At 43.1% G+C, this 124440-nt stretch overlaps 3 protein-coding genes and 5 long non-coding RNA genes across 9 annotated transcripts; 3 read left to right on the forward strand and 5 right to left on the reverse strand.

Annotated features, from left to right (window-relative positions):
• Positions 1-11700: 11700 nt before the first annotated feature.
• MLNR (motilin receptor) lies at positions 11701-14962 on the forward strand (the record flags this gene model as incomplete). The annotated part of the gene is made up of 2 exons (XM_079971416.1): positions 11701-12615; positions 14679-14962. Exons 1-2 carry the CDS (start codon positions 11850-11852, stop codon positions 14960-14962), a joined length of 1050 nt encoding a protein of 349 aa, XP_079827542.1. The 5' UTR covers positions 11701-11849.
• A 4339-nt stretch (positions 14963-19301) lies between these two features.
• Positions 19302-29364, reverse strand: LOC307212700. The gene is made up of 2 exons (XR_013837118.1): positions 28830-29364; positions 19302-19791 (listed from the first exon to the last, which is right to left on the reverse strand). It is a non-coding gene; the product is annotated as an uncharacterized lncRNA (long non-coding RNA).
• Positions 29365-50424: 21060 nt separating this feature from the next.
• Positions 50425-52204, forward strand: LOC307213236. 2 transcript variants are annotated; one of them, XR_013837448.1, is made up of 2 exons: positions 50425-50985; positions 51763-52204. It is a non-coding gene; the product is annotated as an uncharacterized lncRNA (long non-coding RNA). The 2 variants fall into 2 exon arrangements; XR_013837449.1 differs by having other exon boundaries at positions 50425-50960.
• Positions 52205-52731: 527 nt separating this feature from the next.
• LOC307213235 (methylmalonyl-CoA mutase, mitochondrial-like) lies at positions 52732-61404 on the reverse strand. Its single transcript, XM_079971001.1, has 5 exons — positions 61051-61404; positions 59860-59991; positions 58358-58505; positions 54945-55112; positions 52732-53183 (listed from the first exon to the last, which is right to left on the reverse strand). The coding sequence occupies exons 1-5, from the start codon at positions 61221-61223 to the stop codon at positions 53055-53057; spliced, it is 750 nt and encodes a 249-aa protein (XP_079827127.1). The 5' UTR covers positions 61224-61404; the 3' UTR covers positions 52732-53054.
• A 19145-nt stretch (positions 61405-80549) lies between these two features.
• LOC307212722 lies at positions 80550-82284 on the reverse strand. Its single transcript, XR_013837141.1, has 2 exons — positions 81916-82284; positions 80550-80807 (listed from the first exon to the last, which is right to left on the reverse strand). It is a non-coding gene; the product is annotated as an uncharacterized lncRNA (long non-coding RNA).
• Positions 82285-91132: 8848 nt separating this feature from the next.
• On the reverse strand, positions 91133-93092 carry LOC307212704. Its single transcript, XR_013837123.1, has 2 exons — positions 92086-93092; positions 91133-91226 (listed from the first exon to the last, which is right to left on the reverse strand). It is a non-coding gene; the product is annotated as an uncharacterized lncRNA (long non-coding RNA).
• A 7688-nt stretch (positions 93093-100780) lies between these two features.
• On the forward strand, positions 100781-102210 carry LOC307212755. Its single transcript, XR_013837178.1, has 2 exons — positions 100781-100983; positions 101768-102210. It is a non-coding gene; the product is annotated as an uncharacterized lncRNA (long non-coding RNA).
• Positions 102211-103158: 948 nt separating this feature from the next.
• LOC307212599 (methylmalonyl-CoA mutase, mitochondrial-like) lies at positions 103159-109613 on the reverse strand. Its single transcript, XM_079970118.1, has 5 exons — positions 109093-109613; positions 107913-108044; positions 106418-106565; positions 105152-105319; positions 103159-103388 (listed from the first exon to the last, which is right to left on the reverse strand). The coding sequence occupies exons 1-5, from the start codon at positions 109263-109265 to the stop codon at positions 103260-103262; spliced, it is 750 nt and encodes a 249-aa protein (XP_079826244.1). The 5' UTR covers positions 109266-109613; the 3' UTR covers positions 103159-103259.
• Between the last annotated feature and the right edge of the window lie 14827 nt (positions 109614-124440).

Consider the following 124440-nt stretch of genomic DNA (forward strand, 5'->3'; position numbering starts at 1 on the left):
GTGAGTAAGCCCTGCTGAACACAGGGAGGTTCTCTTCAGTGTATACATGCATAAAGGTAAAGGTACCCCTGACAGTTAAGTCCAGTCAAGAACGACTCCGGGGTTGCAGGCTTTACAGGCCGAGAGAGCTGGCGTTTGTCCGCAGACAGTTTCCGGGTCATGTGGCCAGCATGACTAAGCCGCTTCTGGCGCAGTGGAACACCGAAACCAGAGCAGTGCACGGAAACGCCGTTTACCTTTCCGCGGGAGCGGTACCTGTTTATCTACTTGCACTGCGTGCTTTCGAACTGCTAGGTTGGCAGGAACTGGGACCAAACAATGGGAGCTAACCCGGTCGCGGGGCCTCGAACCGCCGACCTTCTGATTGGCAAGTTCAAGCGGCACAGTGGTTTAAACCACAGCGCCATCTGCATCCCTTATACATGCATAGCATTGCACTATTACTCATTTAGTTTTATCTGGTTTTATACTGTATTTTAACATTGTTCCTACTAAACCATGGAATCTCATGGTGAAGAGTGGGCAGGAAATCTCCTTATTATTATAATTTGTATAGTATTACAGTTATTCTGACTGTATTATCTGACCCCTGAGCCAAGGAGATAAGTAACTATACACCATTTTGAAGACATTTGAAGGCAGCCCTATATAGGGAACGGGTTAGGATAGGTGGGATATCCTCCTCCTCCTCCTCCTCCTCCTCCTCCTCCTCCTCCTTCTTCTTCTTCAACAGGACACCCCTATTTTCATTGGAGAAATGTTGGAAGATATGTATTTAAAGTTTTTTGATGGAGCAGGTCTGGTAAACCTGTAATATTCTGGGATGAGCAAAGCTTCAAAGGATTTTGAAATTGGATTTTACCACATCAAATCCTCATGCATGGGCATAGACAGGGGGCAGATGCCCCCCCAATCAAGTACTGTAAATAAATAAAAATACTTAACTGACTGACCAATTGCGTCACAATATGCATCTGTCCCAAAATCTGCAGGGGCCCCCCCAAATAAATCCTGGCTACACCCATGTCCCCGCCCTATGCACAGCGCACCTCACTGACTTCTTAAGATTTCAGAAGAGATTCACCTTGTTTTCTTAGCCTTGAAGAAGAGACGCACACAAAACCGAACACACACATTGCAGTTGTTGGCTTCTGTACAACTTAAACTAATAAGGGGGGAAATGACAGTATCAACATGTGAAACTTTCCCCCTTAATTGTATTCCTATGTTCAAAAAGGCTCCCTTTGCTTAATTTCTTGAAAGCTGCACAGCTGTTAAAGGGCACAAATAACTCAATTTAGAATGGAAACAGCATTTCAGCAGCTTGATAATGTTATAGATTTAGTGAGGGGGCTCCCTAAACCATAGAAATTAATAAATGCTTGGATTTTGGTTATTTGTGATATGAAGGGAGAATGCAAATTGTAAAGGAATTCCTGGGCTAGCTTATGCAAAACAACCTGGCTGAGCTATGGCTGTCTAAAGAACAACTGAGGGACATTAACAGTACAAGAGAAGCCCACCCTGTCTTCCATTCTTCAAAGAGACACAGACCCTGTGTGGGTGCCTGGGACCCTGTGGGCTCTTGCCACCGCTTGGCAGGGAAACGCTGCTCCGGCTGCAAGCCGCAGCCTCCTGAAGGCCCCACAGTGGTTGCAGGTAGACTCTATGAGATCCGCCCTGCCTGCGGGTAGGCCTGCCAGGGCCCATCACAGCCTCCTAAAGGCCCGCTGCAGCCCGCTGACTCAAACAGAACCCAAACACGTACGTCTCAGCTTTCTGCCCATAAAAAACCAACATTTTGGTAGATGCATTCACAAGGGCAGAAATACCGGTAAGCCTGATTTCCTAGTGGTTGTTACTGCACACAGCCACTAGATGGAAGCCAAAGGCTAAGATTCTCTCTAATAGGTGTGCTTTGGAAAGGCCCTTGGGCTGATTCTTTGTCCAGACTTTTTCATAGCGCACAGCTCCCTAGAATACAGGGGGCATGGTGGGCTTCCCTGTGCTGATGAGCACACTTAATATCAATAGGCCTCTACACCTCACCATTCCATGGAAAAGGTTTCCCCATAATTGTATTTCGATGTCAGAAGAGGCTTAACCTGTTGAATTTCTGCCTATAAAATATGATAGAGGCGGGACAAGTGCATTACTGTATAGGAAAGGAGAAAGCAGTGCTTCATATTGCCTGGGGTATTTCTAATGCTGTTCAGGACCTACCTTCACTTTTTTTAATGATATTTTATTAAGTTTTATCAAAGAAAAAAAGTTACATAAAAAAAGACAGAGCATATAAACATTCAAACATAATACAAAAAACAAACAAACAAGAAAAAAAGAAAAAAAGATTAGAACACTAAAAAAAATTCAAAAAGTTAAAAACAAAAATCCCTCTCTTTAATTTCTTACCGTTCATAAACTTATTTTCTTGACTTCCTCACACCCCCTTTCTTGTATTCCAATTTAAAATTAATTAGCAAATTCCTTCTTATTAATTTTATCCTTAATTATCTTTCTTCACATATTGTTTGTTCCTGATTTTTATCTAATATCTATCCCTTCTTTCATGTTCTTATTTTACCTTTTTTACTAGAACCCATTCATTTCATTTCAATGTCATCAACATTCAGAAATTTTACAATGTTTTTGTAGATAGATTTTAAATTTCTTCCAGTCTTCTTCCAGCAACTCTTCTCCCTGATCTCGGATTCTGCCCGTCATTTCTGCCATTTCCATGTAGTCCATTACTTGCATCTGCCATTCTTCCAAGGTGGGTAAGTCCTGTGTCTTCCAGTGCTTTGCGATGAGTATTCTCGCTGCTGCCGTAGCATACTTAAAAAAAGTTCTATCCTTCTTTGGCACCAATTGGCCGACCATGCCCAGGAGAAAGGCCTCTGGTTTCTTCAGGAAGGTATATTTAAATACCTTTTTCATTTCATTATAGATCATCTCCCAGAAAGCCTTAATCCTTGGGCACGTCCACCAAAGGTGAAAGAATGTACCTTCAGTTTCTTTACATTTCCAACATTCTTCACATGCATTTGGCCACCCAAGAGGAAAATGAGAAACGCTGAGTAATCCTATGTAGTTTTTGTTGTTGTTTAGTCATGTCTGACTCTTCGTGACCCCATGGACCAGAGCACGCCAGGCACTCCTGTCTTCCACTGCCTCCCGCAGTTCATAGTGCTCTCAATCTTTCCCAACATCAGGGTCTTTTCCAGGGAGTCTTCTCTTCTCATGAGGTGGCCAAAGTCTTGGAGCCTCAGCTTCACAATCTGTCCTTCCAGTGAGCACTCAGGGCTGATTTCCTTCAGAATGGAGAGGTTTGATCTTCTTGCAGTCCATGGGACTCTCAAGAGTCTCCTCCAGCACCAGAATTCAAAAGCATCAATTCTTCGGCGATCAGCCTTCTTTATAGTCCAGCTCTCACTTCCATACATCACTACTGGGAAAACCATAGCTTGAACTATACGGACCTTTGTCGGCAAGGTGATTTCTCTGCCTTTTAAGATGTAGTTTTACTCAGACCCAAATCCCACCAAGTTAAATGAATCCATCACTCCAGCCCACACTGCCAGGTGCACATACACAGAGCATGGAGGGTTCACGGAGCCCGCATGCCAGCTTGGCCCTGGTTACTGGAGCCAAGCAGGGCTGCACTGTACCCCAGCCTGCCCATGCCCTTGCCCATGCTAAGGTTCTGGAATTTTTCCCAAGGTTTGATAGTGACCACTTTCCAATCTCACTGCAGTTAAATAACTTTTCCCAAGAACTCCATGCTGAGGCTCATCATCAAATTGATATAGCACCAGAAGGCAGAACCTATTGTAGAACTAAATGAAATGCACAGAAAAACCAGTCAGTAACTGATTTATTGCCATCCTATTGCTGTCAATATCTTAAATTTGCGGTGTAAGCTGAAATGCCGGATGTACTCCTAGAGAACTACAACAAACTTACCCAGGAGCTACTCCAGATTCTATCTAATAATGGCAGTACTGAATCAAGACTAAACAAGATCTACGCCAAACCATGGTTTGATAAAGACTGTGTAACAGCAAACCAAAAAACAGAAACAAAAAATCACTAACCTTTACTGCTACCTACCCGTCTTATCTAACTAGCACATCAGTAGCAGCTGCTTCTGAGCTTCCACCCAAAAAGAGGCAGTATAAAAAAGCCACTGGAATATAAAAAGAAAGAAACCAGGAAGAAAAAAATGATGTCTTATCCCAGCTTTTGGCACTTAGTCTCGGGGATACAAGACAGCAGTCCAAAGCAGGTGGAATTTCTCATTACTTCAGCCAACTGGGAAATGTATTTCCATGAATTATATTCAGCTACTAACTCTGAGAAAGAAGATCCTGGCCACCTTATAGACCATCTTCCAACATGGCCGCCCATATCTGTGTCCAAAATCAAAATAGGCTTGTAGCCACAACTAAGGCCCCAGGGGAGGACTTAATCCCACCAGTGAGGCATCTGATCATAGCCTGCATTGTTATCAAGGCTTATATTTTGATCAGATTCCTGTATTCTAGAAATGAGCTCAAATTCACAAATGTTTCTTTCGGCAGGAAACCAGCAGGCAGCTGGCAAGCTCTTCGGCAGAGGGGCCCTCTGGTTTATTGCGGTCATAAAAGGCTGAGAGCGAGGTCGCTGACCTTGCATGTTGCAGAGTACCATCAAGCTGCAATTAAGTTGGTAAATAGTAAGAATTATTGTGCCTCCCGTTAGAGACTTGAGCCACATTTTCCTAAGGGCAAGAGCTAATGGAAATAGGGAAAGGGGGGCTTCTCTCTGAAGAAAGTGTTTTTAAGTTTTTTCTTACTTTGAAAACGTCTTTACTTATAAAAAAACCTATATATGTTATGTATTAAATATATTGGCTTAAATGTAATTATGCAAAGGATTTAGAAAGTAAGAAATGTTGGATTCTTATTTCATATAGTTGTAAGAGACCACAGGGGCCATCAGCCCAGCCCCCCTGTCAGGCAGGAAAACACCATCAGAGCACTCTAGACATATGGTTGTCAGGCCTTTGTTTAAAGACCTCCAAAAGAAGGAGATCTTTCATTGATGATGCTGAGAATGTGAACACAAAGATCTCTGACATCTGTTTAAAATAAAATTAGCCACCATCTGTTTTAGCCATCTGCTCTATTTTAGAATTAAGGGGGCAAAGGTGATCTGGTAATTAAGGTGCCTTGTAGAGGTTAATGGCTACTTGTTTGCCAATTATAAATATAGCTTTTTATTTCCCATAAAAGGCAATAGGAAATGGGTCTATCTTTTGTGATTGGTTCTAGCAAACAGCCAATAGGAATTTCAACCAGGCTGATTGGACAGAGGCAGCCAAAGGAGGAGCAAGGGGGCTGGGTTAAGGAAATATAAGTGCTGGCCATAATGGCAGGAGGCCAGGCCAGAGCTTGGTAACCATATACCACTGTGCCTCTCATTTATTTGTCTGACAAATAAATTATTATTTTAATTTCTCTATTGCTGTGTTGAATATTTCATTCCAGCTAAGCGTTAACCACAAGCAGGGTGCTACACCAGAAGCTATTAAAAACAATCTGGACTTCTGGGCTCCTATGCTGGCCTCTCTTTTTACTTGCATTAATTGACTTAGATGAGCCCCCTCGGATTGAGGGCTGGCAGTCATAGTTCCCATTTTTAAAAAAGGGTCAAAGAACGGCTTAATACTCAGTCCAATACTCAGTCTACTTAATACCATCAGCAAGCTCTATGCAAGACATTTACACAGGAAATTCTTGGATTGGTTGGAGCAAGAGAACATTCTAGCAGATGAACAAGCTGGTTTTAGGGAAAGGCGATCCACTATTGAGCAGCGCTTCATCTTACATCATTTGATTGGGAAATATTCCTGTTGTAAAACAACTTCCCTATATGCCTCCTTCACAGACTTAAGAGCCACTTTTGACTCCACTACCTCTCTTTTCATTATCTTCTTTTCTCCCTCATCACCATTTCTCCTCATCCTGTCCCCGAGGAGGATTCTCGGCCACATGTCCCCTGTAGCTTCGGCATTTAGCAAGAGCCACCAAAAAGGCCTCAAAAGCCTCATACAACATGTGGGCCACGTGTTGGGTCACCCTGGCTTAAGGATGTTAGCCAGCTCTCTGCCCATCTTGTTTTGATCTGTGTACACGTATGAGTTGAATGCATCGTCTTCCTCAAACATTGCTTTAGGCAGGAAGGGGACCAGCAGCACTGTAGTGTTCCAAATGAATCGTTGCTATTATTTTTATATAGTAGTCTTAGATGTGTGTTGCCTAATACTGTTCTGTACAGAGATTGAAGAGCTTGCATTGAAAGAAGTTTGAAAATTTGATCCCAGTTTTTGTAAAGTCCAAGCCTATGTGACTGAAGGCAGGATTTGGGGGCAAGAGTGGAGCGGGGAGGCCTGCCACTCAGTTTAACTAGCAATATAAGGGCTGGTTAAGGATCACAGAGGGCAGTACTCGCCAGGGAAACCATGCATGTCCATAGGATGATATGTTTCCCTATTGGCAGGGCACCAGTAGTGCACATAGAGACCTATAAGCTCAGCTAACTAGCCAGGCTAGAGGCCTTCTGCCTATTGTTTCTTTGTAGTACCTTATCTTGTGAAACCACATTCCAAAGGTGTCTGCATAAGAAAGGGGTGATCTCCTGTCTCCACACTCTAAGAGCGGCCTTTGTTCTTATTGTACCGTCCATGGTCGGCCTTGCTCTATCTCTCAGATACACATTCTTGGTGTTAAGTTGTGGGTGAACATATCAGACAACACAGCGATTCTTCAGACAGCTCTTGTTTATTCACAGGCCAGAACAGAACTGAACTGAAGGGTTCAGCCAACCTGCTTATATAGAGCTCAACTACAAAGCAACAGTAACAACTTTCTGTAACTATCCAATCACTGAACATCACTTTCAATTCCTTATTTGCATATGCAGACCTGAGTGAAAACTATCTACAGTATCCCCCTGCTGGCCCAGCGTGAGAACTTCAATACATAATACTTGGAGGCCCTGATCCTTCAGACATACCCATATATAGAATGAAATGCAAAGAGATCACGTGCAACAAGGCGCTTCTTAGAAAGAGTTCTTTGTTCATTTGCTCAATGTATATTCATTAAGTAAGGACCATAAATGGCATGCTAATAGGGCGATGTAGCCTAGGATAGGAGAAGTTGCCTCAGTTTATGCATATGCATTGCCTTAGGAGATAACAGAAATGTATATTAAGGCGTGTGCCCCTTTTTATGGGTCGGGCGCAGACTTTGGAGTTTATTCCTCTGTGCCTATTTTGTTGGCTTGCAAAATAAAGCCCTTTTCCCCCCTCATTTGCTGCGTGAGTTTTTCTTTCGGCCCCAAATGTTTATTTTTGCAACACCAGCCCACCAATGAGGCAGGGTGAGGCAGCTGCCTCGGGTGGCACCTGAGAGAAGCAGCACTGAAGGGGAAGAGGAAGCTGTCGCCCTACTGCTGCTTTACATGACGGGGTCACTATCGCTGCTATGCAAAGGGGAGCTGGCAGCAGGTTCTCTTCCTCTTCCAGTTGCTGCCCCTCTCTGAGTGGCTTTGGTGAATAGGCTTACTGGTCTACTCACCAAGCGCCCGGAAGACAGCAAGATACTGCCCTGCTGCTTCCGCCACTTTACACGGCAGTTATGACAAGCCTGCTGTGTAGAGCTGCAACGGGACAGCAGCTTCCTCTTCCGCCTTGCCTCCTCCTCCTTCCTTGCCTGCCCATTCCCTCACTCACTTGCCTTCCCTACCCTTCCCAATTCCTTTCCCCTTGGAATTTTGCCCCAGTAGCCTCCTCTGCTTGACTTCCCAGCAAAAAGTTCCTTCATCCCTGCTATTAGAACTGAAGACTGAATTGGACGCAGGACTGAAAATAAAGCGAGACTCAGAAAGCACAGGAGCAACAAAAGACTCCTAAGCCCTCTAACCTGGGAGCAGTTAGGGAGGTCTGTGAGAGAACTTTGTCAGCTCCTTTCTGGTGAAGCTGAAACAAGTATGCTTTATCAAAATTATAACAATTTAATATGGACTTGCTGTATACAATAAAGCACATGTCTTAATTTGTTAGGTGGTTGGCATCCATCTGCCTCAGGAGACAATGGAATAGTTAATATGTATGATTTGATTACAGTTTCCTTTCAACAGGCTGCTGTGAATATTATTTTCCCATTATTTTATTGTAATGATATTATTAAGACACAAAGCATATTAAAACAACATCAATAGCTACACCAAGTATTTGAGATACTTCACCTCAGCTAATCAACACAAATCTGTCTAGGAGGCCAGCTTCATGAGATAATCATATCATTTCCAGTAGCTTATAAAAGAAATTGATTTTTTTCAAATTACATTTTCAGAAACAAGAGAAATTCTTTAGTGGCCATAGGATACCTACTATGTCTGACACATGTTGAAAGGAAAGGCTTTAAAAGCTGAGATTAAAGGTGGAGTTGCAGAAAATAGTGATGGGAAGGATCAGCAAATTCTGCAAAGCCTAAAGCTCTTCTCCCTACTTACTTGGAAGCCCTCCTTCACTGCTGTTTTCTGAAGGCCTCTTCTGAAATTAACATCAAAAATTACAAAACTCTCACTAATGTTGCTCTGCGAGATTACACAAGTACAGTTAGCCTGCAATTTATGTGCGTAGCAAAAAAAAAAAAAAAAAAAAACTAAAAGGGGGCAGGAGTCCGTGGGAAGTGACGTTAGCAAATCCCAGCTGCCATTGAACCCAATGCGTTTTGACTCTAAACAAATGTGTGGTGTGTACCCTTGTTTGCTTGGTGTGACCTTCTGACTGACTTGCAAGCTGTCTGGCAAGCAGGTCTAAAAATGTGGGCCTGGCAAAATGGCCACCAAAACGAAAAGCTGCTAAATAGCAACAAACAGCCTGCGAAATCTTGCAGAAATTGGAGGCAACCCTCTGCTCCTGAGAGAGGTCAATTTGCAGAGAAGTTTCAAGAGTGGTACAGTACATCCTTATCTTTTGTCTCACTGCAGTGGGACATTGATACTGAAATGCACAAACAAAAGTAATTTAATCAATAATAGCATTTGTCCATTCCACCCCACCCCTCACCACTAGCTTTTTAATCAACAAACATAGGGCTGATACCCATTTCTCCTCTGTTTCTCACATGACTCAGGTTTTATGTGTGGATAAATTGAGTAGCCAAGGCTGGCACTGCCTGGTCTGGATCTTTTCAGACTTAACAGGCCTTACCCAACCTGGTACCCTCTAGCTGCTTTGGACTGTAATAGCTGGCTGGGGACGATGAGAGTTGAAGTCCAAAACAGCTGGAGAGCATCAGGTTGGGAAACTGACTCATCAAGAGAATGTACCACTGAGTTTAAATGGAGCAGAGGGGAGGAGAGGAACTTGTGCAAAGACTTCTTAAATCAACTTTTCGAAGGTTTGGATTGAGAAGTCCAGGGATGGATCTGACAGTTGCAGTTGTCTCAATCTCTCGTGTTTTCTGTTCTTGAATGCAGTTCTCCACATTGCTTACAGTGATTTACAATTTTTAAAAAATCCTCATGAAACTTCAGCAATTTAATGCAAACCTCTCCTAATAAACGTCTCCTAATAAACACATTTTTAGGTGCAGTTTTGACTAATGTACACATTTTTGCAAGCAATTTTTCTCACAAATTTTTGTATGTCATTTCACCAATGTATTCATTTTTATGCACTCTTTCTCCTGATATATGCTTTTTTTTTGGTAAACATTGGTTGGATAAGTGCTAACGTCAAAGGATGGCTGTGTTTCAGTTATCACATTGTTTCAGAAAGTGTGTATTTGATAGATTTGTCTTTAATAGCAAGTTATCTTCAATCAGGAGGTTAAGGGGTGATATGATAGCCATGTTCAAATATATAAAAGGATGTCACATAGAGGAGGGAGAAAGGTTGTTTTCTGCTGCTCCAGAGAAGCGGACACAGAGCAATGGTTCCAAACTACAAGAAAAAAGATTCCACCTAAACATTAGGAAGAACTTCCTGACAGTAAGAGCTGTTTGACAGTGGAATTTGCTGCCAAGGAGTGTGGTGGAGTCTCCTTCTTTGGAGGTCTTTAAGCAGAGGCTTGACAACCATATGTCAGGAGTGCTCTGATGGTGTTTCCTGCTTGGCAGGGGGTTGGACTCGATGGCCCTTGTGGTCACTTCCAACTCTATGATTCTATGATTCTATGAACCATGTCTCCATCTGATACCTGAATGCTGACAGGTGTCGTTTATGAAGAAGATGCTCTGACAATCTATTCCAGTTGTCTTGTACTTTTTCTAGAACTTGGTTCTGCAGCAAGTTTTCAAGGCTACTTTGGCACAGGTCTTCTTCCAGGTCATTTACTTCCTATCCACCCCGAGATTGAACTCCATCAAGTTACATAGCTTTGAATTCTCTCAGGAAGCAAATCTGGCCCTTCTGTCTTTCCATCCCCTTTCCCAAGAATGGCTGCCTTGTGTTTCCTTTTATAGGCACACGACTTTATGCCATCACTTCCAGCCAGGCATGGACATGTGTGATGACACGCTGCCTACAGTTCACCTTCCAATTGTACATACAGCAGCTACTTAATAGACTTGGCTAGGAACACTTATTTAACAAAGAAACCTCCTTAAAAACCTTCCTTGGAGGTTTTTAAGCAGAGGTTGGATGGCCGTTGGTCATTTATGCTTTAGCTGAGATTCCTGTATTGCAGGGAATTGGAGTAGATGACCCTTGTGGTCCCAATTCTATGATTCTGTGGTTTGACTATTTTGGCAGTCTCCTTTTATTGGAGGATCAAATCCTACAGCTATAAAACCACAGATTTGGAGGAGATCCCAAAAAAACCCATTTAGCCTAACCCCAACTTCTCACAATACCAAGGAGTACTGCCACAAAAAGCAATATACATCTGATGCAGTGGACTCTAGCTAACCAAGATGTGCTGTAATAATTCTGTTAGCCCTGAATGTACAACAAAATTTCTTTTTTGTTTTGGGTACTGTCAGGGAACTGCCATCAGTGCCGGAGGGAGAGAGCAAAATCCAGAGGGATTCCAGAGAGCGTCCCGGGATTGGGAGAGGCAGCCCATCTTCTGGGGAAGAGAATCAGCGTAGCACCAGTGGAGAAGGGGGGCAGATGGGGGAAGCGGCGAGGCGGTCCCATGACTCCTTGACGGGGACCAGCGGGGAGAGTAGGGGTCCTCCGCTGCCTACGCCCTCCTTGCGCAGAAGGCTTTCGCGCAGAGAGAGTAGGAGGAGACTAGGCGTCAAAGAGCTTCTTTGCTGGAAGAAGTTTAAGAAACGCCCACTGACGGATTCTGCCAGCAATTGAGACAGCCACGGGTGAGTGGCTGTCCAGACAGAAAAGGTTCACTCAGGCAACCCAGCCAGGTGTTTGCACCGGCTTACGCACGAGCAACCCCTAAAACCATTACAGGTACTTATATTGTACATGGTTTCTATTTCCTCTGCAACTCATTGGCTTTGAGAGGGATTTCTAACTGCTTCTCAATAGCCCCACCTGTTGCTAAGATATGAAATAATAAAGAACAGGTGAAAAAGCAATGATTTTCCATTTGCTACTTATTTGGGAGGAGTTTGTTTGAGTATCTATCAATCTACGCTTGGAGCACAGACGCTTTATTTCCCTACGCAAGGAAAAGCTAAGCTGCTCCTGAGATTTTGCAGAGCGTGGAGAAAGCATCAGTCAGAAACCAGACCAAGAAAAGGATGGAGCGCTGACACCATCTGAGTGTTCTGCCATGCTTGCATTTCCTCCGGATGCTCTGTAGAGAGGCAAATCGAGAGCTGCCTGCAACATGGTCTCAGCCAACATCAGCAGTCCTGATGGACACCAAGAACAGAATACAGAGGTATGCAGCAAGTCCCTGTGCCCACTGCTGCCCATGCACACTCTCATCCCAGTGACAGCCATATGTTTGGCGCTGCTGGTTCTTGGCGTAACAGGCAATGTCCTGACCATGGTTGTGACAGGTTGCTCCCGGGATCTGCGCAATACCACAAGCCTCTACTTAGCCAGCTTGGCTGTCTCTGACCTGCTGCTGCTGCTACTTGGACTGCCCCTGGACCTATACCGCCTGTGGCACGCACAGTCCTGGGCGCTAGGTACACTGCTGTGCCATGTGTGGCACTGGTCCGGCGAGGCGTGCGCCTACTGCTCCATCCTGCATCTGACGGCCCTGACGGCCGAGCGCTACATCGCCATTTGTTTCCCATTGCGGGCCAAAGTCCTGGTGACCCAACGGCGTGTCAAAGCTCTGCTGGTGGGACTCTGGGCCTTGGCGCTGCTCACCGCTGCGCCTTTTTTATTCCTCGTGGGAGTTCGACGGGTTGGCAATTTCTCCAGTGACATCGATGCCAGGTATGAGTGTGCCCCCACAGACCATGCCCAACAGACAGGGCTGTTGGGTACCATGCTCTGGGTCACCACCAGCTACTTTGTGCTGCCCTTCCTTTGCCTCTACATCCTCTACAGTTTGATTGTCAGGGAGCTTCTGCGGGTCAACAAGACACATCTTGGCGGGGCGTCATACCGAAACCACCAGCAAACAGTGCGCATGTTGGGTGAGTATTGGGAGGGAGGCATTATGCAGTCTGGAGGGTGTGAGGAGAACAATGCCTTAGTGCCTCCATGTCCAAGTCTCCATGGAATTTCCCCTATGCTCATAGAATGCAGTAGAGCTATCCTGATTCTTTATAGACGCCAAAAGTCAATGCACAAGTTTGCCTCCACCCAAAAGAGTGCCTAGAGCATCTTGGGTACCCTGCCACGGTCACCAGCCAAGTGTGTGAATGAGTGTTTAGCAAGAAGCTGTTGCATGGCTCAGAGTGCTGCGCTGAAGTTCCTAGAAAATAAAAACTCACCCACAGCCCTGAAGAAAAGCCTTTTGTTGTAAACACCAAAGAGATTCCCACAAAGACCCCCATGCATTGAATTAATGTCCCATGGAACACACAAAGCTTTTGCCAGGCATCTTCTCTACCTCAAGTGGAAGCGAGTTCCAGGGACATTTATCTTATAAATCAGAGAAAACTGGTGTGGTTTGATTGGGGTTGTTTTTTTTTGGTAGTAACTGATTACAAGCATAAAAGTTGAAAAGTTGAATACAGAGAGCAGGCAAGCAGATGATACCTGTCTCTCAAGCTTGACCCCCCTCCCTGGCAGGGCTGTAGCCTGGGGGGTGGTGAGGTGGGCCCCCGCTGGGGTGCAGGCGATGGGTGTGTGTGCAAAATCGGCTTAAAAATATGTCCATAAATATAAATATTGATTGTTGCCTCATAAGAAATGGTTTTAAATAGAGGGTGAATTGAATGGGTGGAGGTGGTGGTGGAGGAGAGGCAGAAAGAAGAGCTAATTTGTCTGTGGCTGCCATGGGTGCAAGATCACCTAGCTACTGCTCTGCTCCCTGGCTCCCCATCATCATCACTTTTAATTTGTATACAGTCTTTCTATCTTACAATACTCAAGGCGGTTTACAAGCTGAAGAAACAAATAATGTACACCTTATAACAATCTAATGCAATACAAAAATGTAATAATAAAACATAGCTCCCCAGCTTCTTACCAACAGCAAACAACCTCTGAAACTAAAGTGTTGCCTGTCTGCTTCATTGCACGGAATTGCCTCTCTTTGAAGTCTCAGCTGGGGAAAGTGGAGCATGCCCAGAAGCAGACAACCACTAGCCATCTGACACTGTCCGATTTTGTTTGCAGAATCACCTTCAAGTCCTTTAACTATTGACTAATTTGCAACCTATTTAAAAAGTAATCTCTTTTCATGATACCAGCCAAATCTTTCAGGAGGAATTATGGAAATATAAATTCAATAAATAAAAAAATCCCATAAATAATAGTGGGGAATATCTTCGAAGATACCTGTCCACCTATTTACAGCTTATGGGCTGTACCCACCCCGCAAGGATTCCCACAATTAAACTTCCCCTCCCTCCACTCCCCCAGTCATCTCCCAGATCTATTCTGGGGGTTCTCCCAATCCTTCTTAGGGAGAAAAGAGGAAGGGGAACTTTCACTGTGCAGACAGAAGTGCTTATGTCAATGGGACAACTTCATTGCCTCCAACTCTCTCTCTGTAATTTGTAATTTGCTTACATACTGCTGATGCCAATTACAGTGGTACCTCGGGTTACATACGCTTCAGGTTACATACGCTTCAGGTTACAGACTCCGCTAATCCAGAAATAGTACCTCGGGTTAAGAACTTTGCTTCAGGATGAGAACAGAAATCGTGCTCCAGTGGCACGGCAGCAGCGGGAGGCCCCATTAGCTAAAGTGGTGCTTCAGGTTAAGAACAGTTTCAGGTTAAAAACGGACCTCCGGAACAAATTAAGTACTTAACCCAAGGTAGCACTGTATATTGCAGGCACCAGTAGCGAGTAACTTCCCACACAAATTAGCCCTGATCTGATTCCGAAAATTGTGCTTTCCTGCTTTGCTGAACAATTCTAGCCCTGTTCAGCAACTGCATTCTGTGTGCCAAAGAGCAATCCAAATATTTGAAAACAAGTGTACTTCTCACCTACTTTGAGCAAGCCCATTAGGGCAAGAGTCAGCTGTGTGTGGCAGGGCAGAGAGTAATTCTTTCCTCCTTTCCCCCCTCCTCTTGCAGTTGTGGTGGTCCTGGCTTTTGTCGTATGCTGGCTGCCATTCCACGTCGGGAGGATAATATACACCCACTCAAAGGATAGCAGGATGATGCATTTCTCTCAGTATTTCAATATTTTTGCATTGCCGCTCTTCTACTTGAGTGCAAGTATCAACCCAATCCTCTACAACCTCATCTCGAAGAAATACAGGGCAGCACTTTATAAGCTACTAGTGTCTCCCAAGTCTGCAGAAAGGGCTTCTACTATTACTAGAGAAACTGTGAGCTACCCAGAGACGAGTGGGTAGTTTAAAACATGGGTAGGCAAACTAAGGCCCAGGGGCTGGAGCCGGCCAATCACCTTCTAAATCCGGCCCGCGGACGGTCCAGGAATCAGCGTGTTTTACATGAGTAGAATGTGTGCTTTTATTTAAAATGCATCTCTGGGTTATTTGTGGGGCATAGGAATTTGTTCATTCCCCACCCCCCTGCAAAAAATATAGTCCGGCCCCCCAAAAGGTCTGCAGGACAATGGACCGGCCCCCTGCTGAAAAAGTTTGCTGACTTTCATTTGCATTGCTTTCATCGATATACTTTAAAGCAGATTTGTGAAAATAAGGGTAGCTCGTGGTTAGCTTTCCACAGGGCTGGCCCACCCACGAGGCAAGGTGAGGTGACTGCCTCAGGTGGCAGGATTCAGAGGGGCAGCAGATCCAGCCTCCAAGGAATGTGTTGCCTGCAGCTGCTGCCATCTCCTCAGCATCGCCCCCTCCCATGCCATCTCTTCTCAGCAAATAGGAGGTGCTGCTGATTTCCTCCCACCCTAGCAAGGTAATGGCGAGGGCTGCTCTCCGGGGTCTCCAGGGCTCTGCACCCCCCCAGCATGATTCAGAGCAGGTCCCTTTTCTCCCACAGCAGCCTTTGATTCCCACTTCAACCATCGGATAAGGTTGATTTGATCCCACCCTCCATCCTTATTCCTGATGTAGATCTTTGCTCACCCCTTCTTCCCTGGTGGGAGGACGCCATTTTGTGGAATTTATCCGTAGGATGATGCAGGCAAAACCCAGACCATGACCACGGGTACAAGAACAATGCCACAAATGCCCCCCAATTTACCAGCAAACTATACTTTGTCTTTTTCCCTGCAAACCAGGATTAGAAACCATGGACTGATCCTGGTTTGTAAAGTAAGGGCAAACCATAATTTCTCTGGTCAGTCCAAATGGCAAGCTGTGATTCATTCAAATTTAAGATGTCGGGTGGGGGGGTGGGAATTGGAGAATGCAAAAATGGTGTGTGCATACTTGAGATTCCTCAAGGCTTGTTTACCTAGTCGCATCATTGAAAAAGGCCACAGTTCAATATTACGGCACGTGCTGTGCATGCAGAAGGCCTCAGGTTTTAGGTCCGGCATCCCCAGTTAAGAAGGAAGTCAAGGAGCAAGTAAGATGAACAACCTCTGCCTTGTGACTGCCAGTTGTATGTGAGACAACATTAGAATCATAGAATCATAGAGTTGGAAGAGACCACAAGGGCCATCGAGTCCAACCCCCTGCCAAGCAGGAAACACCATCAGAGCACTCCTGACATATGGTTGTCAAGCCTCTGCTTAAAGACCTCCAAAGAAGGAGACTCCACCACACTCCTTGGCAGCAAATCCCACTGTCAAACAGCTCTTACTGTCAGGAAGTTCTTCCTAATGCTTAGGTGGAATCTTCTTTCTTGTAGTTTGGAGCCATTGCTCCGTGTCCGCTTCTCTGGAGCAGCAGAAAACAACCTTTCTCCCTCCTCTATGTGACATCCTTTTATATATTTGAACATGGCTATCATAACATTGGGTGAAATGGACAGATTGTCTATCTCATAAGGTAGCTAAGTTGCCTAATTTACTATCTGGATCACTCCATCATCTTAGTATAATATTTGTGGAGCTTTATATTGTGTTGCAGTAAGTTGCTGTAGTGATTCATATAGTAAAATAGGCCTTGTACCAGACAGATATTTTGTTGGAACAGTTGCAGAGCTACTGCTTCTAGGTTTTGTTAGCTGATATCGAAATGAATCAGGACCATTTTAATTGGTTTTCACATTGTCACAGTTTCTATTTTAAGACACATCCTGCAGAAATTAGAGAGTTTCTGATATGCTAATTGTAAATCTGTTTCCACAATTTTGCCACTAAATGTTTAGATTTGTAAATCAACATTACTTGTAGTTCCGTCTGATCATGGGAATGCTCTGAGATGTTAGTGAAGTGTTAGATTCCAGGCAAGAAAATGGTAAAATTTTATCTGTCCTAGAGTATGGCCAGTACATTGCTACTGCCAAGCAGGTCTGGATCATAGCTGTCAACGTTTTCCTTTTTTAAAGGGAAATTCCCTTATTCCGAATAGGATTCCTCGCAAGAAAAGGGAAAAGTTGACAGCTATGGTCTGGATCCTGTCAGCACTCGAATGGCTGGCCATCTGAGAATCACATGGAATCAGAGTTGTAGGGTTGGAAGGGATGCCGAGGGTATTTTGGGCCAACCCTGTGCAATGCTGGAATCTTTTTGCCCCATGTGGGGCTCGAACCCAGGACCTTGAGATTAAGAGTCTCTTGCTCTACCAACTGACACGTATGCTGCCTTGTAGGAATTGGAGAGAAATTCTATTGAGTTTGCATTCAAACTTCACAAAACCACACTTTCTATTGTTTCTACTACACGGACCAAAACACAACCATTCTTCAGAAGTCACATTCTTCCGATGTTGCAATACTTACCAGTCAGCTAAAGTGTATAAAAATGTGCATCCTAGAGTGAAGTGTACATAAGCATGCAAATATTCGTGAAAATTGCATACCAGAATGCATTATATATGGGATTATTATTTTTTTGAAGATGTGTCTATAGGAGACATTGGCACTAAGATGCTAATGAAGTTTCAATAGGACCTATTGTAAATTGGTGTAGAAATGTGGAGAACTCAACTTCAGGCTGGAAAAGTGAGAAACTGAAAGGAATCAAATTTGACAGATTGGTCCATCCCTAGTTATGTGCTGGGCGAAAGGTAAGATATAAATATTATGAAAATAAAGGTTTAGCTGCTGCTAAACCTTCAAATCAATGACTTAGCTCCCTTGTCATATCTTATATGGCTTCTTATTTGAGACACACTTAAAGCAGAGTTCTGAAGTTAAGTTCTTGACTGTGTCACCCGCAAGAACAGGGGCAGATGACTGCAGCTGAATAAATGCAAACTTAATGGTGTGAAACCACAAAAAATTATTATTGTTGTTAGTGTTATTGTTATTATTAATTCTAACACCACTCCCTTTTAAGAGCTATGGGGACTTTAAAGAAACACAGTTTACCTAGGCAAGTTGCTTTCATCAATTTGCCTTGCTGTCCATTACATAGAAAGATTGGGAATGAGCTGAAAAGCCTGGTATATTGGGAGCAGGTTCATTTCACTCAAAATGTGAGTAATGGGTAATAACCTTCCTGCATGGAGCTTGACTGTTTTTGTGCTATCTTCGATGAAGGCTTAATTGTAAAACAAACACATAGGCAGGAATCCATAGTAACATAATGCATGATGGTTTTGGGCATAAATGGCATGGGGGCAAATCTCGTCAACTTTTGAAATGGGAAATGCTATCAGTCCAAACATAAAATAACTTGGCAACCTAACTAAAAGAAGAAGGGTAGCTCGAATATTACAAAAGGAGAAAGCTGACACGGTATTTTTGCAGAAAACACCATATCCCTCTGATCATACAGGTCAATTGCCCTTTTAAACTGCCAAGCTATTTGCCACCATTTTAGCTAAAACGTATTGGCACATATTTTGGTCATGTTCTTAAGATAGTGAAATTTTGTGGAAATATAAATGATGAACCATTAACAATGTTATTTGCAAATTTTAAGGATCTGGTTTAACCAGGAAATGTCAAATTGACAATACGTATGTTAATAACTACTAATACAGGAATATGTTGTGGGGATGGACATTTATTCATCTAGGAGACTAGATGTAGTCCACTTAAGTTATACTCAGAGTAGACCCATTAAAATCAATTGGCATGGCTAATTTAAGTCCAGCGGCGTAGCGTGGGTTGTCAGCACCCGGGGCAAGGCAAGTAATTTGCGCCTCCTAACCCGGGACAAGGCAAGTAATTTGCGCCCCCTAACCCGGGGCAAGGCAAGTAATTTGCGCCCCTAACCCCTAGCCTGCCGCCGCTGCCAGCTTCTTCTTGCTGCTCCCTGGGCTGGTCGGGTGTGGTTCTCTCCCGCGCTCAGCGCTGTGCTGGGCGGCCGCTGCACTGTCCCTCCCCCAGATAGTCCCTCCCTCGCTCTCTCTCCGCTCCGCCCCGCAACGCACGCCTGGCAGCCTCCCCCTCCACAGTGGGCGGCGACCCGGCAGCTCGGATCGGATTCGCACAGCCAGCACTGCAGTGAGAGAGAGTGAGTGAGCCAGGTAGGGGCAGAGAGCTGCGAGTGCGAGCGCCCCCCCCCAATGTTGCGCCCGGTGCGGCTGGCCCCCCCCTGCACCCCCCACGCTACGCCACTGCTTAAGTCCATTGATATCAGTAAGTCTACCCTAAGCACTAGTAAGTTGGACTCAACTCTCAAAGTTGACTAATATTGTACGAGTGAAGGAAGGAAGGCAACTTGATAATTTATTCATTTAAAAATGGAGCATTTTTGTTAAGTATAACACAACACAAGAAAACATTCCCCCTTTATGTTATTAGAAACAATTTAGAGAACAATTGTTTATATCTTTTTGCTTGTGACTTATTTTACGACTACTGCTGATGCTGGTTGTTTGTTCACAATGCAATGTTTTCTTCTTTTATCTGTAAAACAAACAAATAAATAAAGATGCCAAGCTACTTTGCTGCTATTTAGCTAAAAGGGGGCTGACAGCACCCTTTCACTGACTTTATGCCTGATTGAGAAATGGCAAGTTCAATCCAGAAATTCATGGAAAACATCTATAAAGGGCTATTGGTGATGTTTCAAAGTTGTTTGCAGAGGAAACAATCACTTACCTGAAAGAAGAATGTTTAGATGTTACTGAAAATCTTAAGAGGACTGTGTTTCTGTGACTGAGGTGCAAATGGATGTGGACTATTTTCCTTGGACACACTAGAACAAAGTGAATAACTATTATCAGCTGTGAGTGGGTGCTTTTTTTTGCTTCTTGCTACTACTACATTGGGACGTGGGTGGTGCTGTGGTCTAAACTACAGATCCTAGGGCTTGCTGATCAGAAGGTCGGCGGTTCGAATCCCCTCAACGGGGTGAGCTCCCATTGCTCGGTCCCAGCTCCTGCCAACCTATCAGTTCGAAAGCACGCCAAAAAGTGCAAGTAGATAAATAGGTACCGCTCTGGCGGGAAGCTAAACTGCGTTTCCGTGCACTGCTCTGGTTTGCCAGAAGAGGCTTAGTCATGCTGGCCACATGACCCGAAAGCTGTACACCGGCTCCCTCAGCCAATAAAGCGAGATGAGCGCTGCAACCCCAGGGTCATCTGCGACTGGACCTAACGGTCAGGTGTCCCTTTACCTTTACTACTACATCATGCAATAAACATTTGGCAGTGCTCTCAAATATTCAGTGTTTAAGACAATATAAGAGGACAGAGCCACTTAGGAAAACATGAACACTTGGCAGGCTAGTTACAGTGGAAATACTGGTTTGTCAAATCCCCCCCCCCCCCCCCCGTTTCAAATCTCTAATGGTATTATTGACTATGTTCCAAGAATGGCTTTTTGATTGAAAAAAAATGTACACAAGGGATTTGAAACAAGATGGTCTAACACCATCATATAGAAACATTGAATTGGGAAGTTTTGAGCGTACAAAGATCTGACAAATTATGATATAGTTTGGCTCCAAAAGTCTACTCCACACAAAAAAAATCTTGAAAAGTATTAGATATGCATAGCCACTTTACAAAAGCTACCGAATCACGTCAGTCAGTACTTATCTCGCAGCTTTTGTTGGCTAAGGGAAATTGGTTAGATTTTGAAAAGAATGACTTTTTGTTAAGATGCATTACAGAATATATATTAATCTAAATTTCATGCTGCTTTCATTGAAATCTTCTGAGAGTTTTTACCCTAAGTGCTCTGATAACTAATTACGTTGATCCAACATTTACCCATTGTATCACTTTGTAAGATATGGATTATCATGTTATGTATTGTATGTTTGAACTGTAATGGCCCATAGCCAATTTGTAAAGTAAAGCATAATTGAACTTTGCAAAAATTGAATTGTTGTGACGGAAATCCTGGATAACTAGATTTGCCCAGCCAATGCAACCAATACTGATTTTAGAACACTGTATATTCTAAAACCCACAACAATGAATTTATCATTTGTGGGAGATATGAAAATTCTGAAGGTTGCTATCCTACTGGCTCACAAGTTTCTTCTGATCGGGGGATCCTCCTTAAAGTTTGTACCCAGCAAAGTTACACACACAAAAACAACTCTTGTCTTATTTAGAAGAGCTCAGATTTCTTTAGAAAAGATGTAGAAACCAGTGTGCTGATGGTCTTGTAAGAGTTAATTGTGAAGAGTTGTGTAGGGGATTAACAGACAGATGTTTTATGCTTGGTGGCAAATGATACCATTTATTACCAATTCAAAAGAAGCATTTGAGAATTGCTGAAATTGTATAAGATTTGTTCATCCTTAAATTTCCATTTAGGAGTAATTTAAGCAATTGATGTCTGACAATAAAATGAAATATGAATAGAAACAATAAACGTTTTCTAAATTTGCATGTAAACACTTGCTAACCAAGAGAGACAGCTATACACAAGAAGTGTAGTCAAGAAGTATAATCCTCTTTGTTCTTTATTATTGTGTTTCAATAGTTCCACAACTGCACATTTTGTCAGGGAATAAAAATCAAAGAGGACTACCAGAGCAGCTTACAGATTCAGGTAGGTAGCCATGTTGGTCTGACGCAGTCAAAAAAAATATAAAATATGTCCAGTAGCACCTTAGAGACCAGCTAAGTTTGTTCTGGGTATAAGCTTTAGTGTGCATGCACATGAAAGCTTATACCCAGAGCAAACTTAGTTGGTCTCTAAGGAGCTACTAGAATTCCCCCCCCCCCGAGAGCAGCTTACAAATATCAATAGTAAGATGGTCTCTGCTGTTGTCCTGACAATCTCAACAACAGGATACAAAAGGAAAATGGATTGGTGGGTGTAGCGATCACACAGGGTCCCCGGACGTTTGACGGTCTATTGATCCCTGTGCCACCACTGCGCTCGCTTCCCCGCTGCCACCAACCCGTTTCTCTCGGGTACACACTGAGTCCAGACAGTTTATTAACATTAAAACAAATAATCAAGTTTATTTTATAAGCATGAACAAGTTTATGGTTTCAGTTAATTTTTCTTGTCAGTTTCTTATCCTTAGTTTCTATACCGGCCTATACTTCCTAATAACTGCTAATTGATTATCCCAACTGTCTATCTGACTCCTCCTATCAGTTTCTCTCACATCAAAACTCGACCAACCCACAGATTTATCCTCCCTCTTCCTTCTCCAACTCCCAACTGACTTCCACACAACTCCAACTCTAACTCTAACTCATCCCTTTGGGTTCCCCCTGGCCAATCACTTCACACTCATTTAACCCTTTCCTTATGACCCACCTAGGAGGCAAACACCACAGCAGGGAAGAGGAAAAATGCGAACATAGCCACTAGTTCTTCAAACAAGAAGTCTGAATGGAAACAGTTTGAGAAGAGAATGAGGCAAAATCTCTGGTCTGTCAGCCTAGTTAATAGAGGGGCTCTGCAGTTCCTTCTCTCCCTCCAGCATGATGGAATGGCTACTGCTTGAAGGAGTAGCCTGATGGCATGGATCAAAATATAGAAGCTTTCGCTATGACTGAGATGTGAACTGGAGCACTGTAAAACCTATTTGATAAACAGGCAGAGAATCTGAATATTTGTATTTGTTTTGCAGTCTGGAAATATCTATGGCAGGGTTCTCCATAAACATTACTAAAATAAATTTCTCTAGCTCAGCCATAAGCTCAGCCCCCAAGGCAGGGTGGTATCTAATGGATGCCCAAATGGAAAGCGCCTTGAGAAACTAAGCCAGTGTTGTACAGTGGTTAGAGTATCAGAATACCACTTGGGAGACCAGAGTTCAAGTCCTCACTCAGCAGTGAAGCCCACGGGGTCACCCTTTACCACTCACTGACTCTTAGCCTAAACTACCTCACAGGGTTTTTGTGAGGATAACACATGAAGGGGGAGATATATGCAGCCTTAAGTTGGGACAGATATGTAATCTGTGTTGTTTTTCTAGAAAAAGAGGTGTCAGAATTCCTCTCTTAGAATGGCACTGGCGCCCACCTGAGAGGTGTCGGAACGAAGGTCCTGTGAATTCCCGGTGAGAAAAGCCCTGCTTTCTCACCAACCCCAGAGGTTGGCATGGGCTGTGTTGCATAGAGCTGCAGTCTTGGGGTATGGGGTCAAATTGATCATATGCAAGATCCCTCCACCCAATTTTAGATGATTTCCCCATTGCATTGCAATTCCGAGGACCCTCTGCAGAGAGGAGTAAGGTTGGTTATGCAAGCTGCCTTCTACTTATTTAACCATCAGATGCAGTCAAGGACAGATCTAGAACATCTGCATTTCTTTTATCACTCTTGATAATTCTTCTTTACAGGACCATTATAATTTGTGTGCCCCGTCCTACATCAGCCATTCTTTGTGAGAAGAAAAGCTGTTTGGCGTAAGAAAGGCATGCCTAATTTTTTCTGCAAACAGAAACCCCAAGCAACCCATGTTATCTAGCTGCTCTGCTAAAAATTACACTCTTTTCAGCACTGATCCTGTGTACACGTTGCTTCATACAACAAATATGCCAGTTTGTATGGCAGGTCGTGTTTTCTGTGTGTGGTTTTTTTACAGTTTCCTGCCAGCTGGACTGCTATTGTAACTGGTCAAAATAATGGGGAAAGGATTGAAATTCACAAGTTATTTTTCATTTAGCTGAACAATTCACTTGCTACTCCTTATCTGAGGTGCATTCTTATTTATCAGGAGGAGTGGGGAAATAAATTTGGCTTTCTGGTACACGCTACAGTTTAAAGCTGCAGTTGTCCAATGAAAAGATTTCCAAATGGAGCACAACAAATACTTAAAATCTGGTATGCACCCAACCCATCTTTCTAGTTCAAATACTGTAGAAGAATACTCCACTGGTACTTCACTCTTTAACTGAAAAAGCTCCCATACTGGCTTACAAAGAACAGCAGGAGGACAGTCCCTCTAAAAAGACATGACACACAAGGAAGAAGGGAAGAGGAGGGCCTTAAAAGCAAGCTCAGGCACCAATTCTTAAACTTCAGTTGTTCTCATGACCAGGTGGGATAGAAGTGAAAAACAAATAGACTTTAAAGTGATATGTAGAGCTTATGGGAATGAAGGTGGAGAGAAAGGCTTTTTCATGCATTAGCCCAGGGACAATATCTGGGTGTGGCTTTTATTATTCTTTTTCTTCAGGCTTATAATATGGAGAATCTACATTGTAAGACTATGAACAAATTAACTGAAGGATTCACCCGGTGGGCCAAATGGTTCTCAGTTTTAAGTCTTTGCAGTGACACTCATGAGCAGACCTTGTTTCTTCTAATACAGAGTTAACTTACTTCTTGTGATTTATTGCCGCCTAGCTCTTGACACACACACACACACACACACAAACACAAACACACTGAAGTGCTTATATAATGACCTTTTGAATGTTCTTCCATACCTGTCATTTTAATTGTTTCATGTCCTGTGTTTCCAAGAGGTTTTGGGTATTGATCACTTTCCTGCAGCGTAGCAATCCCTGCTAGCACCTGGGGCAGACCAAAGTTGTGGAGTTTGTGTTGTTGAGCTTTCTTTAGGAAATCGAAGTTGTTGAGCTTCTTTGAAATACACAGCTGATCTGAAAACACAGCTACCTAAAAAACAAATGAATCTCCAGTTATTTGAGCAGTCAAGCTGCTCACTCAGATTACAAAAATACATGGCACTGCTGCTGTTGTCAGCCATTAGCTATTCATGTTCCGAACGTAAAGGATGTGAAAACATATTCACAGCACACAAGGCCCCCTGGGGCCTAAATACTCAGTCTAACTTTGATGTTGGCTTTATAGGTCAAAACCAGCAGTTTGAATTGGGTCTGGAAGCTAATTGGTAGTAGCCAATATGGTCAGCATTATATGTGTTATGTACTGAAGTTCTCACCCTGGGCCAGCAGGGGGATACTGTAGATAGTTTTCACTCAGGTCCACATATGCAAATAAGGGATTGAAAGTGACGTTCAGTGATTGGATAGTTACAGAAAGTGGTTACTGTTGCGTTGTAGTGGAGCTCTATATAAGCAGGCTGGCTGAACCCTTCACTTCAGTTCTGTTCTGGCCTGTGAATAAACAAGAACTGTTTGAGGAATCGCTGTGTCGTCTGATATGTTCACCCACAACTTAACAATATGATCAAACCATCTTGCCCTGGTGAGCAACCTGGCTGCTGAACTCTGCACCAGCTGAAGTTTCCAGTCTTCAGAGGCAGCCCCGTTGCAGTAATTCAACCTATAAGTTACCATAGTCCATGGTCCTCAGCTTTCTGGAACCTGGAGACCTATATCTAAGAAATTGTCATGGGCACCACAAAGTGCTCATTTCACAGACGTAAAACTGGTGATGCCTGACCTATCCAAACAACAGGCAAAAAAATGTGCCCGCCCGAACCCTCTTACAGGTGCTTTCAGTCTTCAGACGCCCCACACGCTTTTGCAAAAAAGAAAATGAAAAAAAAAAAGAGAACTCCAAAGTTTTGCCGAGCAAAAAGAAAGGGAGGTGGTGGGGGGAGGAAGCTGCACAGCTTTGCTGGCAAAGCCGAGCAACTCGTCCTCTCCCCACCTCCTGCCTGCTCCTCCTCGGGAGCTGGGGCAATGGCATGCCAACCCCCCCCCCCAACTCCCAAGTATCCAGAGTGGGGGAGCCGGCAATGTCGCCACCCCCACCTCCTCCCCATCCCTCGCGCTTGCGCAAGAAGGAAGAGCCTGATAGGTGGGAGGGGGAGAGAAATGTGCCCTAGGCTTGTAGCTCGCACACGCGCGAGAGAGAGACCAAGAGGCGCTGCGGTGTGGAGGATCCTTTGCCCACGGCTGCAGGCAGGGGCACAATGGCATCCCCACAGGGTGCCCTCGTCACCCCTTCAGAGATGGCAGCCAGGGCGCTCCGCTACCCCCGCCCCCCTCTTCCTACGCCACTGAACATGAACACTGCCACAAGAGCCTGCAATAAATCTAGATGGCAACTTTGCTGCCACATACACCCGGACAGCATCATTATTGGCCCCAATAACATCAAACATACCATCTCAGGCCTATTTAATTGTTCATCTTCCAACATTATCAAATGCCAACAGTGCCCTTCAGCTCTCTATATTGGACAAACAGGACAAACTTTACGCCAAAGGATAAATGGGCATAAATCTGACATCAGGAATCATAAAACAGAGAAACCAATAGGAGAACACTTCAGTCCCCGAGGATATTCTATACAAGATCTTAAAGTAGCTGTCTTACTGCAAAAGAATTTTAGAAATACACTTGAAAGAGAAGTTGCTGAATTACAACTCATTACCAAACTAAAAACTATGGAGAGACCTGGTCTGAATAGAGATATTGGATTCATGTCCCATTATACATACTAAAGCTAATTTTGGTCATCTATCCCTTTAAAAATCCCTTGCCCTTCCCTGTGGAACCAACTGCCATAACAGTCATCAACAGTTATAACGTTGAACCGACCTCTGCTTCAGAGTATCTGATGAAGTGTGTATTACACACGAAAGCTCATACCTCGAAAGCTTACATTTAGTTGATCTTAAAGGTGCCACTGGAATTATTAAAAAAGATTTTTCCAGCCATGCTTTCTGTACAAGTTTCCCAGATGCAGACAAATTGTTCTATTTCCAATTTCCCGATTGCAATGAACTGGTGGTAATTATTCGGGAGCTTCCAGAATTGCTCATTGGCCAGAAACAGCTAGGCTGGTGTTTAAGCGTCGAGTTGTGCTGGAGTTACAACAGTCCACTTGCATAGTCATCATCTTCCACATTGCCACAGGAAGCTCCTCCACCTGCTTCGCCCGCTTCGCCCTGTGGAGTAACTGGGCCTTTCTTCTTCCTGCCTTCTCCTGGGACAACCAATGAGTGGCCAAGCTTGGCATAATCCTTGTCCATGTATTTAAAGAGTGGTGAACTGCACATATCTGGGACTTGGTCCTGGTCTTGCTGATCATCCCCTCTAGGAGCTGCTTCAGTGCCGCACAGTCTCTTCTTGCTCTTCCTCAATGTCTTCTATAATTAGATCTTCTGAAAGGAAAAGGCTGGCACTTGGAGAGACTTTCTTATATACACTGAATATATACATGGAGCCTTGATGGCAGAAAGTGAGGAGGAATTAAAGAACCTTTTAATGAGGGTGAAAGAGGAGAGCGCAAAATATGGTCTGAAGCTCAACATCAAAAAAACGAAGATCATGGCTACTGGGCCCATCACCTCCTGGCAAATAGAAGGGGAGAAAATGGAGGCAGTGAAGAGATTTTACTATCTTGGGCTCCATGACCACTGCAGATGGTGGCAGCAGCCGCGAAATTAAAAGACATCTGCTTCTTGGGAGAAAAGCAATGACAAACCTAGATAGCATCTTAAAAAGCAGAGACATCACCTTGCCGACAAAGGTCTGTATAGTTAAAGCTATGGTTTTCACAGTAGTGATGTATGGAAGTGAAAGCTGGACCATAAAGAAGGCTGATCGCCGAAGAATTGATGCTTTTGAATTATGGTGTTGGAGGAGACTCCTGAGAGTCCAGTGGACTGCAAGAAGATCAAACCTCTCCATTCTGAAGGAAATCAGCCCTGAGTGCTCACTGGAAGGACAGATCGTGAAGCTGAGGCTCCAATACTTTGGCCACCTCATGAGAAGAGAAGACTCCCTGGAAAAGACCCTGATGTTGAGAAGGATTGAGGGCACAAGGAGAAGGGGACGACAGAGGACGAGATGGTTGGACAGTGTTCTCGAAGCTACAAACATGAGTTTGACCAAACTGTGGGAGGCAGTGGAAGACAGGAGTGCCTGGCGTGCTCTGGTCCAGGGGGTCACGAAGAGCCGGACACGACTAAACAACCAAACAACAACATATACATGGAAATAGACATTACCTTCAAGTTGCCTGGGTCATCTTCCTCCATGTGAGGAAGGGAGGAGGTCTGCAGAGCCCACAGGGAAACAAAGAGCCACACGGGATATGTTTATTTATCTAAACCTCAAAATAGGCCTAAGACAGTATCAGAGAGACCTTAGGGACTAATATTATTTTGAAATCAACATCTATATGCTGAAGGGTCTTAATTACTTCTCCATCCATTTACTTGGGAGTAAGCCCCATGGAATTCACAAGGACTTAGTTCTGAGTAGACATGTCACTTTTTTGCATTCAATAGTCCATAGCAGGTGAGACAGTTAAATCAAGAGCCGCTCCTCTGTTGATATGAATCCACAATCCTATACCCAATTATTTGGGAGTAACCCTCATTGAAGTCAACAGGGCTTACTTCTGAGTAGACATGCATAGGATTGTCCTGTAAATAAGCCACACTTTCATAAATCAATGGGACTTAGCTAGCTGTGACTAATTTCAACAGAACCAAGGTGTGGATGGCTTTCAGCACACACCAATGCATGGTTCCATCTGCATTCACAGAATCATAGAATTGTAGAGTTAGAAGGGACCTAAGGGCCATCTACTCCAACCCCTGAGGCACATTCTTTCCTTAAAGAATTCTGGGCACTGCAGTTCCTGAAGTGTTGCTGGGACTGGCAACTCTGTGAGGAGTAAACTACCGTGCCCAGAATTCTTTGGGGGAAAGAATCTACTTGAAAGGTGTAGGATGTGCATGTAAAGCCCATTGAAGTGAAGAGCATGGCATGAAAGGGGGTTAACTCAGAAGTAAGTCCCCTTGTGTGACTTGCTTTTGTTTTTATATGCTCTGCCGACCAGGACAGTCCAAGCTGTAAGGCGAAGCTCACGACAGCCTGCGCTGCTCACCAAAAAGCTGTTTCTCAGAAGGCTGCTTTACCATGAGTGCTGTGTCCCAGAGCATGCTGCAGTTGGGCCAATGTGCTCCCTTGCGCCCCAGAGAAAGAGACACGCTCACTGGGGAAATGGCGAGGTTCGTTCCGTGGTGGAGCTCTGCCCAGCATTGGTAGAGAGCGAGGGCAAACTCCGTGTTCAGGTTCAGTGGTTCGTGGTGTCAGTATCAAAGCTGAGCTGCCCCTGCTCTGCCTCCAGGTCTTCAAGAATTATGTCATCTAAATGGAAAAGAAGAGAAGGTTGGAATCATAACTGTTTTAAGGACTTTCTTATATACCCTAAACATATCCTTGGAAATAGACATTACCTTCCGTATGAGTTTCCTTCTCTTTTGCCTGAGGCGGCAAGGAAGTCCGTGGAGCCTACAGGGAAACAAAGAGCCACATGGGATATGATTATCTAAACCTCAAAATAGGCCTCAGACAGAGACCTTTCCCAAGAAATCTTAGGGACTGGAAGCAGCATCTATACGCTGATAGGTTTTACCTTAGTAGTCTTTTCAAACAGGGGTCCGCAGGGGGAGGCAGAGGGGCAGGCGGTGGGCGAGGGGGAAGATTCTGGGACTGGGCACACTTTATTTTTTCTCGCCATCCTTTTCCTTTTTCTCACAGAATGCAGATGCTGAGAGAAATCCTATTTACATGTCTATCTTCTTCCTGGAACAAACACGAAATGATCCAACCACAGGAGTTCACCAGGCCTTTTTGCACTCTGGTGACCAGTGAGCCAGCAGAGGGAGGTGTCACAATGGCTTCTGTAAATCTGGGGTTGTCCCTTGAAAATAGGGACACTTGGCAGGTGTCCTGAGGTGCCCAGATGGGAGACCACCAGGGAACCCATGATATGGTGCTTAGAATTATACAGGCAAAAGTATTACTTAAATAAATACATCTCTAGACACACTGTCCTTTTGGTCTTTTCTCATGCAAGAATATTTCCCTAAGTCAGAAAGAGGCCTCCTGCTCATGAAAGTGCACCTTCGGGCCTGAGCCTCCTAAATAGCTCTACTTGGGAGTAAATTTTTCTGACCCCAGTGGAAATTGGTTCCTAGTGAGCATGCTTGGGATTGTGGTATGAGGAACAGGACACTGCTGTCAAGAAAGGGGAGAGCTAGCTTGACTCAAGTTTCCCACGTGTTGGGGGGCTTAAAGAACAATCCCATGCTTGTGTGGTACATCTAGAAAGATTTTTAAAATGTGTGTGGCACGGTGAGGTAGAAGAAGGGTTGTGTCATTCACACATCATTAAAAATGCCACACACACGATCCAGTAGACACCTCTGGAAGTTGCGCAGCAATGGCCGCCACATCTTGCTGGGCCACACAACTTGCAGCTGTCCCCACCATCATGGCCAACGGTCAGGGATGATGGGAGCTGTCCTCCACTAACATCTGGAGGGCATCCCATTGGTTACCCCCCAAGTATTAGGGTGTTCAAACCTTAATGTGTTAATTGTTTAAAAATCATAGCCTCCAACATTTATCTGATGACAATAGGGACGTCCCATTCCATAATGATAATTTTACTCTCTATACCCCACACATCTTACTGGGTTGCCCCAGCCACTCTGGACAGCTTCCACCATATATATAAAGGTTTTAGTATGAGAGGAACAAAGTATAATACAGTGATACGTGTGTATGAGTGTACGTATGTGTTTTCTTTAAAGAGAGAGTGGTGGGATGGAGAAAGGGAGAGGGGAGAGAAAAAGAGAGAAGGAAGAGGAGAGATGGGAAGAAGAAAAAAGGGGTGGGGGAGGGAGAGGGAACTGTAGCAGTGGTATGGGGGAAAGTTTTGTTTTGAGGGGGAGAAAGGGCGCCCCCCTCAAAAACAGACTGAGAAACAGGCTAAAAAGGGGGTCCTATTTTAAAAAACAAAAAGGATAGAAAATGAGGATGAAAATTAAAAAGTGAGGCGAAAGGAAAAAATAAGGGAAAAGTAAATTAGAAGGAGTTGCGTGTCTGGGGTGGAGTGGCCTGTGCTGGTTCAGGGCTCTCTTCTGGGCACTGCCATTTTAATTTTTGAAAGAAAGGTTTGAGGTAGAAATAAAGATAAGATTTATTGTATAATTTTTTATCATTGTTATTATTTATTTAAAAAGGGAGTTAAGGAAAATATATATTGAGAAGAAGGAAATAAAATAAAAATAAAACAAAAGATTTTGGAAAGGAAAGAGGACAACAACAACAACAACAAACGTGCCCCTCCCCCTTTTTTGGGGGGTGGAAAGTGTGTTTTAAGTAATATATGGATGTATTTTAAAAATGGTAGTAATAGTAATTTAGTAAAAGAGCTGAAGACTTAGGGAAGGGGGGGAAGGGTTGATTTTTTAAAGGGGGTTAAAATATATGAAAGGGGGGAAGTTTATGTACTAAATAATAGAAGATGAAGATGATAATAGTAATATTAAAATATTTTTAAAATAATAATATTTTTTGGGAAAAAATATAGTTTAAAAAGGAGGGGGAGGAAAAATAAATAAATAAACTCTATAGAAAAAAGCGAGGTCTTTTTCCAGCGGGGGTCCCTCTGGGCTCCGGGGGAGGTGGGCTCGGGTTGGGCCTGGGCTTGAAGGAGGTGAGGACAGGTGAGCCCACCTAGGCCCGAAGTCACCCCCCCTCAATAATCACCCCAGGCCTCAAAACTGTCCAAAATTCCTTTTGTCTTCTAAAAATCCACAGCTCAAGTTTTCCTCTGTTTTCTCACAAGATGCATAGGCAAACCGTTACTTTTATCAGTGTAGCACCCTGCTTGTGGTTAACACTTAGCTGGAATGAAATATTCAACGCAGCAATAGAGAAATTAAAATAGTAATTTATTTGTCAGACAAATAAATATGAGGCACAGTGGTATATGGTCACCAAGCTCTGGCCTGGCCTCTTGCCATTCTGGCCAGCACTTATATTTCCTTAATCCAGCCCCCTTGCTCCTCCTGTGGCTGCCTCTGTCCAATCAGCCTGGTTGAAATTCCTTTTGGCTGTTTGCTAGAACCAATCACAAAAGATACACCCATTTCCTCTTGCCCTTTTATGGAAATCAAAAAGCTATATATTCTTCTATCTATAAATGACAAATAAGTAGTAATATATCTTACATGTGTCTCAACAAGGAATCTTAATTACCAGCTCACCTCTTGCCCTCCTTGCCCTATTGCCTTCCAAAACAGATGATTAATCTTGAATTTTTATCTTAAGCATATGTCAAGGATTTTGAGTTCACATCAACATTGAGAGATCTCCTTCATTTGAAGGTTTCTAAACAAAAGGCCTGACAACCATATATCAGGAGTGCTCGATGGCGTCTCCTGTCTGGCAAGGGGGGGGGGCTGGTGGCTGATGGCCCCTGTGATCTCTTCCAACTATATGAAATAAGAATCTAGCATTTCTTAAATCCTTTGCATAATTATATTTAAACTAATATATTTAATACATAAATAACCTTTTTAAAAGGAAAAGAAATCTTAAAAGGATCTTAGTTTAAGAAAGAAACAGCTTTAGAAAAGACTTCCCAAAAATGTTCTGTTTCTGCCAGCCAGACCAGTTGTCTTTTTCACTGCTCATGACCTTCTTAACCTTAGGAAGAAGATATGGCTCATTTTACTATTTATCCACCCTTAATTTGTAGGGTCAGTGTAACCTTGGCTGTCAGCCTGTAATTCCCTTTTTACGACTTTGAGAATTGTTTTCTGCTATAAATCAGGGGGGCCCCTTGTCTAGGAGAAAAACATCTTGCCAAGGTTTTTAGGCAACTGGTCTTCTGCCTGGCATAAAACATTTTAAGCTCATTTTTAAAATACAAGCCCTGATTAAACATATAAGCTTTAATAAAAATGCAAGCTTATGATTAGATGCCTCATCAGCACAGTGGTGCCCCGCAAGACGAACGCCTCGCAAGACGGAAAACCCGCTAGACGAAAGGGTTTTCCGTTTTGGAGGCGCTTCGCAAAACGAATTTCCCTATGGGCTTGCTTCGCAAGACGAAAATGTCTTGCGAGTTCCTGCGGGTTTTTTCCCCTTTCCCCCACCTTTTCCTAAGCCGCTAAGCCGGTTATCAGCTGATCCACTGATAAGCCGCTTAACAGCTGATCGCTAAAAGCCGCTAAACCGCTAATAGCGCTAATCCGCTAAGCTGTCAATGGGCTTGCTTCACAAGACGAAAAAACCGCTATACGAAGAGCCTCACGGAACGGATTAATTTCGTCTTACGAGGCACCACTGTACAAGAGAGCTTCAAAAAGGCTAATGAATAGACTCTGTCAGAGCAGGCCTGAGAACTGACTTTTATCTCATTCAGTTGCAACATCTTGGACATGCTGAACTGTTCTCATTCCCCTTTCCTGGGAAGGGTTCCAAGAGTCCACAATAGTCCCAAGAGAGCTTTCTGTACATGCCCAGGAACCTCAACATGGGGCAGGACTCCTGAGGGAGGAGAAAGGGGAGGGAACTAGAAGGGGAATATATACTCTGTGCACATGACTGTGAACTCGTGCATGTTTTTGTGAGTTATCACACTTGCTCCTTCTACCAGTTCATGGATGGTAGAAATAAAGCTTTTTCTCCGAAACTATTCCTTGAGTGTCTGTTGACTCCCACTTCCCTTTCCCGGGTGCAATATTTTTCCCACCCGAGGGCAAAGCCTCATAAGGCTACAGGCTCAGCCGTGTGTTTCCTCGCGGCCTCCTCCTGCCTCTCCTCCTTTCCCTTGGCATTGGCAGCGCAATGGCGGTGGCAGCAGGGCTAGGGCTTCTCTCCCCCTCCGCGCTCGCTCCTGGGTCCCACCGGCCCCAGATGGCCGGGCGTCTGTCTCCTCCTTCTCCCCTTCTCCTATCCCTCTGGAAGAGCGAGGTGGGGTGTGCCAGGCCTTGGAGCTCCGCTCGGCCGTTGGCTGGATGCCCTCGGCTCCGGCCTGGTGGGGTCGCTGGGGGGGGGGGTCTGGCGGCTCCCCGGTTGATACATTGGGTGCCCCCAGCCCCCACGCGGCGGCGGCGGTCCCGGCTGCTTGGAAGCCGGTCAGGCAGCACGAGCAATACTGGCCACCCTCGGGAGCTCTGCGATGCCCTGGTGTGCGCCATGTTGCTTCACCCACCATATATATAAGGGAAACAAAAAATGAAACTTTAAAAAAAACCATCCCTGTACAGGATTGCCTTCAGATGGCTCGGGGGTCAGATAACTCCATACCCTCTTACATTTCTTCAGTGAAACTAGGGACACCATAGGGAATGGTGGGACTTTGAAGGATCAAATCAGAAACCAGGACGGCTTCTCTCAATCAGGGACATCCCTGGAAAATAGGAACACTTGGAGGGTTTGAACAATGTGTATTGTTTCAGCTCTGTGTGAACCACCCAGAGAGGCTTTCACCCCCATCGTGTTTATCAATTAATAATAGCTGCAGAAAGGATTCAACGACTTAAGAGAGGGGGGCCTCCCATTTGGTGAAATGTCCTTTGGGCCTACTCCAACATAAGCCTTGCTTTCTTCTTAAGCCGTAAGTGGTAGCAGAAACTGCACAGAACAGCTGATGACTGTTGGGCGCAAGAGATCTGGCACCCCAGGTTGCCATCACCACTCATTTCTGCAGGTGAGGGTAAATGAAAGGCAAAATACTACAAAGAATGCCCACAGCTCCAATGTTTTTGGAGCTGGTCCTTCGTTGCCCAGATTTCTCTTCACTATTCCCTACCTTGGACCCCTGACCGTTAGGTCCAGTCGCGGACGACACTGCGGTTGTGGCGCTGATCTCTCTTTATTGGCCGAGGGAGCCGGCGTACAGCTTCCGGGTCATGTGGCCAGCATGACTAAGCCGCTTCTGGCGAACCAGAGCAGCACACAGAAACGCCGTTTACATTCCTGCCAGAGCGGTACCTATTGTTCTACTTGCACTTTGACATGCTTTCAAACTGTTAGGTTGGCAGGAGCAGGGACCGAGCAACAGGAACTCACCCCGTCGCGGGGATTTGAACTGCCCACTTTCTGATCGGTAAGCCCTAGGCTCTGTGGTTTAACCCAGTGCCACCCACGTCCCCCTACCTTGGTAAGTACTGCTAAATGCCTCGTTATTTGCAAGGACTGTGGCAAAATAGGTCAGGAGGTATTTTCCGCCTTTTTAAAGCTCAGTGAGGTCTGTCTCACACAAGCAAAAGGACAGAGGCAGGAAAATGCCCAGGTGGCAGCCTTCTTTGAGTCACACTTGTTCACGATTGCAATGGATTGCAATTTGGCGACACCAAAAAGGAAACCCACCAGGGCATAATAAATGCAAGTTGCATGGCCCCCCAACCAGGCATGGTTCCAGGTAGAAGCAATAGCCAGGGGATACATGCTGATGGCCATTCCAAGATACAGCCAGATTAATCGTCAGGAGCTCAGGTGACCTGAGATGGGAGGAGCGCTTCACAGTTACTGCCAGGACAGCTGAATTCCCCAGAAATGTCAGGATGCCTGAACGGAGGAGGAGGAAAGCAGTGTGATTTACAGGCATTCATAATCAGTCAACAAACCAGCGCGGTTCATCACCCTGCAAGATGCAAACATCATGACCCACAGCCAGTGAATACTCTATAACTCAAGGTTTAGAAGCCATAGCAGTCTTCCTTTTTTAATGAGAAGTAGGTATTTTATTCACAGGCCTTTCTCCACAATAGGTAATGTGTTACCCAAAGTAACATGAAACAGCTTGTGAATTTATATCAGTGGATTTGTGACTGAAGGACAGGTAAGGGTCAGAACAAAAGTGGATTCTGTTTCAGCCACAAATCAGTCACTTTCTAGCATCTAGTCTTGATACCTGTGGTATGCTTTCTTCAACACTGTAGAGTTATTTTCTTGACATTGTAAAAGGTGAATTAAAAGGTGCAACCAAAGGAAAATGTTGGTGGGGTCGCCTGACATTCCCAAGAATAGCAATCCCTAGAGTAGTAAGACGTGGGGAGGGCGAGAAGGCTGTCCAGTCCTGACACCCTTGTTGGTGCAAACTCTGTGCTCAATAGCAGATTCTCAGAGAAGACAAAATGGGTGGAAGTGATCGTGAATATAGTTCCGGACACTCCCAAGCTTATGATTCCGTGGGTCTCAACGTTCAAGCTCTCTCCCTCCACCACCCCCAAACCTTGATAGCCATGGCTCAAGGTTTCATGGCCTCAGTAAAAACTATTAAGTAGCATCTGCACTCACCTGGTCAAATGCTTGATTTAGGCTGTAAACCAACACACCATTGCCTGAAAGTAAGTCACAATGAAGTCATCTAGCCTTACATTTCAGTAGATGTCTATAGGATTGCACTGCCAGTTTGTTGTCAGCTCTGGACACAAAGTTGTCCTGAGCACCTTGAAAGAAGGATTAAAAGAAAGGGTGGTGTCCAGAGAAGTAGTTCCACTAGCACTAGAACTTCTGTTTGTGTACAGAACAACCCTTTCTGCTTCTCTCCTTGTGCCTGCTCCACAGATCTGCTCCGGAGGGTGAACAACAGAAAATAATACAGAACCCTTTCTCTACCACTTACATGTGAAGAGAACATCTTGTTAAGGGCCACCCCGATCTCTCCCAAGTGGTGTGAGGTTCCAGGAGTCTCTGCCCTTATCCAGGGTTCATGTTTCCATTGGAAAAATGAGGCGCAGCGGAGTCTTTAAGATAATATGCTTTTACTTACACATATATTCACTTTAATCTTGATGAAGGGAGTGCAGAGGATGAATGTATTTTTTGCCAACCGTTCAGGGCAAAGTCTTCCCATTACAGCTTTCAAAAACTAGCTTATGACCACAATATCTAGTGATGGCTTCGATAGCTTAGGGGACCAACTGCAACCGCTGCAGATAAAAGTTTTCATATGACAGTTTCAGTCTCTGCACTCATTTCACAAGTCTGTGCCAACTCATCCAACAGAGATTCAGACACCATGAGGAGAATGTGAGGGGATCCATGTCGGATAGTGGCCCCTTTGCTCCTCTTCCCTCTGCTGTTGCACTAGTGGAGATAAACCATGGTTTGGCTTAATGTTACACCTGAATTGGCCTTGTAGTTTTTTCACTGCAAACAAACTGCAAGTTGTAACACAGCTCTCCAACTTCCATTCTTCCCAGCTCATTTATTGTGAGCTGCGTCTTCTTGCCAGGATTAGGAATGCTGATCCATCCCCATCCTTCCTTCCCCCCCTTTCTTTTCTTTTTTTCAAAGAACTAGCTTTAATATCAAAAGCATTGCAGGTGAGTTCAGGTGAGACTTTGCAAGTACACCATCTTCATTCCCCCCGCCCCACTTAATTTATTTATTATTAATGTTGCAATACATATATGAAATCTTTACATATTGATACATATACATTATATTCGTAAATTCACATTTTGACATTTCATTATGTACCAACATTTATCCATTTTTATTTCTTACTCTGTGTCTTCCCTCCCCCTGTACGTGACTTCCTTGTTATTATTTTGTAACTTTATTATTGAGATTGTGATTTTGTATCTTAATAATTAAACATTCAATCTTATTATCTGCTTAGCTTAGTTTAGCCTAACTTAACTTTGTGAAATCAGTCTATACATATCAATAAATTCTTGTTGGAGCATCTTTTGGTCATGTATTCTTTTACACATTTCCATTCCTGTTTGAGATTTTGATTAGATTGCATTCTAATTATTGCCGTCATTTTTGCTAATTCAGTCATTTCAAAAAAAATATTTTGCCAATCTTTCAATGTTGGTACTTCTGATTTCCAATTTTTTGCAATCAATAATCTTACTGCAGCTGTTGCATATAAAAAGATTCTTTTCATGTCTTTTGGGGTGTCATTTGTTATAATTCCTAAAAGGAATGTTTCCAGCTTCTTACCAATTGTTGTTTAAAAATTTTTTTTTCCAGTTCCTCATGTATATTTCCTCAAAATTTCTTAATTTTATCACATCCCCACCATACATGATATAAGGATCCCTCTGATACCTTACATCTTCAACACAGATTTGATGTTAGTTTATAAATATTTGCCAGTTTTACAGGGGTTAAGTACCACCTGTAAAACATCTTCATAATGTTTTCTTTGATAGTAATGCATGCAGTGAAATATCTGATTTCCAAAGTTTTTCCCAATGATCTAATGAAATCGTGTATCCAAAATCCTGTCCCCACTTGATCATTACTTCTTTTATTTGTTCATCTTTGAGTTCCCAGTCAAGTAATAGATTATACATTTTTGATAGATTTTGGGGGGGAATTGTTCAAAAGTTCTATCTGGAATTTGGATTCTTGTTTTTGGAAAGCTATTTTATTTTCAGAGTTAAATTTGTCATATAATTGATAATATTGTAGCCAGGTGGTACAAAACTGTTTAAGTTCTTCATATGGTTTCAATTGTAATTGGCCTTGCTCTTCCCTTAAAAGTTGTTTGTAAGTTACCCCTAGTTTTTCCATATTTTTTCTTTTTTATTGAAATCATTTCAAGTGGAGCTGCCCACCAGGATTTTTTTAGTTCTAGTAACCTATGATATTTCCTCCACACTTTAATAAGAGAATTCCTAATTATGTGGTTCATAAATCCTTGATGTACCTTTGTCTTATTATCCAAAAGATATGCATGCCAACCATGTCTATTGTTGTGTCCCTCCAAATCCAGCAAATCAGTATTTTCTAATGATATCCATTCTTTGATCCAGCAGAGACAACAGGCCTCATAATATAATTTTAGATCCGGGAAACTAAATCCCCCCCTTAGTCTTTTATCAGTAAGTAACTTATGTTTAATACCCTCTTACCCTGGCTAATATTTTCTCATTTTATTCTATTTCTTTTCTAATTTGATCCATTTTCTTTTCTCTATTTCTTTTCTGAATCACATTTTGTTGAATATAAAATCCTCTTATAAAAGCTTTGCTCGTCTCCCATATTATTCTACTATCTGTATCTTGCTCTTTATTAATTTGGAATAATTCTCTAAGTAATTCCTGTGCTTTACCTAGAATCTTTTCATCATTTAAAATTTTTTCATTCGTTCTCCATCTTCTTTTTACCTTTCTGCTATCTCTTAATTCCAGTGTAACTGGATTAGGATCTGTTAGTAGTATAGGTAGTATCTGGTTTTTTTCAATTTTTAACATTAAATTATTTGAGATCCAGATACTATCGATCCTTCCTGCTGATTTTTTTGCCTGTGAATAGTGTGTGATCTGTTTCTCTAATGGATGTTTATATCTCCAAACATCTTTTAAATTAAAATTTTCAACCACTTGGAAAAAAGTGATGCCCTACCATCCTTCCTGTTGCACAGATTGGAGGGCCAGTAATGTGGGTTTTATGGAAATTTTGCCTATGCAAATTAGGGCAATCTGCATAGGATAATTTACACCATAAAGCTTCCTGGTGCCCTAGAGTCGGGGTGGGAAGCCTTTGGCAATCCAGATGCTGCCGAAATACGTCCCCCATGAACCCCAGCCAGCTTGGCTAAATAGGAACATCTGGTGGGCCAGAGGTTCCCCTGCCCTAGAGTGACCTAATTTAGTGTGCCTGTTTTACCAGCTTTTAATAAGCAAAACTGAATGGTGAAATGGCTAAGCTTGCCTAGTGCAGTATTTGCAGTTTGCATCCATTCATTGTTACTTGTGAAATCGAAATCTTTCCATGGGGGGAAATTACGCACTAGACACCACTGCTGTGGGCACCTTTTTCTTCTCATCTTGAGGCTGGTAGTGCCAGAGGGACCCAGGAGCGATCGCGGAGGGGGAGTGCAGAAGCCCTGCCCCTTCTGCCACTGCCGCCATTGCACTGCCACCCCTGAGGGAAAGGAGGAGAGGCAGGAGGGCAGGCGGAGGCCGCGAGGAAACACACGGCTGAGCCCAGGCCCAACCCAAGCCCACCTCCTACGGAGCCCAGAGGGAGGCCCGCTGGAAAAAGACCTCGCTTTTTTCTATATATTTTATTTATTTATTTTCTCTCCCCTTTTTAAAAAACTATATTTCCCCCCAAAAAATTATTTTAAAAACATTTTTATATTACTATTATCATCTCCATCTTCTGTTATTTAATACATAAACTCCCCCCGCTTCATATATTTTAACCCCCTTTTAAAAAAATCAACCCTTCCCCCCTTCCCTAAGTCTTCAGCCATTTACTTAATTATTATTACTACCATTTTTAATTAATATTAATATTACTACCATTTTTAAAATACATCCATATATTACTTAAAACACACTTTCCACCCCACCAAAAAAGGAAAAATATCTGCGATTAAAATGAATGTGTTGCCAAAAATGCTATTTCTTTTTCAATCAATACCAGTCATCCTGAAAGATGAATGTTTTAAAAAATGGCAGAAAGAGATTTCAAAATTTATCTGGGGGGAAGGGGGGGCAAAAGGCCAAGGATAAAATATAAAATACTTACAGATGTAAAAGACAGAGGTGATCGAAGGGAAATTGAAATTACTGAAGGCCGCATACAGCATACTTATTAGAATGGGAGACGAAAGATGAAGAGGTAAAATCAGTTATGATTAAATGGGCACAAGATGTAGGTCACAATATTATGATGGAAGATTGGGAAAAATTATGGAAAACTGATTTAAAATTTACAGATTGTTCCCTATTGAAGGAAAATTATATGAAGATGATGTACAGATGGTACATGACACCAGTGAAGTTAGGGAAAATGTATAAAACTAGTTCAAATATATGATGGAAGTGTAAGGAAATGGAGGGGACATTTTATCATATGCGGTGGGATTGTAATGTAATTTTAAAATTTTGGGAAATGATATACAACGAATTAAATAAAATATTGCATCTAACATTTGTTAAAAAAACCTGAAGCATTTTTGTCAGGGATTGTAGGAAAAGACCTGCCAAAAAAGCTGAAAAACATCTCCATGTATGCAACAACGGCCGCGAGAATCCAATAGAAAAAGGATGGAAGACTAAAGAAACCCCAACTAAAGAATCATGGCAAGAAAAATTGACGGACTATGCAGAACTGGCAAAACTGACATATAAGCTATGGGACAAGGAGAACTGTGACTTTAAGGGTGAATGGGAACCCTTTACAAAGTATCTGAAGACACAACAAAGCGAACAGGACTCCATGGCTGGTTTTGAATAAACATTCACAAACTTTTTATTGATAATCAGCTAAATAGTTTGAGGATCTTTACAACTTTGTAACATGCAGAAAACAGCATTCTTAGAGAAACCAAAGACTGGAACTGAGGGAAGTCGGGGGGGTGGGGGGGGAGGGAGGAAAAATGGGGAGGGGAAACAAGGATGATATGTTTTTGGATAATATGTTTTGTTTTAATTTTGAATAAAAAATTCAAAAGGGGGGGGGACACTTTCTTTTGTTGTTGTTGTCCTCTTTCCTTTCCAATATATCGTATCTTCTTCTACCTCATCGTGCCACACACATTTTAAAAATCTTTCTTGATGTACCACCCAAACATGGGATTGTTTTTTGAGCCCCCCAACACGTGGCAAACTTGAGTCAAGCTAGCTCTCCCCTTTCTTGACAGCAGTGTCCTGTTCCTCATACCACAATCCCAAGCATGCTCACTAGGAACCAATTTCCACTGGGGTCAGAAAAATTTACTCCCAAGTAGAGCTATTTAGGAGGCTCAGGCCCGAAGGTGCACTTTCATGAGCAGGAGGCCTCTTTCTGACTTAGGGAAATATTCTTGCATGAGAAAAGACCAAAAGGACAGTGTGTCTAGAGATGTATTTATTTAAGTAATACTTTTGCCTGTATAATTCTAAGCACCATATCATGGGTTCCCTGGTGGTCTCCCATCTGGGCACCTCAGGACACCTGCCAAGTGTCCCTATTTTCAAGGGACAGCCCCAGATTTACAGAAGCCATTGTGACACCTCCCTCTGCTGGCTCACTGGTCACCAGAGTGCAAAAAGGCCTGGTGAACTCCTGTGGTTGGATCATTTCGTGTTTGTTCCAGGAAGAAGATAGACATGTAAATAGGATTTCTCTCAGCATCTGCATTCTGTGAGAGTAGTGAATTCCTCTTGAGCTTAGAGGCATGAGAGAGTACTAACAGTAAGGCCCATTTCTCTTTCTTTTCTAGGCTTTCCAGGCTGCGAAGAGCTATTTCAAGGATGGCGAGAAAAAATAAAGTGTGCCCTGTCCCAGAATCCTCCCGCCCTGCCCACCCCTCCAGTAGCATCCAGCACAATTCTATATACTCAGAAGCAAGTCCTGCTGAATGCAGTGGCTCTTACTCCCGGGTAAGTGCAGTTAGGATTTCACCCTCGGGAAATAAGTTTTCAGCCAGTGGTCATTCATTCTATCCCAGCCTCTTATTGGGGTCCCCCCCTTCTATTTTAGCCTTATGGTTATAAACTGGCCATCATAAATATGGATTATATGAATCTACAGATATGCATGAATATCCTATAGAAACTAAGCTTACTTGGGCTAGATACTTGGGCTAGAAACTCCTTTACGCAAACTAGAATGAGATGGCTGTAGCTGTAAGCAACAGGCATCTTTGAGCATGCACAGAGTATGCCGTCTGGCAATCCCAGCAGATAGGAGAGGCTTGTTGCCGCCCATCAGCTGTCATCCTCTTATGACAGGCTGCCATTCCTCAAGTACTTGAGGAAACTGAGTGGCCACACCTGGCTGGCACCAGGGGATCTTGAGAATATAAAAAGCATAGAATTGTACAGCTGGAAGGGACCCAGCCGATCATCTAGTCCAACCCCCTGCGATGCAGGAATATATGGCTGGCCCATCTGGGGATCAAACCTGCCACCATGGCAATTTATTTGTTCAGAGGGAAAGGGAGCAGTTCTTCATAAGGATCAGAATAAATGTGGCTGAAATTGTGTCCTTGAAAGCACCATCCCGGATTTGGAAAACTGATACCAGGAGCCATAGGTGCAAACAGCATTTATTGTGGGTCAGGCTTTATTTTGGAGGCTAAGGGCAGAGTCGAGTTATCTGTGATGCAATTGGTCAGTTAGTTAAGTATTTTTATTGATTTATTTGATTTAGAGGGGGCAGCTCCCCCCCCCCCCCGCCTTCCTGGCTACGCCCATGCCAGGAGCCTGACACATCGTCTTGGGTGTGGTGATGCTTTCAAGAAAGCAATCCCCAATATTCATTTTCTTTCTTTTTATGAACTTTTATGGACTTCCAATCTATATAATGTGTTAAAGAAAGCAATAATATTTTGCTATCATCATAATAGCTTCTACGGATAAATATAATTCATACTTACCTCTTCTGGCTTGCCTAAGGAGAAAATTAAAATTCAGCTTTGAAGACAGGAGCCTGGGATCGTTTTAGCAACACCATAGCTGTGTAGTAGAAAACAAATAGGGAATGCCTACTTTTATTATTCTCCCTTTCATTCAATTCCAGAAGTCTCACAAGAAGCCCAAATTACCATGCTAGCGTTGAAATAAATGTCTGCCCTGATCAGTCGTGGTTGGTGCCATGGGGCAAAGCTGCACCCCCAATACAGGTGCTGCTGCAGCTTTCCTGGATGGGGCAGTGGTGAGATTGACGCTGTATGTGGACACAGGTGGGAGAGCTGGATTGGCTCCACCTGTGTGTCTGTACAGCCCCAACCTCACTCACCCCCTGCCCAGTTCAGGTGAACTTCAGGAATGTGGGTGTCATGGCTGATGAACACCATGCCCCTTCCTGGTGCACATATTTGCAGCCCTTACCCTCTAACACAGAGAATATTCATACGTTTGATTCCCTGCTGGCTGGGCCCTTGCACCTATGCAGATCCATCGGCTCTTGCCGGTCTGAAAAGCTCTATTTTAGAGCATTGGGACATGATATTGAAGTGGTGTGTTTAACATTTAATGTTTATTATGTTTTTGTATATGCTGGGAACTGCTCAGCGTGGCTGGGACAACCCAGTCAGAATCATCATCATCATCATGGAATAAGACATTCCTATTTGCGTGGGAGAAATGTTGGAGGGTATGGGACAGGTATAGGAGATAGCTAGTGCTCCGAAAGTGCAGGAACAGCTTCAGCTGGAATCCAAAGGAATAGGCATATTTTGCATATTTATAAAAAGTGGAACATGGAAGAAAACCATATGCGAAAACTTAGTTGCGTCCCTTAAGAGGAGCAGGACTTGTGGCTGCTGGTTTTCTCAGGGCCCGGGGGTGTGTGTGTGCTGCATAACAAGGTTCATTGTGACATCTCCCTCTGTTGGCTCATTGGTCGCCAGAGCTCTAGAAGGCCTGGGGATCTCCTATGCTTGGATCATTCTGTGCTTGTGAGAGTAGAGGGAGCATGTAAGTAGGATTTCTTTCAGCATATCGGATCCTCTTCATTGAGGGTCCGCGTTGCGCACAGGCCATAGGTGCAGCCCCCCTTCCTTGGGAATGGTGGTGTGATCGAGGGGGGCCTTAAAAAGGCAGCGGTGCGGCATTGGGGGGGGGGTTACCTAGGTTTGCGCCGCCAAACACCCGCCCTCGATTTAGGTTTGTGCTTTGGCCTTGCTCTGGAGCTCGTTGGTCGCCTGTTTTGGAACAGGGGCCGAGTAGGAATTTTTTTCCATTTGGCAAATTGGTACTGGCCTCTTGGTTTTCGCCTACCTCTTAGCAATTTTCACAACAGTGGTGCCCCGCAAGATGAACGCCTCGCAAGACGAAAGGGTTTTCTGTTTTGGAGGCGCTTCGCAAAACGAATTTCCCTATGGGGTTGCTTCGCAAGACGAAAAAATCTTGCGATCCCCGCGGGTTTTTTCCGCTCCCCCCCTTTTCCTAAGCCGCTAAGCCGCTTAATAGCTGATCCGCTGATAAGCCGCTTAACAGCTGATCGCTAGAAGCCACTAGACCGCTGTAGCGCTAATCCGCTAAGCTGTCAATGGGCTTGCTTCGCAAGACGAAAAAACCACTAGACGAAGAGAATCGCGGAACTGATTATTTTCGTCTTGCAAGGCACCACTGAACTTTGTAAGGTTTGGCGGTTAGGCATTGGCTTAGTGAAATGTGGGGGAGGGAGGTGCGGCCATCACCTGCCCCTCCAGGTACAAGGGTATTCCGGTAAAGGAATCCGCGAGTCCGGATCTCGTCCAAAGTCTACTTGGGAGGCTAGGGCCATGCCAGGACCCAGCGGGAACCCCGGGGTGAGTTTCAGTTGGTCACCATTGATGGAGTTCCAGACATGCTGAGAAGCTCCACAGCAAGAATGCAAGGAGAAGCATAAAATAAAGGTGATTAAAACCTATTTAATGATTTATGGACTGGAGGAAGGTCGTGGAGGGAAGTTACAATTTTGTTTAGGAAAGGCTGGCCTTATGAAATACAAGATATAACAAGAGAGGAAGATGGTCGATGCTTAATAATTGTAATTAAAACAGAAGGGACAGAAATAGCAACAGTAAATGTCTGTGCCCCAAACACTGATGACCATAAGTTTATTCACAATTGCTTTAAGAGATTAAGCTTCCTATCGCATCAGCAGTTGATTATGGGTGGAGACCTTAATGAAATTTTAGATCCACAGATGGATACCACATCAGTAGCCAGGAAAAAAAGGACAAAGGTTAGAGAGACAATTAATAACTATATGATACAGTGGAATTTAGTGGATCCTTTTAATATATCATTCTTAAATGGAAAAAAAACTTCATTCAATATGTTGTGTATTGAGTCAAAGGATTTTATATCTGTATTATTATTGTCTGTATTGCATTAGGGTAAAGTAACTGCCTTTTGGTTCCAGAGGGTACAGCTACTATTGGTTCATTTAAGCTGCTGTATTTGGATCCTCTGTCTTATTGGTTTCCTCCAAAAGGCAGGACTGTGATTGCCTGATATTGTTCCCTCCAAAATGTATCCTTTCTAGCTAGTTCCCTGTCCCTATAAATGTAGCTCTCCCCTCCTCAAGTCTCAGTCTTGTTGCTTAATAAAGAAGTGTTGCTAGAGAACTGTCTCCAGCATATTATGTCAAGAGAGCTGAAATCACAAACCCCACGTCACAACACAATATATAACCCAAGAAACACAAATATATATTTAAAATAACTACAAATCTTCAACGTCAAGACTGGTGGAATAGGAAGGATATCAAGCTTACATCAGAGGGAAGATAATATCCTTCTCTGCCAACAAAGCCAAGCTGAAAAGATTAAAACAATCTAAAAACTTCTTTAAAAAGACTATGGTGCCATATGTCAAATAACCCATCTAATGCTGCATATGAAAGAATACAACTAACATTAGAACTGAATAATATACTAGCTCAAAAAATTGAGTTCAGCCTACTAAGTCTAAGACAAATCTATTGCGAACAGGGTGAAAGACCGACAAAAATTCTAGCTAATCGTCTAAAACAAAAGAAAGCGAACCAAATAATGCCCTTAATAAGAAATGAAAATAACATCGCAGTGACTTCATCAATAGATATCAATAAAGATCTTTTTTAATTCTACAAAAAATTATATGAAGGGCCAGAAAATATATCAGAGATGGAGAACTTCTTTCAAGATATCAAAATACCAACTATTGAGGAAGATAAAAAAGATAAGCTGTCAGCACCCCTAAATATATTAGATATTGAGAATGGTATAGAAACAATGGAGAATGGGAAATCACCTGGACCAGACGGTTTTCCTATGGAATGGTATAAAATATTCAAAAATCTACTAGTTCCCAGACTTCTAGAAGTCTATAAGGAAATAGCTCATAAAGGTATATCCGCTACAACATTCAATGAAGCTTTAATAATGATTATACCAAAACCTAACAAAGACCCTACTAAAGGTGCAAATTATAGACCAATATCATTAATGAATGTGGATGCAAAGATTTTGAATGTAATATTGGCAGCAAAATTACAAAAAGTTATTCAAGACTTGATAGCTAATAATCAAACAGGTTTTATAAAAACAAGACAAGCTACAGATAACATCAGATTAACAATAGATTTGATAAACTTAAACAAAGATGAAGAGGAGTTTATGATATTGCCATTAGATGCAGAAAAGGCTTTTGACAGAATATATAAAGAATTCATAGGGTTTGTGTTACGTAAATTTGGTTTCCCTATAGAATACTGTAATTGGATTAAAATGAAAACAAAAAAAATTCCTTCCAGTAGCACCTTAAAGACCAACTAAGTCAGTTCTTGGTATGAGCTTTCGTGTGCATGCACACTTCTTCAGATACCAAGTGTGCATGCACACGAAAGCTCATACCAAGAACTGACTTAGTTGGTCTTTAAGGTGCTACTGGAAGGAATTTTTTTTGTTTTGACTATGGCAGACCAACACGGCTACCTATCTGTAACTGGATTAAAATGAGTTATAAAACCCCAACGTCTCTAATTGTTACAAATGGAAGAATTTTGAATTTGATTAGTTTAAATCGTTGAGGAACGAAGCAAGGATGTCCTCTTTCTCCATTATTATTTAATCTCTGCCTGGAACCATTAACAAGAGCAATAATTCAGGATGAGCATATCAAGGGTGTAAAACACAACAAAGATAATTACAAAATTGTATTATTTACAGATGATATCCTTTTATTTATTACAAAACCAGAAGATACAATTCCAAAAATTATGGAGAAAATAAAAACCTTTGGCAGAATATCGGGATATTATATAAATTGGACAAAATCAGAGATTTTACCAATTGGGCCAAGGGCTACTTTGTATAGAAACCATCAATTTCGGATGTGCAAAGACTTTATTAAATACTTGGGTATAATGATTTCATCAGATATAGACCAAATTGTACAATTAAATTTGAATCAAATTATAAATGAGATTTCTTTTGATATTGAGAGGTGGGGACCTCTAAACCTCTCCCTTTGGGGAAAGGTTAATGTCCTCAAAATGAATGATGTTCCAAAGCTTTTATACATTCTTAGAGGATTACCAATACATATTGCCAAATTTTACTTCCAAAAAATAAATCAACTATTTAGATTGTGCCTTTTTGGTACAAAGCCACCAAAAATATCACTACATACAATGCAAATTCCAACTAAGGAAGGTGGCTTTGGTCTCCCAAATCTGGAACTACCTGCTGAGTAAGACTAACGAGTGGAGAGCTAGCAGGAATCCCAATTGGGCTACTCTTGAATATAGTTTCTTTGGACCTCTTGTAGGGTGGACTCAACTCGGCTCCAATTTTATGAAATATCCTATTATCCTGGAGACTATTAAAGCACCTATAAAAATTTGGATGAATATAAATATAAATAATAAGGATGACCCCTGTAAACATGAGAAATTAACAATATGGGCCAACCCAAAATTAAAAATTGGAAATCAAGTAATAATTTGGCAAAATTGGATGAAAAAATGTATTTTGACATTGAATCAATTAATTGATGAAAATTTGTGGAATATAAGACCTTGCAAGTAAAGTATGGATTAACCAGTGAAACACAATGGCAATACATCCAATTGAAACATATGTTGGAAAGGCAGTTTGGCCCTGACGCTAAAGCAGCCTCGGAAACACCCATGCTGCTACAAGATTTAATCTCTGCAGCAAAAACAAAAAACTCTACACTTGCACTATATAAAACCCAACTCAACAGGAAGAAATATGATTTAGAATATGATAGACAAAAATGGAGTGAAGAGTTGGGGCTCCAGATAACAAATGACATATGGGAGTCAAGTATAAAATCAACAGAAATAGCCTCTATGGATCTAAGACTAAGACTTATTCAACAGAAAATAATATTTGGAGTCCACTGGACTCCCGCAAAACTATACCAGAAGAAAATAACAAGTGCAGACAACTGCTGGAGATGTGGGAGTAAAAATGCAAACTTAGTACATATGATGATTAAATGCCCGATGATAAGATCATTTTGGTGTGAGGTGAGGATATTTATAGCAAGAGTCATAAAAAGAAATTGTTATTTAGCGGAATTAAATTTAATTCTAAGTTATATTCTGGAAACGTGGGAGATTACAAGGGGTCAAAAAAAAAATAATGGATGTACCGTGCTATATTAGAAGCAAAAAAACTTGTTTTGATGAATTGGAAGAGCCGCAAAAAGATTCCATTGAGCACATGGATTGATAATATGGACAGACTAGCTACATACGAATGAACTGCATGTCGACGCAAATTAAGAATGGATAAATATGAAGAAATCTGGAAGGAATATTTAAGCAATAAGGCGGATAACGGTGGGAAGCAGGGGGAGGAGAGAGAGGCGGGGAAATATTGTTAAAAAGGTGTAGTCCTAGGTATATCAGTGTATCCAAATCTGAATTGTCAAACGGTGTTATTATGGTTTTTGTTGTATGTGTCTTTTGCGATTGCTGTTTGTATTGAAAAAAATGATTAAATAAATTTAAAAAACAACCATTGATGGAGCGTCCTCTGTTGGTGGCTTACTCTTCCAGACTTCCTACAAGGCAGGCAGGAGTTATTGTCAATGCCTAAGCCAGGCATGCCCAAAGTCCATTTTTTCAGGGTCCTAATCCGGTTAAATCTGGCCCCTGTGTCAGTTGATTTCCTCAAGCTCAACAACTTTGGTCAGCCCTTCACTTCATCAAATCTGGACCTCTTTGAAAAAAGTTTGGACATCACTGGCCTAAGCCAATACAACCCACATTGCTGTACTCAATAAAGTTGTGGCCTAAATTTTGCCCATTAACCTTCAGAGTAAAATTCTGTCTCAAGGCGTTCTTCTTATTCTTGGGGGGGTGCGCCGGGGCCTTGATGTGCAACTGAATTCTGTGGGGATAGGGAGCTTAGAGGCGTGAATGCAAAAACCAGTTTGGGGACGTAGATCAGGAGAGGACTAACTGTGAGCCCCATTTCTCACATTCTTCTCTTTCCTTTTTAGGCTTTCAAGACTGCGAAGAGTGATTTCGCGGATGGCCAAAAAAAATAAAGTGTGCCCTCTCCCCGAGTCCTCCCCCCCGCCCCCCGCCTGCCCTCCCGCCTCCCCCTGTGGACCCCTTTTCAAAAGGACCACAAAGGTAAAACCTTTCAGCATATAGTAGTTGATTCCAGTCCCTAAGATTTCTCAGGAAAGGATGAGGCTATTTTGAGCTTTAGATCATCACACCCCATGTGGCTCTTTGTTTCCCTGTAGGCTCCACCGACTTCCTTGCCGCCTCAAGCGAAACAGAAAGAAAGCAATCCTGAAGGTAAGGTCTGTTTCTGTGGATGTGTTCAGAAAGTCTCTCTCTCTGTGTGTAAGAAGCCTCTCTAACTGGCAGCCTTCTCTTCTTTTCCTTTCAGAAGAGCTCATCCTGGAAGACCTGGAGGAAGAGGAGTAAGAGACTGGGCGGCATTGGGGCAGCTTTATCAATCGTTAACAGTTCTTGGCTGTTGTAATGTTTGGCTTTTGTGTCTTTCCTTGAAGGTGAAAGCTTGCGGAGATGAAGATGTAGCTCAGCGTTGTCTTGCTGCCCTCTCAGCAGGCGCGCCCCAGGAACAAGGCCATTTGATAGCCCAGCAGTGCCAGGTATTGGGGGAAATACTGTGCATTTAACCACAGAGTGGTTCAGAGCATCTCTCCAGGGCTTTGACTAACTCCCTGTGGCCCTGCTCTGGCAGCGCATAAGGAATGTGTGTGACTAGAGAGATGGTTTCAATGGTGGCTCAGATTTAAAAGGCATTCAGCTGTCTCTCAGCCTGATTTCCTTCACTGAGGGGCAAAGGGGTGGGGATTATGAAGCTAGATCATCACTCTGAGTTCTTTGCAGGAAAACCAGGAGAAAAAGACAACAAATTTATAAATAAAACACGAATAAATATCTAAGGGCGGAGGGAAGCCAGAAGCAGCCATAACACATATTTTGCTCCTTTATATTCTCAGATGGGGCGCTGCTGAGAGTGCTGCATGAGCCAGTGTTGTGCTTAGTTTGTACTAGAAATTGGCTTTTAGTAGTGTAGCTCCAGCCCTCTGGAATCCGTTCCCAGCTGGAATTAGACAGGTGCCTAGCATCATAATGTTTACGTGTCTTCTTGAAGATGTTTTATTTAGGAAAGCTCTCCCTAATGTATAACCCAGTAAGTCATCTGTAGGATCTGTACCATTCTGCCAGCAATTACCATCACCATCTGTTACTTGGGTATAGCTTGGAAGGTTCATAAAACCTCTCATGAGATGCATAACTTCAACAGGACTTCAAATGCAGCAAAGCTGGAAAGGAAATTGACATTGGTGGGTATGTGGTGTTGTGAGCAGAGTATTTTTGTATTTTAAAGAGCAATAGGAACACAGTGTTCCTTTGACTCAGACATTGATTCTGTCCCTACAGATTGAAAATTATTGTCAAAATATTGGGGAAATGCCAAAGCACTTATGGATGCTGTGGACTGGGCTATTTGTGTGTTTGCCTTCATGTATGGTTTGTGTTCCATTTGAGTTGCAGACATTGAGTAACTCCTCTGTTTTTCAGTTGTTAGATTCATTGGTATGAAAGCTTATTGTATTAATGCGAAATAATATTAATATTCAAAATATTTATACCCCACCCATCTGGTTGGGTTTTCGCAGCCACATACATACTGGGGACTAACTTAATGATGAACCTGTAAGACTCTCAGATCTTGCAATACATGGGCTCATAGAGGAACCATGTGGTATATATATTGCTATTGTATGAGATGTTGAGGTCCTGCCATATTTTCTTCTATAGGACTATAATTTGAAACAGGTGACATTCCATTATGATGTAAAGCATATGATAAACACAAAGGATGCTGTTCTTAATTTCTTATCCTGATCTTGTGTTATTTTTTACCACTAGAGGGCTGCTGTACTGCAGAGAATACTGCTTTTGGGTCTTAGGATAAAATGAATGGACAGCCTAAAATAAAAGCAAGAGCCAATTGTTTAAATATCTCTTAAATGTTGAAGCACTAATCCTTCATTTCTCTCTCACCGATTTGAAATAACAGATAGAGAAGGAGAAAATATAAAAAGCCAGCCAGTAACTAATTATAAGTGGTTGTTTTGACAGATGGCTGTACTGATCAGTGTGGGATTCTTCAGCGCATGGACACCATATGCCGCAGTCAGCTTCTGGTCAATATTTCACTCCAGTGAATCCAGTGAATGTTGCCATGTCTTTTTGCTAAACCCTCAACAGCCTACAACCCTTTTCATTTACTATACTTTCAGCAAAACTTAAGTGCCTCCAGTGCTGCTGTAGTCAGAAAGTTTACTTTGGCACCAAGCATACCACCAATTGCCATGTGTCAGTGATTTGGCCAGGAAGGGATAACGCGCGCATTTCTTCATTCAGAAAGACAGACAGTGGAGAAGTTCCAAATCCATCCGCTGCAGCTGCAGAAGTCTTATTCGAAAACGTTGCTCCAAAGTCCAGATCATGAAATCTCCCAGGGAAACACTGCAAGGGCAGTAATTCCTAGGAAGTTTATAATAAACTGCTTGCAGGATAATTCTGAGGTCTCTGTTTTTTTAAAAAAGACCTGCCAGCAAGAAATGAGGAATCTCAAGGAATTTTGAACACATGGATTAAATTAGAATTTGCTATATTGATAGCTGGTAGAGGAGGTATTTATGCAATTAAAAGAGATTGTAATGTTAGTGAACTTGGCATTTGATTTTGTGCTTTTGTTGGACTGTATGGGATGCTGAGCTCAGGTGTCAATGATGGAGTCTCAAGAGGCATAGGCGTCTTAAAGAATAAGAAAAGACCTTTGCTTAACGGGCTGTTAACACCTCCCTATTCAATACTTCTATTAAGGCTGTTGAGCTAGAACATTACAAAAAATGGACTTTTCATAAAAGGGTGGCTCTACTCGTTTTGTGCATGTCATCTCAGTAAAGGATTCGTGAGGTCACAGAACTACCAGGGGTAGGAAATGGATATTTGTCAATCTGACAAGCAAACAAAGCTAGGGCAACGAGACTGGACCGAAAGGGCAAGAGGCATGTGAACAAACAGTATGAAACAGCAGGACAAAATTTCACCACCTTTCTCTATCAGTAACATTTATTTTAAATTGTAATTTGCATTTCCAAAGATCTGAAGTGTATTTCAGATATAATGAAGTCTTATATGCAAAATTTTAAAATTTACTCATTTCATTTAGATTCTTTGATAGATTTTGCATACATATGTAATAATACTGCAGATAATTTCCCACTTTCTTAGAAAGCATAAAGCAACACCAGACATTGTAGATGATTTCGCATCAGTTCCTTCTTTTTATCAACAGATCACAATGCATCAACACAAAGTATAAGATTCACCATGAGTTACAAAGTTTGTTATGAGACAGAAGTTTACACAGATTGCTGCCTATTATCCAAGCATTTCTCAATATCTTCAAGAACTTGGACAGCTGCCTTTGGGATTCGGGTTCCAGGGCCAAATATATTGGAAACACCAGAGTCATACAAGAAGTCATAATCCTGTGCAGGAGAAAAACAGACATAAAACATGCATGCAAACTTTGTAAAGTAAAATTCTGCAGAACACATGCTAAAAGAGCAGGGTTTAGCGATGGCAAGTGAGGAGGTAGCGCACATGGAGAAGGGAAAATAACTTAGTACAGTCGTACATCGGAAGTCAAACAGAATCCATTCCAGAAGTCTGTTCAACTTCCAAAACGTTCAACTTCCAATGCGCAGCTTCTGATTGGCTGCAGGAAGCTCCTACAGCCAAGTGGAAGCACTGTCGGATGTTCGGCTTCCAAAAGAACGTTCAAAAACTGGAACACTCACTTCTGGTTTTTGATCATTTGGGAGCCAGAACATTCGACTCCCAAGCCATTTGGGAGCCGAGGTACGACTGTATGCTAGCTATGGGGAAAAGCAGTGATGCTGTCACCTGTGCAAACTCTGCCATGTGTGCAAAGTCCTAGTGACTACAGGTTCAAGCAATCTCTGCTCTAGGTGTTATCCTATCTAACATAAAGAATGAAATCATCAAAAGTGGTGAACATTTTCACCTCAGCTCCAAGACAACCAGAGACTTGTGGCTCTATACAAATCTTTTGCCAGGTTTAACAATTACCATATACCAAGCTCAAGAGATTCGAAGCAGAAAAGCAAATTCTACCCCACTCCACTCTCCATTTCCCCCTCCAGCCCTTTCTTCCCTTCTTCCTAACTGTTTAAACCAATTCATGAACCAAGAACTTCTACATTGACCACTAATAATGAAACATATGTTCTGGATATTTTCCCACATTTATTATGCTATTTTTGTGATATACAAATGACATAAGAAAACTTGGTACAGTATACAGTGTACCTCTAGTTACGAACTTCATTCGTTCCGGAGGTCCGTTCTTAACCTGAAACTGTCCTTAACTAGAGGCGTGCTTTCGCTAATGGGGCTTCTTGCTGCTGTGCCAGCACACAATTTCCATTCTCATCCTGGGGCAAAGTTCTCAACTTGAGGTAACTCCACATTAGCGGAGTTTGTAACCTGAAGCGTTTGTAACTCGAGGTACCACTATACTCATTTGTATAACATTATTTTTGTTTATAACGCCCCACCACCCCCTGGGAAAAAACAAAATTCTGGAAGAAGAAAAAATTATATACCGTATTTTCCGCTCTATAAGACATACCAGACCACAAGACGCACCTAGTTTTTGGAGCAGGAAAACAAGAAAAAAAAAATTCTGAATCTCAGAAGCCAGAACAGCAAGAGGGATCACTGCGCAGTGAAAGCAGCAATCCCTCTTGTTGTTCTGGCTACTGTGATAGCTGCACAGCCTGCATTCGCTCCATAAGACGCACACACATTTCCCCTTACTTTTTAGGAGGAAAAAAGTGAGTCTTATAGAGCAAAAAATACGGTATATTCTATGTCAGTAAAGGAAACTAGTCCCTTTTTTCTTCATTTCTTAAAATGTTTATGAATATTTTTAACTTTAAAAAGTGATTTTTAAATTATTTGATTATATTGGCAGTTTTAGAAAGCTTTTAGGAGGCTGCTTTTCAACTGCGTTGTTCTGTGACCCTAAACCTGTAAACTACAACGCTTTCCAAAATTTGCTGAAGGATTTCCACATTTCAATAGCTAGGTGTTATTTGAAAAGCCTTTCAATGGTGTTCATTTGCCTGGAGGAGGAGGAGGAGGAAGTAGATGGAGACCCCACCTCACTGGGAACAATTTAATCATCTCACAAGAAGCCATCTTGTGATGGTGGTGCGCAGTACCTGGGGAGGGATGACTCCTCCACACATGACGAGAATGTCTGGGCGGCCAAGGGCATGCAGCTCTTTGAGGAGTTCAGGAACAAGAGTTTTGTGGCCAGCAGCCAAGGTGCTCACCCCCACGCAATGCACATCCGCATCTACCGCCTGCTGGGCCACTTCACGGGGTGTCTAGGAAGAGAAAGCAAAGGAAGTGTCAAACAATATGGGAAAGAAGAATGCATAAAACCTAACACTGCATGCAGACCCAGGCTTCTTTTTTCATAGAGAAGAGCGACAAGAAAACACTAGGCACCAGCATGCACCGCTGAGGCTGCTACTGGCATTGAGGTTAGACAATACAGTGGTACCTCGGGTTACATACACTTCAGGTTGCAGACTCCGCTAACCCAGAAACAGTACCTCGGGTTAAGAACTTTGCTTCAGGATGAGAACAGAAATCGCTTGGCGGTGACGCGGCGGCAGTGGGAGGCCCCATTAGCTAAAGTGGTGCTTCAGGTTAAGAGCAGTTTCAGGTTAAGAACAGACCTCCGGAACGAATTAAGTACTTTTTTTTTTTTTTATAAATATTTATTGAGATTTTTTTAAAATACAAAATGCAAAAATAATAAACAATATAACATGGATCATAACACATTTTTCAGAACTTCTTTGGACTCCCTCGCATCTCCCACTCCCACTTACATCGTTGTAATTTTTTTCCAGCAATTTATCATCTTGTTTATATTCTTAAATTTTATTCAGTTAATTTAATCTATTCTCCACAAGTTTATGTTTCCCTCAATCTCACTTATCGTCAAGTTCAATCTAATTCAGTGGTAGGCGGTTATTTATGATCTAGCATCCTTCTTAGCATTCAACCAAATTACAATACTTTTGTAGATAAATCTTGAATTTCTTCCAATCTGCTTCAACCCTCTCTTCTCCCAGGTCTCGGATTCTGCCAGTCATCTCGGCCAGTTGCATATAGTCCATCAGCTGCATCTGCCATTCTTCCAGTGTGGGTAGATCTTGAGTTTTCCAGCTCTTGGCAATGAGTATCCTTGCTGCCGTTGTTGCATACATAAAAAATGTTCGGTCCTTCTTTAACACCTTCTGGCCGACAATGCCCAGAAGGAAGGCCTCTGGTTTCTTAGTAAAGGTATACTTAAATACCTTTTTCAACTCATTATAAATCATTTCCCAGAAGGCCTTCACTCTAGGGCAAGTCCACCAGAGGTGAAAGAATGTTCCTTCATGTTCTTTACATTTCCAACATTTATTATCAGACAAATGGTATATTTTGGCAAGTTTAACTGGGGTCATGTACCATCTATATATCATTTTCATTACATTTTCCTTCAAAGCATTGCATGCAGTGAAGTTCAGCCCAGTGGTCCACAACCTTTCCCAGTCCTCAAACATAATATTATGCCCAATATCCTGAGCCCACTTTATCATAACCGATTTAACCATTTCGTCTTGTGTATTCCATTTCAGCAGCAAGTTATACATTCTTGATAAAACCTTAGTTTTTGGCTCTAACAATTCTGTTTCCAACTTCGATTTCTCCACCTGGAACCCTAGCTTTTTGTCATTTTTAAAAACTTCTTTAATCTGAGCGTAATGTAACCAGTCTCGCACTTTATCCTTCATTTTCTCCAAACTCTGCAATTTCCAATTGTCTCCATCTTTTTCTAATATTTCCCAATATTTTGGCCAGTTGGCCTCCATATTGAGTCTTTTTCGGGCCTTAGCTTCCAGAGGTGAAAGCCACCTCGGAGTTTTATTTTCCAATAAGTCTTTGTATTTTGTCCAGACTTTAAAAACTGCTTTCCTGACAATATGGTTCTTAAAGACCTTATTAATCTTAACCTTATCGTACCATAGATATGCATGCCAACCAAAGGCATTATTAAACCCTTCCAAGTCCAATACGTCAGTGTCCTCAAGAAGTAGCCAGTCTTTTAGCCAGCAAAAGGCTGCGGCTTCATAATACAACTTTAGGTCTGGCAGGGCAAAGCCCCCTCTTTCTTTCGCATCAGTTAGTATCTTAAACTTAATTCTGGGCTTTTTGCCCTGCCAGACAAATCTAGATATATCTCTCTGCCACTTCCGGAAACACTCTGTCTTGTCCACAATCTGCAATGTTTGAAACAAAAACAACATCTTTGGCAATACATTCATCTTAACAGCAGCGATTCGGCCTAACAAAGAAAGCTTCAATTTTGTCCAGCTATCCAAATCTCTCTTAATTTCAGACCAACATTTTTCATAATTATCCTTAAATAGACTCAGATTTTTTGCTGTTATGTTTACCCCTAGGTACTTTACTTTTTTAACCACAGTTAGTTCCGTTTCTCTCTGAAACTGTTCCGACTCTACATCTGTCAAATTTTTCCCCAACACCTTAGTTTTCTGTTTATTTAGTTTAAATCCTGCCACCCGACCAAAATCTTGAATCAGTTGTAATACTCTTTTTGTACTAGATTCTGGCTCCTGCAGGGTCAAAACTAGGTCATCTGCAAAAGCTTTAAGTTTATATTGTTTCACTCCGACCTGAATCCCTTCCACCAACCGGTCCCCTCTAATCATATTCAAGAGCACCTCCAGAACTGATATAAATAACAAAGGGGAAATCGGGCAGCCTTGTCGTGTTCCTTTTTCAATTTTAAACTCTTCAGTGACCACATTGTTTACTATCAATTTAGCCTTTTGTTCTGAATATATTGCATCAATCCCATTCTCAAAACCCCGACCCACTCCCATTTCTTTTAAATTTCCCTTCATAAATTTCCAAGAGATATTATCAAAGGCCTTCTCCGCATCTATAAAGATTAACACTGCTTTTGTATTTATATCAATTTGCAAAAGTTCCAAAATGTCAATAATGTTCCTTGTATTAGCAAACATGTGTCTACCTGGGAGAAAGCCTGCCTGATCTTTATGAATTACTTCATTTAGAACTTTTTTAAATCTACTTGCCAAAACATCTGCAAAGATTTTGTAATCCACATTTAAAAGGGAGATGGGACGGTAGTTCTTAAGTTGTGTCTTTTCAGCTTCCGATTTTGGTATCAATGTGATGAAAGCTTCCTTCCACGATTCCGGCGCCCTCCTCCCCTCCATAATTTCATTGCTAACCTCCATCAGTGGTTGAATCAAATGGTCTTTTAATATCTTATAATACTTGGAGGTTAGCCCGTCTGGCCCTGCGGAACGAATTAAGTACTTAACCCGAGGTACCCAGAAAGTAGAGTACAGAGAGGAACATAACCACCTAACCCACTGCATCTTCCAACTTGGGAACCTGTAAAATCATCCCAGTACAACATATTCTGGTTGTTACCTTTGGTGTGAACAGGAAATTGAAACAATAGCTGCATGTATTTTTTTAAAACAAACGAATAAAAATTTGAATGGAAGAGATTAAATACCTGGAAGAGTGGGCCTATATCCACATCAAACCCTAGGTCAGCAAATCCCGTAGCAATCACTTTGGCTCCTCTGTCATGGCCATCTTGGCCCATTTTTGCAACAAGAAGACGTGGTCTCCGACCTTCACGTTCCACAAACTTGTTAACTCTGAATTTAGAATTTGCATTTTTAAGGGTATCTTGACAGCTGTGACTACCACAAAAAGTCTTCTATTTTTAAAGATTTATCTATATTCTTTTGAATTCTATTAGTAGTATGGACTTTTATGTGTATATGGAAATTTTATAATCTCTCTCATTTACCTTCCTTTTGGTAATGATGAGATTGAATCAAATCAGGAACAACAGGAAAAACAGGGAATACATTCAAATAACACAAAAAGATTCTAGTAACTCCTAATATAATAGATGCAAAATTATGCTGAGCTTGCTTTATTTATTTCATAAAAGCAATAAAATTAGCAGTAAAAAGAACTAAAAACAACCTTTTCAAAACATTGAAAAAATAAAATCAGTGATACGCTAAACACAGATTAAAACACACACCACTATTCTCTTGGGTAGGTCTCTCAAAACAAGCATGTTTTTACCAAACAGAGTAACAGAGGTGCTTGCCTGATGTCACTAGGAAAGGAGTTCTCAAATGTAGATGTGGCTACACTGAAGGATATTATTATTAACAAGTATTATGTGGTACCCGTAACCATGTCAGTTCTGCAGAATGAAGTGGCTGAGTGGGAAAATATCGGTTAAAGCAACCTTGCAGGTGAACTGGTCCCAAGGTGTTAAGGGCTTTATATACTACTGGTAACACCTTGAACGCAGCCTGGTATTTTATCAGGTTCTCATCATCAACAGCCTTAAATTAAAGGCGATGAGTTTATTTTGTTAAATGTCTAGTTTACAATACTTCCCATAACCAATTAAGAAATACAGCGAATTTGCAGAACGGATACAACAAACCTGAATAACAAACATAACTTGCATAGTAAGGTTGAAAACCCAGCATTAACAAAACAAAATCAAGCCATTTTAGCCACATGCAAAGAGGTAATAGCTTTAAGGTAATTGTTTGACTTTATAAAATTTGGAAGAACATTTATTAAGTAAAAATGGTTGGCTTATAAAGGGGATAAAATAATGTAATCCCCCAATTAAAAATGGAGAAGATAAAAGAAATGCAGAAATTACAGAGGGCAGTATCAAATGAATACTTCCCATCAGTGCTAGGATTTCTGCCTGTGAGATAGGCTTCCCTCCTCTGCCTCTTGTGCCCCCCTTAATCTGCTCTGGAGGGAAGGGGGCACAGCTGACAGGAACTAGCATTAGTGCAGTAAATTTGAGAAGTGTAAGAAATTCTGTGAAATACAAACTACTGTATAGTTTAAATACTCTAAAACTTTGGAAGTGAGATGGGACACACATTCGTAGCATGCAAAAATTTGTAAGCCTGATAGCACACCATCTGATTTAATCCATTCCATAGAAACAGCACACCTTACCTGTTGATTGCTTGAGCAATTTCGTCACTCTCCCCAAACTCCTGACGGTAAGCTCCACTCACCATGCGGTCACTGGCTTTGTGTTCACCAAACACCTTTTTCATTGCATCCGTTATTTCACCAACTGTACATCTGCAAAAATGTATGCAGCCCAAACATTAAGGTTGGGTAAACACACCTCAACAGAAAGAAATAAAAACTCAGCACCTATTTTAATGGCACTTGTCACAAGAGTTTCATATTACAGTAATTTAAGCACAGCAAACTTAATCTCAACTTTCCCCAATTCCGCAATATTGGAAGTTTAAAAAGGTTAGGGACCCCTGACAGTTAAGTCCAGTTGCAGACGACTCTGGGGTTGCGGCGCTCATCTTGCTTTACTGGCCGAGGGAGCCAGCGTTTGTCCGCAGGCAGTTTTTCTGGGTTATGTGACCAGCATGACTAAGCCTCTTCTGGCGAACCAGAGCAGCGCACAGAAACGCTGTTTATCTTCCCGCCGGAGTGGTACCTATTTATCTACTTGCACTTTGACGTTCTTTCAAACTGCTAGGTTGGCAGGAGCTGGGACCGAGCAATGGAAGCTCACCCCGTCGCGGGAATTCGAACTGCTGACCTTCCAATCAGCAAGCCCTAGGCTCTGTGGTTTACACTACAGCGCCACCTTCGTCCCCTATCGGAAGTTAGAATGGTGTATTAATGTGCAGTAGAGCTACGTTAAACGTTCCTAGGAGACACCTCACTTGGACCGAAAGTTAAGCCCATACAATGGGGCTTGTGGACCCTGACTTCCCAGTCATCCTTCCCACAGCAGTCTTGAAAATGCTCCACTGAGAATATAAACGAGCAAATTATGTGTTATGGCTGCTTCTGGCTTCCCTCCTCCCTTAGATATTTATTCGCGTTTTATTTATTTAAAAATTGGTTGCCTTTTTCTCCTGGTTTTCCTGCAAAGAACTCAGAGTGATGATCTAGCTTCATAATCCCCACCGCTTTGCCCCTCAGTGAAGGAAATCAGGCTGAGAGACAGCTGAATGCCTTTTAAATCTGAGCCTTTCCACCATTGAAAACATCCCTCTAGTCACACACATTCCTTATGCGCTGCCAGAGCAGGGCCACAGGGAGTTAGTCAGAGCCTGGGAGAGATACTCTGAACTACCCTTTGGTTAAATGCACAGTATTTTCCCCCAATACCTTGCACGTGCTGCTTCCACTGCTAGGCCCAGCAAATTGCCTTGGCCCGTGGCGGCGCATTCTGACAGGGCAGCAAGACAACGCTGAGCCACAACTTCATCTCTGCAAGCTTTCACCTTCAAGGAAAGACACAAAAGCAAAACTTTACAACAGCCAAGAACTGTTTGCAGCATAATTCTATAGGGCTCCCTGGTTCTGCTTAAGTTGTTCCTTTTATACAATTTGTGCTGTTTTTATATTGCAAGCCACACAGAGAGCTTTGGTTATAGGGTGGGATATAAATAATCAAAGTAAATGAGTAAGTAAGTAATAAAGACTGTTTTGTAAAAAAGAGTTTGAAGAGGACTCATGTAATCAATATTTATTAGATTACCAACTTCAATATTTAATAGATTACCAACTTCAATATTTAATAGATTACCAACTTCAATAAGACCTATCTCAGTACATCTCCTTGGTGCCAACAGTTTATCTATCTTGCCATAAATGTCACTCCTGAAACTTAAAGGAAATATCACTCATTGCCTTTGATATAATGCAAACAGATACGCTCCGAAGCCCCCAAATAGGAAACCCTCACAGAGATACAGATTCACTTGTTTGCGTCTAAGAGGTTCTCAATCAGGGAACTTTGCTGACATCTACTATCACTGAAAAAGAACAAACCCAAGCATTGCACACACATGCCATTATTTATTTCTAAAAATTACACCCTGACCATCAATGCTAATTAATCATCTGTCCAATATGTGTGTGTGTGTGTGTGTTGGGAGGATGAAGTTCAGCCTGCAAACTAAACAGGTTTAGTACAGTTTTCTAACACAATTCTAGCAGTCAATTTAGGAAGGTGGTAACATTTAAAATAAAATGAAGGGTCCAGAAGCGAAAAGCACCAAAGCTTTGTTTATGAAAATCAGGAATGTTCAAAATCAACAATAGTAGTTTGATAATGTATTTGCCTATTCTGGTAAAAAAGCCCAAACAGGATAAATTATTAGCTATACAACCTCCAGCTATGACTGAAATAAACCACTACCTTTGACTTTGTCAACTGTTCAGCTTCTGAAGTGTTATACTACATTTGTGAGCAATTAAAGTATGTAATTTTTTTAAATAGTTGTTCTCATTGTAGCACCCTGCTTGTGGTTAACGCTTAGCTGGAATGAAATATTCAACGCAGCAATAGAGAAATTAAAATAGTAATTTATTTGTCAGACAAATAAATATGAGGTACAGTGGTATATGGTTACCAAGCTCTGGCCTGGCCTCTTGCCATTCTGGCCAGCACTTATATTTCCTTAATCCAGCCCCCTTGCTCCTCCTGTGGCTGCCTCTGTCCAATCAGCCTGGTTGAAATTCCTATTGGCTGTTTGCTAGAACCAATCACAAAAGATACACCCATTTCCTCTTGCCTTTTATGGAAAAATAAAAAGCTATATATTCTTCTATCTATAAATGACAAATAAGTAGTAATATATCTTACATGTGTCTCAACAAGGAATCTTAATTACCAGCTCACCTCTTGCCCTCCTTGCCCTATTGCCTTCCAAAACAGATAATTAATCTTGAATTTTTATCTTATGCATGTCAAGGATTGAGTTCACATCAACATTGAGAGATCTCCTTCATTTGAAGGTTTCTAAACAAAAGGCCTGACAACCATATATCAGGAGCGCTCGATTGGCGTCTTCTGTCTGGCAAGGGGCTTGGCTGGTGCCTGACTTAATTTCAGGATAGTTACAACTCTTACAACTATATGAAATAAGAATCTAGCATTTCTTAAATCCTTTGCATAATTATATTTAAACTAATATATTTAATACATAAACAACCTTTTAAAAGGAAAAGAAATCTTAAAAGGATCTTAGTTTAAGAAAGAAACAGCTTTAGAAAAAGTCTTCCCAGAAAATGTTCTCTTTCTACCAGCTAGATGCTTTTTCACTGCTCTTGACCTTCTTAACCTTAGGAAGAAGATATGGCTCATTTTACTATTTATCCACCCTTAATTTGTAGGGTCAGTGTAACCTTGGCTGTCAGCCTGTAATTCCCTTTTTACGACTTTGAGAATTGTTTTCTGCTATAAATCAGGGGGGCCCCTTGTCTAGGAGTAAAAATATCTTGCCAAGGTTTTTAGGCAACTGGTCTTCTGCCTGGCATGAAACAGAACATTTTTAAACTCATTCTTAAAATACAAGCCCTGATTAAACATATAAGCTTTAATAAAAATGCAAGCTTATGATTAGATGCCTCATCATGACCAGGTGGGATAGAAGTGAAAAACAAATAGACTTTAAAGTGATATGTTAGAGCTTATGGGAATGAAGGTGGAGAGAAAGGCTTTTTCGTGCATTAGCCCAGGGACAATATCTGGTTGTGGCTTTTATTATTCTTTTTCTTCAGGCTTATAATATGGAGAATCTACATTGTAAGACTATGAACAAATTAACTGAAGGATTCACCCGGTGGGCCAAATGGTTCTCAGTTTTAAGTCTTTGCAGTGACACTCCTGAGCAGACCTTGTTTCTTCTAATACAGAGTTAACTTACTTCTTGTGATTTATTGCCGCCTAGCTCTTGACACACACACACACACACACACAAACACACTGAAGTGCTTATATAATGACCTTTTGAATGTTCTTCCATACCTGTCATTTTAATTGTTTCATGTCCTGTGTTTCCAAGAGGTTTTGGGTATTGATCACTTTCCTGCAGCGTAGCAATCCCTGCTAGCACCTGGGGCAGACCAAAGTTGTGGAGTTTGTGTTGTTGAGCTTTCTTTAGGAAATCGAAGTTGTTGAGCTTCTTTGAAATACACAGCTGATCTGAAAACACAGCTAGCTAAAAAACAAATGAATCTCCAGTTATTTGAGCAGTCAAGCTGCTCACTCAGATTACAAAAATACATGGCACTGCTGCTGTTGTCAGCCATTAGCTATTCATGTTCCGAATGTAAAGGATGTGAAAACATATTCACAGCACACAAGGCCCCCTGGGGCCTAAATACTCAGTCTAACTTTGATGTTGGCTTTATAGGTCAAAACCAGCAGTTTGAATTGGGTCTGGAAGCTAATTGGTAGTAGCCAATATGGTCAGCATTATATGTGTTATGTACTGAAGTTCTCACCCTGGGCCAGCAGGGGGATACTGTAGATAGTTTTCACTCAGGTCCACATATGCAAATAAGGGATTGAAAGTGACGTTCAGGGATTGGATAGTTACAGAAAGTGGTTACTGTTGCGTTGTAGTGGAGCTCTATATAAGCAGGCTGGCTGAACCCTTCAGTTCAGTTCTGTTCTGGCCTGTGAATAAACAAGAACTGTTTGAGGAATCGCTGTGTCGTCTGATATGTTCACCCACAACTTAACAATATGATCAAACCATCTTGCCCTGGTGAGCAACCTGGCTGCTGAACTCTGCACCAGCTGAAGTTTCCAGTCTTCAGAGGCAGCCCCGTTGCAGTAATTCAACCTATAAGTTACCATAGTCCATGGTCCTCAGCTTTCTGGAACCTGGAGACCTATATCTAAGAAATTGTCATGGGCACCACAAAGTGCTCATTTCACAGACGTAAAACTGGTGATGCCTGACCTATCCAAACAACAGGCAAAAAAATGTGCCCGCCCGAACCCTCTTACAGGTGCTTTCAGTCTTCAGACGCCCCACACGCTTTTGCAAGAAAGAAAATGAAAGAAAAATGAGAACTCCAAAGTTTTGCCGAGCAAAAAGAAAGGGAGGTGGTGGGGGGAGGAAGCTGCACAGCTTTGCTGGCAAAGCCGAGCAACTCGTCCTCTCCCCACCTCCTGCATGCTCCTCCAGGCTACAGCCAGGACTCGGGAGCTGGGGCAATGGCATGCCAACCCCCCCAACTCCCAAGTATCCAGAGCGGGGGAGCCGGCAATGTCGCCACCCCCACCTCCTCCCCATCCCTCGCGCTTGCGCAAGAAGGAAGAGCCTGATAGGTGGGAGGGGGAGAGAAATGTGCCCTAGGCTTGTAGCTCGCACACGCGCGAGAGAGAGACCAAGAGGCGCTGCGGTGTGGAGGATCCTTTGCCCACGGCTGCAGGCAGGGGCACAATGGCATCCCCACAGGGTGCCCTCGTCACCCCTTCAGAGATGGCAGCCAGGGCGCTCCGCTACCCCCGCCCCCCTCTTCCTACGCCACTGAACATGAACACTGCCACAAGAGCCTGCAATAAATCTAGATGACAACTTTGCTGCCACATACACCCGGACAGCATCATTATTGGCCCCAATAACATCAAACATACCATCTCAGGCCTATTTAATTGTTCATCTTCCAACATTATCAAATGCCAACAGTGCCCTTCAGCTCTCTATATTGGACAAACAGGACAAACTTTACGCCAAAGGATAAATGGGCATAAATCTGACATCAGGAATCATAAAACAGAGAAACCAATAGGAGAACACTTCAGTCTCCGAGGATATTCTATACAAGATCTTAAAGTAGCTGTCTTACTGCAAAAGAATTTTAGAAATACACTTGAAAGAGAAGTTGCTGAATTACAACTCATTACCAAACTAAAAACTATGGAGAGACCTGGTCTGAATAGAGATATTGGATTCATGTCCCATTATACATACTAAAGCTAATTTTGGTCATCTATCCCTTTAAAAATCCCTTGCCCTTCCCTGTGGAACCAACTGCCATAACAGTCATCAACAGTTATAACGTTGAACCGACCTCTGCTTCAGAGTATCTGATGAAGTGTGTATTACACACGAAAGCTCATACCTCGAAAGCTTACATTTAGTTGATCTTAAAGGTGCCACTGGAATTATTAAAAAAGATTTTTCCAGCCATGCTTTCTGTACAAGTTTCCCAGATGCAGACAAATTGTTCTATTTCCAATTTCCCGATTGCAATGAACTGGTGGTAATTATTCGGGAGCTTCCAGAATTGCTCATTGGCCAGAAACAGCTAGGCTGCTGTTTAAGCGTCGAGTTGTGCTGGAGTTACAACAGTCCACTTGCATAGTCATCATCTTCCTCCACCTGCTTCACCCGCTTCGCCCTGTGGAGTAACTGGGCCTTTCTTCTTCCTGCCTTCTCCTGGGACAACCAATGAGTTGCCAAGCTTGGCATAATCCTTGTCCATGTATTTAAAGAGTGGTGAACTGCACATATCTGGGACTTGGTCCTGGTCTTGCTGATCATCCCCTCTAGGAGCTGCTTCAGTGCCGCACAGTCTCTTCTTGCTCTTCCTCAATGTCTTCTATAATTAGATCTTCTGAAAGGAAAAGGCTGGCACTTGGAGAGACTTTCTTATATACACTGAATATATACATGGAGCCTTGATGGCAGAAAGTGAGGAGGAATTAAAGAACCTTTTAATGAGGGTGAAAGAGGAGAGCGCAAAATATGGTCTGAAGCTCAACATCAAAAAAACGAAGATCATGGCTACTGGGCCCATCACCTCCTGGCAAATAGAAGGGGAGAAAATGGAGGCAGTGAAGAGATTTTACTATCTTGGGCTCCATGACCACTGCAGATGGTGGCAGCAGCCGCGAAATTAAAAGACATCTGCTTCTTGGGAGAAAAGCAATGACAAACCTAGATAGCATCTTAAAAAGCAGAGACATCACCTTGCCGACAAAGGTCTGTATAGTTAAAGCTATGGTTTTCACAGTAGTGATGTATGGAAGTGAAAGCTGGACCATAAAGAAGGCTGATCGCTGAAGAAATGATGCTTTTGAATTATGGTGTTGGAGGAGACTCCTGAGAGTCCCATGGACTGCAAGAAGATCAAACCGATCCATTCTGAAGGAAATCAGCCCTGAGTGCTCACTGGAAGGACAGATCGTGAAGCTGAGGCTCCAATACTTTGGCCACCTCATGAGAAGAGAAGACTCCCTGGAAAAACCCTGATGTTGAGAAGGATTGAGGGCACAAGGAGAAGGGGACGACAGAGGACGAGATGGTTGGACAGTGTTCTCGAAGCTACAAACATGAGTCTGACCAAACTGTGGGAGGCAGTGGAAGACAGGAGTGCCTGGTGTGCTCTGGTCCAGGGGGTCACGAAGAGTCGGACACAACTGAATGACTAAACAACAACATATACATGGAAATAGACATTACCTTCAAGTTGCCTGGGTCATCTTCCTCCATGTGAGGAAGGGAGGAGGTCTGCAGAGCCCACAGGGAAACAAAGAGCCACACGGGATATGTTTATTTATCTAAACCTCAAAATAGGCCTCAGACAGTATCAGAGAGACCTTAGGGACTAATATTATTTTGAAATCAACATCTATATGCTGAAGGGTCTTAATTACTTCTCTGTCCATTGACTTGGGAGTAAGCCCCATGGAATTCACAAGGACTTAGTTCTGAGTAGACATGTCACTTTTTTGTATTCAATAGTCCATAGCAGGTGAGACAGTTAAATCAAGAGCCGCTCCTCTGTTGATATGAATCCACAATCCTATACCCAATTATTTGGGAGTAACCCTCATTGAAGTCAACAGGGCTTACTTCTGAGTAGACATGCATAGGATTGTGCTGTAAATCAGCCACACTTTCATAAATCAATGGGACTTAGCTAGCTGTGACTAACTAATTTCAACAGAACCAAGGTGTGGATGGCTTTCAGCACACACCAATGCATGGTTCCATCTGCATTCACAGAATCATAGAATTGTAGAGTTAGAAGGGACCTAAGGGCCATCTACTCCAACCCCTGAGGCACATTCTTTCCTTAAAGAATTCTGGGCACTGCAGTTCCTGAAGTGTTGCTGGGACTGGCAACTCTGTGAGGAGTAAACTACCGTGCCCAGAATTCTTTGGGGGAAAGAATCTACTTGAAAGGTGTAGGATGTGCATGTAAAGCCCATTGAAGTGAAGAGCATGGCATGAAAGGGGGTTAACTCAGAAGTAAGTCCCCCCCTTGTGTGACTTGCTTTTGTTTTTCTATGCTCTGCCGACCAGGACAGTCCAAGCTGTAAGGCGAAGCTCACGACAGCCTGCGCTGCTCACCAAAAAGCTGTTTCTCAGAAGGCTGCTTTACCATGAGTGCTGTGTCCCAGAGCATGCTGCAGTTGGGCCAATGTGCTCCCTTGTGCCCCAAAGAAAGAGCCAGGCTCACTGGGGAAATGGCGAGGTTCGTTCCGTGGTGGAGCTCTGCCCAGCGTTGGTAGAGAGCGAGGGCAAACTCCGTGTTCAGGTTCAGTGGTTCGTGGTGTCAGTATCAAAGCTGAGCTGCCCCTGCTCTGCCTCCAGGTCTTCAAGAATTATGTCATCTAAATGGAAAAGAAGAGAAGGTTGGAATCATAACTGTTTTAAGGACTTTCTTATATACCCTAAACATATCCTTGGAAATAGACATTACCTTCATGTTTCCTTTGTTCTTTCTTTCTCCTGCCATCTTCTTCCAGATCAGCCACGAAGGGGGCAGAAAGCACATATTGTGCACAAATCTTTTTTGAAAAAAATCTGAAATTACTGGGTAAACAACAGGGAAACAAAGAGCCACATGGGATATGATTATCTAAACCTCAAAATAGGCCTCAGACAGAGACCTTTCCCAAGAAATCTTAGGGACTGGAAGCAGCATCTATACGCTGATAGGTTTTACCTTAGTAGTCTTTTCAAACAGGGGTCCGCAGGGGGAGGCAGAGGGGCAGGCGGTGGGCGAGGGGGAAGATTCTGGGACAGGGCACACTTTATTTTTTCTCGCCATCCTTTTCCTTTTTCTCACAGAATGCAGATGCTGAGAGAAATCCTATTTACATGTCTATCTTCTTCCTGGAACAAACACGAAATGATCCAACCACAGGAGTTCACCAGGCCTTTTTGCACTCTGGTGACCAGTGAGCCAGCAGAGGGAGGTGTCACAATGGCTTCTGTAAATCTGGGGCTGTCCCTTGAAAATAGGGACACTTGGCAGGTGTCCTGAGGTGCCCAGATGGGAGACCACCAGGGAAGCCATGATATGGTGCTTAGAATTATACAGGCAAAAGTATTACTTAAATAAATACATCTCTAGACACACTGTCCTTTTGGTCTTTTCTCATGCAAGAATATTTCCCTAAGTCAGAAAGAGGCCTCCTGCTCATGAAAGTGCACCTTCGGGCCTGAGCCTCCTAAATAGCTCTACTTGGGAGTAAATTTTTCTGACCCCAGTGGAAATTGGTTCCTAGTGAGCATGCTTGGGATTGTGGTATGAGGAACAGGACACTGCTGTCAAGAAAGGGGAGAGCTAGCTTGACTCAAGTTTGCCACGTGTTGGGGGGCTCAAAAAACAATCCCATGTTTGGGTGGTACATCAAGAAAGATTTTTAAAATGTGTGTGGCACGATGAGGTAGAAGAAGATACGATATATTGGAAAGGAAAGAGGACAACAACAACAACAAAAGAAAGTGTCCCCCCCTTTTGAAATTTTTTATTCAAAATTAAAACAAAACATATTATCCAAAAACATATCATCCTTGTTTCCCCTCCCCATTTTTCCTCCCTCCCCCCCCCCACACAACCCCCCCCCCGACTTCCCTCAGTTCCAGTCTTTGGTTTCTCTAAGAATGCTGTTTTCTGCATGTTACAAAGTTGTATAGATCCTCAAACTATTTAGCTGATTATCAATAAAAAGTTTGTGAATGTTTATTCAAAACCAGCCATGGAGTCCTGTTCGCTTTGTTGTGTCTTCAGATACTTTGTAAAGGGTTCCCATTCACCCTTAAAGTCACAGTTCTCCTTGTCCCATAGCTTATATGTCAGTTTTGCCAGTTCTGCATAGTCCGCCAATTTTTCTTGCCATGATTCTTTAGTTGGGGTTTCTTTAGTCTTCCATCCTTTTTCTATTGGATTCTCGCGGCCGTTGTTGCATACATGGAGATGTTTTTCAGCTTTTTTGGCAGGTCTTTTCCTACAATCCCTGACAAAAATGCTTCAGGTTTTTTTAACAAATGTTAGATGCAATATTTAATTCGTTGTATATCATTTCCCAAAATTTTAAAATTACATTATAATCCCACCGCGTATGATAAAATGTCCCCTCCATTTCCTTACACTTCCATCATATATTTGAACTAGTTTTATACATTTTCCCTAACTTCACTGGTGTCATGTACCATCTGTACATCATCTTCATATAATTTTCCTTCAATAGGGAACAATCTGTAAATTTTAAATCAGTTTTCCATAATTTTTCCCAATCTTCCATCATAATATTGTGACCTACATCTTGTGCCCATTTAATCATAACTGATTTTACCTCTTCATCTTTCGTCTCCCATTCTAATAAGTATGCTGTATGCGGCCTTCAGTAATTTCAATTTCCCTTCGATCACCTCTGTCTTTTACATCTGTAAGTATTTTATATTTTATCCTTGGCCTTTTGCCCCCCCCCCTTCCCCCCAGATAAATTTTGAAATCTCTTTCTGCCATTTTTTAAAACATTCATCTTTCAGGATGACTGGTATTGATTGAAAAAGAAATAGCATTTTTGGCAACACATTCGTTTTAATCGCAGATATTTTTCCTTTTTTGGTGGGGTGGAAAGAGTGTTTTAAGTAATATATGGATGTATTTTAAAAACGGTAGTAATATTAATATTAATTAAACATGGTAGTAATAATAATTAAGTAAATGGCTGAAGACTTAGGGAAGGGGGGAAGGGTTGATTTTTTTAAAAGGGGGTTAAAATATATGAAGCGGGGGGAGTTTATGTATTAAATAACAGAAGATGGAGATGATAATAGTAATATAAAAATATTTTTAAAATAATTTTTTGGGGGGAAATATAGTTTTTTAAAAAGGGGAGAGAAAATAAATAAATAAACTCTATAGAAAAAAGGGAGGTCTTTTTCCAGCGGGCCTCCCTCTGGGCTCCGTAGGAGGTGGGCTTGGGTTGGGCCTGGGCTCAGCCGTGTGTTTCCTCGCGGCCTCCGCCTGCCCTCCTGCCTCTCCTCCTTTCCCTCAGGGGTGGCAGTGCAATGGCGGCAGTGGCAGAAGGGGCAGGGCTTCTGCACTCCCCCTCCGCGATCGCTCCTGGGTCCCTCTGGCACTACCAGCCTCAAGATGAGAAGAAAAAGGTGCCCACAGCAGTGATGTCTAGTGCGTAATTTCCCCCCATGGAAAGATTTCGATTTCACAAGAAACAATGAATGGATGCAAACTGCAAATACTGCACTAGGCAAGCTTAGCCATTTCACCATTCAGTTTTGCTTATTAAAAGCTGGTAAAACAGGCACACTAAATTAGGTCACTCTAGGACAGGGGAACCTCTGGCCCACCAGATGTTCCTATTTAGCCAAGCTGGCTGGGGTTCATGGGGGACGTATTTCGGCAGCATCTGGATTGCCAAAGGCTTCCCACCCCGACTCTAGGGCACCAGGAAGCTTTATGGTGTAAATTATCCTATGCAGATTGCCCTAATTTGCATAGGCAAAATTTCCATAAAACCCACATTACTGGCCCTCCAATCTGTGCAACAGGAAGGATGGTAGGGCATCACTTTTTTCCAAGTGGTTGAAAATTTAAATTTAAAAGATGTTTGGAGATATAAACATCTATTAGAGAAACAGATCACACACTATTCACAGGCAAAAAAATCAGCAGGAAGGATCGATAGTATCTGGATCTCAAATAATTTAATGTTAAAAATTGAAAAAAAACAGATACTACCTATACTACTAACAGATCATAATCCAGTTACACTGGAATTAAGAGATAACAGAAAGGTAAAAAGAAGATGGAGAACGAATGAAAAAATTTTAAATGATGAAAAGATTCTAGGTAAAGCACAGGAATTACTTAGAGAATTATTCCAAATTAATAAAGAGCAAGATACAGATAGTAGAATAATATGGGAGACGAGCAAAGCTTTTATAAGAGGATTTTATATTCAACAAAATGTGATTCAGAAAAGAAATAGAGAAAAGAAAATGGATCAAATTAGAAAAGAAATAGAAGAAAATGAGAAAATATTAGCCAGGGTAAGAGGGTATTAAACATAAGTTACTTACTGATAAAAGACTAAGGGGGGGATTTAGTTTCCCGGATCTAAAATTATATTATGAGGCCTGTTGTCTCTGCTGGATCAAAGAATGGATATCATTAGAAAATACTGATTTGCTGGATTTAGAGGGACACAACAATAGACATGGTTGGCATGCATATCTTTTAGATAATAAGACAAAGGTACATCAAGGATTTATGAACCACATAATTAGGAATTCTCTTATTAAAGTGTGGAGGAAATATCATAGGTTACTAGAACTAAAAAAATCCTGGTGGGCAGCTCCACTTGAAATGATTTCAATAAAAAAGAAAAAATATGGAAAAACTAGGGGTAACTTACAAACAACTTTTAAGGGAAGAGCAAGGCCAATTACAATTGAAACCATATGAAGAACTTAAACAGTTTTGTACCACCTGGCTACAATATTATCAATTATATGACAAATTTAACTCTGAAAATAAAATAGCTTTCCAAAAACAAGAATCCAAATTCCAGATAGAACTTTTGAACAATTCCCCCCCAAAATCTATCAAAAATGTATAATCTATTACTTGACTGGGAACTCAAAGATGAACAAATAAAAGAAGTAATGATCAAGTGGGGACAGGATTTTGGATACACGATTTCATTAGATCATTGGGAAAAACTTTGGAAATCAGATATTTCACTGCATGCATTACTATCAAAGAAAACATTATGAAGATGTTTTACAGGTGGTACTTAACCCCTGTAAAACTGGCAAATATTTATAAACTAACATCAAATCTGTGTTGAAGATGTAAGGTATCAGAGGGATCCTTATATCATGTATGGTGGGGATGTGATAAAATTAAGAAATTTTGAGGAAATATACATGAGGAACTGAAAAAAATTTTTTTAAACAACAATTGGTAAGAAGCTGGAAACATTCCTTTTAGGAATTATAACAAATGACACCCCAAAAGACATGAAAAGAATCTTTTTATATGCAACAGCTGCAGTAAGATTATTGATTGCAAAAAATTGGAAATCAGAAGTACCAACATTGAAAGATTGGCAAAATATTTTTTTTTGAAATGACTGAATTAGCAAAAATGACGGCAATAATTAGAATGCAATCTAATCAAAATCTCAAACAGGAATGGAAATGTGTAAAAGAATACATGACCAAAAGATGCTCCAACAAGAATTTATTGATATGTATAGACTGATTTCACAAAGTTAAGTTAGGCTAAACTAAGCTAAGCAGATAATAAGATTGAATGTTTAATTATTAAGATACAAAATCACAATCTCAATAATAAAGTTACAAAATAATAACAAGGAAGTCACGTACAGGGGGAGGGAAGACACAGAGTAAGAAATAAAAATGGATAAATGTTGGTACATAATGAAATGTCAAAATGTGAATTTACGAATATAATGTATATGTATCAATATGTAAAGATTTCATATATGTATTGCAACATTAATAATAAATAAATTAAGTGGGGCGGGGGGAATGAAGATGGTGTACTTGCAAAGTCTCACCTGAACTCACCTGCAATGCTTTTGATATTAAAGCTAGTTCTTTGAAAAAAAGAAAAGAAAGGGGGGGAAGGAAGGATGGTGATGGATCAGCATTCCTAATCCTGGCAAGAAGACGCAGCTCACAATAAATGAGCTGGGAAGAATGGAAGTTGGAGAGCTGTGTTACAACTTGCAGTTTGTTTGCAGTGAAAAAACTACAAGGCCAATTCAGGTGTAACATTAAGCCAAACCATGGTTTATCTCCACTAGTGCAACAGCAGAGGGAAGAGGAGCAAAGGGGCCACTATCCGACATGGATCCCCTCACATTCTCCTCATGGTGTCTGAATCTCTGTTGGATGAGTTGGCACAGACTCGTGAAATGAGTGCAGAGACTGAAACTGTCATATGAAAACTTTTATCTGCAGCGGTTGCAGTTGGTCCCCTAAGCTATCGAAGCCATCACTAGATATTGTGGTCATAAGCTAGTTTTTGAAAGCTGTAATGGGAAGACTTTGCCCTGAACGGTTGGCAAAAAATACATTCATCCTCTGCACTCCCTTCATCAAGGTTAAGGTGAATATATGTGTAAGTAAAAGCATATTATCTTAAAGACTCCGCTGCGCCTCATTTTTCCAATGGAAACATGAACCCTGGATAAGGGCAGAGACTCCTGGAACCTCACACCACTTGGGAGAGATTGGGGTGGCCCTTAACAAGATGTTCTCTTCACATGTAAGTGGTAGAGAAAGGGTTCTGTATTATTTTCTGTTGATCACCCTCCGGAGCAGATCTGTGGAGCAGGCACAAGGAGAGAAGCAGAAAGGGTTGTTCTGTACACAAACAGAAGTTCTAGTGCTAGTGGAACTACTTCTCTGGACACCACCCTTTCTTTTAATCCTTCTTTCAAGGTGCTCAGGACAACTTTGTGTCCAGAGCTGACAACAAACTGGCAGTGCAATCCTATAGACATCTACTGAAGTGTAAGGCTAGATGACTTCATTGTGACTTACTTTCAGGCAATGGTGTGTTGGTTTACAGCCTAAATCAAGCATTTGACCAGGTGAGTGCAGATGCTACTTAATAGTTTTTACTGAGGCCATGAAACCTTGAGCCATGGCTATCAAGGTTTGGGGGTGGTGGAGGGAGAGAGCTTGAACGTTGAGACCCACGGAATCATAAGCTTGGGAGTGTCCGGAACTATATTCACGATCACTTCCACCCATTTTGTCTTCTCTGAGAATCTGCTATTGAGCACAGAGTTTGCACCAACAAGGGTGTCAGGACTGGACAGCCTTCTCGCCCTCCCCACGTCTTACTACTCTAGGGATTGCTATTCTTGGGAATGTCAGGCGACCCCACCAACATTTTCCTTTGGTTGCACCTTTTAATTCACCTTTTACAATGTCAAGAAAATAACTCTACAGCGTTGAAGAAAGCATACCACAGGTATCAAGACTAGATGCTAGAAAGTGACTGATTTGTGGCTGAAACAGAATCCACTTTTGTTCTGACCCTTACCTGTCCTTCAGTCACAAATCCACTGATATAAATTCACAAGCTGTTTCATGTTACTTTGGGTAACACATTACCTATTGTGGAGAAAGGCCTGTGAATAAAATACCTACTTCTCGTTAAAAAAGGAAGACTGCTATGGCTTCTAAACCTTGAGTTATAGAGTATTCACTGGCTGTGGGTCATGATGTTTGCATCTTGCAGGGTGATGAACCGCGCTGGTTTGTTGACTGATTATGAATGCCTGTAAATCACACTGCTTTCCTCCTCCTCCGTTCAGGCATCCTGACATTTCTGGGGAATTCAGCTGTCCTGGCAGTAACTGTGAAGCGCTCCTCCCATCTCAGGTCACCTGAGCTCCTGACGATTAATCTGGCTGTATCTTGGAATGGCCATCAGCATGTATCCCCTGGCTATTGCTTCTACCTGGAGCCATGCCTGGCTGGGGGGCCATGCAACTTGCATTTATTATGCCCTGGTGGGTTTCCTTTTTGGTGTCGCCAAATTGCAATCCATTGCAATCGTGAACAAGTGTGACTCAAAGAAGGCTGCCACCTGGGCATTTTCCTGCCTCTGTCCTTTTGCTTGTGTGAGACAGACCTCACTGAGCTTTAAAAAGGCGGAAAAGACCTCCTGACCTATTTTGCCACAGTCCTTGCAAATAACGAGGCCTTTAGCAGTACTTACCAAGGTAGGGGGACGTGGGTGGCACTGGGTTAAACCACAGAGCCTAGGGCTTACCGATCAGAAAGTGGGCAGTTCAAATCCCTGCGACGGGGTGAGTTCCCGTTGCTCGGTCCCTGCTCCTGCCAACCTAACAGTTTGAAAGCATGTCAAAGTGCAAGTAGATAAACAGGTACCGCTCTGGCAGGAATGTAAACGGCGTTTCTGTGCGCTGCTCTGGTTCGCCAGAAGCGGCTTAGTCATGCTGGCCACATGACCCGGAAGCTGTACGCCGGCTCCCTCGGCCAATAAAGCGAGATCAGCGCCACAACCGCAGTGTCGTCCGCGACTGGACCTAACGGTCAGGGGTCCAAGGTAGGGAATAGTGAAGAGAAATCTGGGCAACGAAGGACCAGCTCCAAAAACATTGGAGCTGTGGGCGCTCTTTGTAGTATTTTGCCTTTCATTTACCCTCACCTGCAGAAATGAGTGGTGATGGCAACCTGGGGTGCCAGATCTCTTGCGCCCAACAGTCATCAGCTGTTCTGTGCAGTTTCTGCTACCACTTACGGCTTAAGAAGAAAGCAAGGCTTATGTTGGAGTAGGCCCAAAGGACATTTCACCAAATGGGAGGCCCCCCTCTCTTAAGTCGTTGAATCCTTTCTGCAGCTATTATTAATTGATAAACACGATAGGGGTGAAAGCCTCTCTGGGTGGTTCACACAGAGCTGAAACAATACACATTGTTCAAACCCTCCAAGTGTTCCTATTTTCCAGGGATGTCCCTGATTGAGAGAAGCCGTCCTGGTTTCTGATTTGATCCTTCAAAGTCCCACCATTCCCTATGGTGTCCCTAGTTTCACTGAAGAAATGTAAGAGGGTATGGAGTTATCTGACCCCCGAGCCATCTGAAGGCAATCCTGTACAGGGATGGTTTTTTTAAAAGTTTCATTTTTTGTTTCCTTTATATATATGGTGGGTGAAGTAACATGGCGCACACCAGGGCATCGCAGAGCTCCCGAGGGTGGCCAGTATTGCTCGTGCTGCCTGACCGGCTTCCAAGCAGCCGGGACCGCCGCCGCCGCGTGGGGGCTGGGGGCACCCAATGTATCAACCGGGGAGCCGCCAGACCCCCCCCCCCCCAGCGACCCCACCAGGCCGGAGCCGAGGGCATCCAGCCAACGGCCGAGCGGAGCTCCAAGGCCTGGGACACCCCACCTCGCTCTTCCAGAGGGATAGGAGAAGGGGAGAAGGAGGAGACAGACGCCCGACCATCTGGGGCCGGTGGGACCCAGGAGCGAGCGCGGAGGGGGAGAGAAGCCCTAGCCCTGCTGCCACCGCCATTGCGCTGCCAATGCCAAGGGAAAGGAGGAGAGGCAGGAGGAGGCCGCAAGGAAACACACGGCTGAGCCTGTAGCCTTATGAGGCTTTGCCCTCGAGTGGGAAAAATATTGCACCCGGGAAAGGGAAGTGGGAGTCAACAGACACTCAAGGAATAGTTTCGGAGAAAAAGCTTTATTTCTACCATCCATGAACTGGTAGAAGGAGCAAGTGTGATAACTCACAAAAACATGCACGAGTTCACAGTCATGTGCACAGAGTATATATTCCCCTTCTAGTTCCCTCCCCTTTCTCCTCCCTCAGGAGTCCTGCCCCATGTTGAGGTTCCTGGGCATGTACAGAAAGCTCTCTTGGGACTATTGTGGACTCTTGGAACCCTTCCCAGGAAAGGGGAATGAGAACAGTTCAGCATGTCCAAGATGTTGCAACTGAATGAGATAAAAGTCAGTTCTCAGGCCTGCTCTGACAGAGTCTATTCATTAGCCTTTTTGAAGCTCTCTTGTACAGTGGTGCCTCGTAAGACGAAATTAATCCGTTCCGTGAGGCTCTTCGTATAGCGGTTTTTTCGTCTTGCGAAGCAAGCCCATTGACAGCTTAGCGGATTAGCGCTATTAGCGGTTTAGCGGCTTTTAGCGATCAGCTGATAACCGGCTTAGCGGCTTAGGAAAAGGTGGGGGAAAGGGGAAAAAACCCGCAGGAACTCGCAAGACATTTTCGTCTTGCGAAGCAAGCCCATAGGGAAATTCGTTTTGCGAAGCGCCTCCAAAACGGAAAACCCTTTCGTCTAGCGGGTTTTCCGTCTTGCGAGGCGTTCGTCTTGCGGGGCACCACTGTGCGGAAAAAAGTAACGGTTTGCCTATGCATCTTGTGAGAAAACAGAGGAAAACTTGAGCTGTGGATTTTTAGAAGACAAAAGGAATTTTGGACAGTTTTGAGGCCTGGGGTGATTATTGAGGGGGGGTGACTTCGGGCCTAGGTGGGCTCACCTGTCCTCACCTCCTTCAAGCCCAGGCCCAACCCGAGCCCAGAGGGACCCCCGCTGGAAAAAGACCTCGCTTTTTTCTATAGAGTTTATTTATTTATTTTTCCTCCCCCTCCTTTTTAAACTATATTTTTTCCAAAAAAATATTATTATTTTAAAAATATTTTTATATTACTATTATCATCTTCATCTTCTATTATTTAGTACATAAACTTCCCCCCTTTCATATATTTTAACCCCCTTTAAAAAAATCAACCCTTCCCCCCCTTCCCTAAGTCTTCAGCTCTTTTACTAAATTACTATTACTACCATTTTTAAAATACATCCATATATTACTTAAAACACACTTTCCACCCCCCAAAAAGGGGGAGGGGCACGTTTGTTGTTGTTGTTGTTGTCCTCTTTCCTTTCCAAAATCTTTTGTTTTATTTTTATTTTATTTCCTTCTTCTCAATATATATTTTCCTTAACTCCCTTTTTAAATAAATAATAACAATAATAAAAAATTATACAATCAATCTTATCTTTATTTCTACCTCAAACCTTTCTTTCAAAAATTAAAATGGCAGTGCCCAGAAGAGAGCCCTGAACCAGCACAGGCCACTCCACCCCAGACACGCAACTCCTTCTAATTTACTTTTCCCTTATTTTTTCCTTTCGCCTCACTTTTTAATTTTCATCCTCATTTTCTATCCTTTTTGTTTTTTAAAATAGGACCCCTTTTTAGCCTGTTTCTCAGTCTGTTTTCTCCCCCTCAAAACAAAACTTTCCCCCATACCACTGCTACAGTTCCCTCTCCCTCCCCCACCCCTTTTTTCTTCTTCCCATCTCTCCTCTTCCTTCTCTCTTTTTCTCTCCCCTCTCCCTTTCTCCATCCCACCACTCTCTCTTTAAAGAAAACACATACGTACACTCATACACACGTATCACTGTATTATACTTTGTTCCTCTCATACTAAAACCTTTATATATATGGTGGAAGCTGTCCAGAGTGGCTGGGGCAACCCAGTAAGATGTGTGGGGTATAGAGAGTAAAATTATCATTATGGAATGGGACGTCCCTATTGTCATCAGATAAATGTTGGAGGCTATGATTTTTAAACAATTAACACATTAAGGTTTGAACACCCTAATACTTGGGGGGTAACCAATGGGATGCCCTCCAGATGTTAGTGGAGGACAGCTCCCATCATCCCTGACCGTTGGCCATGATGGTGGGGACAGCTGCAAGTTGTGTGGCCCAGCAAGATGTGGCGGCCATTGCTGCGCAACTTCCAGAGGTGTCTACTGGATCGTGTGTGTGGCATTTTTAATGATGTGTGAATGACACAACCCTTCTTCTACCTCACCGTGCCACACACATTTTAAAAATCTTTCTAGATGTACCACACAAGCATGGGATTGTTCTTTAAGCCCCCCAACACGTGGGAAACTTGAGTCAAGCTAGCTCTCCCCTTTCTTGACAGCAGTGTCCTGTTCCTCATACCACAATCCCAAGCATGCTCACTAGGAACCAATTTCCACTGGGGTCAGAAAAATTTACTCCCAAGTAGAGCTATTTAGGAGGCTCAGGCCCGAAGGTGCACTTTCATGAGCAGGAGGCCTCTTTCTGACTTAGGGAAATATTCTTGCATGAGAAAAGACCAAAAGGACAGTGTGTCTAGAGATGTATTTATTTAAGTAATGCTTTTGCCTGTATAATTCTAAGCACCATATCATGGGTTCCCTGGTGGTCTCCCATCTGGGCACCTCAGGACACCTGCCAAGTGTCCCTATTTTCAAGGGACAGCCCCAGATTTACAGAAGCCATTGTGACACCTCCCTCTGCTGGCTCACTGGTCACCAGAGTGCAAAAAGGCCTGGTGAACTCCTGTGGTTGGATCATTTCGTGTTTGTTCCAGGAAAAAGATAGACATGTAAATAGGATTTCTCTCAGCATCTGCATTTTGTGAGAGTAGTGAATTCCTCTTGAGCTTAGAGGCATGAGAGAGTACTAACAGTAAGGCCCATTTCTCTTTCTTTTCTAGGCTTTCCAGGCTGCGAAGAGCTATTTCAAGGATGGCGAGAAAAAATAAAGTGTGCCCAGTCCCAGAATCCTCCCCCCCCGCCCACCCCTCCCCCTCCAGACCCCTTTTCCAAAGGACCACGAAGGTAAAACCTTTCAGCGTATAGATGCTGCTTCCAGCCAGTCCCTAAAATTTCTTAGGAAAGGTCTCTGTCTGAGGCCTATTTTGAGGTTTAGATAATCATATCCCATGTGGCTCTTTGTTTCCCTGTTGTTTACCCAGTAATTTTCAAAAAAGATTTGTGCACAATATGTGCTTTCCGCCCCCTTAGTGGCTGATCTGGAAGAAGATGGCAGGAGAAAGAAAGAACAAAGGAAACATGAAGGTAATGTCTATTTCCAAGGATATGTTTAGGGTATATAAGAAAGTCCCTAAAACAGTTATGATTCCAACCTTCTCTTCTTTTCCATTTAGATGACATAATTCTTGAAGACCTGGAGGCAGAGCAGGGGCAGCTCAGCTTTGATACTGACACCACGAACCACTGAACCTGAACACGGAGTTTGCCCTCGCTCTCTACCAATGCTGGGCAGAGCTCCACCACGGAACGAACCTCGCCATTTCCCCAGTGAGCGTGTCTCTTTCTCTGGGGCGCAAGGGAGCACATTGGCCCAACTGCAGCATGCTCTGGGACACAGCACTCAGGGTAAGGCAGCCTTCTGAGAAACAGCTTTTTGGTGAGCAGCGCAGGCTGTCGTGAGCTTCGCCTTACAGCTTTGACTGTCCTGGTAGGCAGAGCATAGAAAAACAAAAGCAAGTCACAGAAGGGGACTTACTTCTGAGTTAACCCCTTTTCATGCCTTGCTCTTCAATGGGCTTTACATGCGCATGCTACACCTTTCAAGTAGATTCTTTCCCCCAAAGAATTCTGGGCACGGTAGTTTACTCCTCACAGTTGCCAGTCCCAGCAACACTTCAGGAACTGCAGTGCCCAGAATTCTTTAAGGAAAGAATGTGCCTTATGGGTTGGACTAGATGGCCCTTACGTCCCTTCTAACTCTACAATTCTATGATTCTGTGAATGCACATGGAACCATGTATTGGTGTGTGCTGAAAGCTATCCACACCTTGCTTCTGTTGAAATCAGTTAGTCACAGCTAGCTAAGTCCCATTGATTTATGAAAGTGTGGCTGATTTACAGCACAATCCTATGCATGTCTACTCAGAAGTAAGCCCTGTTGACTTCAACAGGGTTAATCCCAAATAAGTGGGTATAGGATTGTGGATTCATATCAACAGAGGAACGGCTTTTGATTTAACTGTCTCACCTGCTATGGACTATTGAATGCAAAAAAGTGACTAACAGTATACACTTAATGATGTCTACTCAGAACTAAGTCCTTGTGAATTCCATGGGGCTTACTCCCAAGTCAATGGACGGAGAAGTAATTACATGTAAGAATGCCAGGTAAAACGATGAGAATAATCTCAGAATAATTGCTACCACTAATATTGCAGGAGCATCCAGCACAATTCTATATACTCAGAAGCAAGTCCTGCTGAATGCAGTGGCTCTTACTCCCGGGTAAGTGCAGTTAGGATTTCACCCTCGGGAAATAAGTTTTCAGCCAGTGGTCATTCATTCTATCCCAGCCTCTTATTGGGGTCCCCCCCTTCTATTTTAGCCTTATGGTTATAAACTGGCCATCATAAATATGGATTATATGAATCTACAGATATGCATGAATATCCTATAGAAACTAAGCTTAAAAGGCACAGTGAAGAAATATGAAAGAAGTAGCGGGGTAGCTGCCTCCCTAAATCAAGTAAATAAATAAAAATACTTTGCTAATTGACTAATCGTGCCACAGATAGCTTGGTTCTGCCCCTTACCTACTACGCTGCCTTATCCCGAGTCAAAGCACTACACTTCCCAGAAGCAATAGCTTTCCAGGGATTTAGACAGGAGCTTGGCCCACTCTAAATCCCAGGTGCTGAACCTGAGGCTCTCTGCACAGAAAGCAGACACTCCATCCACAGAGCCCTGGCCCAGGGTCCATCATGAATCTACAAAAATGCATCTACAAAATGTCCCATAGGAACTAAGCTTATAAGGCACAGTGAAGAAAGAAGCAGAAGCATGGGTGTAGCCAGGAGTGCCGGGGGGGGGGGTAGGCGCCCCCCTAAATCGAGTAAATAACTAACTAATTGTGCCACAGATAGTTTAGCTCTGCCCCCTCCCCAAGCATGAATCCGGAGCTGCTCCCCACCTCCCAAGCTGCCTTCTCCCGAGCCAAACCACTACACTCCCCCCCCCAGCAGCGATGCCCCTCCAGGGATGGAGACGCGAGCTCGCCCCCCCCTCAACCCTAGGGGCTGGACCGGGGGCTCTCTGCCAGGAAAGCAGCCCCTCCATCCCCACAGCGCAGGACCAGGGGGAGGGGCAAACTGTTGGAATTCAGGGTCGTTCAGAGGTATGTGCCTATCTCTCCAGGCACCGGCTGAATTCTTTTGACCTCCCTCCGGCGACTCCCGGCAGCGAAACACACGAGGTCCGTTCCGGCGATTTTCCTCAGGCTGTGAGAAAAACACACCAAACTGCTTTCCTCCTCCCTGCTCTCCAGCATATCCCCAGGGAGGGGAATCAGACACAGACAGAAATGTACCTACATTGCTTTTATTCCTGTCCTTCACTTCAGTACAGAGAAAACATGTCTGCTCTGTTCAACAAACAGAGAGAAACTCCCAAACTCCACCCATGTACATCCTGTACAGGTCATATGACACACACACTGAGCTAACATCCGGTGCTCAGTACAGAATGGACTGCTCCTTTGTTTCCATGGCAACAGTCACATACATCCTGTCTGGCTTTCCAGCCACAAGCAGCTGACTTGGCTGCTAGAGCCTTTGCTTGCTGCTGCATTGCTGCTTTAGAATAACATACTCCCCCTAAAGTATCAATGCGTGCTGCGAGCAAAGCGTCATCCAGAGAAGAAAACAAACAGTTGTTATATGTATAACATTCCCCTGTTGTTTCAGTTCCACCCTTGGAACTACCCGCCATTGGTTTTACCAATGTACCTCTCTGGTTGTGTGACTTCCAAGGAATGAGTGCTTCTGCATTACCTTGGTTAGCAACTCTCTGTTGTGCCTTTGTCTCCGACTCAGACACAGCTTCAATTTGACCTTGGTCGTTTACAACAGCAACACATGCAATAGCAAGGTTTGCAAACTCCTTTGAATACCTCTTGGGTGGTACACCCTTCGTTGCTCTCTCAGACCTACGTAAGAGGTGCTGCTCTCCCTTGCTTTCTGGTTCAGCCTCTGGACTCTCTGAAGAACCAGTACTAAGCTTAATCAGTGGTTCATCCTCCTCTTCTGAGGGTCTAGTCATTGTGTGAGATTTCTTCTCAATGACTGTGACAACTGAGCTGTCTGAGCTATCGCTGTCATCATCAGTACTACTGAACTCAATAAGATCAAACTCATCATCATCATCATCAGAATCATCATCATCTCCTGTGGGAAATGTGTGAACAATCACTCTCTCCTGTTCAGGAGCACTCTCTAGAAATTTTGTGAGAATCACCTTTCCAGATTCAGACAAAATTACTCTGTAGAGACCCTTTTCATAACCCACAAAAATGCCTCTGGCATTCTTTACTCCACCCGGAGCTTCTGTTCTCACATGAGACCCAAAAACCTTGAAATGGGCAACAGAAGGTTTTCTGTGGAACAGTTTCTCAAAAGGAGAACTTCCCAACTCTTTTGAAAACTTTCTCAACCACGTGTAACAAAATGACATTAGCGACTCAGCCCAGTACTCATGTGGCAGATGTGAACTAAGCAATTGCGCATGCATTCCCTTTTGCAATTCTTTGTTCACCCTAACACAGATACATCTCTTCCAAGCTTCTTCGGAAGCTGCAATTTTGTGTCTTATCCCTTTCTTCTTCAGGAACCTCTGGAAATCCTGTAAGAGAAAAATTGGCTTCTCATCTGTGCAAAGACAATCTATGTCAGCATCATGCATATTTTTAACCTTGTCACAAAACTCTTTAAACCTTTCTAAGGCTTCTTTCGGTCTCTCCAAAAGATAAATCCAGACAAAACCTGTAAAAGAATCAACACATATTAGGTAATACTTTGCATTGCCTCTAGATGGTGCTAAAGGACCAATCACATCAGCATACACCCGCTGAAATGCCTTGTCGACCCTCGAGGTGACCTGCTTGGCGTTCTTCTTGGCTACACCTGCAAAAGAAATCATGTTAGAATCACAAGAATTACATTCCATGTAATCACTTTGATCAAAAGTCAACAAATACAGTCCATCTTTCTCTTTGGCAGAAAGATACAACTCTCCATCTTTGTAGATCTCGCAGTGTTGATCATCATAGGACAGTTTTAGTCCCTTCTTGGCAATCTGCGAAACGCTGAGCAGATTGTACTTCAACTCTGGAACCAAATAAACATTGTTTATAGTCAAGTTCAGACTTTTAAGATACACAGTCCCAATTCTGGTGGCTTCCAGCTCTTGACCGTTGGCTTGTTGTATAACGAAGCTTTGCTTCTTAAACGACGAAAACAAATCCCTGCGATGGGTCATGTGAACCGTCGCTCCTGTGTCTAAAACGAAGGAATTCCCCACTTGTGGTGTGGCTTTTAGGGACATCAAAGCCTTTGCAGGCTTCGCCTGTGACTTGGCATGACTTCTGCCTGACGCCTCAGACTTGGTGGAGCTTTCCTTGGCTCCTTTGTTCTGACGTGGCTTCCTGCAGTTCCGCTGAAGATGCCCAGTCTGTCCACAATTGTGGCATCGGACAACGTTCAAAGCTACAGCGTCTCCTCCAGTAGCTACAGCAGTGGGGGTGTTAGAACTCCGTTCTTCCCTCCCCCTGTCCTTGACTTCCAGGGCAGCAAGTCTGTCATGTTCGTTCAGAACCACGGCAAAGACCCTGTCCGACGTTAGATCTTGCGCTGGGAGAGACCCCAGCTGACTGGCAACTGTTTTGTAAGTCCGATTCAGGCTGTTGATCACCATGAAGCAAAACACTTCCTCCTGCAGACGGAAATTGCGTTCCACCATCTGCTGACGCAGAAATTTCATTTCCGTCAGGTGCGCTTGAACATCTCCATCAGGCGCAAGCCTCAGGTTAGTCAGCTTTTCAAAATACAGCAACGCTGAAGAACCTGCATCTCTCTGATGTGTCCTTCTCAGCGTGTCCCAAACATCTTTCGCGTGCTCTAAATCTTGTATATGAATAAGCTGAGAGTCTGACACGCACAGAATTATAGCGGTTCTGGCCTTCACATCCTGTGACTCCCAAGGACGCGTTGGTGCTGCAGGGATGGGGTTCTCAATCACCTCAAACAGTCTCTGATTCTGCAGCAAGGCCTTCATCTTAATAGACCAAGATGCATAATTGTCACTGGTCAAAAGGGTTGGAGAAGGCAGGCCTCCCCCTTTCTTGGCATCCATTTTGAGTCCTTGCATTGACTCTCAAACACAAGCCTCTAAAATCCAATAGCTGGCTTGTTTACACTCTGTGCACCTGGCAGCTCTAACACTGGCCGCTTGGAAAGTCCCTTTCCAACAGTTCCTTTCTAAGGGCCAAGGGCCTAGTCTAAACACGAGCTGTTGTTGCCTCTCTGGGCATAGCCTGACTTCCAGCCCTTATCTGCGTTGCTAAGCAACCACATTCCTTTCCTTGGACAGGAAAAACCACAGGAATGTTTGGAATGCAGACTCTTCTCTCTCGGAGCTGTTTTTCCCAAACGTTGCTCCCATGAAGCAGAGAATTAATCCATCTGCATACACACTTTTAAGCCCGAAAATCTCATACCTGGGCTCCGTAGCTTGGCTTTCAGCTTCTTCTGGTCAGCTTCTGGCTGCAGAGAATCAGCTTCCATCTCAGGCTTCCATGGAGAGGGATGAATACAGTCTCCTTGATGCAGACTCCCATGGATCGTAGCAACCATCCTCTGCTACCATTGTTGGAATTCAGGGTCGTTCAGAGGTATGTGCCTATCTCTCCAGGCACCGGCTGAATTCTTTTGACCTCCCTCCGGCGACTCCCGGCAGCGAAACACACGAGGTCCGTTCCGGCGATTTTCCTCAGGCTGTGAGAAAAACACACCAAACTGCTTTCCTCCTCCCTGCTCTCCAGCATATCCCCAGGGAGGGGAATCAGACACAGACAGAAATGTACCTACATTGCTTTTATTCCTGTCCTTCACTTCAGTACAGAGAAAACATGTCTGCTCTGTTCAACAAACAGAGAGAAACTCCCAAACTCCACCCATGTACATCCTGTACAGGTCATATGACACACACACTGAGCTAACATCCGGTGCTCAGTACAGAATGGACTGCTCCTTTGTTTCCATGGCAACAGTCACATACATCCTGTCTGGCTTTCCAGCCACAAGCAGCTGACTTGGCTGCTAGAGCCTTTGCTTGCTGCTGCATTGCTGCTTTAGAATAACACAAACATGGTGCCTCTCCCCCCTTGCCTAGAGGAGTGAAGACCCCCCTGCCCCCCCCAGGCAGCGTTGGAGGAGGGAGGGCGAGAGGCAAAGGGAAGGATCCAGCCGTTGGGGGGCCGTTAGCAGCAGAACTGACCCGGGGGGGGTCCTGTCCCTGGTCTCTCGCCTCCGTGCTGCCCCTGTTGCGGCCCTGCCTGCCTCCGGGGACCCCTCCGGCTCCCCTTCCTCCGAGAGAGGAGCGGGGACCAAGGGGCGGAGAGAGCCCAGCAGCCCGAGCCCGTTGCTGGGAATGGGAGTTCTGCCAGGGGGAAACTACCATGCCCAGAAATCTTCGAGGCCAAGACTGGGCTGCTGCCCACGTGCTTTCAAAATACAGTGTTCATGCAGCCTATGCACGCGCTTCCCTTTTCACACACCTCCCTTACTGTCCTAAAAAATTAAAATTATCCCCACCTAGCCTGGGGTGGGGATAATCTTTCTCCCTCTACCCTGAAAAAAAAACCCTTGGGCAGCAGGGAGGGAAACATAGAAAATCATTTTTTTAAAAAGTCTCCCCATTTCTATTCAAGCAACCAGAGCGGAAGCAGGATCCTGCACTGAACGGCCCTCGGTATAGCATCATAGTCAAAAGTGCAAGGGAGAGCAGTGCAGAAAGCGTCTGTCAACCTGCCCTGATTTAGGGACATTTCCCCTCATGTTTCCTCCCACTTCTTAATCTGCATGTGGAAGTTTCTGATCAGAACTGGATTTGTGCAGTTGTACAGAGCTCTCTTTTTCTTATATATCTCAATGGTGGAAGGAGGAGACCTGCCCTTCCCTCTTTGTTCTCCCAAGCGCTGCTGAATGTGTGGTGCCCTCAGAGGCACAATTCATTTTCAGGACTCCTATAGGAAGATGCAGAACCGGAGTAAGGGAGGCTCTGACACTTTTGACCCACCAAACTTCTGCCGTGGAAAAACCATCTCAGCTTTTTGAGTTAGGAAAGGCTATTGAGAATTGAGCTCTTAGACTTAACACGTCTCCTTAAATTTGTGAAAATCAAAGGTATATAAAATAAATGGTTGAAACTTAGCTCCCCTCTATCATTTGAAGTTGGTTGTAAGGACACCCTGTTGTGTTGTTTATTAAGAGATGGATACGAAATACTAAAGAGTATTATTTTCCCAAGTGATGCAGCCTTGGCCGCTCTGAGCAAGGTTCACTTTTCCAGACCCTTTATTTCCCTGGCAGATACTTGGGCTAGAAACCCCTTTACGCAAACTAGAATGAGATGGCTGTAGCTGTAAGGGACACGGGGGGCGCTGTGGGTTAAACCACAGAGCCTAGGACTTGCTGATCAGATAGTTGGCGGTTTGAATCCCCGCGACAGGGTGAGCTCCCGTTGCTCAGTCCCTGCTCCTGCCAACCTAGCAGCTCGAAAGCATGTCAAAGTGCAAGTAGATAAATAGGTACCGCTCCAGCGGGAAGGTAAACGGTGTTTCTGTGCGCTGCTCTGGTTGGCCAGAAGCGGCTTAGTCATGCTGGCCACATGACGCCAATAAAGCGAGATGAGCTTTATTTATTAAGCCTTGGCCGCTCTGAGCGAGGTTAACCTTTCCAGACCTTTTATTTCCCTGGCAGATACTTGGGCTAGAAACTCCTTTACGCAAACTAGAATGAGATGGCTGTAGCTGTAAGCAACAGGCATCTTTGAGCATGCACAGAGTATGCCGTCTGGCAATCCCAGCAGATAGGAGAGGCTTGTTGCCGCCCATCAGCTGTCATCCTCTTATGACAGGCTGCCATTCCTCAAGTACTTGAGGAAACTGAGTGGCCACACCTGGCTGGCACCAGGGGATCTTGAGAATATAAAAAGCATAGAATTGTACAGCTGGAAGGGACCCAACCCCCTGCGATGCAGGAATATATGGCTGGCCCATCTGGGGATCAAACCTGCCACCGTGGCAATTTATTTGTTCAGAGGGAAAGGGAGCAGTTCTTCATAAGGATCAGAATAAATGTGGCTGAAATTGTGTCCTTGAAAGCACCATCCCGGATTTGGAAAACTGATACCAGGAGCCATAGGTGCAAACAGCATTTATTGTGGGTCAGGCTTTATTTTGGAGGCTAAGGGCAGAGTCGAGTTATCTGTGATGCAATTGGTCAGTTAGTTAAGTATTTTTATTGATTTATTTGATTTAGAGGGGGCAGCTCCCCCCCCCCCCGCCTTCCTGGCTACGCCCATGCCAGGAGCCTGACACATCGTCTTGGGTGTGGTGATGCTTTCAAGAAAGCAATCCCCAATATTCATTTTCTTTCTTTTTATGAACTTTTATGGACTTCCAATCTATATAATGTGTTAAAGAAAGCAATAATATTTTGCTATCATCATAATAGCTTCTACGGATAAATATAATTCATACTTACCTCTTCTGGCTTGCCTAAGGAGAAAATTAAAATTCAGCTTTGAAGACAGGAGCCTGGGATCGTTTTAGCAACACCATAGCTGTGTAGTAGAAAACAAATAGGGAATGCCTACTTTTATTATTCTCCCTTTCATTCAATTCCAGAAGTCTCACAAGAAGCCCAAATTACCATGCTAGCGTTGAAATAAATGTCTGCCCTGATCAGTCGTGGTTGGTGCCATGGGGCAAAGCTGCACCCCCAATACAGGTGCTGCTGCAGCTTTCCTGGATGGGGCAGTGGTGAGATTGACGCTGTATGTGGACACAGGTGGGAGAGCTGGATTGGCTCCACCTGTGTGTCTGTACAGCCCCAACCTCACTCACCCCCTGCCCAGTTCAGGTGAACTTCAGGAATGTGGGTGTCATGGCTGATGAACACCATGCCCCTTCCTGGTGCACATATTTGCAGCCCTTACCCTCTAACACAGAGAATATTCATACGTTTGATTCCCTGCTGGCTGGGCCCTTGCACCTATGCAGATCCATCGGCTCTTGCCGGTCTGAAAAGCTCTATTTTAGAGCATTGGGACATGATATTGAAGTGGTGTGTTTAACATTTAATGTTTATTATGTTTTTGTATATGTTGGGAACTGCTCAGCGTGGCTGGGACAACCCAGTCAGAATCATCATCATCATCATCATCATCATCATGCAATAAGACATTCCTATTTGCGTGGGAGAAATGTTGGAGGGTATGGGACAGGTATAGGAGATAGCTAGTGCTCCGAAAGTGCAGGAACAGCTTCAGCTGGAATCCAAAGGAATAGGCATATTTTGCATATTTATAAAAAGTGGAACATGGAAGAAAACCATATGCGAAAACTTAGTTGCATGCCTTAAGAGGAGCAGGACTTGTGGCTGCTGGTTTTCTCAGGGCCCGGGGTGTGTGTGTGTGTGTGTGTGTGCTGCATCACAAGGTTCATTGTGACATCTCCCTCTGTTGGCTCATTGGTCGCCAGAGCTCTAGAAGGCCTGGGGATCTCCTATGCTTGGATCATTCTGTGCTTGTGAGAGTAGAGAGAGCATGTAAGTAGGATTTCTTTCAGCATATCGGATCCTCTTCATTGAGGGTCTGCGTTGCGCACAGGCCATAGGTGCAGCCCCCCTTCCTTGGGAATGGTGGTGTGATCGAGGGGGGCCTTTAAAAGGCAGCGGTGCGGCATTGGGGGGGGGTTACCTAGGTTTGCGCCGCCAAACACCCGCCCTCGATTTAGGTTTGTGCTTTGGCCTTGCTCTGGAGTTCGTTGGTCGCCTGTTTTGGAACAGGGGCCGAGTAGGAATTTTTTTCCATTTGGCAAATTGGTACTGGCCTCTTGGTTTTCGCCTACCTCTTAGCAATTGTCACAACAGTGGTGCCCCGCAAGACGAACGCCTCGCAAGACGAAAGGGTTTTCCGTTTTGGAGGCGCTTCGCAAAACGAATTTCCCTATGGGGTTGCTTCGCAAGACGAAAAAATCTTGTGATCCCCGCGGGTTTTTTCCGCTCCCCCCCTTTTCCTAAGCCGCTTAATAGCTGATCCGCTGATAAGCCGCTTAACAGCTGATCGCTGGAAGCCACTAGACCGCTGTAGCGCTAATCCGCTAAGCTGTCAATGGGCTTGCTTCGCAAGACGAAAAAACCACTAGACGAAGAGAATCGCGGAACTGATTATTTTCGTCTTGCAAGGCACCACTGAACTTTGTAAGGTTTGGCGGTTAGGCATTGGCTTAGTGAAATGTGGGGGAGGGAGGTGCGGCCATCACCTGCCCCTCCAGGTACAAGGGTATTCCGGTAAAGGAATCCGCGAGTCCGGATCTCGTCCAAAGTCTACTTGGGAGGCTAGGGCCATGCCAGGACCCAGCGGGAACCCCGGGGTGAGTTTCAGTTGGTCACCATTGATGGAGTTCCAGACATGCTGAGAAGCTCCACAGCAAGAATGCAAGGAGAAGCATAAAATAAAGGTGATTAAAACCTATTTAATGATTTATGGACTGGAGGAAGGTCGTGGAGGGAAGTTACAATTTTGTTTAGGACAGTGTTTCCCAACCTTTTTTGGGCAAAGGCACACTTGTTTCATGAAAAAAATCTCGAGGCACACCACCATTAGAAAATGTTTAAAAAATTAACTCTGTGCCTATATTGACTATATATAAAGTAACTCTCTTTAATAGGAATCAAATAAACACAAAGAAAGTATTTTATAATTACTTTATTATGAAATAGTAAGTAAACAGAAATATGAAAAATTATAAAATACTTTATTCAGTGCGCAACCTGGGCCTGTTTGGCTGAACACAAAGCTGAAATTCTGGCTGGAATCGAAGAAAGACACACACGTAGCTCTTCGTCAACAGCTCTCAGTCTCTCTCTGTATTTAGTTTTTATAGCAATCATGCTTGAAAAGCTCAACTCACAGAGATATGTAGTGGAAAATGGGAGCAATGTCAAAATAGCTTTGTTTGCCAGAAGGGGGAACTCCTTGGTAGTTTCCAACCAAAAACTGTCCAAAGGTAGATCAGCAAATCTTAGCTTGAAACCACGATTTTGTCTCAGTTCAGTTAGTTCCTCCTGCTCCTGTAAAGTCATGTCCTTTCCACCAACTGATGCTGAGCTATAAGGGTCCCTAACCCAGTCAAGGCATTCAGTGGAGACTGAAGAGAAATAAAATGACAACTTCCCCTCGAGAGTTTTTAAATGTTTACCTATTATCTCACACAGTGCAGCAGTGTGAACACCTTGCCATTGCTTGGTGAGTGTGAACATTTCAAGATTGCCACTTTCCACGTGTTGATGCCAGAGTTGCACCTTTGAACGGAATCCATTTATTTTATCTGTACTTGTAAGCAGGTTTTCATTTCGGCCTTGCATTCGTGTGTTCAGTTCATTCAGATGATGAAATATATCTGCCAGGTATGCCAGCCTTGCACACCACTCATCACTTGCAAGCAGCTTTGCGTAATCTGACCTCTCATTTGTCAGAAACACTTTAAGTTCCTCCCGCAGCTCATACACACGAACCAAGACCTTGCCACGCGACAACCACTGGACCTCCGTATGAAACAGCAAGGTTTTATGCTTCGCTCCCATCTCCTCACACAAAGCTGCAAATATGCGACTTTTCACGGGTCGTGACTTTACAAAGTTTACCATGCGCACAACATCATCCAACACATGAACTAGGTCTGCTGGTAAAGTCTTGGCTACGAGGGCCTCACGGTGCAAAAAACAATGCGTAACAATCACATCTGGATTTCTTTACTTCACTCTGCTTACAAAGCCTTTGGTGTGCCCGACCATGGCTGCAGCTCCATCGGTGCAGACACTTGTGCAGTTTTCCCACTTAAGTCCTCCTTGTTCAAGGTATTCTGATGTGACCCGAAAAATTTCTTCTCCTGTTGCTTTTTCTGGCAATGCCTTGCAGAAAAAGAAGTTTTCTCTAATTGCATCACCATCAACAAAACGCACATTGGCCAAGAGTTGAGCATGTCCACTGATATCAGTAGACTCGTCAAGTTGTAATGCAAATTTCTCACTGCTATGGATCTTTTCCAAAACCACACTTTCAATGTCTGCAGACATGTCATTAATACGTCTGGAAATTGTGTTGTTTGAGAGAGGGACTTTGGCTATTTCCTTAGCTGCTTCAGGTCCAAGCATCTCCTCTACAATAGCTTTGCAGGCGGGAAGTATTAATGTCTCTGCCACAGTGTGCGACTTTTTTGACTTGGCTATAAGTTCAGCAACGTGATAGCTAGCTTTAAGACCTCTTTCATTTACCTTTGAGGTTTTTCTCATGAAAGTTGCCTGTTTCTCCGTGTTTTCACGCAGGCGAACAAAATAGTCCGCATTCTTGTTTTGAAGCGAAGGGTGTTTCGTTTGGAGATGGCGTTTAAGTTTGCTTGGGACCATAGCACTGTTAGCTAGCTTTTCACCACACACCACGCACAGTGGAGTTGGTTGGTTTGCATCTCCGGTGAAAGTAAATCCAAATGAAATATAGCTTTCGCTATATTGCCTTGTGCCAGAGAATTTGCTTGAGCTAACCATCTTTGCTTTCTTTTCATGCCCACTCATACTTGGGCTCTCATCTGGCTCCAAATTTTGTTCAGAGTCCAGTTCTTTTCTTTTCAAAAACTTTTCCATCACTGCAGTATCCGGCCATCCAATAGCCACTGACAAACGGATACAGACCCCTTTTTCTTACAGCACAGCTCGCACAAATGTACACGGAACACCCTTTTCGAATTAAAACACACAGTCTCACGAGAGCAAGGAGCAGCGATTTTATATTTTACGAAAAGAAGTCGCCAGAATCATACCACACATGGTGCCATCTGCGTGGGAAAAAAAGCTTCCGTGTGTGTGCATTCCCTGTGGCCACTGTATCATTTAAACCTACATGCACTCACGCCAGAGCAGGTGTCTTGAATCCCCAGAGCACTAATACTGCACACGTCGGCGAGGATACACCACAGCTGCTTTTCTCTTTAAACCATACTATAATCAGAGTAAACGACCCCTAGCAAACCCTGCTGAGGGTTTGCAGTTTGCACAGCCCGAGCTCACGCGTGTTCCCTGCAACTCCGCCTGCCTCCAACGGGACGTGCTCCCAAGTAAGCGTGTTTAGCACTGCGGTGCTCGTTTGCCTGGTGATTTGCAATGGTCGGTGCTGGGCGATATTGTGCCCCGCTGGGCTTGTTTACGGAGCTCGGGCCTCCTCATGGAGTTGCTGGCTAAGTGACGGGTCTCCTGAACTTCTCAGGTATCCCGGTTCCCCAGAGGGCATAATGATCGCTGCCACGCGGGGTAACGTTACAAGGGCAAACTCCCGCTCTCGGGAGCCGAGGGCAGCAATTCCACGTGGCTGGAAAGAAAATGCGTGGAGCGCCTGCACGCCGGGAAGGGGCAAGATTTGGCTCCGTATCAACCGGGAAAGGTGCAAAGCGTGCGGCACGTTTCAACTACCGGCTCCGGGCTCCCTCGGCCCCAAGCGGGAGGGGGGCGCCAAAAGAACCCGCCGCCTTTTTCCTGCTCCCGCGGCGAGGCTTTGCACTTTCTTTCCGGTTCTCTCCCCTGCGCCGTTTCCTAAATTTTCCTCTCGCCCAAGTCCTGCCAACTGCGAAAGTCGAAAACGCGAAGAACCGTAGGACTGGGGGGTGGGTGGGTTGGAGAGAGAGCGCCGCGCAAGAGACGCTCCTCCTCCCTCTTCTTGCCCCCCTTCCTTCTCCCCCCCCCCTCTTTTTTTCTTTCTTTCTTGCTGCGTCTGTTTGTACTTTAGGTCGCCCGCCTCCCTCCCATGGCACACCAGGCAACGTCTCGCGGCACACTAGTGTGCCGCGGAACACCAGTTGGGAAACACTGGTTTAGGAAAGGCTGGCCTTATGAAATACAAGATATAACAAGAGAGGAAGATGGTCGATGCTTAATAATTGTAATTAAAACAGAAGGGACAGAAATAGCAACAGTAAATGTCTATGCCCCAAACACTGATGACCATAAGTTTATTCACAATTGCTTTAAGAGATTAAGCTTCCTATCGCATCAGCAGTTGATTATGGGTGGAGACCTTAATGAAATTTTAGATCCACAGATGGATACCACATCAGTAGCCAGGAAAAAAAGGACAAAGGTTAGAGAGACAATTAATAACTATATGATACAGTGGAATTTAGTGGATCCTTTTAATATATCATTCTTAAATGGAAAAAAACTTCATTCAATATGTTGTGTATTGAGTCAAAGGATTTTATATCTGTATTATTATTGTCTGTATTGCATTAGGGTAAAGCAGGTGGCGCTGTGGGTAAAAGCCTCAGCGCCTAGGGCTTGCCGATCGAAAGGTCGGCGGTTCGAATCCCTGCGGCGGGGTGCGCTCCCGTTGCTCGGTCCCAGCGCCTGCCCACCTAGCAGTTCGAAAACACCCCCGGGTGCAAGTAGATAAATAGGGACCGCTTACCAGCGGGAAGGTAAACGGCGTTTCTGTGTGCGACTCTGGCTCGCCAGATGCACCTTTGTCACGCTGGCCACGTGACCCGGAAGTGTCTCCGGACAGCGCTTGCCCTCAGCCTCTTAAGTGAGATGGGCGCACAACCCTAGAGTCTGTCAAGACTGGCCCGTACGGGCAGGGGTACCTTTACCTTTTAACTGCCTTTTGGTTCCAGAGGGTACAGCTACTATTGGTTCATTTAAGCTGCTGTATTTGGATCCTCTGTCTTATTGGTTTCCTCCAAAAGGCAGGACTGTGATTGCCTGATATTGTTCCTTCCAAAATGTATCCTTTCTAGCTTGTTCCCTGTCCCTATAAATGTAGCTCTCCCCTCCTCAAGTCTCAGTCTTGTTGCTTAATAAAGAAGTGTTACTAGAGAACTGTCTCCAGCATATTATGTCAAGAGAGCTGAAATCACAAACCCCACGTCACAACACAATATATAACCCAAGAAACACAAATATATATTTAAAATAACTACAAATCTTCAACGTCAAGACTGGTGGAATAGGAAGCATATCAAGCTTACATCAGAGGGAAGATAATATCCTTCTCTGCCAACAAAGCCAAGCTGAAAAGATTAAAACAATCTAAAAACTTCTTTAAAAAGACTATGGTGCGATATGTCAAATAACCCATCTAATGCTGCATATGAAAGAATACAACTAACATTAGAACTGAATAATATACTAGCTCAAAAAATTGAGTTCAGCCTACTAAGTCTAAGACAAATCTATTGCGAACAGAGTGAAAGACCGACAAAAATTCTAGCTAATCGTCTAAAACAAAAGAAAGCGAACCAAATAATGCCCTTAATAAGAAATGAAAATAACATCGCAGCGACTTCATCAATAGATATCAATAAAGATCTTTTTTAATTCTACAAAAAATTATATGAAGGGCCAGAAAATATATCAGAGATGGAGAACTTCTTTCAAGATATCAAAATAACAACTATTGAGGAAGATAAAAAAGATAAGCTGTCAGCACCCCTAAATATATTAGATATTGAGAATGGTGTAGAAACAATGGAGAATGGGAAATCACCTGGACCAGACGGTTTTCCTATGGAATGGTATAAAATATTCAAAAATCTACTAGTTCCCAGGCTTCTAGAAGTCTATAAGGAAATAGCTCATAAAGGTATATCTGCTACAACATTCAATGAAGCTTTAATAATGATTATACCAAAACCTAACAAAGACCCTACTAAATGTGCAGATTATAGACCAATATCATTAATGAATGTGGATGCAAAGATTTTGAATGTAATATTGGCAGCAAAATTACAAAAAGTTATTCAAGACTTGATAGCTAATAATCAAACAGGTTTTATAAAAACAAGACAAGCTACAGATAACATCAGATTAACAATAGATTTGATAAACTTAAACAAAGATGAAGAGGAGTTTATGATATTGCCATTAGATGCAGAAAAGGCTTTTGACAGAATATATAAAGAATTCATAGGGTTTGTGTTACGTAAATTTGGTTTCCCTATAGAATACTGTAATTGGATTAAAATGAAAACAAAAAAAATTCCTTCCAGTAGCACCTTAAAGACCAACTAAGTCAGTTCTTGGTATGAGCTTTCGTGTGCATGCACACTTCTTCAGATACCAAGTGTGCATGCACACGAAAGCTCATACCAAGAACTGACTTAGTTGGTCTTTAAGGTGCTACTGGAAGGAATTTTTTTTTTGTTTTGACTATGGCAGACCAACACGGCTACCTATCTGTAACTGGATTAAAATGAGTTATAAAACCCCAACGTCTCTAATTGTTACAAATGGAAGAATTTTGAATTTGATTAGTTTAAATCGTTGAGGAACGAAGCAAGGATGTCCTCTTTCTCCATTATTATTTAATCTCTGCCTGGAACCATTAACAAGAGCAATAATTCAGGATGAGCATATCAAGGGTGTAAAACACAACAAAGATAATTACAAAATTGTATTATTTACAGATGATATCCTTTTATTTATTACAAAACCAGAAGATACAATTCCAAAAATTATGGAGAAAATAAAAACCTTTGGCAGAATATAATTATATAATATAATTATATTATATAAATTGGACAAAATCAGAGATTTTACCAATTGGGCCAAGGGCTACTTTGTATAGAAACCATCAATTTCGGATGTGCAAAGACTTTATTAAATACTTGGGTATAATGATTTCATCAGATATAGACCAAATTGTACAATTAAATTTGAATCAAATTATAAATGAGATTTCTTTTGATATTGAGAGGTGGGGACCTCTAAACCTCTCCCTTTGGGGAAAGGTTAATGTCCTCAAAATGAATGATGTTCCAAAGCTTTTATACATTCTTAGAGGATTACCAATACATATTGCCAAATTTTACTTCCAAAAAATAAATCAACTATTTAGATTGTGCCTTTTTGGTACAAAGCCACCAAAAATATCACTACATACAATGCAAATTCCAACTAAGGAAGGTGGCTTTGGTCTCCCAAATCTGGAACTATATCACCAGGCCTACCTGCTGAGTAAGACTAACGAGTGGAGAGCTAGCAGGAATCCCAATTGGGCTACTCTTGAATATAGTTTCTTTGGACCTCTTGTAGGGTGGACTCAAGTCGGCTCCAATTTTATGAAATATCCTATTATCCTGGAGACTATTAAAGCACCTATAAAAATTTGGATGAATATAAATATAAATAATAAGGATGACCCCTGTAAACATGAGAAATTAACAATATGGGCCAACCCAAAATTAAAAATTGGAAATCAAGTAATAATTTGGCAAAATTGGATGAAAAAATGTATTTTGACATTGAATCAATTAATTGATGAAAATTTGTGGAATATAAGACCTTGCAAGTAAAGTATGGATTAACCAGTGAAACACAATGGCAATACATCCAATTGAAACATATGTTGGAAAGGCAGTTTGGCCCTGACGCTAAAGCAGCCTCGGAAACACCCATGCTGCTACAAGATTTAATCTCTGCAGCAAAAACAAAAAACTCTACACTTGCACTATATAAAACCCAACTCAACAGGAAGAAATATGATTTAGAATATGATAGACAAAAATGGAGTGAAGAGTTGGGGCTCCAGATAACAAATGACATATGGGAGTCAAGTATAAAATCAACAGAAATAGCCTCTATGGATCTAAGACTAAGACTTATTCAACAGAAAATAATATTTGGAGTCCACTGGACTCCCGCAAAACTATACCAGAAGAAAATAACAAGTGCAGACAACTGCTGGAGATGTGGGAGTAAAAATGCAAACTTAGTACATATGATGATTAAATGCCCGATGATAAGATCATTTTGGTGTGAGGTGAGGATATTTATAAAAGGTAAAGGTAAAGGTACCCCTGCCCGTACGGGCCAGTCTTGACAGACTCTGGGGTTGTGCGCCCATCTCACTTAAGAGGCCAGGGGCCAGCGCTGTCCGGAGACACTTCCGGGTCACGTGGCCAGCGTGACATCGCTGCTCTGGCCAGAGCCAGAGCCAGAGCCGCACACGGAAACGCCGTTTACCTTCCCGCTGGTAAGCGGTCCCTATTTATCTACTTGCACCCGGAGGTGCTTTCGAACTGCTAGGTTGGCAGGCGCTGGGACCGAGCAGCGGGAGCGCACCCCGCCGCAGGGATTCGAACCGCCGACCTTTCGATCGGCAAGCCCTAGGCACTGAGGCTTTTACCCACAGCGCCACCTGCGTCCCATTGGATATTTATAGCAAGAGTCATAAAAAGAAATTGTTATTTAGCGGAATTAAATTTAATTCTAAGTTATATTCTGGAAACGTGGGAGATTACAAGGGGTCAAAAAAAAAATAATAATGGATGTACCGTGCTATATTAGAAGCAAAAAAACTTGTTTTGATGAATTGGAAGAGCCGCAAAAAGATTCCATTGAGCACATGGATTGATAATATGGACAGACTAGCTACATACGAATGAATTGCATGTCGACGCAAATTAAGAATGGATAAATATGAAGAAATCTGGAAGGAATATTTAAGCAATAAGGCGGATAACGGTGGGAAGTAGGGGGAGGAGAGAGAGGCGGGGAAATATTGTTAAAAAGGTGTAGTCCTAGGTATATCAGTGTATCCAAATCTGAATTGTCAAACTGTGTTATTATGGTTTTTGTTGTATGTGTCTTTTGCGATTGCTGTTTGTATTGAAAAAAATGATTAAATAAATTTAAAAAACAACCATTGATGGAGCGTCCTCTGTTGGTGGCTTACTCTTCCAGACTTCCTACAAGGCAGGCAGGAGTTATTGTCAATGCCTAAGCCAGGCATGCCCAAAGTCCATTTTTTCAGGGTCCTAATCCGGTTAAATCTGGCCCCTGTGTCAGTTGATTTCCTCAAGCTCAACAACTTTGGTCAGCCCTTCACTTCATCAAATCTGGACCTCTTTGAAAAAAGTTTGGACATCACTGGCCTAAGCCAATACAACCCACATTGCTGTACTCCAGAAAGTTGTGGCCTAAATTTTGCCCATTAACCTTCAGAGTAAAATTCTGTCTCAAGGGGTTCTTCTTATTCTTGGGGGGGTGCGCCGGGGCCTTGATGTGCAACTGAATTCTGTGGGGATAGGGAGCTTAGAGGCGTGAATGCAAAAACCAGTTTGGGGACGTAGATCAGGAGAGGACTAACTGTGAGCCCCATTTCTCACCTTTTTCTCTTTCCTTTTTAGGCTTTCAAGACTGCGAAGAGTGATTTCGCGGATGGCCAAAAAGAATAAAGTGTGCCCTCTCCCCGAGTCCTCCCCCCCGCCCCCCGCCTGCCCTCCCGCCTCCCCCTGTGGACCCCTTTTCAAAAGGACCACAAAGGTAAAACCTTTCAGCATATAGTAGTTGATTCCAGTCCCTAAGATTTCTCAGGAAAGGATGAGGCTATTTTGAGCTTTAGATCATCACACCCCATGTGGCTCTTTGTTTCCCTGTAGGCTCCACGGACTTCCTTGCCGCCCCAAGCGAAACAGAAAGAAAGCAATCCTGAAGGTAATGTCTGTTTCTGTGGATGTGTTCAGAAAGTCTCTCTCTGTGTGTGTAAGAAGCCTCTCTAACTGGCAGCCTTCTCTTCTTTTCCTTTCAGAAGAGCTCATCCTGGAAGACCTGGAGGAAGAGGAGTAAGAGACTGGGCGGCATTGGGGCAGCTTTATCAATCGTTAACAGTTCTTGGCTGTTGTAATGTTTGGCTTTTGTGTCTTTCCTTGAAGGTGAAAGCTTGCGGAGATGAAGATGTAGCTCAGCCTTGTCTTGCTGCCCTCTCAGCAGGCGCCGCCCCAGGAACAAGGCCATTTGATAGCCCAGCAGTGGAAGCAGCACGTGCCAGGTATTGGGGGAAATACTGTGCATTTAACCACAGAGTGGTTCAGAGCATCTCTCCAGGGCTTTGACTAACTCCCTGTGGCCCTGCTCTGGCAGCGCATAAGGAATGTGTGTGACTAGAGAGATGTTTTCAATGGTGGCCCAGATTTAAAAGGCATTCAGCTGTCTCTCAGCCTGATTTCCTTCACTGAGGGGCAAAGGGGTGGGGATTATGAAGCTAGATCATCACTCTGAGTTCTTTGCAGGAAAACCAGGAGAAAAAGACAACAAATTTATAAATAAAACACGAATAATTATCTAAGGGCAGAGGGAAGCCAGAAGCAGCCATAACACATATTTTGCTCCTTTATATTCTCAGATGGGGCGCTGCTGAGAGTGCTGCATGAGCCAGAGTTGTGCTTAGTTTGTACTAGAAATTGGCTTTTAGTAGTGTAGCTCCAGCCCTCTGGAATCCGTTCCCAGCTGGAATTAGACAGGTGCCTAGCATCATAATGTTTTTAGTGTATTCTTGAAGATGTTTTATTTAGGAAAGCTCTCCCTAATGTATAACCCAGTAAGTCATCTGTAGGATCTGTACCATTCTGCCAGCAATTACCATCACCATCTGTTACTTGGGTATAGCTTGGAAGGTTCATAAAACCTCTCATGAGATGCAGAACTTCAACAGGACTTCAAATGCAGCAAAGCTGGAAAGGAAATTGACATTGGTGGGTATGTGGTGTTGTGAGCAGAGTATTTTTGTATTTTTAAGAGCAATAGGAACACAGTGTTCCTTTGACTCAGACATTGATTCTGTCCCTACAGATTGAAAATTATTGTCAAAATATTGGGGAAATGCCAAAGCACTTATGGATGCTGTGGACTGGGCTATTTGTGTGTTTGCCTTCATGTATGGTTTGTGTTCCATTTGAGTTGCAGACATTGAGCAACTCCTCTGTTTTTCAGTTGTTAGATTCATTGGTATGAAAGCTTATTGTATTAATGTGAAATAATATTAATATTCAAATTATTTATACCCCACCCATCTGGTTGGGTTTTCGCAGCCACATACATACTGGGGACTAACTTAATGATGAACCTGTATACTGTAAGACTCTCAGATCATGCAATACATGGGCTCATAGAGGAACCATGTGGTATATATATTGCTATTGTATGAGATGTTGAGGTCCTGCCATATTTTCTTCTATAGGACTATAATTTGAAACAGGCGACATTCCATTATGATGTAAAGCATATGATAAACACAAAGGATGCTGTTCTTAATTTCTTATCCTGATCTTGTGTTATTTTTTACCGCTAGAGGGCTGCTGTACTGCAGAGGAGACTGCTTTTGGGTCTTAGGATAAAATGAATGGACAGCCTAAAATAAAAGCAAGAGCCAATTGTTTAAATATCTCTTAAATGTTGAAGCACTAATCCTTCATTTCTCTCTCACCGATTTGAAATAACAGATAGAGAAGGAGAAAATATAAAAAGCCAGCCAGTAACTAATTATAAGTGGTTGTTTTGACAGATGGCTGTACTGATCAGTGTGGGATTCTTCAGCGCATGGACACCATTATGCCGCAGTCAGCTTCTGGTCAATATTTCACTCCAGTGAATCCAGTGAATGTTGCCATGTCTTTTTGCTAAACCCTCAACAGCCTACAACCCTTTTCATTTACTATACTTTCAGCAAAACTTAAGTGCCTCCAGTGCTGCTGTAGTCAGAAAGTTTACTTTGGCACCAAGCATACCACCAATTGCCATGTGTCAGTGATTTGGTCAGGAAGGGATAACGCGCACATTTCTTCATTCAGAAAGACAGACAGTGGAGAAGTTCCAAATCCATCCGCTGCAGCTGCAGAAGTCTTATTCGAAAACGTTGCTCCAAAGTCCAGATCATGAAATCTCCCAGGGAAACACTGCAAGGGCAGTAATTCCTAGGAAGTTTATAATAAACTGCTTGCAGGATAATTCCGAGGTCTCTGTTCTTTAAAAAAGACCTGCCAGCAAGAAATGAGGAATCTCAAGGAATTTTGAACACATGGATTAAATTAGAATTTGCTATATTGATAGCTGGTAGAGGAGGTATTTATGCAATTAAAAGAGATTGTAATGTTAGTGAACTTGGCATTTGATTTTGTGCTTTTGTTGGACTGTATGGGATGCTGAGCTCAGGTGTCAATGATGGAGTCTCAAGAGGCACAGGCGTCTTAAAGAATAAGAAAAGACCTTTGCTTAACGGGCTGTTAACACCTCCCTATAGGGACCGCTTACTGGTGGGAAGGTAAACGGTGTTTCCGTGTGTGGCTCTGGCTCGCCAGAGCAGCAATGTCACGCTGGCCACGTGACCCGGAAGTGTCTCCGGACAGCGCTGGCCCCCGGCCTCTTGAGTGAGATGGGCGCACAACCCCAGAGTCTGTCAAGACTGGCCCGTATGGGCAGGGGTACCTTTACCTTTTATTCAATACTTCTATTAAGGCTGTTGAGCTAGAACATTACAAAAAATGGACTTTTCATAAAAGGGTGGCTCTACTCGTTTTGTGCATGTCATCTCAGTAAAGGATTCGTGAGGTCACAGAACTACCAGGGGTAGGAAATGGATATTTGTCAATCTGACAAGCAAACAAAGCTAGGGCAACGAGACTGGACCGAAAGGGCAAGAGGCATGTGAACAAACAGTATGAAACAGCAGGACAAAATTTCACCACCTTTCTCTATCAGTAACATTTATTTTAAATTGTAATTTGCATTTCCAAAGATCTGAAGTGTATTTCAGATATAATGAAGTCTTATATGCAAAATTTTAAAATTTACTCATTTCATTTAGATTCTTTGATAGATTTTACATACATATGTAATAATACTGCAGATAATTTCCCACTTTCTTAGAAAGCATAAAGCAACACCAGACATTGTAGATGATTTCGCATCAGTTCCTTCTTTTTATCAACAGATCACAATGCATCAACACAAAGTATAAGATTCACCATGAGATACAAAGTTTGTTATGAGACAGAAGTTTACACAGATTGCTGCCTATTATCCAAGCATTTCTCAATATCTTCAAGAACTTGGACAGCTGCCTTTGGGATTCGGGTTCCAGGGCCAAATATATTGGAAACACCAGAGTCATACAAGAAGTCATAATCCTGTGCAGGAGAAAAACAGACATAAAACATGCATGCAAACTTTGTAAAGTAAAATTCTGCAGAACACATGCTAAAAGAGCAGGGTTTAGCGATGGCAAGTGAGGAGGTAGCGCACATGGAGAAGGGAAAATAACTTAGTACAGTCGTACATCGGAAGTCAAACAGAATCCATTCCAGAAGTCTGTTCAACTTCCAAAACGTTCAACTTCCAATGCGCAGCTTCTGATTGGCTGCAGGAAGCTCCTACAGCCAAGTGGAAGCACTGTCGGATGTTCGGCTTCCAAAAGAATGTTCAAAAACTGGAACACTCACTTCTGGTTTTTGATCATTTGGGAGCCAGAACATTCGACTCCCAAGCCATTTGGGAGCCGAGGTATGACTGTATGCTAGCTATGGGGAAAAGCAGTGATGCTGTCACCTGTGCAAACTCTGCCATGTGTGCAAAGTCCTAGTGACTACAGGTTCAAGCAATCTCTGCTCTAGGTGTTATCCTATCTAACATAAAGAATGAAATCATCAAAAGTGGTGAACATTTTCACCTCAGCTCCAAGACAACCAGAGACTTGTGGCTCTATACAAATCTTTTGCCAGGTTTAACAATTACCATATACCAAGGTCAAGACATTCGAAGCAGAAAAGCAAATTCTACCCCACTCCACTCTCCATTTTCCCCTCCAGCCCTTTCTTCCCTTCTTCCTAACTGTTTAAACCAATTCATGAACCAAGAACTTCTACATTGACCACTAATAATGAAACATATGTTCTGGATATTTTCCCACATTTATTATGCTATTTTTGTGATATACAAATGACATAAGAAAACTTGGTACAGTATACAGTGTACCTCTAGTTACGAACTTCATTCGTTCCGGAGGTCCGTTCTTAACCTGAAACTGTCCTTAACTAGAGGCGTGCTTTCGCTAATGGGGCTTCTTGCTGCTGTGCCAGCACACAATTTCCATTCTCATCCTGGAGCAAAGTTCTCAACTTGAGGTAACTCCACATTAGCAGAGTTTGTAACCTGAAGCGTTTGTAACTCGAGGTACCACTATACTCATTTGTATAACATTATTTTTGTTTATAACGCCCCACCACCCCCTGGGAAAAAACAAAATTCTGGAAGAAGAAAAAATTATATACCGTATTTTTCGCTCTATAAGACATACCAGACCACAAGACGCACCTAGTTTTTGGAGCAGGAAAACAAGAAAAAAAAAAAATTCTGAATCTCAGAAGCCAGAACAGCAAGAGGGATCACTGCGCAGTGAAAGCAGCAATCCCTCTTGCTGTTCTGGCTTCTGGGATAGCTGCGCAGCCTGCATTTGCTCCATAAGACGCACACACATTTCCCCTTACTTTTTAGGAGGGAAAAAGTGAGTCGTATAGAGCAAAAAATACGGTATATTCTATGTCAGTAAAGGAAACTAGTCCTTTTTTTCTTCATTTCTTAAAATGTTTATGAATATTTTTAACTTTAAAAAGTGATTTTTAAATTATTTGATTATATTGGCAGTTTTAGAAAGCTTTTAGGAGGCTGCTTTTCAACTGCGTTGTTCTGTGACCCTAAACCTGTCAACTACAACGCTTTCCAAAATTTGCTGAAGGATTTCCACATTTCAATAGCTAGATGTTATTTGAAAAGCCTTTCAATGGTGTTCATTTGCCTGGAGGAGGAGGAGGAGGAAGTAGATGGAGACCCCACCTCACTGGGAACAATTTAATCATCTCACAACAAGCCATCTTGTGATGGTGGTGCGCAGTACCTGGGGAGGGATGACTCCTCCACACATGACGAGAATGTCTGGGCGGCCAAGGGCATGCAGCTCTTGGAGGAGTTCAGGAACAAGAGTTTTGTGGCCAGCAGCCAAGGTGCTCACCCCCACGCAATGCACATCCGCATCTACCGCCTGCTGGGCCACTTCACGGGGTGTCTAGGAAGAGAAAGCAAAGGAAGTGTCAAACAATATGGGAAAGAAGAATGCATGAAACCTAACACTGCATGCAGACCCAGGCTTCTTTTTTCATAGAGAAGAGCGACAAGAAAACACTAGGCACCAGCATGCACCGCTGAGGCTGCTACTGGCATTGAGGTTAGACAATACAGTGGTACCTCGGGTTACATACACTTCAGGTTACAGACTCCGCTAACCCAGAAACAGTACCTCGGGTTAAGAACTTTGCTTCAGGATGAGAACAGAAATCGCTTGGCGGTGACGCGGCGGCAGTGGGAGGCCCCATTAGCTGAAGTGGTGCTTCAGGTTAAGAACAGTTTCAGGTTAAGAACAGACCTCCGGAACGAATTAAGTACTTAACCCGAGGTACCCAGAAAGTAGAGTACAGAGAGGAACATAACCACCTAACCCACTGCATCTTCCAACTTGGGAACCTGTAAAATCATCCCAGTACAACATATTCTGGTTGTTACCTTTGGTGTGAACAGGAAATTGAAACAATAGCTGCATGTATTTTTTAAAAAACATTTTACAAATTAATAAATTGCTTAAAAGCCCGAGGCCCTCAAAGCTGTATACAAAAATATATTCAAAAAAATAAATAAAACCATTCCTACAGATGATTTACTGGGAGCCTAGAGCTTGCCGATCAGAAGGTTGGCGTTTCAAATCCCTGCAACGGGGTGAGCTCCTGTTGCTCGGTCTCAGCTCCTGCCCACCTAGCAGTTCAAAAGCACGTCAAAGTGCAAGTAGATAAATAGGTACCACTCCGGCAGGAAGGTAAATGGCGTTTCTGTGCACTGCTCTGGTTTCGCCAGAAGCGGTTTAGTCATGCTGGCCACGTGACCCGGAAAAACTGTCTGCGGACAAACGTTGGCTCCCTTGGCCAGTAAAGCGAGATGAGCGCCGCAACCCTAGTGTCGTCCGTGACTGGACCTAATGGTCAGGGTCCCTTTACCTTTAACTATCCTTTATTTAAGCTTCAGACATTTTAACTGCTAGGAGAAGCAAGCAAGCAAGCAAGCAAGCAAGCAAACAAACAAACGAATAAAAATTTGAATGGAAGAGATTAAATACCTGGAAGAGTGGGCCTATATCCACATCAAACCCTAGGTCAGCAAATCCCGTAGCAATCACTTTGGCTCCTCTGTCATGGCCATCTTGGCCCATTTTTGCAACAAGAAGACGTGGTCTCCGACCTTCACGTTCCACAAACTTGTTAACTCTGAATTTAGAATTTGCATTTTTAAGGGTATCTTGACAGCTGTGACTACCACAAAAAGTCTTCTATTTTTAAAGATTTATCTATATTCTTTTGAATTCTATTAGTAGTATGGAGTTTTATGTGTATATGGAAATTTTATAATCTCTCTCATTTACCTTCCTTTGATGAGATTGAATCAAATCAGGAACAACAGGAAAAACAGGGAATACATTCAAATAACACAAAAAGATTCTAGTAACTCCTAATATAATAGATGCAAAATTATGCTGAGCTTGCTTTATTTATTTCATAAAAGCAATAAAATTAGCAGTAAAAAGAACTAAAAACAACCTTTTCAAAACATTGAAAAAATAAAATCAGTGATACGCTAAACACAGATTAAAACACACACCACTATTCTCTTGGGTTGGTCTCTCAAAACAAGCATGTTTTTACCAAACAGAGTAACAGAGGTGCTTGCCTGATGTCACTAGGAAAGGAGTTCTCAAATGTAGATGTGGCTACACTGAAGGATATTATTATTAACAAGTATTATGTGGTACCCGTAACCATGTCAGTTCTGCAGAATGAAGTGGCTGAGTGGGAAAATATCGGTTAAAGCAACCTTGCAGGTGAACTGGTCCCAAGGTGTTAAGGGCTTTATATACTACTGGTAACACCTTGAACGCAGCCTGGTATTTTATCAGGTTCTCATCATCAACAGCCTTAAATTAAAGGCGATGAGTTTATTTTGTTAAATGTCTAGTTTACAATACTTCCCATAACCAATTAATAAATACAGCGAATTTGCAGAACGGATACAACAAACCTGAATAACAAACATAACTTGCATAGTAAGGTTGAAAACCCAGCATTAACAAAACAAAATCAAGCCATTTTAGACACATGCAAAGAGGTAATAGCTTTAAGGTAATTGTTTGACTTTATAAAATTTGGAAGAACATTTATTAAGTAAAAATGGTTGGCTTATAAAGGGGATAAAATAATGTAATCCCCCAATTAAAAATGGAGAAGATAAAAGAAATGCAGAAATTACAGAGGGCAGTATCAAATGAATACCTCCCATCAGTGCTACGATTTCTGCCTGTGAGATAGGCTTCCCTCCTCTGCCTCTTGTGCCCCCCTTAATCTGCTCTGGAGCGAAGGGGGCACAGCTGACATGAACTAGCATTAGTGCAGTAAATTTGAGAAGTGTAAGAAATTCTGTGAAATACAAACTACTGTATAGTTTAAATACTCTAAAACTTTGGAAGTGAGATGGGACACACATTCGTAGCATGCAAAAATTTGTAAGCCTGATAGCACACCATCTGATTTAATCCATTCCATAGAAACAGCACACCTTACCTGTTGATTGCTTGAGCAATTTCGTCACTCTCCCCAAACTCCTGACGGTAAGCTCCACTCACCATGCGGTCACTGGCTTTGTATTCACCAAACACCTTTTTCATTGCATCCGTTATTTCACCAACTGTACATCTGCAAAAATGTATGCAGCCCAAACATTAAGGTTGGGTAAACACACCTCAACAGAAAGAAATAAAAACTCAGCACCTATTTTAATGGCACTTGTCACAAGAGTTTCATATTACAGTAATTTAAGCACAGCAAACTTAATCTCAACTTTCCCCAATTCCGCAATATTGGAAGTTTAAAAGGTTAGGGACCCCTGACAGTTGCAGACGACTCTGGGGTTGCGGCGCTCATCTTGCTTTACTGGCCGAGGGAGCCAGCGTTTGTCCGCAGGCAGTTTTTCTGGGTTATGTGACCAGCATGACTAAGCCTCTTCTGGCGAACCAGAGCAGCGCACAGAAACGCTGTTTATCTTCCCGCCGGAGTGGTACCTATTTATCTACTTGCACTTTGACGTTCTTTCAAACTGCTAGGTTGGCAGGAGCTGGGACCAAGCAACGGAAGCTCACCCCGTCGCGGGAATTCGAACTGCTGACCTTCCAATCAGCAAGCCCTAGGCTCTGTGGTTTACACTACAGCGCCACCTTCGTCCCCTATCGGAAGTTAGAATGGTGTATTAATGTGCAGTAGAGCTACGTTAAACGTTCCTAGGAGACACCTCACTTGGACCGAAAGTTAAGCCCATACAATGGGGCTTGTGGACCCTGACTTCCCAGTCATCCTTCCCACAGCAGTCTTGAAAATGCTCCACTGAGAATATAAACGAGCAAATTATGTGTTATGGCTGCTTCTGGCTTCCCTCCTCCCTTAGATATTTATTCGCGTTTTATTTATTTAAAAATTTGTTGCCTTTTTCTCCTGGTTTTCCTGCAAAGAACTCAGAGTGATGATCTAGCTTCATAATCCCCACCCCTTTGCCCCTCAGTGAAGGAAATCAGGCTGAGAGACAGCTGAATGCCTTTTAAATCTGAGCCTTTCCACCATTGAAAACATCCCTCTAGTCACACACATTCCTTATGCGCTGCCAGAGCAGGGCCACAGGGAGTTAGTCAGAGCCTGGGAGAGATACTCTGAACTACCCTTTGGTTAAATGCACAGTATTTTCCCCCAATACCTTGCACGTGCTGCTTCCACTGCTAGGCCCAGCAAATTGCCTTGGCCCGTGGCGGCGCATTCTGACAGGGCAGCAAGACAATGCTGAGCCACAACTTCATCTCTGCAAGCTTTCACCTTCAAGGAAAGACACAAAAGCAAAACTTTACAACAGCCAAGAACTGTTTGCAGCATAATTCTATAGGGCTCCCTGGTTCTGCTTAAGTTGTTCCTTTTATACAATTTGTGCTGTTTTTATATTGCAAGCCACACAGAGAGCTTTGGTTATAGGGTGGGATATAAATAATCAAAGTAAATGAGTAAGTAAGTAATAAAGACTGTTTTGTAAAAAAGAGTTTGAAGAGGACTCATGTAATCAACATTTATTAGATTACCAAATTCAATAAGACCTATCTCAGTACATCTCCTTGGTGCCAGCAGTTTATCTATCTTGCCATAAATGTCACTCCTGAAACTTAAAGGAAATATCACTCATTGCCTTTGATATAATGCAAACAGATACGCTCCGAAGCCCCCAAATAGGAAACCCTCACAGAGATACACTTGTTTGCGTCTAAGAGGTTCTCAATCAGGGAACTTTGCTGACATCTACTATCACTGAAAAAGAACAAACCCAAGCATTGCACACACATGCCATTATTTATTTCTAAAAATTACACCCTGACCATCAATGCTAATTAATCATCTGTCCAATATGTGTGTGTGTGTGTGTGTTGGGAGGATGAAGTTCAGCCTGCAAACTAAACAGGTTTAGTACAGTTTTCTAACACAATTCTAGCAGTCAATTTAGGAAGGTGGTAACATTTAAAATAAAATGAAGGGTCCAGAAGCGAAAAGCACCAAAGCTTTGTTTATGAAAATCAGGAATGTTCAAAATCAACAATAGTAGTTTGATAATGTATTTGCCTATTCTGGTAAAAAAGCCCAAACAGGATAAATTATTAGCTATACAACCTCCAGCTATGACTGAAATAAACCACTACCTTTGACTTTGTCAACTGTTCAGCTTCTGAAGTGTTATACTACATTTGTGAGCAATTAAAGTATGTAATTTTTTTAAATAGTTGTTCTCATGACCAGGTGGGATAGAAGTGAAAAACAAATAGACTTTAAAGTGATATGTAGAGCTTATGGGAATGAAGGTGGAGAGAAAGGCTTTTTCGTGCATTAGCCCAGGGACAATATCTGGGTGTGGCTTTTATTATTCTTTTTCTTCAGGCTTATAATATGGAGAATCTACATTGTAAGACTATGAACAAATTAACTGAAGGATTCACCCGGTGGGCCAAATGGTTCTCAGTTTTAAGTCTTTGCAGTGACACTCCTGAGCAGAGCTTGTTTCTTCTAATACAGAGTTAACTTACTTCTTGTGATTTATTGCCGCCTAGCTCTTGACACACACACACACACACACACACACACACACACACAAACAGTTGTCAGCCATTAGCTATTCATGTTCCGAACGTAAAGGATGTGAAAACATATTCACAGCACACAAGGCCCCCTGGGGCCTAAATACTCAGTCTAACTTTGATGTTGGCTTTATAGGTCAAAACCAGCAGTTTGAATTGGGTCTGGAAGCTAATTGGTAGTAGCCAATATGGTCAGCATTATATGTGTTATGTACTGAAGTTCTCACCCTGGGCCAGCAGGGGGATACTGTAGATAGTTTTCACTCAGGTCCACATATGCAAATAAGGGATTGAAAGTGACGTTCAGTGATTGGATAGTTACAGAAAGTGGTTACTGTTGTGTTGTAGTGGAGCTCTATATAAGCAGGCTGGCTGAACCCTTCAGTTCAGTTCTGTTCTGGCCTGTGAATAAACAAGAACTGTTTGAGGAATCGCTGTGTCGTCTGATATGTTCACCCACAACTTAACAATATGATCAAACCATATTGCCCTGGTGAGCAACCTGGCTGCTGAACTCTGCACCAGCTGAAGTTTCCAGTCTTCAGAGGCAGCCCCGTTGCAGTAATTCAACCTATAAGTTACCATAGTCCATGGTCCTCAGCTTTCTGGAACCTGGAGACCTATATCTAAGAAATTGTCATGGGCACCACAAAGTGCTCATTTCACAGACGTAAAACTGGTGATGCCTGACCTATCCAAACAACAGGCAAAAAAATGTGCCCGCCCGAACCCTCTTACAGGTGCTTTCAGTCTTCAGACGCCCCACACGCTTTTGCAAAAAAGAAAATGAAAGAAAAATGAGAACTCCAAAGTTTTGCCGAGCAAAAAGAAAGGGAGGTGGTGGGGGGAGGAAGCTGCACAGCTTTGCTGGCAAAGCCGAGCAACTCGTCCTCTCCCCACCTGCTGCCTGCTCCTCCTCGGGAGCTGGGGCAATGGCATGCCAACCCCCCCCCCCAACTCCCAAGTATCCAGAGCGGGGGAGCCGGCAATGTCGCCACCCCCACCTCCTCCCCATCCCTCGCGCTTGCGCAAGAAGGAAGAGCCTGATAGGTGGGAGGGGGAGAGAAATGTGCCCTAGGCTTGTAGCTCGCACACGCGCGAGAGAGAGACCAAGAGGCGCTGCGGTGTGGAGGATCCTTTGCCCACGGCTGCAGGCAGGGGCACAATGGCATCCCCACAGGGTGCCCTCGTCACCCCTTCAGAGATGGCAGCCAGGGCGCTCCGCTACCCCCGCCCCCCTCTTCCTACGCCACTGAACATGAACACTGCCACAAGAGCCTGCAATAAATCTAGATGACAACTTTGCTGCCACATACACCCGGACAGCATCATCATTGGCCCCAATAACATCAAACATACCATCTCAGGCCTATTTAATTGTTCATCTTCCAACATTATCAAATGCCAACAGTTCCCTTCAGCTCTCTATATTGGACAAACAGGACAAACTTTACGCCAAAGGATAAATGGGCATAAATCTGACATCAGGAATCATAAAACAGAGAAACCAATAGGAGAATACTTCAGTCTCCGAGGATATTCTATACAAGATCTTAAAGTAGCTGTCTTACTGCAAAAGAATTTTAGAAATACACTTGAAAGAGAAGTTGCTGAATTACAACTCATTACCAAACTAAAAACTATGGAGAGACCTGGTCTGAATAGAGATATTGGATTCATGTCCCATTATACATACTAAAGCTAATTTTGGTCATCTATCCCTTTAAAAATCCCTTGCCCTTCCCTGTGGAACCAACTGCCATAACAGTCATCAACAGTTATAACGTTGAACCGACCTCTGCTTCAGAGTATCTGATGAAGTGTGTATTACACACGAAAGCTCATACCTCGAAAGCTTACATTTAGTTGATCTTAAAGGTGCCACTGGAATTATTAAAAAAGATTTTTCCAGCCATGCTTTCTGTACAAGTTTCCCAGATGCAGACAAATTGTTCTATTTCTAATTTCCTGATTGCAATGAACTGGTGGTAATTATTCGGGAGCTTCCAGAATTGCTCATTGGCCAGAAACAGCTAGGCTGCTGTTTAAGCGCCGAGTTGTGCTGGAGTTACAACAGTCCACTTGCATAGTCATCATCTTCCTCCACCTGCTTCACCCGCTTCGCCCTGTGGAGTAACTGGGCCTTTCTTCTTCCTGCCTTCTCCTGGGACAACCAATGAGTGGCCAAGCTTGGCATAATCCTTGTCCATGTATTTAAAGAGTGGTGAACTGCACATATCTGGGACTTGGTCCTGGTCTTGCTGATCATCCCCTCTAGGAGCTGCTTCAGTGCCGCACAGTCTCTTCTTGCTCTTCCTCAATGTCTTCTATAATTAGATCTTCTGAAAGGAAAAGGCTGGCACTTGGAGAGACTTTCTTATATACACTGAATATATACATGGAGCCTTGATGGCAGAAAGTGAGGAGGAATTAAAGAACCTTTTAATGAGGGTGAAAGAGGAGAGCGCAAAATATGGTCTGAAGCTCAACATCAAAAAAACGAAGATCATGGCTACAGGGCCCATCACCTCCTGGCAAATAGAAGGGGAGAAAATGGAGGCAGTGAAGAGATTTTACTATCTTGGGCTCCATGACCACTGCAGATGGTGGCAGCAGCCGCGAAATTAAAAGACATCTGCTTCTTGGGAGAAAAGCAATGACAAACCTAGATAGCATCTTAAAAAGCAGAGACATCACCTTGCCGACAAAGGTCTGTATAGTTAAAGCTATGGTTTTCACAGTAGTGATGTATGGAAGTGAAAGCTGGACCATAAAGAAGGCTGATCGTCGAAGAATTGATGCTTTTGAATTATGGTGTTGGAGGAGACTCCTGAGAGTCCAGTGGACTGCAAGAAGATCAAACCTCTCCATTCTGAAGGAAATCAGCCCTGAGTGCTCACTGGAAGGACAGATCGTGAAGCTGAGGCTCCAATACTTTGGCCACCTCATGAGAAGAGAAGACTCCCTGGAAAAGACCCTGATGTTGAGAAGGATTGAGGGCACAAGGAGAAGGGGACGACAGAGGACAAGATGGTTGGACAGTGTTCTCGAAGCTACAAACATGAGTCTGACCAAACTGTGGGAGGCAGTGGAAGACAGGAGTGCCTGGTGTGCTCTGGTCCAGGGGGTCACGAAGAGTCGGACACAACTGAACGACTAAACAACAACATATACATGGAAATAGACATTACCTTCAAGTTGCCTGGGTCATCTTCCTCCATGTGAGGAAGGGAGGAGGTGTGCAGAGCCCACAGGGAAACAAAGAGCCACACGGGATATGTTTATTTATCTAAACCTCAAAATAAGCCTCAGACAGTAACAGAGAGACCATAGGGAATAATATTATTTTGAAATCAACATCTATATGCTGAAGGGTCTTAATTACTTCTCCGTCCATTTACTTGGGAGTAAGCCCCATGGAATTCACAAGGACTTAGTTCTGAGTAGACATGTCACTTTTTTGCATTAAATAGTCCATAGCAGGTGAGACAGTTAAATCAAGAGCCGCTCCTCTGTTGATATGAATCCACAATCCTATACCCAATTATTTGGGAGTAACCCTCATTGAAGTCAACAGGGCTTACTTCTGAGTAGACATGCATAGGATTGTCCTGTAAATAAGCCACACTTTCATAAATCAATGGGACTTAGCTAGCTGTGACTAACTAATTTCAACAGAACCAAGGTGTGGATGGCTTTCAGCACACACCAATGCATGGTTCCATCTGCATTCACAGAATCATAGAATTGTAGAGTTAGAAGGGACCTAACGGCCATCTACTCCAACCCCTGAGGCACATTCTTTCCTTAAAGAATTCTGGGCACTGCAGTTCCTGAAGTGTTGCTGGGACTGGCAACTCTGTGAGGAGTAAACTACCATGCCCAGAATTCTTTGGGGGAAAGAATCTACTTGAAAGGTGTAGGATGTGCATGTAAAGCCCATTGAAGTGAAGAGCATGGCATGAAAGGGGGTTAACTCAGAAGTAAGTCCCCTTGTGTGACTTGCTTTTGTTTTTATATGCTCTGGCGACCAGGACAGTCCAAGCTGTAAGGCGAAGCTCACGACAGCCTGCGCTGCTCACCAAAAAGCTGTTTCTCAGAAGGCTGCTTTACCATGAGTGCTGTGTCCCAGAGCATGCTGCAGTTGGGCCAATGTGCTCCCTTGTGCCCCAAAGAAAGAGCCAGGCTCACTGGGGAAATGGCGAGGTTCGTTCCGTGGTGGAGCTCTGCCCAGCATTGGTAGAGAGCGAGGGCAAACTCCGTGTTCAGGTTCAGTGGTTCGTGGTGTCAGTATCAAAGCTGAGCTGCCCCTGCTCTGCCTCCAGGTCTTCAAGAATTATGTCATCTAAATGGAAAAGAAGAGAAGGTTGGAATCATAACTGTTTTAAGGACTTTCTTATATACCCTAAACATATCCTTGGAAATAGACATTACCTTCATGTTTCCTTTGTTCTTTCTTTCTCCTGCCATCTTCTTCCAGATCAGCCACTAAGGGGGCGCAAAGCACATATTGTGCACAAATCTTTTTTGAAAATTACTGGGTAAACAACAGGGAAACAAAGAGCCACATGGGATATGATTATCTAAACCTCAAAATAGGCCTCAGACAGAGACCTTTCCCAAGAAATCTTAGGGACTGGAAGCAGCATCTATACGCTGATAGGTTTTACCTTAGTAGTCTTTTCAAACAGGGGTCCGCAGGGGGAGGCAGAGGGGCAGGCGGTGGGCGAGGGGGAAGATTCCGGGACTGGGCACACTTTATTTTTTCTCGCCATCCGTTTCCTTTTTCTCACAGAATGCAGATGCTGAGAGAAATCCTATTTACATGTCTATCTTCTTCCTGGAACAAACACGAAATGATCCAACCACAGGAGTTCACCAGGCCTTTTTGCACTCTGGTGACCAGGGAGCCAGCAGAGGGAGGTGTCACAATGGCTTCTGTAAATCTGGGGCTGTCCCTTGAAAATAGGGACACTTGGCAGGTGTCCTGAGGTGCCCAGATGGGAGACCACCAGGGAACCCATGATATGGTGCTTAGAATTATACAGGCAAAAGTATTACTTAAATAAATACATCTCTAGACACACTGTCCTTTTGGTCTTTTCTCATGCAAGAATATTTCCCTAAGTCAGAAAGAGGCCTCCTGCTCATGAAAGTGCACCTTCGGGCCTGAGCCTCCTAAATAGCTCTACTTGGGAGTAAATTTTTCTGACCCCAGTGGAAATTGGTTCCTAGTGAGCATGCTTGGGATTGTGGTATGAGGAACAGGACACTGCTGTCAAGAAAGGGGAGAGCTAGCTTGACTCAAGTTTCCCACGTGTTGGGGGGCTCAAAGAACAATCCCATGCTTGTGTGGTACATCTAGAAAGATTTTTAAAATGTGTGTGGCACGGTGAGGTAGAAGAAGGGTTGTGTCATTCACACATCATTAAAAATGCCACACACACGATCCAGTAGACACCTCTGGAAGTTGCGCAGCAATGGCCGCCACATCTTGCTGGGCCACACATCTTGCAGCTGTCCCCCCCATCATGGCCAACGGTCAGGGATGATGGGAGCTGTCCTCCACTAACATCTGGAGGGCATCCCATTGGTTACCCCCCAAGTATTAGGGTGTTCAAACCTTAATGTGTTAATTGTTTAAAAATCATAGCCTCCAACATTTATCTGATGACAATAGGGACGTCCCATTCCATAATGATAATTTTACTCTCTATACCCCACACATCTTACTGGGTTGCCCCAGCCACTCTGGACAGCTTCCACCAGATATATAAAGGTTTTAGTATGAGAGGAACAAAGTATAATACAGTGATACGTGTGTATGAGTGTACGTATGTGTTTTCTTTAAAGAGAGAGTGGTGGGATGGAGAAAGGGAGAGGGGAGAGAAAAAGAGAGAAGGAAGAGGAGAGATGGGAAGAAGAAAAAAGGGGTGGGGGAGGGAGAGGGAACTGTAGCAGTGGTATGGGGGAAAGTTTTGTTTTGAGGGGGAGAAAACAGACTGAGAAACAGGCTAAAATGGGGGTCCTATTTTAAAAAACAAAAAGGATAGAAAATGAGGATGAAAATTAAAAAGTGAGGCGAAAGGAAAAAATAAGGGAAAAGTAAATTAGAAGGAGTTGCGTGTCTGGGGTGGAGTGGCCTGTGCTGGTTCAGGGCTCTCTTCTGGGCACTGCCATTTTAATTTTTGAAAGAAAGGTTTGAGGTAGAAATAAAGATAAGATTTATTGTATAATTTTTTATTATTGGTATTATTTATTTAAAAATGGAGTTAAGGAAAATGTATATTGAGAAGAAGGAAATAAAATAAAAATAAAACAAAAGATTTTGGAAAGGAAAGAGGACAACAACAACAACAACAAACGTGCCCCTCCCCCTTTTTTGGGGGGTGGAAAGTGTGTTTTAAGTAATATATGGATGTATTTTAAAAATGGTAGTAATAGTAATTTAGTAAAAGAGCTGAAGTCTTAGGGAAGGGGGGAAGGGTTGATTTTTTTAAAGGGGGTTAAAATATATGAAAGGGGGGAAGTTTATGTACTAAATAATAGAAGATGAAGATGATAATAGTAATATAAAAATATTTTTAAAATAATAATATTTTTTGGGAAAAAATATAGTTTAAAAAGGAGGGGGAGGAAAAATAAATAAATAAACTCTATAGAAAAAAGCGAGGTCTTTTTCCAGCGGGGGTCCCTCTGGGCTCGGGTTGGGCCTGGGCTTGAAGGAGGTGAGGACAGGTGAGCCCACCTAGGCCCGAAGTCACCCCCCCTCAATAATCACCCCAGGCCTCAAAACTGTCCAAAATTCCTTTTGTCTTCTAAAAATCCACAGCTCAAGTTTTCCTCTGTTTTCTCACAAGATGCATAGGCAAACCGTTACTTTTATCAGCAGAGTGGTGCCCCGCAAGACGAACGCCTCGCAAGACGGAAAACCCTCTAGACAAAAGGGTTTTCCGTTTTGGAGGCGCTTCGCAAAACGAATTTCCCTATGGGCTTGCTTCGCAAGACGAAAATGTCTTGCGAGTTCCTGCGGGTTTTTTCCCCTTTCCCCCACCTTTTCCTAAGCCGCTAAGCCGGTTATCAGCTGATCCACTGATAAGCCGCTTAACAGCTGATCGCTAAAAGCCGCTAAACCGCTAATAGCGCTAATCCGCTAAGCTGTCAATGGGCTTGCTTCGCAAGACGAAAAAACCGCTAGACGAAGAGCCTCACGGAACGGATTAATTTCGTCTTACGAGGCACCACTGTACAAGAGAGCTTCAAAAAGGCTAATGAATAGACTCTGTCAGAGCAGGCCTGAGAACTGACTTTTATCTCATTCAGTTGCAACATCTTGGACATGCTGAACTGTTCTCATTCCCCTTTCCTGGGAAGGGTTCCAAGAGTCCACAATAGTCCCAAGAGAGCTTTCTGTACATGCCCAGGAACCTCAACATGGGGCAGGACTCCTGAGGGAGGAGAAAGGGGAGGGAACTAGAAGGGGAATATATACTCTGTGCACATGACTGTGAACTCGTGCATGTTTTTGTGAGTTATCACACTTGCTCCTTCTACCAGTTCATGGATGGTAGAAATAAAGCTTTTTCTCCGAAACTATTCCTTGAGTGTCTGTTGACTCCCACTTCCCTTTCCCGGGTGCAATATTTTTCCCACCCGAGGGCAAAGCCTCATAAGGCTACAGGCTCAGCCGTGTGTTTCCTCGCGGCCTCCTCCTGCCTCTCCTCCTTTCCCTTGGCATTGGCAGCGCAATGGCGGTGGCAGCAGGGCTAGGGCTTCTCTCCCCCTCCGCGCTCGCTCCTGGGTCCCACCGGCCCCAGATGGCCGGGCGTCTGTCTCCTCCTTCTCCCCTTCTCCTATCCCTCTGGAAGAGCGAGGTGGGGTGTCCCAGGCCTTGGAGCTCCGCTCGGCCGTTGGCTGGATGCACTCGGCTCCGGCCTGGTGGGGTCGCTGGGGGGGGGGGTCTGGCGGCTCCCCGGTTGATACATTGGGTGCCCCCAGCCCCCACGCGGCGGCGGCGGCGGTCCCGGCTGCTTGGAAGCCGGTCAGGCAGCACGAGCAATACTGGCCACCCACGGGAGCTCTGCGATGCCCTGGTGTGCGCCATGTTGCTTCACCCACCATATATATAAAGGAAACAAAAAATGAAACTTTAAAAAAAACCATCCCTGTACAGGATTGCCTTCAGATGGCTCGGGGGTCAGATAACTCCATACCCTCTTACATTTCTTCAGTGAAACTAGGGACACCATAGGGAATGGTGGGACTTTGAAGGATCAAATCAGAAACCAGGACGGCTTCTCTCAATCAGGGACATCCCTGGAAAATAGGAACACTTGGAGGGTTTGAACAATGTGTATTGTTTCAGCTCTGTGTGAACCACCCAGAGAGGCTTTCACCCCTATCGTGTTCATCAATTAATAATAGCTGCAGAAAGGATTCAACGACTTAAGAGAGGGGGGCCTCCCATTTGGTGAAATGTCCTTTGGGCCTACTCCAACATAAGCCTTGCTTTCTTCTTAAGCCGTAAGTGGTAGCAGAAACTGCACAGAACAGCTGATGACTGTTGGGCGCAAGAGATCTGGCACCCCAGGTTGCCATCACCACTCATTTCTGCAGGTGAGGGTAAATGAAAGGCAAAATACTACAAAGAGCGCCCACAGCTCCAATGTTTTTGGAGCTGGTCCTTCGCTGCCCAGATTTCTCTTCACTATTCCCTACCTTGGACCCCTGACCGTTAGGTCCAGTCGCGGACGACACTGCGGTTGTGGCGCTGATCTCTCTTTATTGGCCGAGGGAGCCGGCGTACAGCTTCCGGGTCATGTGGCCAGCATGACTAAGCCGCTTCTGGCGAACCAGAGCAGCGCACAGAAACGCCGTTTACATTCCTGCCAGAGCGGTACCTATTGATCTACTTGCACTTTGACATGCTTTCAAACTGCTAGGTTGGCAGGAGCAGGGACCGAGCAACGGGAACTCACCCCGTCGCGGGGATTTGAACTGCCCACTTTCTGATCGGTAAGCCCTAGGCTCTGTGGTTTAACCCAGTGCCACCCACGTCCCCCTACCTTGGTAAGTACTGCTAAATGCCTCGTTATTTGCAAGGACTGTGGCAAAATAGGTCAGGAGGTCTTTTCCGCCTTTTTAAAGCTCAGTGAGGACTGCCTCACACAAGCAAAAGGACAGAGGCAGGAAAATGCCCAGGTGGCAGCCTTCTTGGAGTCACACTTGTTCACGATTGCAATGGATTGCAATTTGGCGACACCAAAAAGGAAACCCACCAGGGCATAATAAATGCAAGTTGCATGGCCCCCCAAGCAGGCATGGTTCCAGGTAGAAGCAATAGCCAGGGGATACATGCTGATGGCCATTCCAAGATACAGCCAGATTAATCGTCAGGAGCTCAGGTGACCTGAGATGGGAGGAGCGCTTCACAGTTACTGCCAGGACAGCTGAATTCCCCAGAAATGTCAGGATGCCTGAACGGAGGAGGAGGAAAGCAGTGTGATTTACAGGCATTCATAATCAGTCAACAAACCAGCGCGGTTCATCACCCTGCAAGATGCAAACATCATGACCCACAGCCAGTGAATACTCTATAACTCAAGGTTTAGAAGCCATAGCAGTCTTCCTTTTTTAACGAGAAGTAGGTATTTTATTCACAGGCCTTTCTCCACAATAGGTAATGTGTTACCCAAAGTAACATGAAACAGCTTGTGAATTTATATCAGTGGATTTGTGACTGAAGGACAGGTAAGGGTCAGAACAAAAGTGGATTCTGTTTCAGCCACAAATCAGTCACTTTCTAGCATCTAGTCTTGATACCTGTGGTATGCTTTCTTCAACGCTGTAGAGTTATTTTCTTGACATTGTAAAAGGTGAATTAAAAGGTGCATCCAAAGGAAAATGTTGGTGGGGTCGCCTGACATTCCCAAGAATAGCAATCCCTAGAGTAGTAAGACGTGGGGAGGGCGAGAAGGCTGTCCAGTCCTGACACCCTTGTTGGTGCAAACTCTGTGCTCAATAGCAGATTCTCAGAGAAGACAAAATGGGTGGAAGTGATCGTGAATATAGTTCCGGACACTCCCAAGCTCATGATTCCGTGGGTCTCAACGTTCAAGCTCTCTCCCTCCACCACCCCCAAACCTTGATAGCCATGGCTCAAGGTTTCATGGCCTCAGTAAAAACTATTAAGTAGCATCTGCACTCACCTGGTCAAATGCTTGATTTAGGCTGTAAACCAACACACCATTGCCTGAAAGTAAGTCACAATGAAGTCATCTAGCCTTACACTTCAGTAGATGTCTATAGGATTGCACTGCCAGTTTGTTGTCAGCTCTGGACACAAAGTTGTCCTGAGCACCTTGAAAGAAGGATTAAAAGAAAGGGTGGTGTCCAGAGAAGTAGTTCCACTAGCACTAGAACTTCTGTTTGTGTACAGAACAACCCTTTCTGCTTCTCTCCTTGTGCCTGCTCCACAGATCTGCTCCGGAGGGTGATCAACAGAAAATAATACAGAACCCTTTCTCTACCACTTACATGTGAAGAGAACATCTTGTTAAGGGCCACCCCAATCTCTCCCAAGTGGTGTGAGGTTCCAGGAGTCTCTGCCCTTATCCAGGGTTCATGTTTCCATTGGAAAAATGAGGCGCAGCGGAGTCTTTAAGATAATATGCTTTTACTTACACATATATTCACCTTAACCTTGATGAAGGGAGTGCAGAGGATGAATGTATTTTTTGCCAACCGTTCAGGGCAAAGTCTTCCCATTACAGCTTTCAAAAACTAGCTTATGACCACAATATCTAGTGATGGCTTCGATAGCTTAGGGGACCAACTGCAACCGCTGCAGATAAAAGTTTTCATATGACAGTTTCAGTCTCTGCACTCATTTCACAAGTCTGTGCCAACTCATCCAACAGAGATTCAGACACCATGAGGAGAATGTGAGGGGATCCATGTCGGATAGTGGCCACTTTGCTCCTCTTCCCTCTGCTGTTGCACTAGTGGAGATAAACCATGGTTTGGCTTAATGTTACACCTGAATTGGCCTTGTAGTTTTTTCACTGCAAACAAACTGCAAGTTGTAACACAGCTCTCCAACTTCCATTCTTCCCAGCTCATTTATTGTGAGCTGCGTCTTCTTGCCAGGATTAGGAATGCTGATCCATCACCATCCTTCCTTCCCCCCCCTTTCTTTTCTTTTTTTCAAAGAACTAGCTTTAATATCAAAAGCATTGCAGGTGAGTTCAGGTGAGACTTTGCAAGTACACCATCTTCATTCCCCCCGCCCCACTTAATTTATTTATTATTAATGTTGCAATACATATATGAAATCTTTACATATTGATACATATACATTATATTTGTAAATTCACATTTTGACATTTCATTATGTACCAACATTTATCCATTTTTATTTCTTACTCTGTGTCTTCCCTCCCCCTGTACGTGACTTCCTTGTTATTATTTTGTAACTTTATTATTGAGATTGTGATTTTGTATCTTAATAATTAAACATTCAATCTTATTATCTGCTTAGCTTAGTTTAGCCTAACTTAACTTTGTGAAATCAGTCTATACATATCAATAAATTCTTGTTGGAGCATCTTTTGGTCATGTATTCTTTTACACATTTCCATTCCTGTTTGAGATTTTGATTAGATTGCATTCTAATTATTGCCGTCATTTTTGCTAATTCAGTCATTTCAAAAAAAATATTTTGCCAATCTTTCAATGTTGGTACTTCTGATTTCCAATTTTTTGCAATCAATAATCTTACTGCAGCTGTTGCATATAAAAAGATTCTTTTCATGTCTTTTGGGGTGTCATTTGTTATAATTCCTAAAAGGAATGTTTCCAGCTTCTTACCAATTGTTGTTTAAAAAAATTTTTTTTCAGTTCCTCATGTATATTTCCTCAAAATTTCTTAATTTTATCACATCCCCACCATACATGATATAAGGATCCCTCTGATACCTTACATCTTCAACACAGATTTGATGTTAGTTTATAAATATTTGCCAGTTTTACAGGGGTTAAGTACCACCTGTAAAACATCTTCATAATGTTTTCTTTGATAGTAATGCATGCAGTGAAATATCTGATTTCCAAAGTTTTTCCCAATGATCTAATGAAATCGTGTATCCAAAATCCTGTCCCCACTTGATCATTACTTCTTTTATTTGTTCATCTTTGAGTTCCCAGTCAAGTAATAGATTATACATTTTTGATAGATTTTGGGGGGGAATTGTTCAAAAGTTCTATCTGGAATTTGGATTCTTGTTTTTGGAAAGCTATTTTATTTTCAGAGTTAAATTTGTCATATAATTGATAATATTGTAGCCAGGTGGTACAAAACTGTTTAAGTTCTTCATATGGTTTCAATTGTAATTGGCCTTGCTCTTCCCTTAAAAGTTGTTTGTAAGTTACCCCTAGTTTTTCCATATTTTTTTCTTTTTTATTGAAATCATTTCAAGTGGAGCTGCCCACCAGGATTTTTTTTAGTTCTAGTAACCTATGATATTTCCTCCACACTTTAATAAGAGAATTCCTAATTATGTGGTTCATAAATCCTTGATGTACCTTTGTCTTATTATCTAAAAGATATGCATGCCAACCATGTCTATTGTTGTGTCCCTCTAAATCCAGCAAATCAGTATTTTCTAATGATATCCATTCTTTGATCCAGCAGAGACAACAGGCCTCATAATATAATTTTAGATCCGGGAAACTAAATCCCCCCCTTAGTCTTTTATCAGTAAGTAACTTATGTTTAATACCCTCTTACCCTGGCTAATATGTTCTCATTTTCTTCTATTTCTTTTCTAATTTGATCCATTTTCTTTTCTCTATTTCTTTTCTGAATCACATTTTGTTGAATATAAAATCCTCTTATAAAAGCTTTGCTCGTCTCCCATATTATTCTACTATCTGTATCTTGCTCTTTATTAATTTGGAATAATTCTCTAAGTAATTCCTGTGCTTTACCTAGAATCTTTTCATCATTTAAAATTTTTTCATTCGTTCTCCATCTTCTTTTTACCTTTCTGTTATCTCTTAATTCCAGTGTAACTGGATTATGATCTGTTAGTAGTATAGGTAGTATCTGTTTTTTTTCAATTTTTAACATTAAATTATTTGAGATCCAGATACTATCGATCCTTCCTGCTGATTTTTTTGCCTGTGAATAGTGTGTGATCTGTTTCTCTAATGGATGTTTATATCTCCAAACATCTTTTAAATTTAAATTTTCAACCACTTGGAAAAAAGTGATGCCCTACCATCCTTCCTGTTGCACAGATTGGAGGGCCAGTAATGTGGGTTTTATGGAAATTTTGCCTATGCAAATTAGGGCAATCTGCATAGGATAATTTACACCATAAAGCTTCCTGGTGCCCTAGAGTCGGGGTGGGAAGCCTTTGGCAATCCAGATGCTGCCGAAATACGTCCCCCATGAACCCCAGCCAGCTTGGCTAAATAGGAACATCTGGTGGGCCAGAGGTTCCCCTGCCCTAGAGTGACCTAATTTAGTGTGCCTGTTTTACCAGCTTTTAATAAGCAAAACTGAATGGTGAAATGGCTAAGCTTGCCTAGTGCAGTATTTGCAGTTTGCATCCATTCATTGTTACTTGTGAAATCGACATCTTTCCATGGGGGAAAATTACGCACTAGACATCACTGCTGTGGGCACCTTGTTCTTCTCATCTTGAGGCTGGTAGTGCCAGAGGGACCCAGGAGCGATCGCGGAGGGGGAGTGAAGAAGCCCTGCCCCTTCTGCCACTGCCGCCATTGCACTGCCACCCCTGAGGGAAAGGAGGAGAGGCAGGAGGGCAGGCGGAGGCCGCGAGGAAACACACGGCTGAGCCCAGGCCCAACCCAAGCCCACCTCCTACGGAGCCCAGAGGGAGGCCCGCTGGAAAAAGACCTCCCTTTTT

This window comes from Podarcis cretensis (genome assembly GCF_951804945.1).
Source record: "Podarcis cretensis genome assembly, chromosome: 3".
In the NCBI taxonomy this organism is placed as follows: domain Eukaryota; kingdom Metazoa; phylum Chordata; class Lepidosauria; order Squamata; family Lacertidae; genus Podarcis; species Podarcis cretensis.

Excerpts from the sequence above, each read along its gene's own strand:
- LOC307212599 (XM_079970118.1), bottom strand. The coding sequence starts at position 109,265 with ATGCTGCAAACAGTTCTTGGCTGTTGTAAAGTTTTGCTTTTGTGTCTT. Across the intron at positions 105,320-106,417 it reads ATATAGGCCCACTCTTCCAG|ACACCCCGTGAAGTGGCCCA; the intron begins GTATTTAATCTC and ends TTCTCTTCCTAG. Across the intron at positions 103,389-105,151 it reads GAGGAGTCATCCCTCCCCAG|GATTATGACTTCTTGTATGA; the intron begins GTACTGCGCACC and ends TCTCCTGCACAG.
- LOC307213235 (XM_079971001.1), bottom strand. The coding sequence starts at position 61,223 with ATGCTGCAAACAGTTCTTGGCTGTTGTAAAGTTTTGCTTTTGTGTCTT. Across the intron at positions 59,992-61,050 it reads GTGGAAGCAGCACGTGCAAG|ATGTACAGTTGGTGAAATAA; the intron begins GTATTGGGGGAA and ends ACATTTTTGCAG. Across the intron at positions 55,113-58,357 it reads ATATAGGCCCACTCTTCCAG|ACACCCCGTGAAGTGGCCCA; the intron begins GTATTTAATCTC and ends TTCTCTTCCTAG.